Source organism: Venturia canescens, chromosome 1 (genome assembly GCF_019457755.1).
Source record: "Venturia canescens isolate UGA chromosome 1, ASM1945775v1, whole genome shotgun sequence".
Classification (NCBI taxonomy): Eukaryota; Metazoa; Arthropoda; class Insecta; order Hymenoptera; family Ichneumonidae; genus Venturia; species Venturia canescens.
In genome coordinates, this window is record NC_057421.1 from 31463913 (window position 1) to 31608091 (window position 144179).

A 144179-nucleotide genomic window follows, 5' to 3' on the forward strand; every position below is an offset into this window, starting at 1 on the left:
CTCGCTGCTGAGGAATTCACGAATCCGTGGAATTTCGTATTCTCCAGGGATCGTAAGATCGTTCGATTGGACCGCGTATGAATATAGCATAGTCGAAATATAACTTGGTTAGAAAAATATTGATAAGAATAGATTTGCATGGTAATGAAATGGTTTTGAATTCTCGTAAATAGGAAAATATGAACAAAATAATTGATACGATCAAAAACGATTTTTCGCTTGATTTTCAGAGACAGGAAATCTGTCTCAGAATCAGTGAAATCTCTTCAGAAAAATGTTTTCGTACGAGGGTTTTTCAAAAGTGTTGTAAATTACGTAAAAAATCGTACGTGAACGGTTTTCCAATAAATTTTCTGTACTCATCGAGTAAGAAAGATTTCTATTAAAAACAAAATGGACACGAGTCTCCGAAAAAGTAAACGCGAATAATGTACCAGGAGCGTAAAGAGGGTAATCGACAAGCGTAACCTGATATTTAATGTTCTAGCCCATCTGGCGGTTGTGGCTTGTGGAATATGCAGCAATCGAGTATCGCTCATTTATACACTTTCGTAGATATACGACTCCCCGGGGTAAGGGAGGAAATAATTTACTTGTCAACAGCCCTAACTCATCGTCACCGCGCTGCTTCCCGACGTAAAAGCACTGCACACGCGTGCATATGTCAGCGCAATATCTTAGGACGTAATTGAGAGGTGACAGGGCTGCTGCTGCTGCCTGGGATCAAAACAGAACATGTGGTTTAATCGCACATGAGATATTTGGGTTTGGGAAATAAAATTTGATCTGGGACGCTTATTCGATAGTTATCAATCCATGAAAAAAGCTTGCGACCAAGATTTTTTGTTAATTGTCTCACGATATTGCTCATTTTTTATTTTCATTTGGCCGCAGACAATTGGATTAGAAAATAGTGAGAAAATCTGTTTTAGGACACGTCTTTTGAAAGTGCCGTGAAATATTTGAAAATTTTGGGGCTCGTTGACGAAACGAGCTGGAGCTTGGAAAAAAAACGCGCTTTCTGGCACCTGTTTGTTTGATTTTCCTATACGTGGCTTAATGCGAGACGAGATTTACTTGACTCTTATACTGTAATAGGTTAAGAAAGCCGTAATGTGCTTGTAAATGAGCATTGGCGGATCGGAAATCGAGTGTGATAGTTGTGTATAGAGGAACAAAGTCACAGATGTGCAATGCACATTTGACTCGGCCAATTGGTCGCGCCGGGTGGTCCCCCACCCTTATCCAGAGGTTAAATCCACCCTCGATCCTGCGGAGCTACGACAGATATACGTATACCGAGGTCAACCACACCGTGTCCTGTGATTGTGCCAGGCCAGAATTCATGGACCATCTTAATAACAGCTCGGTTCGTGACAACCCAGTGACAAGTGTATTAACGCCATTTATCATTATTTATCAATGAAATTTCGTAATGGCGTTCGAGAAAGTGGACCTTGAAGGCAAGGAAAGACGAAGAATAATCGATTTCCATGGTAGAATTACAACACTTGATTATTTATCTTTTCCAGTGGCTAATTGGAAGAACATTCTGATTTCTGGAAGAAAATTCTTCCTTTGGAAATCCTACGATTGTGCTCACGTGGAAAATTATCGCCCATTACATCCCGTTAATCGAAGTTCCATAGGGAATTAAATTTATCCGTATTCCCTCAAGTCTTCGAGGTGCGGCGGGTGTGGAGAAAATGTTCCAAGCCAACATTGTATCTATATACGTACATATACATGACTTGATATATATCTGATTGGAATTGGCACGAGAAAGCACCGCGAGAACATTAGTGGCTCGTAGAGTCAAAGCAGGGAGTGTCGGATATCGCGAATTATCGACGATTATGCGTTTCATTGAAGCTCAATGTTCTCCAGCTGCACCAGGTACATCTCCCCTTTTCTTCCTCTCTTTGTCTCATTTACAAAACACATATCTCTGTGTACACACTGAAGACATTCGTGCGATGTAATACTCATGGAACGTTCGTTTTGTCCGACTCTGCGAATTGGACAATTCACGCAAATTTCGAGAGCGAGAGAGAGAGAGAGAGAGATTGATTTACTGATTTATTAATTTCAGTTTATTATTCTGCGGAGAAAACTCCAAAGGACAAGTTTGGGGAGTGTACCAATAATATGGCGATGAAATTTGAATGAACGATTCGAAATTACAAGTAAAGATGAAATAAAAGTACAAACAAAAAGATAATGAAGCTATACAAAAAAAGTAAAATAAAATAAGATAAGATAATCCATGAATGTAGGGATAAGAATAGAGAACAAGTGAAAATATATGAGTAATATAAATATATATATACAAAAGTGTAAAAATAAAGGTGTGAATGAAGATTATAAGATAAAAATAAAATAAAGACGAATAAAGAAGAGAAAGAAAGATTTTGATTTTTTATTTCGTATTAGTTTATTGCCTCAGTTAGAAATTTTAGGCAAAGTTTGCCACAGTGGTGTACACAAATGATGACAATGATTGAACAAAATCGTTGGAAAAATAAAATGAGAGAAGAATATAATAAAAAGAGAAGATAAAACTAAAAATGAATTTGTGAGTTCAGCACAGCCAAATAATAAAATGAAGAAAAAAAATTACAAATAACAGATTTCTCCACCAAATAAAATTAAAAAATCCAGAAATAAACTTGTCATCAGCTAAGCAAAACTTTACTAAACTAGCGAACTTAAAACTAAAAAGAGAGAGTTTGACATGCTTTATTTAGCTTTTAGTTACTACTGCTTTGCAGCAGAATTAACATAAAATAGGAAATATAATCCTGCATTTACAATGTTCTTAAGCTACCTTAATGTTCTATTTTCTACAATAAATTCTTTCAATTTAAATTTCCACAGTTTCCATATCTCGAATACTTTTCGGCAATTAATTTAAAACTTTTGTGTATTAATGATTTTTTGACAAAGTTCAGCGAGCGAGAGTTACACGAAAAACAGCGTGAAAAATGTCAGAAGCAATCATCAAATTTCTCCCGCGATTTCTTCCAATAAAGTTATTCTGAATAAATTTCGTTGTCGAGCTACAAGAATCAGCGTTTCGTCAAAATCACATCGGACAAAGGAGCAGACGTTTCCTGCTCCCAGAACGTCACGATCTACCTAGCTCTCCTGGTCTCGAGCCTGAATTTAGCATGAGCCCGTGAACGCTGCGTTATTTATGGCTAATACGTCGAACGGCCACCGAGGGCGATAGCGAAGGAGTTCCGGGAATCTCCAGCAACTGCTGCGGCGAAGCAAGATCTAATAAAGCGACAAATCAGCTTAACTGCATCGTTCAATTCGAAAGCTCATAACACACACACGGTAACGAGGGAGTTCAACTCGCTTCGCACAATCGCAGTGTCCATACATGCCCACTTTGGCGAGCATAGTCCGTGTAATTTAACAGAATGGACAATGGACTTGCCTATAATGCGAGAGATCGACTGCTAAATACACAAACTCTGTCGCTACGATCGGGCGTAACTTTCATCATCAAATATGGCGAATCATGCGTGATCATGATCTTCCCTATACCGCAATGTTTGCCATCCAGGGCTACACATTTGTACACATTTGCATGTGTGTTACACTTCGGTAACACAGCAACTATGAAAGCACGAGTGTGTATATTATGATTTACAGGCATACAAATCGCACAAAATCACGCAATTATACATGCGTACATAGCGTTACCGGTATTTGTGATAATACCAAATCGAAATCGCACCCCCAGAAGTCCCTATCGCTTTATCAATTTCACTGCAATTGCGTATCAATATCGCTTACCCGTAGACTCTCTGTTATGACTACATAAAGCCGCAGGGGTTCAACGATTTTGCTTTTCGTACCAACTCGTAAGTCCGACCTCCAAGACGAGTTATTTACTTCCCTTTTGGCGCCAATTCAAAGTGAATTGTCAAATTGTTTGCTGCGTTTTGTGAGGGATTTATTTGAAAATCTGTCCCTTTAGATTGAAACGATGTGATGCTGCAGCAGAAAATGATGCTGAATTCTTTGAGTTCAGAGATTGTAATGTGCTTGATAGAAATTCAAAGTTCTGTGACGTAAGATTAAAAATTGGGAAATTTGAGCTCGAAGAAGAGGTTAAACGAAATCAACTTTTTGAGCAGCGTGATGATTTTAAAAATGGTGATTTTCACTGGAATGTGTAATTTCTTGGTGCATGAGAATTTCGAGATTTTTTTAAACTCTTTCGTTATAGTGACGTTCCGAACCCGAGAAAGTGGTTACAGAAAATTTGGAAAAATGCATTTCGAAGATGGAGCTGCTTGTTCCTGTTTTTGGCAAACAATCTTTCGTTCACACTTGGCTGAATGGCCTTCGAATGAACGCAGCAACTGATGAAAAAAAAAATCAAACGAACGTTCGACGAATGTTTTTTACCAAAAATTCCTGCAGTTTTTACCCCTAGAGCGGTATTTATTGGTTTTAAATTTTCCTCGAATCTCTGTACATCTAAAACGGAGCTGTTGAAAAATCTAAAAAAAAATGGACACGATCGATTGTTGATTCTCAAAATGCAAGTCTCGTAAAATTGGCTGAAACGGACTTAATTAATCACCGGACTAGGATTGAACTAAGCCGAATAAACTCGTCAGTGCGTTCGAAAAAGATGGAGGAATAACGAGTCTCGTAAATCGAATACGGAGCGAAGATTCATCGCTGGGTATTCCAGCTAATCATAACGCAACGTCCATTCCTCTTGCTCGTTCTCTGTCTCCGAGATAGGAAGAGGATCGAGTATACTACATTAGTGTCAAAGATATCTGGCGTAGTCGCGAATAACACATGCCTTCACGTCCGATCGTCGTCGGGGAATTAATTGAAGCGTATTTATGGGTTTGTGAGAGGGAGTGAGCAGGGGCTGACAATTCTACAGTGGCAAAGCCCTCGCGAGCGCCTCTCTTGTTACGGGATAAGACTTTTCCACGTACCGAGAGTTCCAAGGCTGCAAGATAGAGTGAGAGACAGAGAGAAGGAGAAAGAAAGAAAGATGAATAGGTATGAGTGAATGAGAGTGAGAGAGGGAGGGAGGAGCTAATTGAAACGCCACAACGTTTGCGCTCACCAACACCATGGCGTAGATAAGCCAGGCCGATTGCCGCTGAGAGTTATGAGACGATATTACGATGCCCTACCGTACGTCAACCGCAAATTAATTTGGTCGTCTTCTCTCTCAATTCCTCCTCCACCCCCGCTCCTCCCTCCCCCCCGCCCTTCCCGCTCTTTCTCTCCCTGTTTCTCGCAACGTTCTATACCTGTGTGAATATAAATTTATGATTTTCGAAGGGACGTAACTTCTGGTTTCCAAGCCCTTGAATCCGGCAGTTGTGCCCTTTAAATCGTACGCATTATTGATATTATAGAACAGTTGGTACATTGGCTTGAATGTCGCAGACTCTATCTCTGTCTGACGGGATCCTGTGGACTCGTGCGGTACTTACCGGGTCTATAGCGTGTCCGATGAGTGGGTGAGAATAGATTATTTCACAGCATGCAAGAAAAAATATAAAAATCCATGTTTGTGATAGATTTTGTAAAAAGTAAACGAGAAATGTCAATATTCGTTCATAAAAGTGCAATGTAAATTTGATGACTCAATTTTAAGGTAGGAGCCGCGCGACAATCGATATTAGACGAACTCGTGATTTTTAAATTATACCATTTTTACGTGATAAACTTTCATATGGCTAAAGGATTTAATAGATCACCGAAGTTTATATCAAGAAATTTACGATCAAAAATAGAAATATAAGACGGCATCTTATGAGAAACCCATCCCGCCAACACTATGATTGCAGAATTCATTTCCTTATCGATTAGATATAGTTTATGTTAAAATTGCTCCTCGTTATAAAGATTCCAATGTGACCATAAAAATATAGGGCCATCGACTCATTCAAAGAGCATTTTTAAGGAAGTTGAAGCGATATATATAAGACATATCATACGAATAATACATTAGATTTTATTATTCCAAATTAATGAATTGAAAATTTACGTGAATCTTCTTGAACAGCGCTTAATTATGTGTGAAAAATTTGGAGAGGTTTTACCGCCTGGTAATGGAGATTTTCATTGTTGAAAGTGACAAGGTTAAACATGGGCTCTTATGGAAGCTTTCAAAAAATTGCTAACCTCAACAATAAATATCTCAATTTCACGACGGTGAATCATCGGCATATCCCGCCAGAAATTTAATACTGTCTTAAGCTTTCTGTTTAACAAATTTTAATGTGCAAAGTTGGAAAATAGTTTTAACATAAGATACGCTTCAACCTCCTTAAAATAATCTTGATGAAAACCCAGAAAATGGCAGGAGATCGACTGCCATGAAGAGGCTCGATATACTTGGCAACGTTAAGAATGTTTACATATATGTATACTTTTCGTGATAGCCGGCGAGTTTGAAGGCTAGGATATCTGTCGACTGTCAAGTAAGAAGAGAACCGATATATATATGTATATATTGAAAAACCGAGTCAAATAAGCAATCATAAGATATTTCTAATCATAAATTATTAAATACGATCTTGTACAAATTTATACGAATACAGTTTAAATTGCCCTAAGATTTATTCAATAGAGAAAACCTTTCTTATAGCCTATTTTACTTCGACGATTAATAAATAGTCATTTAACCATAGAGTCGCGCGACCCTTACCTTAAAAATCGTCTTTTTTCATCTGTTTTTCAAATGTCTAAAACGCCATTGACCATATTGGAGTCCAACGTGACGTCACTCCGATAGTAAACAACCCAGACTTTTTCGTGCGCTCTGTGTTATTTTGAAATTTTACAAGTCATTATCACGCTTTTGGACTTTTATCATTTATTTTATTAAAATCGCATCATGGAAGAGGGCTTTGTGAAAGCAGAAAGTACAAATCTGCCGATGAATAATACGTTGATGGACGAGGCGATGCATCCACAATTTTTGTGGGGTTTTTACACTTGTATTATTGCATTTAGCAAGACACTAAAGATATACGTTATAACTAATTATTTTTGAAAATCTTATTACTCGGTCTTTCGCAGTCGTGTCTAACGGGGAGCGACGTCACAAACCGCCGAAACACCACGGTGACTAGCGTTTCCGCGGGAAAATTCAAAATCATAAAAAAAATAGTCTCCAAGACACTTTTCGGTCTTAATAAATAAAAATAAAAATTCTACTCGTTGATTACGATCTCAAGATAAATTTAAAACAGTTTGCAAAAAAACTCCTGCTGATCCCTGCTCATAGGAGTCGTAGCCCATCGTTCTCTGCTTCATTTACACTCTTCCTGGAGAGCATTTTTGCTAATTAGCGCCAGATAAAAAGCGACCCGGAAAAAGGCAGCGCAGAGTAGACGAAGCGCTCCCCACTGCTCCGATTCACCGCAGAGTTTGTCACGTGACACTTGCCACGCCTCTTTCTTCTTTCCGGCGCAACCGATTGGCTGTCAGTTTTCATTGGATATTTCCTCAAGGATACATCGTAAAAAAAAGGTTCCAAGGACTTTTTTCTTCGAACTCACTCACACGACTGTTCTTCATAGCAGGTTTGATGCAATTCTCAGGACATCGTATACACGTTTCTCGCGTCTACAACAACGTATAGAATCATATCTATATCGTGATTGTATGCGTGTACTCATTGCCGGATGCGAGAAGGCGAGATCCGACGAGAGAGATTGTCCAAGTTTCGATTATATCTGATCGATTACAATGCTGGTCAGGTGCAAATCCACGCACTCTGTTTAAATCCATCGCGTCTCTATTGGCCTCTCTCATTCTCATCCTATCTCTCTCGTATAAACGCACATTCGTTGACGTGTGTTTGCTTTGCGTGGGTACCTCTCCCGATACTTTCTGTTCGATCAATGCGCGCACCACCCTCTCTGCGCGATCGCAATCGATTCAGAGCCGTAAATTTCATTTGGAAATTCTTCGATGCTGCCGCCGGAACGTTGAAAGAATCTGTTCGACAATCGTAATTGTTGATTATTGTGTTCGGCGCTCGAGAAGCACGTCAATGCTCTTCATTGCCCCGGAGCACACGGAACTTTTTCATAATCAAGATTTTTCACTTGCACTCTATCGATTGAAAGATCTTCGTTTTTGAAAATGGGGAAGCCATTCCATGGAGAAAAAAAAGTAAACTACAAATTTTCGAAATCAATCGCATGCTCGGACAAGATGATGGACGTTCGATTTTAAATGACTTTAGTACAAATAAATTGCTTTATCGAGCCCAGCGAACACGGAGAAAACAGATTCGTTTTGTATACTGAGGAAATATTATTTTTGAAGAATTTTCAAAGTATTTAGCCATCGATTACAAACAGCATAGTATTTATTGAATTTTCCAATTTTTCATCCATTGAATTCTAAACAGCTTTATGTGCGGACAGCAAAATGTGATGCACGTGGGAACAGACTTCGTTTTGTTTTTGAGTGTATTCGTCATGTCCGACTAGCACTTACTCACTGTTAAAAATTACCATAGTAATTTTACAAAAAAGTTGTAGGAAGTTTTTACGCACCACGATTTAGTAGCAGTAATAAAACCCAGCATTGTAATTTCCCTACACAACATATCCCTACTCAGTTTCGGAAAATTACAAAATATTTGTTGTAATACGACTAAGCATTTATCGAAAATTTGTTCATTTACTTTACAATACCAATATTGTAAATTTGCTAAACAAATTGGGATAAGCTGAATAGTAAAATTACAAAACACTTCTGTTGAATTGCTAAATTTATTTTATGTAATTTGTACAGAAAAATTACAATATCGGTTTTGTAAAATTAATTAACTAATTTTCGATAAACACTTATTCATGATGCAACAAATATTTTGCAATTTGCCGAAACTGAGTTGGGATATGTTGTGTGGGAAAATTACAACGCTGGGTTTCAGTACTACTAAATCCTGGCGCGTAAAAATTTGCAACAATTGTTTGATAAAATTACCAAGAAAATTTACAATCATCGATTTTATTCAGAACCAAAATTAGTTTTAGTCAGATTGATCTTCGGTGTATGCTTCAAGTTCCTTGATCATGGTGGTGATTTTTGGGTGTATATTCGTCGCCTTCCTCTTTCCACTCCGTTTTGTTATTTTTGGAGGACAAATCTCTAGAAGCAGCCTGAAAAAAATAAAATTCAATCATAAATTAATTGACGAACACATTGACAGCTTTGTCGTCTGCGACCTTGAGACTCTTAGTCTATACTTGTTACTAACAAAGCGATTCGTAGTGTTGGGAATGATTATTTTAACTTTTGAGCCAATTATGATTAATTATCGGATCGAAGTGATATCATATGATAAGTGGAAACCACAAATTTCCACTGTCAGTATAGTAAATTCTATGATAAATGGAAGAATATACACCGAATACGTGTGACATTTTACCATACATATAGTTTTTTTTTCAGGGTTGTCCGAGCATAATTTACAATATAAACATTTGAAGTGACTGTAAGCATTTTTTACTACGCTTATAGAGAAAAAGACTCTTGAGTCTTTTGAATAAAAGGTATGGGTGTTCATCTTTTTACTATGGCGGATAGAACAATTCTTATAATTGCTCTTGGAATTAATGCTGCAATCCAGTTCGTGTATACTGTCCTCGAGATACTGCATTCCTAGTACTTTCCTCTAGAATTTTCGGCCTCGTTTTCTCCGTGAACGATAAATTTGCAAATAAAAACGAAATGATTCCCCATCGTTTTTTTCCGTCCTTTCTTTCTCGCGATTTTCGTGACGTGACAATGGAAAAACTTGAAGAAGTCGTTGATGAGGCAATGCGACATGAGACTTTACGAGAGACGTGTACTCCGCGCATGTATGCTAATCTCAACGAGTTTTGTTGTTCGGTTAGCTATTAGAAGGGAGAATTTAGCACTCGAGATTCTCACGTAACTCGTCATCGTCTCGACTCTCTTTCTCATTGGGCCACTTTCAACAACGAGGCAATAATAATCGCCTTGGAACAACGAAAGCAAGAGAGAAACTATACTTGCGCAGAAGGGATGCTGCGACACGGTGATCTGCCCTATCAACATCTCACTAAGTTCCTAGCCGTTTCTAGTGGATTTCCAAGTGGCATATTGGATATGAGACATAAAATCTAAGAGTCTCGTTTTTCCCTTACTCGCAAAACTCACGATATTCTTTCCCCCCCTCCCCCGTCTTGCTCATCCCCTACACTTTGCTAGCACTTTTTTTGCAACCGCATTTACGACGTACTTTTGTGTCCAGCACATAAGGGGATTGGAATTCTCGTAAAATTTTATCAAAATTTTTAAAATATGTGAAGGGAACGAAACCAACTGTTTCAGCGAATCAAGAGCGCATGCTCGAATGTGGTTTATGGGAATGTTCCTGGGTCAATCTGATATTTCATGGTGGACTTTATCAACTTTTAATAATGAGATTTCAAAGGGATTCAAAGGGAGTAATGCTCAAAGAATTCCTGAATCCTTTAGATGTTTCTTTAGAATTCGTTACTCCAATGAGCAGCTACGCTTTTGGTTCATGACGATTTTATTTTTCTTGTTGTTTCTCCAATATTTGATTTATTGGTTATGTCGAAAATTGAGAAAAGAGTGACTCCACTCGAGATGCCTTGCGACGAGCCCGTCAGTGAAATTCCTCCGTATCATTGGTCATAACAATATTATGATTCGTTATGTTTTCTCGTTCCGGTCGTCAAAAAAGCTTTCACCGTCACTCGAGAAATCTGCAAAATCACCTGCTGCCTCTTTACGAAGCCCGAGCTGGATCGTGGATCGCTGAAACCAAAGGAAGCGAGAAGGAGCGGAAGATTCGGATAAGTGGAGTGAAACTCCCTTAAAAACGGAGTCAACGGTTCGACGCTTGGTGTATAGCTGCTGCACACCACGTATATATATATATATATATAACTACTTAAATATGTTGTGTACACACGCGTATATAAGTGTGCAATGGTAAAACGACTGCAGACCTTTCCCACGGGATTCTTTCACGTTTCGCGGCGTTTCCTTCTTCGACCTCTCGCACGTGCTTGTTTCACGATGATTGCAGTCTTCCGGAATTTCAAAAACTTGCGTCGCACACACGCACACACACATAAAAACGTACGTAAATACAAGTGGTACGCGGGGTGAAAATCTCTCACAAGCCTCGTTAATTTTTTGGTTAAAAAAAAGAAAGGGACAAAATAATTACTCAACTTCTAAGTCTCAAGGTTTTATTATCTCCCGAAGAAATAACAGGGAACCCAACGTCATACAAATTTCGTTCTGCGCGCGTAGGAGGGACCGGGACTGGTTGGCCAACATTTCAAACTATTGCTTGTAAATAAGGAACTAAAAACGATTTCAAAAACCAAATGGTTATTTCGAATAGAAGCAACCGGAAGCGAGCTTCCTCTATCTTAGATGAAAATTTGAATATTTAAATTTAAAACGAAATTAGCTATTGAGTCGCTTTTTTGGCGAACCGCTTTTGTGTCAACCGACCCCGCAAGTCGACACAGGCGTCGGGACAGATCGACTATGGTACTATTTTTACCTGATAATCAACTACGTATTCGTGAAATTAATAAAAACGGATGGTTATCAATATTATTTATTTGATTATTCGAACAATTAATATAAAATGTTGACATAAAGGAATGTAAAGATCATTTTTGTCCTTAAGTGTGAGAAAAAGGAATATTTGATCCTCATCCTCGGCATATAAATCAGAATTGCAGTTTTTACATATGCACATAAAATATTACATTTTTACTGGCACACCTCGAGTGGGCCTATTTAGAGCACTCATGTACGTCGACACGTGTGTTATATATTAGCCAACCCAATACCACTGTTGGCCTACTTACTCCACACTGCTTTTTTTAGCAACAAAACGTTCTACTAGGAAATTATAAAGATAATTGAGAAAAATACAATGCACAATTATAGTTCAATATGTGAACATTCGAGTAGAGGATTACTCCAATAACTGGAAAAAAATTCGAGGCAGCAGGAGATAGATAAGATTGACGTAAAAATTCAGTTTTGTACCCGGATTTATGAAAATTGTAACTTCGAAATCACGGTTTAGTTTTCAGTTTCGTTATTTTGATGATCTTGCAATAATATGGATGAACAAGGGTATATTTTTTCGTAGTCAAAAAGATGCTTAGTACTACTGAAAATTTTATCCAAAAAACAAAAAGGATTTTCATGTCGATTTTATTACGATTTTCGGGATGAAAATGATCGTAAATTTACTATTAGGGGAAAATCATGGGAACGATATATAAGGATAAGAAATTCCACTCCGTTTTCTTGATACTTGGCCTCAAGACGCTGCTCCGTCTCTAGATTATTCTCGATGAAAATCAAAGTTATTACAATTTTGTGTTAGCGCCTCGTTATTACAATTTCCACGGTAATTTTTGACATAAAATTCTTTCTTCGCATCTCCCCTGTATACCTCCATATACGTTCGTAGTATGAAGAAACTCTCGCTCGTAAAATGTTGGCAAGGAGGGACTCGGCTCGCACGAATCCTGCCGGGACGGAATCATTATTTACGAGCTTTGAAATCGATAGCCTCAAAGAGAGAGAGGGAGAGGGAGAGAAAAAGGGAAAGAGTCGATCATGAAAATACGGCATACGAAAGAAACTCAGCGGTCAAAGGAAAAACGAGGATCGGATACGTCCGAGTCATGTATTCTGTGAAGAAAAACACTAAAACCCAAGAAAACCAACATCCCCGCAACTCTCCAAGTTCGTTCCTCGACCAGCGAACATTGATTTACAACCCCTTAACACGAACTAATTTATGGAGATGCTCGGAAATCGATACTCTCAACCTGTATCCGTGATTTTAAAATTACGAAAACTGGGCCAAGTTTGTTGAGGAACTCAATATCGCTCTTGATATTTCGTGCATCAGAGTTTCACCGAATTTTCATCTCGATTTCGTTGAAAATGTAAAATAGCCTATGAAACCATCATTTGCAAATTTAAGAGGAAAATCGAGTTTCGTCTTTTATCTTCGATATTTCGAAATTCAAATGCGAAATTCGAATTTTGAACGCACCTGTGTTTTTTCCAAGACGTTAATATACGAAAATATTTCGCAAAATTAGTTTCATGCAAGGAGAACGTTGGAAGATCGACTGAAAATTCAGCATTCGAGATCAAATTTCACCTCGTTCAAGTGGTCAAATTCTCTTTTTCCTATGACGAATGAACGACACGAAAAATGGGAATTTCCCACAATTATATCCGTCCTCGAGAAGGACTGAGATTAGGAAAACTAATTCGGAAGATGATCCGTGATAATTATTTGTAAGATCGTAGCTCATACGCACGCCGAAAATGGAGTTTTTCGTTTCGATTATGAGGTTTTTGCAGGGGCATTATCCTCGTTATTCGAACTCGGTAAGAATCCATGTATTCTGAACGTACATCAAGATGCAAACATTTTCGCTAAAGTTGATTGTCACGAGATGTATAACAAGTTGAAAACAACATTTTTTCGTAATTATTTCAAGAACAGACTCGAATCGAAGATTGAGAGAATTGAATAAAAAAATGAGAATTTTCACTGAAAGCTCTCGAAATAAGCAACAATGATGAAATGATCAATTCTGATTGCAATCGAAAGTATAAAACTTGAGTTTCAATCTTGATGTTTCCATCGTTTTCTCCATCACGCGACAAAACATTTATTGAACGACGAAAATAAAAATCTTCAATTATCAGCAAACACATGCGGACTTGTCGCAGCAATCGTTGACATTGATCCATTTTTTCTCGGTTTTTTCCGACATTTTTAAAAGTCAACTGCAGAATAACCAAGAGAGGAGTGTAAAAACTGTTTTCCACCTTTTTTGTGGCGTGTGCGTAACGTTGAGCGAGACGCACCTTTTTCATAGGCGATGAAGAGGGGAGCACGGGGTCGAACTTTTTACTAGATTTTACGGTGTTCCACCGTCCATAAATCAGAGCAAGAGACGGTGGAGCGCCATAAAACGTCTCCGTGTTCCGGCTCCGAGAAACGACAATTTCTAACGTTTGAACGGTACATCGATAGTTCAGTATTGAGAGGGCGGTTAATTTTCTTCTCTTGGAGTTTCCTCGGGCCCTTTTGTCTATGAGAAAGTTAGGAAAAAAGTGTATCCGCACGCAGAGGCAATGCGCGTCGGCAGAGTGCGAGATGATCGCGTCGACCTGCCGCAACATTCTAATAAATTTTTACCGATTCGAGTGCCGGTTGAAAGCGGCAGGGGGCGCGTGCAGCTTTCCCTTAGCGTCGATCCTCTCGGTCATGGCGCTCCTTTTTCCAGCTTTCGAGAACAATGCCGATCGGACACGTAAGACATTGCGACATTTTGGAGCATCGCGCGGTCAAAGTGAGAATTCTCTCTACCTTAAATCTTCCTCATTTCCGAAAAAGCCTTCGGGTAAGACAGAGAGAAGAAGGTAGGAAAAAAGCACCTTGCGCTGTGTGAAGTAATCCCGGCTAAGCCGCATCGTCTCGCAGACCAAGACGACCGAGTATTCCCAGATTTAACGTCCAGCGTTGTCCGAAATATCGGAAAAACGCTTAAGAAAATATATATAGAATAACATACACATTTTTGTATATTTATATATAGTCCGAGGTTTCATAATATGATGCGAAATCGGATCGCCTTTTTCTCGATACTTCTTGCTCCGGAGACAGGTGTTTTACGCTCCGATTCTCTCCGTGTGCCCTTCAAAATAATATCGAAAGAAGAAATTTTTTGTCAATCAAAAAACGTTGTTTTTCTTCCATTATTTATTTCGTGAATCCAACACTTGTGAAAAAAGTATTTTCCCCCAGGATTACTGTTTAACGTAATTTAAAGTGTTCATCCGATGAACGATGATAATTAAAAAAAAAGAGTAAACACAAATGAAAAGTACAAAAACGAGAAAGTAACGGTGGGAAATATTTTCTTGTAGACAGTGACTGGAGCTGGTGGAATATTTTTATAGTGAATTATCACTTCGTGGTTTGACGTCATAGCAGTTGGCTTGTTAATTGTTTGTGGAAAAACAATAATCGCCTCATTATTGATATCATCAAATGCGATAGACCCAAAAAACAGTATCGTAAATTAGAGTGGTGAAAGAAAATACTCGAATTTGGAGGCCAGTTGTTGGATAGTTTGCAGTGAATGTCGAATAATCAGGAACAAGGGCAAGGTGCCCGAGGCCTTAACCCCCCACGGAGAAGCTGTAAATATTACCAACTCCAGAATTGAGTCTTATCCAAAATTGGGTCATTTTTGAAATCCTAGGGCAAGTGAACAGAGACAGAAAACAGGGAAAAGGAGTGAGAAGGGACACGACGAGAGACAAAGCTATCCTTAAATGGCCTGCTGACGAAAAATCTCACTGGAAAGTGTATCACGCCCAAAAATAGTATCTTTCCTCCACTTTGGATCGACGCGTGAAATTTTCTTTCTAAATGCACCAAACAAAACTCCTACATCCAGTTTCTTCTATCACAACAGTATTGCTCACCAACAATTTTTGCTTCCTCATAGAGAAAGCTATGTGATGATGAAAATTTTTTTTTTCCAGTTTTCAATGTCAAAATCATATCTAGAAAAAATGTCCGGATGTGCGCGCGCGCGCGCGCGTGTGTGTGTGTTATGGCACTGCAAAATTCAAACGCTTATAAATCATCGGAAACGATTTGAGATACAGGGCTACTGTTTTGCACAGATGTTAATCTATACAAGTACTTCATTCTCTGATAATTTTGTCAGAATCTGTAAAAAAATACGAATCCTACGACGTTTTGAAATTTTCATAAAAAGGGTGTCGACGCTATAACTTTCGAATATTTTGAGATTTATTAATAATTTTTTTTTTTTTTTTTTTTTTTTTATAAATAGACTATCATAATAGGAAGGTTGGTATTAAATTTGGGGAATATCGGTTCAGCGGTTTAAATTTTATGATTTTTTAAATTTTACGAAAATGTGAATTTTTCAAAAAATTGTCTAACCGCTTCAATTTTTGGAAATTTTGTAAGATATTGTGTATAAGTCTGTACTTGCTCTATACTTTCCAGCAAAGTTGTCGGAATTATTTAATTTCAATGTAAATAGAAAAACGATGAAAATTGAAAGTTGCAAACTGTTTTTTCTGATGGCTCGTCATTTAGTTTTTTTTTATGAATTTAAACAAAGAGATAAATTAAAGTTCGTAAAAGAAGGTAGAGAAAATGCATTATTTCCTTGTATACAAAAAAAATGCTGCAAATAAAAATTTGCAAATTGCTTCCTCAAGATGGTCAAGATGCACGATATGCTCAAAGCTTCCTCTACGAGGAAGCCAAAATGAAAAATATATCACTTCATAGCTTTGAGCATCGTGCATCTTGAGCATCTTGAGGAAGCAATTTGCAAATTTTAATTTGCAGCATTTTTTATCTCGTATTTCAATCGTGTACAGACCTTAATTGAACTTTGCTCTAAGGTTGTTTTCCTTATAAGAATCCTATTTGAATTTCTAAACGTTTTGGCACTAAATTTTTCTGGAATTTGCACAAAAATGCGAGCTCAAAAATGATTTTCATGGTCAAGCGAAATTTCGTCCAGCAAAATTTCCTTGCTCTGTCTCGAGAAATCTAAGTGCACTGAATTTTTCAAAGTTTTCTTGTTCATTGTTGATCGATTGCAATGCAAATATTTTTTGTAGGTCCAATTGACGTAAAAATTCTGATGGCATCGAAATTCTTTGTATTCTCAGCAAAAAATGGATCCAGAATTTTTTTTTCTCTTCGTAACATCTTTTTTCTGCTTTCTTTTAAGAAAGTCACCAACTTTGGTCGAAATGTGTCGAATGGACAAGAAATTCGGCGTCTTGGGTTTCTTGGTGAAAATGAGGAAAGCCAGAGCCAAGGACGAGAGGAGTGCGAGCGTAGGATCAATCGCAATCCTTATATCTATATATAGATACACGTGAAAATATAAGTATAGGAATGTAGGAAATGGATTTTTCGCTGTAGTCTAGAAAAGTGTAGAGGAAAAAAGGTTAAGGGGGCTGGCGCCTGGCTGACAATAAGTCGGGACCGTCTAGTCGTCGTCGTCGTAATTTTCTTCGTTTTCTTTTTCTCGAATCCCCGTGAAAAAAGGGCACGCAGGTATAGACGATCGGGACGGAAACTTTGGAAGCTAACATACTTGCGCTCGTTCAACTTTGCCAACTTTTCTGGTTCGTTGGGCTCGCTGAGACTTGGACTCAAAAAAGTGCAGCTTTCGATTTTCCAGACGAATATTTCCAATTTTTCGAGAGCTGCAGATGTTTATTTAAAACTGAATTTTTATAGTCGGCCAGCGGAGTATTTTTCTGCTGCAGCACTTGAGAGGATAAAACACTAATTTTATTCTACAATTCGAGTACGATGATGAGTATTTTTTGACGAATTCTTTCGACAACAGGTTCATCGATAATTGACATGTTCCAAGTGTTAAAACGAGACGATAACGAAACGAATATGGCTGAAAGAGATTCCCATTTCCTTGTCATTTACATCCAACGAAGATAAGAAAACACGAGATAAGCAAAAATAAAAAAAGTCCAAACAAACTGAGATATTTTTTCTTCTTATTATCTGGTCCAGAAGGAGATTGGTATTTAAAATGACGCACAGAACGTGCAGGTTGTTTCGAGTGAGGAAAAACACTAAGTTTTTTGATAAGGTTCGATTTTGTAGGAAAGAGAAAACTGCGAGAATTTTACGAAGAAGAAAGAAGGAAGAGGAAAAAGAGAGGGAGAGAGAGAAAAAAGGCCTTTATCTTTTCGACACGCCCACGACATCGTGTAGAGCATCAAACAGCAGCGATAGCTACGTGTATAATGCGAACACGAAGTTCGTAAAGAAACAAAAAGAAAGGAAAAAACGTGAAGTAGCTTCGACTTTTAGTGTGGTCTTTGCTGGTGCCTGCGTTCGCTATCTCTCTCAGCCCTGGCTTGTTTCATAGCCTTTTTCTCATGTCGGCACCGGTAAATACGAGATAAGCACCAGTTTAGATGATCTTCGACTGATAAACACTTCTTCCCTTCGCCATATCCTTCTATACCTCAGTTTTACAACGTTCTTTTGCACAACCCAACTCCAACATAGATTATCTCTTCACCTCTGCACTAAAAACAGAAAATTATTCGTCGGGCCTCCATCGAATTTCCCAGAGCTGTCACTTCAACATTATGTAATTGTTAGTTCAATTTTTTCAGTCAATAAGTCGAAAGGAGTTGAAGTACTTTCAACAAATTTAACAAACTTCATTCCCTCGCGATGGTCTTTTATACTAATTCTTCGAAGAAATTCATTTGTCTTGCACACATTGGCTGAAATAAACTGCAAACAACTTTTAATACTTTCGGGAACCCGAAATAAAAGGAGGTTGAAATTCGTCCACGTAATGTCAAACAAATGATTTTTCCTATTTTGTTTCACTGAAACTTCGAGGATTCATTGAACAACCGAACCGATTTTCGTTCGTCTGATTTTTTGTTCTTTTGATGATCGGAGGAACGATTAAAATTTATTCTGAAAATTATTCAAATTATTTGTAACTTATTTGTTCAGATTGATAAATTTTTAATGTAATGGTATTGTCAAATCTTCCACTGTTTATGTCGTTATTACTCGTTAACCTCAAATAAGTGTTTTTCTTTTTCCATTCCCAAGTCATTTTCACCGGTAACAAGGTTTTCTCAAGACATCATTGATATCTAAAAACATTCTATTTTCTTATTCTCGTTTTCGGCTCTCTAAAGTTGGGAGCGCAGGATCCTTTTTTATCAAGAAAGTTGAGGCATTAGAATGAAAATGATGTCATCGCTTCTAAACCGATTCCATTCTTACAAAGTGAAGTGTAAAAAAAAATCAGTTAAATTTTCAGACAGTTTAGGAGCGTCGTTGCTGAAAAAAATCAATAACAATTTGGGCCAAATAACATGTAACCTTATGAAAGTCAAGACACATTCAGTGATCTCTCCGTTAAAAATGATGCTAAAAATATGAAATTTTTTGGGCAACATGAGCAAAGCTTGCTGAACAATGTTAATTTTTTTTAGATTTATTAAGAGATTTGCTGAGATTATATTAATAATTATCTGTTTCCCGTGCAGTTTTTTGAGGCTAGGATCGTCACCGTCCGTGTTTTCGACCGAGCTTTCACCAGTTTTTCGTTTTTTTTTCCCCAACTCTTCTTTAAAGTGTCTGCAACATTGCCAAACTGTAAACTGGCCTAACTTTTGAAAGGTACAGGTCATAACTTTTGGGTACAAAAAATGACTGTACGGCCTCAACTTCCTTGAATCCAAATCGTCGCACAGGAAGTATGTCTGCCATAAGAGCCTGTATAAGGCTTCAAAAATGTGATTTTCGTTAATTGTTTTCTCGACAACTGGACGGTAGATCCTATAATAATTCTGGGAATAGATGCACGGTGTATATTTCTAGGATATTTCCAAATTTCAACTCTTAAAGATGAAATTTTCCATAACGAGTGTTCGAATTTTTCTTGTCGAATGATTTATTATTATTGGCGAAGTTTATGTGCGAAGAAAATTGAACGGTTTTTGAGAAAACAGAAAAGTTTGATAGGCGATTCAATCTTGTATTACAATTTCAGGGCTGCAGGATACATTAGAATGAGTGCAAGGCAAACGGAAGTTTTTATTGCAGATTTTGTCGGAGCCAGGTTCGAGCACTTTTCAAAACATCAGAATTATGTCGCAATTTTCGTTTGTCGCCTCTGCAAGTTACAAGACTTGGAAATTATTCACAAGACTAAACATTTCTCCAGTGTCGAGTATGTAGTCTCACGACGACATCCGTTTGAAAAGGATTTCTGCCAACTTCCTCCAACTAGTTAGTCTTTCCGGTGTGTGTTTATTTTTTTATTTTTATTTTTTTTTTTTTTCGTCCTCTCAGCCAGTTTTTCTTGCAAATGGCGAGTGTCAAAGAACTCCTGTGAGAAATCTCGTGTCCCTGGGGTCCGATATCTTAGGAGAGGAAAAGTTGTTTAGCATCGGAATTAGTTGGAATAATTTGCATTAAAATGGCTGCTGTCCAGCAAATGAAAAAAATAAAAAAATAATTTTTTTTTGAGATTTACTTTGTTACGTTTAGTCGTTTGACTTAGTTTAGAACCTTCGACTGCGTTGTATTAAAAATGGACGAACGTTCAAATGTTACAGAATTATTAAGCAGTATAGCTGCTGATTATTTTTTCGTGTCTTCTCACGTAAACGTACGATTTTCAAGCCGTGCGATCATCATTTTTTATTGGGAGAAAAAACTCTAGAAGCGGCGTTAAATTGAAGGCTTTTCATTCCCGTTTGACCTTTCAACCTGCCCAAGAAATATTTTGATCCTCGTCAAACTTGGCGTTTTAATAATGATTTTTGTCTTCTTTCTCATCCGATTTTTTACAATCGATCTCGAACGTACGTGAAATAGGCGCGTGTACGCTCGTCCAACTCCGCGTCTTTAATTAGTCGGTGCTATTAACTAGCGCGCCACATTCGGTAGCCAATAGAATTATCAAGACTCATTATCAACGCGGCTCCATCCTGAATCATTTTTCTTATGGATGCTGCGAGATGGGCGAGAGGAATCTTCAGCTTTCACCATCGGTCTGCCGTGATCACTGGCACTCGGATCAACACAGCTGTCAAATGAAAAACTATAAGTTGTTAACTTTTTCATCACGAGCAATTCGTGCTTCGTTACTTCGAAACACAACCGGCATGTAGAAATTTTTCGAATGGAATTTTACTCATCGCACGAGAGCAACGAGAAACGCGGGTGCAGGAGTTTTGTTTCCTGGCTCGAAGCTCGCTCACAATGACTTTGTTTTTATCACATTAAGGGCATGAGTCAGAAAAGATCTTGCAACTTTTTTTCTCTACTTTAAGCCCATTTTCCTACTTTTACTTGCAAAACTTTCCTCGATGTCCCGCAACCCACTCGAAAGCAGTGCAGGTATGAGGGAGCCGCGAAAATTTTTCACTTTTTTCCCGCGCCCCCTTTCAGGACGAAGGATCTTCAGTTGTATCTGACGGTTAAATCGCTTGCACCGACAAATGTGCAGCTTTGTTCGACCTTCCGTTGTCCACTGCCAAAGGAACAATGATCACTTTTCCCGAGCTAAAAACCTCGAGCGCGTGACACTATAGAGAGTTCTGGCCCCCGATTCGTTCTCTCTCTCTACTTTCCTTTCAATCGTTCCAAACTCAAATTATTTTGTCTCCTTTTCCGATTGCTTTTTAAAGCCACAAAACGAAAAATGACCCATTCAGACACTTCATGAAACTGGTATTGCTACAAATTCAGAGAATTATAGAGCTGATATGCGCACACGAAATAAAAACTTTATTTTCCCTTCAATAATCGATAACCATTTGTCAACATCGTTCGTTACTTCGTAAGAAAAAATAAAAGATTTGCAAATCTGTGAATCGATATCTCAACTCACGAAATGGTTTGAATTATTGTAAAAATCAATTTTTCCTCTCCCTCTAAACAGCACGGTAAAAAAAATTTGGATTTATATTCGTCGATTGGTTTTAGAGAAGAAGAGTAGCGAACATACGAAGAAATTTTCGAATTTAACGTTATTTGGGATCTAACTAGTCGAATTCGAGTAAATTGAAAGCTGAAGCCGATCATTTTTTCCATAATCTTCGAAAACCTTTTCGATCGTTACTCCCCCTGCGTTTATTCGCTGCAAAATTGTTTTTGTAAAGAGACCCATTTTTAACACAGTTACGAAAATCGATTTATGAATAAAATCGAAATTCATGGTCGATCGCGATGCAGCATTTTATTGGGAATTCGACACAGTGAGCTAAACGAGTAAAATCCTATTTCAATATTGATTTGTCTGATCGATCGAAATAAGTTAAGGTAGGAGTCGCGCTACAATCGATATTAGACGAACTCGTGATTTTTAAATTATACCATTTTTACGTGATAAACTTTCATATGGCTAAAGGATTTAATAGATCACCGAAGTTTATATCAAGAAATTTACGATCAAAAATAGAAGTATAACACGGCATCTTATGAGAAACCCATCCCGCCAACACTATGATTGCAGAATTCATTTCCTAATCGATTAGATATAGTTTATGTTAAAATTGCTCCTCATTGTAAAGATTCCAATGTGACCATAAAAATATAGGGCCATCGACTCATTCAAAGAGAATTTTTAAGGAAGTTGAAGCGACATAAATAAGACATATCATACGAAAAATACATTAGATTTTATTATTCCAAATTAATGAATTGAAAATTTACGTGAATCTTCTTGAACAGCGCTTAATTATGTGTGAAAAATTTGGAGAGGTTTTACCGCCTGGTAATGGAGATTTTCATTGTTGAAAGTGACAAGGTTAAACATGGGCTCTTATGGAAGCTTTCAAAAAATTGCTAACCTCAACAATAAATATCTCAATTTCACGACGGTGAATCATCGGCATATCCCGCCAGAAATTTAATACTGTCTTAAGCTTTCTGTTTAAAAAATTTTAATGTGCAAAGTTGGAAAATAGTTTTAACATAAGATACGCTTCAACCTCCTTAAAATAATCTCGATGAAAACTCAGAAAATGGCAGGAGATCGACTGCCATGAAGAGGCTCGATATACTTGGCAACGTTAAGAATGTTTACATATATGTATACTTTTCGTGATAGCCGGTGAGTTTGGAGGCTAGGATATCTGTCGACTGTCAGGTGAGAAGATAACCGATATATATATGTATATATTGAAAAACCGAGTCAAATAAGCAATCATAAGATATTTCTAATCATAAATTATTAAATATGATCTTGTATAAATTTATACGAATGCAGTTTAAATTGCCCTAAGATTTATTCAATACAGAAAACCTTTCTTATAACCTATTTTACTTCGACGATTAATAAATAGTCATTTGACCATAGAGTCGCGCGACTCTTACCTTAATTCATCAAGAATCATCGTATATTCTGCTGAAATATTTTCAGTAGTTTGAGCTTGCAATATTAATACAGGTGTGCACACGACCACCATCGAAACGAAGGTAAAAGCACACACAACACAAGAATTTTTCCTACAGCGTACTCGAGGGTCCATCAAGATAGTGCGGTCGAATATACCGTGGCTATTGAATGCATGCCCTTTTAGTAATGCGTACACGCATGCATTCGGCTTGCAAAAGACGCGTACTCTGCAAGCCATTCGAGCGAGAACGAGTGAGAAGGTTTCTCGGAGGTTTCTTTAAAATCGAACATCCCATGCGTGCACGAACGATTATTTTCACGAATGTTTGACGGGTATAAGAAACTCGAGTGTCTTGACACGAGGGAGCCTCGGAGCTCACAAGTGTCTTTATGGACTGTCAATACGAAGCAGAGCCACCACTTTCAGTTTGTGTGTTAAAACTCTGTTGACAATCGTAAAACAGCGTTAAATCGGGCGCGGTGCATTGTTCGAAATGTCGAATAAAAAAATGTGTTCGTGTCACGAGATAAAATGAAAGAACTGTGAAGAGTTGGATTCGGAAAGCAAACGCCCTGGGTGAATGGAACCGCGTCGAAAACACGCGAATGAGGGCGAGCGGGAGGTGAGAGGATTTGGGGAAGAACCCCGCTCGGAACAACACTCGAAAAAAAAACGCTTACGAAATCTGCGATCTCGAACATTCGCTCTAATAATTGTATCGAACATTTTCTCGGACCGCGAACTCGAGCGTCGTCAAATTTCCCGTCTCATTTCCTGCGCCGAAGACCAATCGTTTTTCGCGGTGACCTCACCTCGAAACAGTGATTTATGGGGGGAATACGATTTTGGAAATCGCTCCAAAATGATTGCAGCTTTTTCGATTGTCATCGCAAAAGAAAAATGCCGATTCCGGCGGATTCATAAATCATGACAATCTGATTGAGCGAATCCCTCACATTCAACGATAACGGTTTATCAAATTAATTGCATTATTGCAACTCGAGATTACTCGCGAACTTAAGGTTCGCAAACGAAGCTCAAACTTCGGAATTGCATCCGAATCCGAGGTTTTGCTTGCTTCGTGAAGTTAGTTCTTTACGAGGGTGGATCACGAAATCAAAATAATCGGAATTTGATCAAATTTGGTGATAACATTTTTTGGCATCAAGTATACAAATACAATTTTTTTCAAATTTTTTTACCACGTGGCTATCGAATAATTGAGCGTTAAATCGAAATTCTCATGCAAGAAATGTATAACCGTATATTTAGTGTTCAATTACTCGAGAGCTATGTGGTGAAAAAATCTAAAAATATTTGTATTGTCTTATATATTTTGAAAGAATACATTTACCAAATTTTATTAAATTCTTATCATTTTGAAGTGCTTCATATTTTTAGCATGGTTTAGCATGGCAATATTGTGTCGCGTCGCGATCCACCCTCCTTAAGGCTTCAAGTTTAAACTATAGGCTCGCTAAAAAAAAAAAAACATGCAATGATTTGAAACCATGAAAAAAGTAAGAAATCCCAAAAGCGCTTTTGAAAGATTCATCGACGTGTGAAAAGACGAAAAGCAGAAAAATATGCTTAATTGGGAGGCGATTCGTGTGATACAAAGGTATATCGAAAATCATTGATGAAGATCGGGTCACCGGGACCAGGCTGCTTTATCTTTAGGAAGGGAGCAGTTTCGGGACGGAAAATGAAGTGTTGGGGAACAGGGACCTCGCGGTCGGTACATTAACGTTAATCACAGGGAGGTGATACGAAGGGCGTACGCAGGCGATGGCTCGACCCGCCAAGCCTCGAACCTGTGTTCGGCGCCGAGAAACGTGTGCGTTTCTGCGGGTTCCCTCGAATCTATACGCACGAAAATTTTTTTCTTCTAATTCCACACGTAAATGGATCAGCAGGTGTCCAAAGATTCGACGCTGCGAGTGAAATTTTGCTCGACCTTTTCGTCGATATTTTTTCGACTCTGGTCAGTCGACAAAGCGTTGGACACTCGAGCAAACTCGGCGATATTGAATCGAGAATCCTGCCGAATTGACGAAGCGTTTTTTGCGCGGAGGAAATAGTTTCAAGATCAACGCCGCGACCGAGCAAACGACCAATTTTAATTTCGCCAATCGAGCGAGCTGCACGCGTCCCCTCAATCGTGATCGCACTTTTGAGACACCCTGTCCACGAGAATCGCTTCGCTACGACGATTATCTTCGGTCTTGAAATCGACGGTAGCGACACGGCTCACCGATAAAGAGTAACGAGGCTCGTGACACCGATCCCTGGCCGTACAAGCTTCCTGGCTGCACGCTCCTCGACACAGACGTGCAAGAAATAGCCGAAAGCACAGTCGAGCGCGAGGATTCGAGGCTGAGTGGAGTCCTGACTCTGCAACATTTTTTCCTTCCATTCATTTCAGGCCCGAAACATTAGCCGCTGCTCGAAATTCTCCTCTCATTTTTCTCACACTTTTAACGCTTCTTTGTTTTTCTCTGCAGTTGTAACTCAGATCTCCGATTTCAGGGAAACACTCGCACTTTTTTCACGGAGATTCTTCTGATCGATGCGCTCGCGGTCGCCGAGCTCGAGCAAAAGGATCCGAAGTCGATCGACTCGGAGCCTTTTTCGACGGGATTTTTTCTAGTAATCCCTCGTGAATATTCGATTTGAAAAAGTGGAAATTCTTGAGTGTTTTACCAACCGAAGGAATGGTGAGAACTGAAATGACGTTGAAAAAATTAGTACGAAAATAGAGATGAAAAGTTGTGACGACAGACGGGACAGTTTTTGCAGCAGTTTTCGGAAATTGTTAGCAATTTCCGAATGGAGACATTCGTATAGTGCAGTCACAATTGACTGCTAATTTTTTTAGTGCTGCTTAATAAAAAAAAAGCGATGGAACCTCGAGAACGTCATTTGTCAATTATGCATTGAAATTAAGGACGACGGAGAGTCTGTGGGAGCGATTTCCCGATAAAGTCGTTAAACGCTTAGCTCTCGATGTGTCTGGGCTTGAGGAAAAGAGCAAGAGTTATTAGAGAACGTCAATGGGCTTTATACAAAGGGAGAAACTCATTAGTCTCCGTTTAGTCATTCGGTTTAGCAGTTTACGAAAAGACCATTTCCATCGATCATAAAATCCACAGCCGAGACATTTGTCTTAGTCACGCGCCAATATTTTGCCTCTCTGCGGTAGAATGTTACATTTTTATTTTCAAACCGAATATAACGAGACGCTGCTTAAGGTATTCCTTTCACGAACCCGAATATTCTACAAATAAGTGATTTTAAATTACAGTTAAGTGAAAGTGCATGCGAATGGATTGGCAAAATTTCAGGCCAGGTTATCGAACATTTAATAAAGAATTGAAACTTCAAAAATCGTAAAATTTATACGAGAGCTTATGAAGATTCCATCATCGCCACATTTCTATTCGATAATTCGTATACTCAATAATTCTAAATTCCTGGTGCAAACTGCCTCACAGCTAGAAAAAAATTTAAGGAATCCACAACGACGATAAAAAAAAGGATTACCGAATGCTTAAAAGAGAGTTGGAAAAATGGCAGAAGCAGAAGCTTTTCCCATGTAACCAGCACGACTTCTGGGAGGTTGGGAATCGGTCCAAATTCCGAGTGCCTCAAATTGCGCCACCAAAAAATACGCTCGTACGAAAGGAGTACCTTAAAATTGCCTCGACCTCGCCGTCGCTGCCTTACGCTTGGCCCCGAGTCATTTCTTTCCCGCGAATAAAATATACAAGAAAATATAACTTTTTGGGTTTGCAATTTCTTCAAAATTTGCTAATCGAACAAATAAAATATCGTCGAGTGCAGAACAAAATGCTCAAACTCCCGATAAAAATACCTCCTATTTCCTAAAATATTTCAACTATATAGTATGTTTTCCTGTCGGTGCAAGAGAGACAGCTGAAAATTTCGAAATCGAAATTCTGTGACACAGTTTGACCGATTAAAATAAGCTCCGTCAGTCGATTTTTGTCATCGTCCTGCGTGGGCTGACAGAGCTTTTTTTAATCAGACAAACTGCGTGTCGAAGAATTTCGATTTCGAAAATTCCAAGTGAGGTTAGTCGATCTTCATCAGAAACAAACTTTGGTCTACCTTTTCCGCGTACATATTTATACCGAAAAGTTGTTAGTTTTAAAAAAATGTGTTCAATCGAATTACATCTCGGTGATCGTACGCCATGAATTTATGCGAATTACTACTTGTTTATAATTCTCCACACACAGTATTTGTCATATATTCAACTTTTCACAATATTTAATAGTAGCTTTTCAAATAGTTCATTATTGCATGCACAATTGAAATGCTTGTTCAAGTGGACGTTGAAATTATAGTTTGCTCAACAGTAATATGCCCATATCATCAATAAATTTTAACAAATTTATCGCGATAACACACTTTACTACGATAGTTAAGGATGTAAAAGCGGTTCGTACTAGTCAATGGACAGTCTGTGACAATATTTTTTTCAAATAAATTACCACGGGCAATCATACATAGCACAATATTATTAAGAAATCTTGTAATGATTTTTTAACGGTAAATAATATTTAAGATCATTTCATTACGAAAAGGATTTTATTTATGCAGAGTTATGAAACACGACTCGGCAGTGCAGTGTGAAAAGTTTACGTCTAACGACATCGGACGTAGTCAGTTGACAGCTGAGGCTAGAGCTTAGCGACAAAAAAGTTTTTCATAGAGCATCGTACAAATGTTTACATTTATAGGTTGTGCGACGTTGCCACAACTTCCTGAGGTTCCGTGAGCATTTGTCGCCTTTAACTTTATATTTCTAATTCAGATGTCCGCTGCTCCTCTTGTTTAAACGAACCGTTAAAATCTTCAGGGTTCAATGCATATAACAGGCGTTTTTTATGATTAAGGTCGTTCCTCCACGAGACAGTTAAATTAGGAAATTATTTAAATTTGGCATACGTATTGTTTAACATACGAACAACACCTCTATAAAATTTTAACAAGTTTCACCATCCCGAACCCGAGATATATGTAATTGAAGTTGACTTAACACGTAACATATAGCAAGCGAACAAGCGAATGTCGTCTGTATAGGCAACCTTTTCTGTGTGTTGAAGCGCAGCCCGTCAAAAAAGTTGCGTGAAAAAATTTACTCGCGATGTCAGATCAAAAATACTTTTGGAATAAATTTTACGAAAGCAAATGATATTTGTACTGTATCTGCTGGCACCGAGTACGTATGTAGGCTCTTTACAAAGTTATTGATTACGATCCGAACGAATAATCAACCCTTTTAATATGCAGACGGTACATAACTTTTGGTTGGGGCTGTCGTAGGGGATCGACCTTAACATCTGATATTAAAATACATGAAATTTTGAGTTATACAGGCTTCGAAGTAACCGTGGCTACATGACACGTAAAATTGTGTTCTTTTGACTAAAAATATTTCGATTAAGCAGTTGTTAAGAGACCTTAAAACTTCACAGAGATTAAGTTTTAAGCTTGGTCTATTAGATACAAAAAAATTAGAGTGCCATCTGAAATGGGGGCTAGTGCTTATACACCCTTAAGTATAACCTACCATGGATTTTTTTTCTCACCATACTGAAAGCGAGTTTGTCACGTCGAAAGTTCCGATTTTGACGTAAATTCGTAGTGTATCTCGTTTTTATGCAAAACATCGAAGCCCCCCCCACGCGAGTGTGGTTTCGTTGTCGCTGTGTTTTTTGTCATCGTGCGTCCTCGCGTATTTGTCCCGCGAGTAGGGAAGAAACGAGGGGTTGGTGGAGAGAAGGTGAAGGAACAAAAGCGCGTTGGTTTCGCAGCAGCAGCAGCAGCAGCAGCAGCAGCAGTAGCAGGAGGAGGAGGAAACGAGAGAGAGCGAGGGCGAGAGCGAGAGTTCTGGAGAGGAAAAGAGAGTAAAACGGGAGCGAGTTGTAGCAAACAATCGGCGCTCATGTAAACGTATACGTCGAGAAATACAAAAGTAGGGGAAACAAGAGCGGTAAAAATGAATCGATAGGCGGAGTTTTTCGTGATGCGCTTCGAGCTCGCAGTCTCCTTTGTTGAGTTAGCGAGAAAGAAGGAGAAAAAGAGGGGGCGGCGGAGGAGGAGGAGGAGGGGCGGGGGGTCGGGGAGCGAGAGAGAAGCAATAGGCGGAGTCTGGCTGATTTAGAGCCGCCATTTTGTGACAATGGAGGTGAAGGAAGGGGTATGACTATCTGATTGGCTGATCTAAGGACTTCTCTCGTCCAGGAACAAGCTTCTACAGATTGTTCGGTTGTCTCCTCCGCCGTTGAAGCGTACAGCGATCGTCCTTCTCACTCGCGTTGAGCCGCTCGGCAACGATATTCCCTCCCTGGCGAGCGCCTCTTCGCCGCACGTTCTCGTTCCGCGAGGAAGCCTGCCAACTGAGGAGAATCGGAGAGACTCTCCCGAGAGCCCCCCGCCGAGAGTCGCCTCAACTTCTCGCGTGTTTCTGCCCCCCGCGCGCGCCTCGCCCCCTTCCCCCTCGACTCTCGGTATTCCTCCCACTCCCGAGACGCCTTCTCGTCGTCGTACAGCTAAATCACGGCAGAGCACGCTCCTCTTCCGTATGTCCATGGGGACTCGCTCTTTCACGATTTCCCTCACGATCCCGCGCTCGCGGATTATGCAGCTCGGAATTTACGACTCGCTCCCGTCCTCTTGCCAACCATCATTTTCACGAGGGAGACCGTTTTTCTTATTAGTTACTCAAATTTTCAAGTGCTCGGCGCGAGCACTCAACTCCCCTTCCAAAATTCAACGTTGCTTTATCGCTCAACAGCCAACGCGCTCGGGAAACACCTCTCGAACGGCTCCGACGAGCTGCATCATTCCGAGCTCTCAATTGACTCTCCCAATGCTCCAGGAAATCGGGGAAAGAACGGACGACTAATGCGGGGACTTCGAAACTCGTATCCACTCGTTAAAACAACATAAATGACACTCGGACCTACGAATCAGCCATCTGAAGATATTCGCACCGTCGCGAAGCGCTTAAGATCGTTAGAATCGAGTTTGGCGTTGAGGTCCTTTGGCCACGACACGACCTGGGCCAACACGCGTGTCTGATGACATTTTTTGACATTCTCTCTGGCTCTTTCTCAGTTTTTCTCTCTCGCACGTGTGCCATGTCCCTTATTGCTTTGGAGATTTCGCGGTCTCCTATCTCGGTCAGATTTGAGACTTCAGATTTCGTGGGTTCTCTCTGTGCTGGGCGTATCTCGAGCGTCGTATCTCATCTAGATAAGTGTCAGCAACGGTATCAAGATTAACTCGACGCTCCTGCGCGTATATCTGTGTACATATCTCTGTGGTAATCTCGCGAGAGGCACGTGGCCATTATATGGATGTGTATGCACTCATACCTTCGCGTGTAAACGTATTTGAACGTATATACACAGTTTCGTGAGTGCGTCGCTATCCCCCCGCTCACGTGTGTATAAGTTTCACTCGTTTTACCTGATTCGATCTAAATTCGGGTATCGTCGATCCTCGAATGGAATCCTTCCTTAATGCCTCGCTTAGCACACGCACACACACATGCTCGATTATTATGGTAACGTGAGAAGAGAGAGATGTACGATTATTAGGAGAAAAGGACGAGAGCGAGAGTTGCTCATTGACGATTTCAAGGCCATTGGATCTCCCGCTTGCGCCTCTTGTTGCAGCGACGCGTGGTTCATTTCGATGGGAGTGACGAGCTTTTTTTTTAGGAATTATGAAAATAGGGACGAGGAGACCGCTTTGGAGGAGATTGGATCGAATTTTTTCTCATTGAAGATATATTCGAATTGGGCTTATCAATTTTGGTGAGGAAGAAAAGACGAAAGGTTGGAGAAGACGGAGGAAAAAGCGAGCCCATAAATTCCCATTTGGAAGATTGAATTTTTTCGATCCAACCGTCGAGGCACTCGATACAATTTTTCCACTTTCCTCGTGTTTACACACCTCGTAAATATCACGAAATAAAGCCTCGCAAGAATATTTATTATTCGTATAGGTATACGCGTCGATAACAAACGACTGCGCTTCGTGCCAAATTCGCTCAACGCGAAGTCGTTACGAGGAAAAAAATGCATCATCGTAACTGCGCGGCGCAAACGCGGCCGAACATAACCCTAAATGTTCCGAATTCCCGAGTCATCTTTCATCAAACAAAAGCGCTCTTACGGACATATAAAGCGATAAAAGGGACATGGAAGCACGGAGATTATCGATCTTCTATCGAGAGCCAAGAAAAACAGACGATTCCGCGTATGAGGCTAGTTTTTATGTAGCTTTTGAGAATATTCGTGGAAACTGCACGTCGCGGCTGTTCAACGTCGAAGCGAGAAAACAAAAGTGTGAGAGAGAGACGGATAAAAAAGGAGAAAAAGAACGTTGTAAAAAGTGGGAGGGCTTTGTTCTCCTTTTCGGATAACTTCACGTTTCTTTTCTCTCTGGATAACTACTTTGATTTTCGTTTTTTTTTTCCGTCCTCGAGCGTTGACAACAGTGAACTAGAAGTACGCGTTACAGCCCCCTCTTTCCCCCCTCAATACGTTCTGTCTTTGTTTTTCTCGGTCAGGGCGCTCGGCGTGCGCACGCGGAGGTAGCCGAAGACTGGCGAGCGCGCGAATAAGCACGAGGAGTGGGGGTACGAGGCGCGGCAGTCGTGCCGTGGTGGTGGTAAAGAACAGAGCTATCCCGGCGCTCGGGTGTGCAGCGAGAGAGCGAATGGTGGGGTAAGTTTCGTGGTTAACGCCCGCGCGGAGGTTGGCTAGAGTTTGGTCCCTGTAAATTTTCCCCTCTCGATCGTTCCGAGCTTCCTCTACCGCGGGAGGTGAAACGAGAGAGCAAGGAAGAAGGCTCGAGCGCTGGAGCGAAAGTACGAGTGCGAGAGAAGGTGGTACTCGGCACGAGGCAATAGTGGGTTCGTAGGCGTTACCGGAGCGACTGGAGCGCCTCTCGATTCCCGAATACCGACGGAAACGACCGAGCGCGAGAGCGTTCGCGGACGGAAAGCCGTGCGCGCTGCATCGAGGCGCTTAGTGCGAGAGAGAAAAAATATTGTGAGAGAGAGCAGCAGCCCCACACGTAACGTGGATATATCGTGTGCCGCCGGGGCCCTCGCCTCGATCTCGTGTTTTCGTGCGCTTTAGTTCCGCGCCGGGTGCCACGATAGTTGGATCGAACGAGAGAGTCGTCGTTGCGCGCGTGTGTGTGTGTGCGTGTGTGTGTTGCGCGCGCGCGCCTCCCGGTTTCTCTGTGTTTTTCTCAAAACGACCATTAAATACAAACCCATTTTCAATCGCATCAATTGACCCTGTCGACTTACCGCCCTCTTCGAAAAGCAAATCCTCTTCCCCACCTCCCTCACGATCGTACTGACGTTTAACCGAATTTTCAAATCGGCGCACACATAAACGATCAAAACATCGCCTCCGCGAATGGAATTGTTAATCCGCCCCGATACGTCATCCCGTCTCTCGGTTTTCAATAAACTTCGATTCATCTGTGCTCCAGGATTTAATATCAAACTCTTTGGTGCCCCGCTTCAACGCTCCCCTCTCCCTCAACGATCAAACGTGCGTGATTTTTTGGTTAAACGTTAACTCGACGCAGGGGCATTTGTTTTGAGGGGGCGCCTCTTGTTTATCGCCTCAAAGATCGATGGATTGAGTGACAGCTTCAACAAAAATCGGAGCTTACGTCGATATATATTTCTTGCAAATATATATATACTGTTTGTGTGACAAAATACATAGATATGTATGTACGCACTCGTGTGGATTCATGAAATTGTGCATCGATAATCGACGGACCGTTTCGTTATACTGTACTCCACGTCGTACCAAACAGACGGAAGTTTCAAGTTTATATTCTATTCGCGATCCACTGTGATCGTACAGAATTCCAACATGTGTCGTGAGTGTTTAAAGTGCAGTGTTTTGGTGATTACTTAGTGTTTTTTGACGCAAATAATATAATAATCGTATTAAGAAAGATTAACAACAAGAAACGTTGAAAATTATATAGATTCATGCGTTATTTAGATACACATATTTACGGTTGTTGTGTGTTTCGTAATATTGGAAGACACGAGTTTTCGGGCCCCTTATCGCGGATTGTCCACTCGAGATAAGGTAAGAGGACCTCCATCTTACTAAATCCTCGTCATTGTCCCTATCGCTTCTTTTTTTCCAAGTATTCGTGCTTTCCTTCGTACATCCGTGTGTCCTTTTTCTTTTTTGCGTCTCAAACGATCGATAACGAGGTTTTTATCGACGCTCCCATTCCAAATCGCGGCTTATCAGCATTTATTTATTTTAATCATTCACATCGCTACCATCTTCGTTAATCTTGTTTCGAACGCGACGCGTCACAGTCTCGTATCGTCCAGACCTTTTGCCATCTTTAACCCGAAAAACGAATATTTTTCAAATCCGTTATTTACAACAATCCACTTGAAACTCTTCGGTTCGTTGGGGCCGAAGGAATCCCGGTGGAAACGATTTCGGATCGCGGAAATTAAGCTCACGCTCTTGGACTCGTCGATTCCTTAAACTTTGACTGCTAAACTTCGACGTAAGTGTGAAAATCAAACTAAAATTAAAATATCGACAATTTGCTTTCTCAGCCGAATCCGTGTCGGGATCGCTGTCTGAGAGGATAGAAAATACTCGACTTAAGGTCGTATGCGACTCGTTAAAAGTACGGAAATTTTTATTCGTCGTGAACGGAATATTGAGAAAAAGAAATTTTAATGGATTGCCATTATTTTTTTGAAAAATAGCGAAACAGGCTTCTAGGTGAATTTTGAAAGATTTAAGTGACCATCGAATGCTGTTCAGGAAAACGTGAAACTTTCTCCAATTTTTAAGAAAATCTCAATCCTCTGTCAAACTTCTTACCGCGTAGAATCGTCTCGTTGCGCTCGCGATCATCAAAATTCTCGAGTCGTAAAAATTTCTCTCAAACGCCCGGTACAACGAAATTCGTGTTAGCACAGCGAAAAAAACCGAAATTTTTGTGTGCCCTTCAAAGTTCGAGTCAAAGTTAAAACGTATCAATTTTGAGAAGTTTTCAAAAACTTTTTTGCCATTTCAAGAATCAAATAATATCGATTAAGTCGTCGTCGTTCGAGACGCGAACCAGAGTGCCAAGATCGAAAGATTTCTCGGCGTGTTTTCCGGCGTCTTAAACGACAGGTACGAAGCATTTTTACAATCCGAAATAGTCCACCAATTCCGCAACGAAAATCATGCGCGCTTGGAAAAAAAAATCGATAAAAAATTTCAAAAACGATATAAAGTTTGAATTTCCGTCGGCGTTGAAGATTCCCTTGATAATTTCGCGACGAACAATTTCCTAAAATATTCCTCCGACTTTCCGTCATTTCAAAAATCATTAACCGACAATTGCTTCATCGATCGATTCGAGATTTTTCCCCGTCCGCGATGATCTCACTGCATTTATCGAATCTTCCAAATTTCAACTCCACAATCTCTCTCCGTTTATCTTTCCAAGTGGCAAACGATATCAAATTTTCGGTTCGATTGTTCCTTCGTCGTCTCAAACACTCTTGCCGAATCATTCTCTCATGACTCACCGCTTTCGAATCTGACTTTTCACTTCAAATTTTGCGGAAGGCTCCAACTTCACAATCTGAAGAATTATTCTCGAAAAATCAGTTGCAAAGAGTTGCAATGATTTTCCACTAGAATTTCTGATCGAAGATATCGAAATGAGTCTTCGATTCATCCTTTATTTTCATCCTGACAAAATGACAGCTCGTATTTCCATCTGGCTGCATGAAATATTGAAAAATTCATGGAAACGTAATGAATTAATGGATCTGTTCCTACAAGACCGTGATCTCAGTAGAAACAAAAGTGCAAGAAGAAATTTACCAAGTCTCGGGGATCGTAGATTCTCCTGAATATTAATGAATTCCTATAAATATATAAACTGATAAAAACGAAACAAAACAAAAATGCATTATATATTATAATTGGTTCATTTTTGTATGGAGGAATATATTTATAGACGAAGCATCAAAGTTTAATAAACAAGTGGAGTCAACTTACGAAGCTTCGGGATAATTGGTAATTTGCAATTATAATACGTGTACGGAACAACGAGTGTACCGAGTCTCCCAAGGACGAGGTGGTTCAGGGGAGAAAAGGCTTTTGTCCCAGCCACAAGAAAGAAAAATTTACTTGGCTTAACTCTTCTTTTGATAATATGTATATACAAATACACGTGTACGTGTTATAGTGCGCGTTACACTTCTTCGTTCTTCGTTCTCTTCGACTTCCAGGCGTCGCAGTAGAGTTTGAATAAAAATCCAGACGTATTCTTCCCTCCGCGAGCTTTTCCAAGCTATCCTCGATCTTGAGGCTTTTTGCACAGACGCGGCTAACAAAGAGGCTCGGGGACAATCGAGTGAGAAATGGAAAGAACGTTGCGACTGAGGGGCACAGAAAATTATATTGTAGTTAATCGTTCGGGCTCTCGACTCTTTAATAAAAAAAATATCACACTCTTTTTTCCTCCTTTTTCTTATCCACAGACTGGGAAGAATTTGTTGAATTATTTATTTACAACTGTAATTAATGTCTTGAGTAATTACAATAATTATTCTTTTGCATTGAAACAAGCTGAGAAAAACTGGCCATTTTTCTTGTCGACGTCGAGCAGGGTTTTTTCGAGCTTTTTATAAGTTTAATCGAATTACCTGTCATTTTACAATTTCACCAAAAATTCTGGCATTCGACGGTTTTTCCCTCTCCAGAGTTACAAAAACTTTGGTTTCTCGTGCAAATCTCAAGTTCTGCTCAAGTTTCATTGAACAGAATAAAAAACGTTTTCGCCAACGGGTTCGCTGTTTTCTCTCATTGTTTTCAGAATATTTTCTTTCTCTTTTCTGAAAATAACGAAACAAAATGAACCACCCTCAGTCAATAGCTTCTGTGAACCCCTCGGAAATTATCGCGGCACTCGCCACGAATTCAATTATCGTACGAGAAGGAAAAGTGGCGAACCTGAGCTTTGGTACGGATTTACCGACGCACCCTCCAAGTTCCGTTTGACAGGTCAATCGATTTTTTGTATTTTGTAACTGCCACATGACACGAGCATAGTTTTCATCAATCGATACAGTAAATGTCAAACGGGATGAAAAAAAAAAGCAGCTATCATTGGAACTTTCGATAAACGTCACAAGTCCTCCAGTAAAATAGCACCTGGAGTAATGCCCCATTTCAAAAGTCACTCCCACTCGACGGATCGTTCACTTATTCGTATTATGGATACTTAAAACTAACGCTTCTATTTATACGAGTTCGTGTATATAGATCGATATCGTATGTGTATGCATATAAATGGATTGTTCAGGGTTAACATTTACCTATGCAAACTGGAATGGTCTTACGTCTGGTTATTCACTCCTCGTCGTTGTCAAGCTAATGAGACTAATCTCGTTGACACAGCACCGATTAGATACGCATATTGATAGGGGTATTGACGTTTAGTCTCAAAATCCACTTTTTTATTACGTGGTTAAACATTCTGTAGAAAAATAAACAAATGAAAGAGTCAATGAGTGTTTTGTGGCGATAAATTTTGATGGATACGTGTCATTAATTATTTCGTACTTTAGTCATTTTTAATTAATTATGAAAGTGAATTTTTATTTATTATTTTCAATGCAATTTGGACTTGAACTTAAAGTCTGTTTCTCCTTCGCATTCGAGTCAATTGTTTGGCTGTATGGGAGTTGGTTGTTTCGTATGATTTTTCGTAATTGTTTTTATTATTCGCTCGTTTAGCTCTGTTTTGTGATGAGTCGTGTTACGAGAAGCGAGTGTGCAGTTGGACGAAACGTCAAAGTGACAGTTGAGGAATTAAACGATTATTTTTCTCGGGCTCTGATGAATTTGACGAAATTTTAACTCGCGTCGGTACTTTCGAGCTTCTTGCCTTCAGAAAATTGATAATCCCCGCGTACGTTTACGTGCATCGTGTATTACTAAACACTTTAGTACGACAATGTAGCGTGTGTACGAGGAAATACATGAGAAAAGATAAAGGAAAGGTCGAGTCTCTCAGCAACCGCTCCCTTCGTCCTCGTATTACAAGGAATTTTTTTCGTTTTCTTTCTCTCTTACTCTCGACGAGGATTTTTGCCTTTTTTGAGTCTTCCCGGCCCGCTCGTCGCGCTTACTCGCGTCCCCGAAAGCCCGGGCAACGTCCTACGTCGACCTCGAGAGCGAGTGAGAAAGAGTCCAGATTTTTTTTTTAATTTTGCTTTTTTTCGACATATTCTGTTACCGAACGACGATACACGCATTGAGGACTCGTCGAGACCTTTACCAGCTCGTTCTATCCCTCGTTTCTCCGCTTCTTTTACTCTTCGCTGCGCTAATTTCCATTGGCCACGACCTTTCGTCCCTCTTTACATCCATATTTTCAGTTTTTCTCTCTCCCCTGCTCTCCCGTGCCAATTCATCAGTCGCCTTGTGATAAGTATTGCGCAAACTTCGCTTCTGTCATTCCATCGCTGTCAAAGCATCGTCTAGTGTTATAATTGACGAGGTTTTTTTTACTGACAGATTTTTATTGCCATTTTCATTCGAAGTTGGTTCGAACTTCGAAATAAACTCCGTCGTTGCCAGGTTAACAAACGCAGGAGTCGTGAGACGAGGTTAGAGATGTCAAATGTTGTCTCGTAATCGTGAAAAAAATTGGAGACAAGTACATTTATGTTTTATGGCACCTCGACAGTAGTCTCAGTGAAACCTTGTGTATTACTCGTGTAGTTCAAAAAATAAATGCACGATGATTTATAAAAAATTGTTCGATCTATTCTCTCGAGACTTGCCTTAAATGAGCATTCATTACTAAAGGTTATAAAAAAACCATTTCAAACGCAATGGATTAAAAAAATGAATCTGCTAAATCGTGGTAATGCATGGAAAACGTTTGATTCAAAGGAACAAAACGTTGTCAAATAAATGCAAAAGTGACGAGTTACATCGGATGACGAATGAAAAAAATTCAAAACTTAATGGTATGTCAAAAAAATTACGAAACCAACTGTAAATAATTTCAACAAAACAATTGAGAAAATATTTGAGAAATCACGAAAAAAGATTATATTTCAAAAAAAATAGAAATCTGCAAATATTTTGTAAAGTAAAAAAAATCAAATAGAACGTCAGAAATTCATTCCTGCGGGAAGCATCAGGAACTTGAGAAAGTTGTAATGAATCAAGAGAGTTACGTCCAGCACTAAAATGTATTATATCAACCGGAGGATAAGTATTTTATTAGTAATTCGCAATTTTGAGCGATATGAAATTGTGTTGATCTCGTAATCGTGATAATCAATCGTACGGGGATGAAGAATTACGCTGAAAGATGATCAATGTCTAAAATAATGATGAACGTTCGTCTGAATTGTTTCTCGAAATCTCAAAGTTTAGAAGCGGTCTGTCCGATCGGGGAAGAAGTGTCACGTGCTTTAGTTTATCGAATCGTCCGTTGTTGAAATTTCACGAAATTCTTTCATCGAGTTTCGAATCATTAAAAAATATTAATCCAGTGACTGCGTTGCTTCTTTTTTATTTTACGCGAGTGAGAGAAATTTGCAAACGGCCGATTGTTACCTCCTCCGTTCGGAATTCGCCGCGAGCTCGACCGTCGGACGCCGCTTGTTGGAAAGTGACCCCGCCGTCGCCACGACTTCCATCGCTTTTCACGCGTCTCTGTCTTTTCTCTCTCGCTCTCTTTCCTTTCTCTTGCCTCGCCTCCCTTCATGTCGCATTCCTCTCGATTTAATTTTTCCAAAAAATTCAATATTTTTCTTCTTTCCATTCTCCGAGTTTGACAATTGAAACGAACATTCAGTGCTCGCTCCTTGTCGCAGTCTTTTTACTATTCCATCCACGCGCAACGAATCTCCACCTAAAAATTCACTCGGAAAAAACAAGCGCCTCGGTAATTTTCAAGTGCGCAACATTCGTCTGCATTGACGTGTCGTAGAAACTCTGTGACTTAATTGGCTTTTAATGCGATTTTATTACGAGGAAAATATTGCATTGTTATTGTGCTACATTCCATGATTGATGTTTCATTAATAACTCGGCTATTCACTCTTCACTTATTATGTCGATGCCGTACGTCACATAAGTGGGAATGTGCGATTTGTCACAACGAAACTTGCTCCGGGAACAAGAATAGTGCCCCTACATTCGAAGAAAACTAATAAACCGAGGTGAATTCTATTTTTATTCCTGATTCGTAAAAATTTCGATATTTTTGAAACTCTTGAATTTTTAGTCAACATCTACGGTTGGAGTTTTTGGAACTTGAAAAACGCTCGTTCCCGCGGATTCCATATCTCGCTCTTGTGCCATTTTTTCTGCTCTCTCTTTCCCTCCCCTCGGCGCTGCTCATCGGCAAGGTTCTATGCTCTTTTTAACGTAAACCATTTTTTAAAATTCTTCTTCCTCTTTCTCTTTCTTTGCTGGAGAATGTCACGGGCCAACGGGTCCATTGTTCCTCGCGCCAAGTATCGAGAGAGAGGGAGAGATCACGCTACACTGTTGTATCCTTCCACTCTGCTTTATTTACATTTTTCCCTTTTTCTCTCTCCACGCTCGCTTCGCGTTATGGGCGTCTCGGCAGGATTCACGCGTGTGTTACGAACCGAATGACGGAATGAGCGCTGCGGACAGAGAAAGAGGAACAAACAGATCCGAAGAGACAGAATCCTTCCAGTTTATTCGCATTTTACTCTACTCGGTAAAGTACCGAAAAAAAAAACAAACGAAAGAACAGAAGCGAGAATTGAACTGCAGAGACCAAAATAATACGTATTTATATGTACACAAATGTAAATCTTTCGTTTGCAGCGGTCGTGAACGATTATGGATGAATCGAATATCGATTAGGTTCTCGTATTGCATGTGAAACACGATCGAAGGATAAGGAGAAGGAGAGAAAGAGAGGGAAAGAGATATGCCTTTGAGAGACTTTTCCCGTCGTCGGCATATTTTTTATCTACCATTTTTATGCCGATTTTATGCTAGTCTCGTAAGAGCGCGTGCTGCTACTATTCTTCTCTCTCTCTCTTTCTCCCTCTCTTCGTCGCTCTTCTTCGGCGACTTCCTCGATCCTTTTCGCAGTTTCTCTCTACTTTTCCAATACATCTTTATCCGTGTATACATACAGATTTTTCATAACTACAGGTCCGCTCTTTCGTATACATAGGCAAATGTTTATTGTGAAGAAAAGCCTCGATATAAAAGTGCTTGGCATTCGTAGGAGCGAATGGCTCGATCGCCCGTTGCGTCTGTCGGTCAAGCGCTTTTGCGTTGAAATCACGCGCACAAGCGATGTATTATAATGCGCGAGGCTCTCCCGCCGCGCGGCCGAGCACGAGAGCCGCACGCTGCTGCTTTCTTCCTCGCCTTTTTCACTCGCCAGCTTTCAGAGGACGGCACACATTTTTACGTTTCGCCTTTCCGATGCTGGGAAATTGAAACTCTTTTTTGACGATTGAAAATTCGTGTTTCGCCGATCTTTTTCTTCGTGGTTTATTGCTGCTCGTTTTCTCAGGGTAAATTCTCCCGAAATTTCTCGATTCTCAATTCTACTGTAGTTTTTGACGACACTTCGATATTTTTTTTTTTTTTTTAGAACGAATCACAAAATCCACTATTCCATCTTTTTTCTTCTTCCCCACCATCGCGTCTCTGGGACGGTGTGGAGGAAGGAAGCGGAAGAGAGAGACGGAGGAGTGTCAACATTGCACGAAAAGTGAACGCTGCGTTATCGATAAAAATATATTTTAAAGGGAAAAACTGTCCAGTCTCACACGGACCGAATTTCTTACGAGAACTTCGATTTCAACCAGTCTTCCTGTGTCACAAAGACGTTGAACGTGCACAATCGACTCTTGTCGGAAAAAAACGATGATAAAAAAACGGCGATATTGCGTCGGCAATGATGCCTGTAATTTTGGGAATCCACCGAACGTTTTTATTCCACGAGGGAGATAAACCGAGTGACAATCGAAATTGAGATCGATAAGCAGCGATATTGAACAGGCGGATGAACAGGCAGAAAAAATTCCCGGTTTTAATCGTACGACGATTACGCAATGGGACGAAATATTTTGATTTATTCTGGCTGCTTGCTCGCATCGATAAGATCGAGTTTCAATCTTGAGGAAATGGCGACACGTGGAATTTTTTTTGGTTTTTTGCTCCACAATGGCCTTATTTATGATGCTGAAGTTTCCAACGTTGGAGTCCAACGAAATGATCGAAAAAAAATCTCCAATAATTCCAGTAATTCTCCTATTTTGTTCCCTGCCAAATTTGCATTTCATAGTTTTTCAAGCTGCACCAACGATTCGTGAAATAAAAAATTGGTGAATAACAAACGTTTTTTTCGTTCCTTTCGTTGGACTCCAACGTTGGAAACTTCAGCGTCGTCCTTATTTCAGGTTCATTCTTACACGACAATTTCGATTTGACTATGATTCAAATTCGTTTGTCGGAAATATCGTTTTTGTTTATATCTGAGGATTTTCTCTCATCATTTTTAATTGAACCTTGATCGAATTTCGTTCTGTCGAAAGTGCAACTCGTACGATTTTGTTGAAACAACTTTTTAATCTCGGTTCTTTCTGGTGAAGAGACGATCGAAGGTCACTGAAAATTATTCCATCTAATCTCCCACGACTCGCGCAACCACGAGCTCACAATTTTTCGTTTTTCTCAATCTTCCCCTCCCCTGACGATGGCACCGTTCGACCACAGCTTTTCGTTCCGCCCGAGTCTCGTTTTTCGTATTGTACGAGTCTTTATCTTTTCCGCAGATAACTCGGGGGGGCCCAAATAGAAATGTTAGTATCGGACTTGGCGCCTCCGAGTAAATATCGTTTATTGAAGAAAAAAAGGTTGATCGACGGCCCGCATCCGGAAGGAGGATTTCCTTCGTATTTTTCAGCGCCCTTAACTCACTCTGACTACTGGTCAATGTCGTACGCTCGTCCCGCGCGCCCTTTGGAGTCGAGGCTCTCGGTCCTATTATTTCAATAGAGAAACAAAATTCATTTTATCTCGAAATTTATTTAACACGATTCAAAAATTGTAGTCGAAAAATGATCCGATAAAAAATGTTCTAATCGAATTAAAAATTGATTAGTTTCCAGCAATTTTATCGAATCAACGAAACCCATTGGTTTCGGTACTGAGTAAAATTGTCCGCTCGACGATTATGAAATACACAATTTTCACCGAAATGCATCAATTCCACTCGACTTGATCGATTAATCGATTTTTTTCCCGATTAATTACTGCAGAGTTTAAAAATAATCGAATAAAAACGTCTAATTTTGCTTTTTTCAGTACAATACGAACGATGCATTCGCGATATCTCGTGACAACGACCATGATCGAACGGCTCGAAAGGAGATACGCGAAAATTGATCGATCCGTTAATTATCGCCGATCGCAATTCCCCTCCGCGAGGGACGAATATGTGTATACGTAACGTCGCTTTTTCGTGGCTTCGCGGTCGGGATTGATACGTGCTCGTGCGTCCATCACGCTCGACGTGTTACATCGATATCTTGGAAGCGATTAAAAAAAATAATAAATAACGTCTCGTTGCTCTTATCTTTATGTATATAATATACGAAAAATCGTCTTGGACATTCATTACACGTTTTTTTTTCAAATCCTTGATTAATTTATCGATTTTTATTTCCCCACTGCTCTGCAACACGTTTTCTTGATTTTTGTTACTATTATCATTTGGGCTAGACACAATATTGAGAATTTCCATTTTCATCGAAGCTCGAAGATCGTTCGACGTTCAACTGCCAAAAATGGAAGTTCGTGTTTTCTATTTTATCGCTAAAATTCGAAATTCCAAATTTTCTTTCATCATTTTACAATATTCGTATCGTTACAAATTTCTTGTGAAACTCAACAAGTTTGATTCTGTCAAAAATAAAAATCGCATTTAAAAAAGAAAATTTCATTTTTATTCAAGTGGCAAATGGTTTCGTAGAATTTGATTCGATTTCAGTGTACTTTTTCCACTCGTAACAACGCAGATCGAACACAAACCCATTTAATCGATCTCAGTTCCTCGCTTTCCGGATTGCTCCACGCGTTTCTTTTTTTTTCGTCTCAACACTTCGCTTCCCTCTTCACCGAGTGTATTCTCGACTCTGCTGGTTAATCTTATCGGTCCTGTGTGTTTTTCGGATACACGATAAGATACAAAAATCATCGATAAATGATTTTGTTTTTTTTTTTTTTTTTTTTTTTCGTCGAGTATTTTATTAGTCGCCGGACCGTGCAAGAGCTCCGAAGAATTCGATGAACGCTTCCTTTGAGACTCGGATTCACGAAATTTCATAAATCTTCGAGAAGTCGAGCGTCTTTCTGCGCACGAATGAAAAAAAAAATTGTCGAGTGTTGAATAAAATTGAACGAATTTGCCCAAATTGTCGGTGCCTTCCAATCACTCCTGTGCAAATTCCCGTGAACTTTCGGGACGCCTCGACGTCCTCACAGTTCGCGTGACACTCGTGACCTTGGATTTTTTCAAGTTCCCCCCGTCGATCGGTAAATATGAATTTTTTCGTTCACTCGTTTCCGCTATTATGATGGTTTTTTTTCGCTCCTCGTGACATACGAAGCTCGAATCGACACGGCAAATAATCCGGTAAGATGGTGAAGAAGATTGAGAGCGGGGCACGCGCGTTATCGCGAAAACGAGCGATCGGATCATATTTCACGGGCGTTGCTCTAGCAGAATTGTTTTTTACTCGCTTCTCCTTTATTTATTCTTTTTCTTTCAACTGTTTTCATTTTTTTGTTCGCTCAATCCTTTCACTCAAGAGTGCAGGCTGGTACATCTCGTGTCTTGTGTTATCGGTTCGGAGGATACGTTAATTCTTACGATACACGAAGTGTTGCGTGGTCGCTGTGAAAACGATCTCTCGTTATATACGAACTATTACAATAATGACGATTTTTAATGAATGCTCATGTACTGTAATGCAAGATGCGATAAAAACTGAAATTGGAGAAAAAATGACTTGGAGAAGAGGTGAAATAAGAACAGAATGAAAAGAGCCGAGACGCGGTGGAAATTGTAATGAAAATTGGACTCGAAGTAATGAGAATAAAAATATGAAAAATATAATGAGACGACAGGAAATTAATGCTCTTCGTAATCGTTGTGATTTCAGGAAAATCGTCAAATGGTCTGCGAACTCGTATGAAACCGAGCACTTCTTCAAGAGGGCGCGAGTGTCCTCGGGAATCCCCTTTATTTCGGTATTGAAATAAATCGTCACTTCAGTGGAAGAGGAAAAGTGAAAAAAGGGCTTGAACTCAGTTCGGACTGCCGGAGCGCGTCCTCGATCTCCGAGGATAAAGTCGCGTTAACCGTCCTATCGTTTGACACTTTTTCTTCCCTTTCCAACTCTCTCGACGAACCTCTCAAAAGTCGAATTTTCTTTCGACTTACTTTCCATCTCGGTTTTCACTTCGGGCTTTTTCGCTTACTTTTTTTTGTTACTTCCCCCCGTCCGAGAGCGTGAGGCGCTTAGCCCTAACGCACGTAAAAAATCAACGAAAATTCTCGACATAATGGACATGAGCAGCGAATCGAGCGCGGCGAGATGGTACGAGCCGCCGAGGACCGGTCTCGAGCCACCGTCGGGCGCCGGTGGCGCGGGTGTCAACCCCGATTACAGGGGTTACTATCCCCATGCTGGACCAAACCCCCATCATCCTGCCGCTGCCGCACATTACGCACACAGTGAGTTATTCTTTCATTTGTTTGTAATTATTCTCTTTTCTAATTTTTTTCTTTGTTTTTTTTTTTTTTTCGTTAATAATTTGTTTCTTTTCTATATTTTCTTTGTATATTTTTGGGATTCTTATTTTAGCAGATATTCTGACAACTTTGCATGGTCATTAAGGAGTTTCGGTACAAAAGTCTAAATATTAAGAAATTTGTGAAATTTGGTGATAATGTTCTTCAACATCAAGTGCGAAAACACAAATTTTTTCAAAATTTTCTTATACCTAGTTATCGAGTAATTACGCATTAAAGTAGATTTCTTATGCCCGGAATGTATACCTATGCTTATACACGTCAACTTTAGTGATCAATTACTCGATAACTGTACAGAAGAAAAATTAAAAAAAAAATTGTATTGTCAAATTTGGCACTAAAAAATATGTTCACCAAATTTTATAAAATTTTGAAGTTTTTGAAATTTTTTATGTTTTTGCATGGTTTAGCTTGGCAACATAGTATCACCTGTACCGAATATCCTTAAGAGGATGATGGATCAGTCGGTATATCGCAACCGTGAGTGCGAGAGAGATAGCTGCAAATTTCGAAATCGAAATTCTTTGACACCAGTTGGACCGATTAAAAAAAGGCTCTGTTAGTCGATTTTTGCCATCTTCCTGCGAAGGCTGACAGAGCTTTTTTTTAATCGGTCAAACTGTGTCAAAGAATTTCGATTTCGAAAATTCCAAGTGAGGTTACCGACTGCTCCATCCTCTTAAGAAAGAGGAGAACGATTTGTGCAATAATTGTTTCTCTTGTAATTTTTGTTTCGATCGATCATTTGTTTATGCTCGTAATTTTTTGAATGCTTCTGTATTATTTTTTCGTTCATAATTTATTGCTATTTTTATTTTTCCATTGGTAATATCTTTGTTCTTCATTTTTTTAATGATACCATTACGTTTGTAATTTTTTTCATTCGTCATCCGATGTACTCGTCACTTTTGCATTTATTTGTCAACGTTTTGTTCCTTTGAACCAAACGTTTTTCATGCATTTGATTTAGCTGGTTCATTTCGTTTTATCATTACGTTTGAAATGGTTTTTTTTTTGCAACCTTTAGCAATGAGTTGCTCATTTGAGGCAAGTTTTGAGAGTTCAATGTACTCTCATGAGTTACAAAGCTTTCGTGGTCAAGTATTTTCAAGTCAATCGTTCAATTTTTTAAATTTCTGCTCATTTCTGTATACGAATCCATTGGAATTATTGACTCGTGAATGTTTTTTCAAACAAATGAATGCAAGCCGAAGATTTCAGTAATTTTCGAAACTTTCAATCCTTTCCACGATTTAGCACAAAAATTCGCTCTCATTGCACTGACATCAGGTCGCGGAGAAATATTTACGATGAGGGCAAGTTTTCAATAAAGTATGAAGAAAAAATGATTTTCTCATACAGTTTTTCGAGTCCGCGAGAATTCCAGTTTACTTTTAATCACTGCGCTTTTTACCATTTAATCTCGCTCGCCTCCAACGGTCATTCGGAGTTCCTGCAATTTATTTAGCCTCCTCTATTGGAGGCTAAATGCACGAGTTTTTACCACGAGAGATGCAAAAAAATGAAAATCAGCGATACAGATATGGAGCACGGAAAAGGAGGGAAAAAGCTTTCGCAGTCGGCCGGTATTCGTCAATGTGCAGCTATAGCGAGGTCGATCACCCGATTTCTGTATGGAGTCATTTGTCGGCATGGATATTTTACTGCATGCAAGAGCAAGAGGGAAAGAGAGGGAGAAAGCAACCGAACAGCATGTGCCAACTATTTAACACGCTTGGTCGTAACGAGAACAGCGTGAATGTTATCGCTGTTTAACATCCGCGGCTTTCTGGACTGCACATATTGAACGCTTTCAACCCCCCAGCCCTCGCATCTCTCTCCCTCTGCCTCTGGCTGTGTCTTTTCAACTCTTCTTCTCTGTCTTTCTACATCCCGATCGATCCGCTTTCTCTTTCCTTCTCTTTGGGATATTTATTTTTTTATTTATCCGTTCAGTTGTGTCACGACGTTTATCATGACGCTGAAGTTTCCAACGTTGGAGTCCAACGAAATGATCGAAAAAAAATCTCCAATAATTCCAGTAATTCTCCTATTTTGTTCCCTGCCAAATTTGCGATTCATAGTTTTTCAAGCTGCACCAACGATTCGTCAAATAAACAATTGGTGAATTAAAAACGTTTTTTTCGTTCATTTCGTTGAACTCCAACGTTGGAAACTTCAGCGTCGTCAAATTGAATAATTTCGCTTTCGTTAATTAGGCCAGACCACGAGATCGATTTCAAGTCCTTCTAAAAATCCATTGCTCCATATCGTCAATATTTAAAAAAAAAAAATAAAATAAAATAAAGTCAAAAGAAAGAGTTTCCACGAACAGGTAAATCCTTTTTCGAGATAAATTCTAAGCATTTTTCCGAGACACGGACTCGGACTCTTTGCACGAATATCGCGGACAACGAGCCCCAAAAAACACACCCGCCGTACAAAGGGTACATCGATTTTTGCTTGTTATTCGGTGACCACAAATTTTTACACGTCAAATGACATTCGCGACGAGGACACGCGCGCGCTACTAGTGTGCTTTAGGCCGAGCGTGACGAGGTAAAAAGAGACGAGCAAAAATAGTTTCTCCAAGAGTTTTGATCTCGCCACTTTTTCCAACAGTTTTTTTTCGCCCTCGCGATCTTTCGGAGAGAGAGCGAGCGAGAGGGCGACTCACGAGCAAGCGGACTATTCATGTGTATGTTTAATGTATGATCCACGATTTTATTTACCTTCGTGCTATGTATGTATGGATGGAGGATTGTGAGAAATGTGGGGAAGCTTAAAGTTGCCGAAAAACGATTCTCTCCGTCGTGGAGAAACGGCATAAACGGGCGAGGGGGACGTATACGCGAAACTCGATCTAGAGAACCTCCATCCACGTGTGTGTGCGCGTGTATAGATATATTACATATTTATTCGAAGCCGCGTGCGATCAACGCAAAACGCGGCTTGGAACGCGATATCCCTGAAATTCGCCGACGTGCGTGGATCATATCCGAGAAAAGAAGACCCTCTTTTAATCCCTTTCGGGCTCCTTACCAAAATAATCATAATGATTAATGAGAGCAACGTAAACAAGGCGATGCGAAAGGAAACGAGGTTTCGGGCTGGGCCCGAAGAACAAAAGTGGCATCTCGCTACTTGCTAATCGAAAATGAATTTTGCTTCATTCTCGTTCTCTTCGAATCTCAATGGAAAAACCTTTCGACTTTATTCGCTTTGTCGGATAATTGGGTGCGAGTTTTTGTCACGCGTCATAACGGTTGCGATATAAAAGCCATTTTCGTTCCTCGGCATAATTTTTGTTCATTTTTTCACATATGTGTTTCGCGTTCTTTCAATTATCAATGCAGTTTGAACGACGCTGAAGTTTCCAACGTTGGAGTCCAACGAAATGAACGAAAAAAACGTTTGTAATTCACCAATTTTTTATTTCACGAATCGTTGGTGCAGCTTGAAAAACTGCGAATCGCAAATTTGGCAGGGAACAAAATAGGAGAATTACTGGAATTATTGGAGAGTTTTTTTCTATCATTTCGTTGGACTCCAACGTTGGAAACTTCAGCGTCATGCAGTTTGAAAAGTTTCGATTATTTGGGGAAGAAACTTTTTAGCGAAATTTATCAGCGAGCTTGAGGGGAAAGTCATTAGAGGAATCGGCGAGACAGTGGCGCGATCTTTTGTGACTTCCGATGGGCGGAGGAACGAAAAGTTGGAAGCAGGGAAGGAAGGGGAAGAGAATAGAAGTTGCTCGCTACGAAGACGGCGCAGGAGCGAGACTGTCAGTCCAGGAGACCTCGTGCATCTCCCTCCCGCTCGTTCTCTCTTCTTGCCTTCTTGACAGTGCTGTTGCAGCACAGACAGGAAGGAAGCGTAGCGAACCGTGAAGCCACGGGGTCTGCAGGAGAGGTGCATACGTAATTGCAGTCTCCACTCGACGGAGGGAAGGGGGGAGACTGTTTCTCTGGCTCTCTCTTTTTTGCCACTGCGTCTCAAGCTTCCCATTCCGTGTCCTCCATCTTCTTATTCCCTCCCCCGTTTCGTTCAATTTTTCTTCTCTCTCTCTCTCTTCGTGTAATCAACTCGTAACAAATGCGCTTTTGAATTAACTACAATTTGGCAAAGTCCATTCTCGCGAGTCGTTCCTCTTTTTTTAACCAACTCAAGCTTCGAGTAATTAGCATTCGTGGAGTTACGTAAATGTGGCTTTGCAATAATCCTTTGCAATTTCTTCCATTAGCAAACCGACCGAAAACCTCTTTTTCTCGTTTAAATTTCTTCCTCCCAATCTCTGTCTTTATTTTCTACGTTTTCTAGCAAGAAAAATCCGTTTCACGCTCCCCTTATTATCAGTATTTATCACAAATTCTCAATCTGGTTACCTCGCCGTCAATTTTGCCCTCGCAAAATTATGGTTTCTCATCTCCACGTTTCATTGGGATTCGAGCTTGTGGAACCACGAGGCAGCTCCCCCGGCCTTCCGATTCGCGCTCGGAGAATCTTCCTCGATTCCACGACAGACCACATAAACATCTCCGCACCGTTCCAAACCGCCACCGTACAAGCCCATTTGTTCCCCGGAGATTGAGCCGGCTCTGTCGCACAGGCACGCACATTAATAAACATAAATACCAACATATATGCACCGCTGTATGGGTACATCACTGGAAATAGTTCATAAAGCATGAATTATTGAAACACGCGTATATCTTTGGATGTACAGACGAGCTCGTATGTCACATCGATGCGTCGTACATACCCGGAGGTTCGCGATGTCAAAGACGCCATCTTGCGCAAATGCACATCGCCGAGCGAAGGCGGAGCCAGGGAAGCTCCTGAAGTGTTGTATATACAAATACAGAGAGACACTTATGCTCGCGAGCGTACATTTGTGTGTACGTTTGGATACGCAAATATACAAGTCTCGTCGTCTCACTGGAGGCTTTGCCCCTCCAACTGCTCGCGCGTGCTCGAATTATGTTTACTTTTCTCGCTCGGCTCACCATACGCGTTCTCGTCAATAATCGTTTATTTTGTGTTTTCTTTGTTTACGAAATCGGTTGTTTCTTCGTGAGGAAGCGACTGGCGATATCTTTTGGCTGAAGATATTTTTGTATGACGCTGAAGTTTGCAACGTTGGAGTCCCAACGAAACGATGTAAAAAAGTCTCCAATAATTTCAGCAATTCTTCAGATCTGTTACCTGCCTAATCTTGCAATTCGTGGTTTTTCGATCTACACTAATAATTCGTGAAATAAATAAAAATTGGTGAATTAGAAATGTTATTTTCGTTAACTTCGTTGGACTCCAACGTTGCGAACTTCGGCGTCGTTTTTTTGTTTATCCGTTTATTCGTTCGCTTCCTTTCCTCGAAAGTCCGAGGAAATGTCAACTCCCAGGGTTTCGGTTGTCGAGAATTTTTGCAGACCTTTTCGCAGTCCCTAGAAATATTCCGGGCCGAGATGAGTTTTCTTCGGTTTTTACTTCGATACGGAATTCGAAAGAGGGACGCTGCATTTGATATTTTTCGTAGTACAAACTCGCTGAACGCCGCGACGACCGGCCGCTCTTCCGAGAATCTTGATTGTATGTTATTACGCGAATTGAAGAGGAAAACGATCCTGAAAAAAGGTGGAGGGAAGGCTCATGTGTACGGATGAAAGAAAAAGAGAAAAATCGCCGCTGGGGGGCGCTCCGCGTACACTGCGCGGAGGGCATGGGCGCGAACCTCCGACGAAATGAGACGTTATTTTCGTAATTTGTTGTGTGGCCTCTTTTTCTCCTCTCTTCTATATACACCTTTATTATGTTTTTATTTCGTAACGAAATTCTCGATCGACCTCAACATTTTTCTCCCCTCATGCGCGTCCATGTTTCATCTCGTCATTTTCGTTTCATCGTGTTTTTTGGCACGATTTTTCGAAATTTTCAATCGTTTTCCAACTGACAGAATTCGGTCGTCCGAGTTTCGAATAAATCACACCCAGCCAGAACTTCGTAGAGTTCATTCCCCGATCTGGAGGGAAAAATATTGCGTTATCAAAAGGCGTTTGCAGGCGGCGAGGCGCGCCAAGTCTCGTTGAACTGTACGACAATTTAGTGGCAATAATAATGAAATTATATTTATAGAATGAATTTATTTAGCGTGGATCGAGAGTAAGAAGCGCGCGCGTAACGTAGCGAATCTCGCGTGCAATTCATTATTCGTCTTCGCATTTCAGTACGTATTCACGCGCGCGCGCGCGCTTCGGAAATTATTCGAGCGTTCGTTCGCCGAGCGGAAAATCGCGAGGGAGAGAGTTTTTAAATCGTGCTATGGGTATATAAATGTATACAGAAATTAAACTCTCCCGCGAACGCGAGCACCAGATTCGTTTTCAGTTCGAGCTTCAGTCGTTGTTCGTGTTGTTACAACGATTATTATTATTTTCGATATTCCAGCGACGTTAAACAACGAGAGTTTCACAGCGCGAAAGATATTCTCACTAAACACACACACACGAGCGTAAAACCGCTTGCTGAGTCGAGAGAATTCATGAATCGTGAAATCGAGGTTAATTTCGATGAAATTATAGAGTTTCGCTCTCAACGAAAGAAAAATTCAATGAGTTTTCTATTGTTTCGATATAAAGAATTTTTAGACATTTGGGAAAACGCGATCGATCCTGTCAAATTCAACTAATTCGATCGTGTTAGATGTAAACAGAAACAAATCGAGGTTCGTTATTTCCTCGTTCGTGAATCTTGCTCAATAACCATTTGCAGACTTTCGTTAATTCATCGTACGACGTCTCTGTACACGGAGAGAAAAAAATAGTAAGAATTACTATGCTGCCATGGTTCTATATCGTCCATTTTGAAGGTTTTTACTAAAAATATTTTCATTTCCAAGTTAATTCTGAATGAAAATTTTTAAATTGCGTATTTTGCTGTGACAAAGGTGCTTAAACTGTGCCATTTTTTCCTAACATAGTTCACCAACGAAACACGTTGTAAAATTTATGTTGACTCGATGATGAGCTGTCAAGTAGAATTATTATGCCGTTTTGCTATACTCAGTACTGTTTTCACAATTGAAATTTACAGTTGAACGTAGTAAAATTTGAGGAGTTTGAACACAAGCATCGATCATGCGTCAAAGTGTTTAGAAATTTAATATGGTAAATAACAGAATTTCATTCGCAATTGTACGATAATATACCGGTGTATTTATTTTGACATCACTCATCAATTTTCATCGAGTCGCTTCAAAAAAAATGACTATGTATGTTCGTAAGAATTAACAACGTTAAAGTTTGCAACGTTGGAATCCAACGAAACGAAGGAAAAAAATATTTGTAATTCGCCAATTATTTATTTTACGAATAATCGGTGTAGGTCGAAAAACTACGAATTGCAAATTCGGCAGGAAAGAAAATTGGAGATCAACTGGAATTATTTAAGCGTTTTTTTAGATCATTTCGTTGGACTCGAACGTTGCAAACTTGAGCGTCGTAAGAATGAATAAATATTACCGATACAGAACCCTACTTCTATGCCACCATAGTAGTTTTTAGTGAAATTTTCTCTCCGTGTACGAGAATTTTTTCCAAAAAGATCAATCAATCCCGATGATTAGGTGTTTCGATAAAACGTTGGTTTTTTTTATCGTCCAGCCCGAGTGCAAACGTGGGGAACGGCAACCCTGACCCTCGAACGATAACGAACTTTTCTTTCTCCATTTTTCTTTCCTTTATTGCTGATTAATCGCTCGTATTAGGAGTGGAACTCGTTTAACTGGACCAAGGATACCGTGGGGACACTCTCTTCTGTTCCTTTTTGCCTCTCCCTCCCCTCTCCCTCCGTCGTTTTCTCACTCGGTCTACATTTACATACAGAATTGTCTCGTGAAACCCACGTGGAAAGACCCTCATGGAATTCGCAACGACAGAGCGCGAGGGAGAGCGAGCGAGTCGGTTATTGTCGTATCCCCTTAATACCGGCCTGCCTCCGTCTCACTTCGTCCTCCTCTGTTCCACGGTATCTGATAAAACAGCACTTGTTAAATGACAACTCTATCAATTCTGCGTTCAGTTGTGAATTATCGAAGTTTAAGAAAATAGAGAAAGAGAGAAAAATCGAAGAGAAAGTTAAGATCGAGGCCGTCGGAGTTTCCACAACTGCACTTCCCTTTAAATATACGGTGAAGCAGCTTTATTTCAATTCACGCTTCAAATATTTTCGAACACCGCGCGACCTCCTTTCCTTGAATTCTTTCGAACAAATGTCCAAAGATGTTCTCGCAGTCGACATTCGCGACTCCCATTATTCCCACGGGAACTCAGCAGTTCACTAATTCGTACCTTCGTATCACATTTTTCAAAAATTAACCTCTAGAAGAAAGAAAAAATAAGGGTGGTTGAGACACGAGAGTGGTTAGGCCGCGAGGATTGAAACGGATGCGTTATCCAGCGCCATCTCGATCGCTACCACGCGATATCTACGCGACTCTATCCATACGCACCGCTCGAGGGGATTTTTTTCATTTCTTTCCTTTTTTTTTCTTTTTTTTTTTCTTTTTCAACATGAATATTCATCGAGACAGACCTCACGGCCCACTCTCGTTTCCCTCTCTCGCTGCTCAACTCCCCCGTATTCCCCCTCACGTGCTCTCTCGTGCGCGAAGATATTATTTGGCTTAGCTTCGTAGCTGTATGTGCGCAGAGCTAATTATGTGTGAGTCGACACACAAACTTTTATTTCAGTATACGCGTGCCTCTGTGTGCGCGCGCGTGTGTGCGAGCGTTCAGCTTCGTATTACGGCACGAGAAATTGTCTAAAAATTTGCCAACTCCCAGGGAATAATTATAAATTCTTCGTTTCGTATATAGGAAACAATGTCTTACTAATTAGCGTCGGTAAGTTGTTTCCTAATGTGTAATCTGATGCCAGTCGAGGCCGTGAATTATTGCGTCTTGATGCACATATCGTACGTTTCATTTTATCTGTCCGGGGCTCCAATAAAATCGAAAGAAATTTCATTATCTGCTTGTGTCTTGAGCGATGAAATTCGTCGAAGTAAGATTTGCTCGAGGAATCGCTTGCGAGAGTCTCCTTATTTTATATAGTAACGGACGCGATTGTTCTCCTGGCGAAATTCTATGCTGCGGAGTTTCGAAGGAATCTTATTTTAGAAGATTCAAAAGTTAGGATAAATTGAACGCGATCGCTTTCGAAATGACGATTCCTCGTTATTTCTCGAAATTTTGATGGCACGCGGCCTAAAGGCTCGGTAACTTTAAACATCGTATTCGTAACCATTGGATCGAGGTGGAGATTCCGTCGCTGCGCGGCAGAAGTCTCTAGAGTTTCCTGTTATTTTACTTTCGTTACGGTATATTCATGAGAGTGGAATGATCAGCGGTATTTTAATTGTTTCCAACAACGACACGTTACTTCTGAACTATAATTCTCCCCAAAGTTCGAGATCTTTGAAAGATTTAGTGCCTTTGTACACCAGGACCGAAGACAAAAATGAAGAGAACCGAGCGATTTAATCTTGCCGCGGATCACAAGCGTCGCCCCGCTCACCTGAGAAACGAATCGTCTTTTTTACGGGATAACAGGTCGTGGCACACGGAGCCAGAGACACGCGAGCAAAAGCCCACGACACAGCGATTCAGTTTTAAATTCATCCGCGACGAAGTGTTTTTCGAGCTCGCTTTTCCTCGCAGCTTTCATCCGGAATCCTTCCGATTGTACACGGAGAAGATTGTACCAATATTTCGGACGAATACATAGAAAAATTTGCCATTTCACCAAAGTGCACAGTAATTTTGACGCCGAAAGCAGTTCTCTCAACGATGTACGACAGGCAAAATTCAGATCTGTGACATTCTTACGTCGAATGATCTATCGATATCCGAATGCCACTCGTGTCTTTGGTGAAATGTCGAAAACGTTTGCATATCGTTGAGTCGCACACCGTCCGAAAAGAAGTAAATTTTCTTTTCGACAAAGATTTACTTGACAAAGTCCGCTCACGAACGAAGCGATTCCTTGAAATTTTAATGACGCTGAAGTTTCCAACGTTGGAGTCCAACGAAATGATCGAAAAAAACTCTCCAATAATTCCAGTAATTCTCCTATTTTGTTCCCTGCCAAATTTGCGATTCGTAGTTTTTCAAGCTGCACCAACGATTCGTGAAGTAAACAATTGGTGAATTAAAAACGTTTTTTTCGTTCATTTCGTTGGACTCCAACGTTGGAAACTTCAGCGTCGTAAATTTTACTACGCGCCACTGCTTAATTTTCATGTTTATACTCGCGACGCTTCTATAATTGGTAAAAAGTAAAATACGAAACTATGCAATTTTTTCGTATAGCACAGAGAAACGATTGCCACGTTGTCTCCTAAATTTTCATCAAATCATTTCATTATTTACTATGTTTTAATTAAAATTCGCTCGGTCTTCATTTTTGATATAGTACACAGCGCGTTATTTACTATAACTGTGCTAATGGTTCCCCAAACTTTAGCATTATTTGTCACACTCTGTAGCGATTATTATTACAATATCGATATGGTCAGACGTAACTATAAAAACATAGTAATTTTTGCTATAAAAGTATCTCCGTGTACGTCCGATTGTTGCAGCAGTAGCTTCGCGCGAGTCTGTCTTTGGGATCGACGAAAATAAGAGAAAACAGTGATTCTGGAGGCGGAGGAAAAAACGCTGAAGATGCGTGTCCGGTTAAGCGCGCAGCGGAAAAGCCGCGCGGCGTCGCTTACGGCGCCGCTCGCTTCGAGAAACGTACGCACCAGTTTTCTAATATGGGGAGCACGCGCGTGCGTGTCCGCCTCTGTGCGTGTGGGTGAGCGCGCGCGCGCGCGCGAGAAACGCGCCGCGCTCTCCCATCTTCTCTCTCGCTAGAGCTCCGGACTCGACCAGTCCGTTTTACTTTTTTACACGCCACGGCGGTTCTGTAAACGAGATCGCCTCTTTCCCGTGCTCCTCTCGTTCCTGTAAACTCCTTACGTACGTATGCGGGATAAACTGTCGGGCTGTGCGATGCTCGTGCATCCCCCCGCGCTCTTTATATACGTCGTCGATAGTCGAGAACGATTCCCGCGGAATCCGGCAACATTTGTCACCCGTTGAGACGCGACAATTCGCTCGTGTGCTCAGCGCGTGTCGCTCGAGCCGACCGCAAACCAATCCCGTTTCATTCATTATCCACGAACAGTCCGCGAGGAGAATACGTGAGTTATATTCCCGTGCATCTCGAGCGGGTGAAGGAGAAAGCTACGAAGGCGTTCTCGCGAATCGTATCGCTTGAATTTTCCGTCTCTTCTCACTGCGTGTTTTTAAAAGTCCTCTTTCCGATTGCAAACGTTTTTCTTCGAGGACTCTTTCTTCTCGAATCGTTACTAAATTTCTGTTAATTATTTCCCTTTATTTTGAATCTTTCCTTGGTGCGCTGGAGTTGACGATTGTCGGCGACGACATGCACTCTCGCGTTCGCTTCCGACGCTTTCGAACGAACGAGTTCCGCCATTTCAGTGAGCAGCACACGTAATGGCGGCCGCCACCGCGAACCGCCATCCTTTCCGACCGGTTTCTCCGCGCTGCACTCGAAAAATGAGATGCTCGCTCGGCCAGTGGATCGGGCGATGACTCCCTCGAGACAGGCAAACTCCAAAAATTCCAACCGAAAATTCCAGCCTCCATGGGACGCTCGCGAAGGGTCGAGGCGAGAGCCGCCGCTGCGGCGTTCGTCATTTCCTCGTCGCGCGATGCGCGAATTTTCTCCTCCTTCTCCCCGCGTATTCTTTATTTTTTATTCTCAACGCTCTCTTTCCTCGTTTCTTTAACGCTCTCGTTATTCTTGTCCTCGTGCAATGTCCACTACGCGGACTTCGGACGTACGATACACTGAAACGGAGCGGGAGAGAGAGAACGGAGATCGCGACGCTGAGATAAAACAGCAAAGCTGACAGAAATATCACTGAGATAAAAAGCCGAGACTTGTATCAGCTCGGGGGCGAGTGAGGTCGTGCGCGCACGGGCAGCTCATACCCCGCGAGATGGCGGGAGCGCACGAGGGATGAACAAGAGTCAACGCGTGTGCCGGGCGAAGAGAGGAAAAAACGGGGGAAACAAAGGAAAAGACAGTTTCGTGAAATTGCATAAAAACGTGAACTCGCCCTTAAAGCGGACACAGCCTCGTGGCGAAGAGAGCGCGCGGCAGGAGGAGGAGAATGTTGAAAAGGGAGCGAAGCGTCGGCGCGATAAACAGCGCCGGCCATGCAAGTTTTTTGCTGCCCCCGTGCGCGAGCTGCGCGTGCGTACGTTTACCGAGTCTTCGCAGCGGCCGGATCTGTCTTTCTCACTTCTCGCTTATTTTCCCGTGTCTCTCCGTTTTTTTATTTCGCCGCATCTTTCTCTCCATTTCTCACGAAGCTATTTCGCTTCTTTCGCTCATTTATCTCCTCGGAGGTTCGTTCTCCGCGGCCTTTTCGAGGCGAGATGAAGTGGGCGCGTTTGCGCGCTCACCCACCCTCGTACATCCTCGGCTCAATCATCCGCGTTCGCTCGCTGCTCCCGCTCCTTCGCGCAAAATGCACGGGGAAAAAACAGTAAACGATGCGCGCCCAGCTGCAGCTTCGGGCTCGCCCGATTTCCATGACGAGAGTTGGCCTGCGCCATTTCCGAAGTCGCCAACTTTCTGCTTTTCGCAAACTTCTTTTGCCTTCTTTTTTTTTATTACTCCGAGAGTTTAACGAGCCGTTCACTCGCCACGGAACGTTCGTTTGCTTCATGACTAATGTATGTGTGTGTGGGTGTGCGAATACGCGAGGGATCGAGTCTAACAAACTTATTCGACGTATGCGCGCCGCGGGAACCCCGCGCGATAAATTTTCTTACCTTTTTTCTTCCCCGCGTACTCGAGAGCGTTGCACCCGAAGACACTCGTATGCAAACTTCATCGCACGTACTGCGAGATCGCACAAAAGGGTGTGATGGACTTCCACGAGCCTCGGGCCGAAGGGAACCAGCTCAGCAGCTCCTCCGCGTCTAGTTAATGTGAAAAGAGGGAGAGGAAAGCGGAGAGGGCGAAAGGGCAAGAAAGCCTCGAAAATTAATGCTCGTAACTCGGGCGCGCCTCGCTCCCGACGGAGGCAGTCTCTACTTACCGCGCGCGCGTGTGCGTGCGCGCGCGCGCGCCCAGTAGTTACAGTACGCGGAGGGCAGACTCGCAAAACAGGGGTGGAACAGCAGCTTATCAGCGTATGCGGTCGCGCGTCTGCCGAACGAGAACTCTCTCGAAGGTGGTAAAGCCCGAGCACGAGTTTCTCATTCCTCTCGCGGTTCCTCTCGCAACGCTCGTGCCTCCCTTCGTCGCGGTGGCTCGGCTGTGAGAAGAAAGCGCGCTCGATATATCGACCCCTTGGAGCCCCGGCGTCCTCTTAGCCCCGTCGAGAATCCTCCGCGTGTCACGCTTTACTTTGCCAAATGGTCCGAGGAGCGTGTAACCTTCTCGATTAATCGAATGGAACCTCGACGTCGAAACGAGAATTGCTAAACGTGAGGTCTCGTCGATGAAATAACTGAGGAATTAAAATTTAATAAATACCCGGGGCACAGGACGTGCTCTGTTCACCGGATAAACGGATTCATTCGAATGCAAATCTCGTCAGTTTGCGCGCTCGCTAACTTCTGCATAACTTCACGACTCATACACTCGGGGAATTTGCTACTCACCTGCTGCTGCTGCTGCTGCTCAGTCATTAATTGATTGTCTCTCCCCTCCCTCCAATCGCTTTTCCCGCATTTTTACGCACCCGTCTCACCCGGGGAGTATGAGCAATGGGCAATTCCTTATGCTCTCGCTTGTGGGCCACTTAATTAAGACGTCTCGGGCAATTAGGCTCTCCTTGTTCGGCCTACGCGTCACTCGCTAAAAAAGTCTATTATTCCAAGCACGCTTCAACATCCGTCTCGCTACGATCTCTGATCGTACGTGTACCGCGCTATTCAATCACCGATTTATCTGCAGATCTTAACTCGACGATAGCGCGATTCATCTTCGCGAAGCTTTCTCACGGATCGTAGATTCGTTTTCGAATTACACTTTGTCGGGACGGGATCACTCGATGGGGGAGGGGGACGAGGGATTTAATTGTCGATTGGGTCGTCAACGTTGTGGGGTGCCTCCGCATTCGCGAGAGTGGGCACGTCCATGGAATCAGGCTGCATGCGGTTTCGAATTCGCCGAAATCTGACTCGTTACAAATGCCGTTTTTGTCACAAACTTTGACGACGCTGAAACGAATCGTCTTTCACTTTTTGCTCATTCATTCTCATTCCATCAAATTGTTACGAGTTCGCGATCGACCAGGAAAAATTTATCGCGGCTTGTGACGCTGAAGCTTTCAGCGTTGGAGTCCAACGAAATTATGCAAAAAAGCTCTCCAATGATTCCAGTGCGATTCTACAATTATGTTACCTGCCTAATTCGCAATTCGTTGTTTTCCAGTCTACTCCAATGATACGTGGCATAAAAATTGGTCAATTCCAAACATCATTTTCGGCAATTTCGTTGGACTCCAAACTTCAGTGTCTTTATTTTTATCTTTTTCTATTGCATTTAAATGCAATAGAAATTTTTCAATTGAAATTCTCGTTTTCTGAAAAATTAAGGAGGGTGGATCGCGAGGATGCAATGTTGCCTTGCTAAACCATGTTAAAAATATTAAGAATTTCAAAATTATAAGAATTTAATAAAATTTGGTAAATGTATTCTTTAAAAATATATGAGACAATATACATTTTTTTAGATTTTTTTAGCACATAGCTCTCGAGTAATTGAACACTAAAGTTCACGTCTATAAGCATAGAGTTAACATTAATACTAGGGTGTGTCGAAAAAATCAATATTTTTTTTTTCAGGCTCCACAAGCATTTTTCTTCTTATTATGCCAAACGAGTAAGGACAGCCCAAAATAAAACTATTTCGGCCGGCCCACCGCATGCTTCAATTGTCCGTGAGTATAACACGTGAAAAAAAAACTTCGGTGAACATTGTTCCATATCATCTGTAAAAAAATTGCACAAATATTTTACTGACGTATTTTTGTAGAGAATTGAATTCCCTACAAAAAAAGTCCTCAGAGTCATTGGCCTAGAACCAACTGTTCAACGGCTACAGCAGTTTGAAGTTTCTAACGTCACCTGGCCAGATTTCGCATGTATCATTTTCTATTTTCGAGGTCGCTCCTTTTAAGGAGTTTCGGTACAAGCGATACAATGTTGCCATGCTAAACCATGCTAAAAACAAAAAATTTCAGAATTTTATAAAATTTGGTCAACATGTTTTTTAGTGCTAAATTTGAAAACACAAATGCGTAATTACTCGATAACTAAGTAGAAGAAAATTTTGAAAAAATTTGTGTTTTCGCACTTGATGTTGAAGAACATTATCACCAAATTTCATAAATTTCTTAATATTTAGACTTCTGTACCGAAACTCCTCGATGGTGCTGTTTAAATTGGGCTGAAGCCTATGTTTTTTATATTTTTTAAAAACTAAGCAACAAAGTAGCAATTTTAGACTGAAACGGTTCGGCATTGCGCCAACGTGTGCGCTTACAGCGCTCAAACCGTTCGGTATTACGCCATCATGTAATTATAATAAGTTAATCAATTCAATTGTAAGCACGGGAAATAAATTGAACTGTTTTCTCTCTCTCTCTCTCTTTTCCTATGTATATTTGTATCTGTGCATTCGCTTTGGTTAATTGAATTTCATAATTTATTCAAAAAAATAGTGGAAAGACAAACAATTTATGTCGTTCGTTCAAACAAATGAGAACAGTATGTACCCGGTATTTTTGCCTAGATAACGATCCTAGAAGCTATTTGAGAAAAACTATACTTAAAAATAGTTTTCAGTCCAATTTAAACAGCACCATTAAAAGGAGCGACTTCGAAAATACGGTTGGTTCTAGGCCAATGACTCTGAGGACTTTTTTTGTAGGAAATTCAATTCTTTACAAAAATACATCAGTAGAATATCTGTGCAATTTTTTTTACAGATGATATGGAACAATGTTCACCGAAGTTTCTTTATCACGTGTTATTCTTATGGAAAATTGAAGCGCATGCGGTGGGCCGGCCGAAATAATTTTATTTTGAGCTGTTCTTTCGGCTAGCTTCATCGTTTGGCATAATAAGAAGAAAAATGCTTGTGGAGCCCGAAAAAAAAAATATCGCTTTTTTCGACACGCCCTAATATCTCGTGCATAAGAACTTCGATTTAACGCTCAATTGTTCGATAACCATGTGGTAAAAAAATTTGAAAAAAATTGTATTTGTATACTTTATGCCAAAGAATTATCTGATTATTTTGATTTCGTGATCGGGCCTCTTTAAGCGAACTTTTTAGCCACGTTTTCTGTAATTCGACCATAAAAAATGGTTTGAAAATGACAAGCGACTAACGAAATGCGTCTTTAAATGGTTGTGCCAACAGGTAGGATGTCGAGTGGCGGTGTAACGAGTGCCCCCGTGAGCCAGGTATGTCGTCCACACTTTCACGGCTCGATGCTGCATCCGTGGTTATCGGGTACGAGCGGGGACGCATCGAAGCCATGGGGTTTCCCAGCGACAGCGGCGTCGACGGGGGGCGGTGCAGGGGGCGAGGACAAGCCTCAGAGTCCGCTGGGTTCTTCGTTGCCGCCGTCATCGGGTAGCCTCTCGAGTCACGGGGGTGGCGGTGCCGGTCATCATTTGTTTTCGTTTCCACCGACTCCACCGAAAGACGCGACACCGGACAGCATAACGACGAGCACTTCCTCAACGACCAACAACAACAATAACAACAACACCAACAACAACAACAACAGCAATAACAACAACAACAACAACAGCTCGAGCAGTAACAACAACAACAGCAGCGCAAACGGACTGAGCCTCGGTGGCGGTAGCAGCGAGTACCAAGCCGCCGTCGCTCACGCGGCTGTCATGGGAGCTTTCATGCATCATCAAGACGCGCTCGGAGCCACATCCGGTGGCTCCTGCGACGTCAAGCCTTCGGTGATGCTCGGGCATCACCACGGCGCGCCCTCCCCACCTCACCAGCACAACAATGGAAACGGTAGCAACGGCGGACAGGTGAAACAACGCGAAGGTAATAATCAAAGCGCCAACTCGACTACCAACGGTCCCAACAACTCGGTCAACGTTGGCACTGCCTCCGCTGGTGGTGGCGCTGGCCAACAAAATGCCGGCCCCGGGCAAACGAGCAGCCAGCAAGCGACAACCAATCAGCAACAGCAGCAGGATTACCAAAATCCCGGTGGCGCTGCTTCACCCTCCTGTCGGGATTCCTATCACACCTCGACCTCCTCATCCGCCGCTAACAATCCCTCCCATCATCATCACCCCGCTCATCCAACCTCTCACCATCCCAATCATCATCACCACCATCACTCCGCCAGTTCCGCTTCCCAATACGATCCAACTGCCACCGCTTACAACATGTATCAACACCTACAATATCCCACTCATCACAGCCACAATCCCCACAACGGTTCTTCCCTATTTACCAATTCGCATCACAATACTACCGGCGTTACCGGCCTAAGTCCCGATTCTAAACTACTCGGCTCCACGCACGGCAACACACCCCAATCCCCCGCATCCCAACAACAGCAGCAGCAAAAGCCGAGGAACAAGTCCAGAACGTCCGCCGGTAAGCGGAATTTATTGTTTTCTTTCGTTGTTTTTTTTTTAATTTTTAATTTTTTTAAATTATTATTATTATTATTATTATTTTTTATCTTTATTCGTTTTCTTTTCTTCTTCTTCCTCGAGTCTCCTTTTTTCGGATCTTTCATTTTGGCTCAGTACCGCGGGTTTTTCGTTTTTGGCATCAGGGCTTTTTATTACTCTTGTGTTCTCCGTTCCTTGTGCCTCTCCAGTTTTTCTCTTTACCTTCCTCGTTATTCCAGATTTTTCATTTCAAACCTGTCTTTGCGTTTTTTCTTCTTCCTTTATCTTTTCGTTTCTTTTGTTTTTCGTTATGTTTTTCCATTTTGTTTTCAGTTAATGTCACTCGCAGCATCTTTACTTTATCAACATCACTTTTTTAAAATTTTTTTTTATTATTATTCTTCGAATTTTTGTCTAAACTTTTTGTTCAAACTCGCCCTGATTCCTCAGAGTTTATGGTTTGGGCTTTTGGTGGTGGTTTGACGCTTCTCGTCGATTTATTTCGTTTATTTTCTCAGCATTTTGCGCAGGCTCAACAACGAATTGACTCGTTCGAGGCCTGCAACATTCTTTTTTTTTTTATTTTTCTCAACGATGATAATTATTTCGGATAATTGGAACGATTCATCAAAATCCGTATCAAAGTTGATTCAGAGCCGATACATCGAACTCCAGAAAAAAAAAAAAAATTTAAGCTTTGAAAACAATTTATTTTCTGCCCACTTTGAGTTGTAAATGATTTTTTCATTTCTATTTCCTTCCATCATTTTCTCCCCGAATTTCCATTTTATTATTATTTGTTTATTTCGATGGTTCTCACGTTCGGTTTCGTGAGCGTTGGGATGGGGGAGGAAAGGTTTGAATAAACCAAAGAAAAAACTGGGCACACCGATTTTTTCGTATTTTTGCCTCACTGACGTTTTTTGCGTGGCACCAAACATTATCGCGCGACAGCACCTCCATGATCAACATGAAAATTAAAACAGCAAACAAAAATCAAACGATCACACACCTCATGAGAAAGATTATAACAAAACTACACGAGAGCACGTTTTTTTCTAAGTTTTCATTTATTTTTTCATTTTATTTTTTTCGATGTGGTGTGGCTAAAAGTTTTTCACAAGCAACACACGTGCAGTAAAATCATCCACGTTGTTCGATCTGTGTGGTCTCTGTTTAACCATTCGTTTTTCCATCACTTTTGATCCGGCGATGAAAAATTTTGCCGAAAATCAATTTTTTTCCCCGTTACGTTTTCACGGCCAATTAAAATAAGACAATTGGAGACGAAATGAAAAAGAAAAAGGAAGCCAAAGTTTATTGGGAAAAGGAGAAAAACTGATTAATTTTCGGGAACAATGTGACGATTTTGTTTTTTTATCTCCTTGCTACCGAGGAAAAAATAACAACGCGCACATGAACCGTGTGTATTCATCAGTACGCTAATTAAACTCGCTAATTAAATTGTCTTGCGACACGTGAAAAATAAAATGAGTGAAAAAAGAAATAAGCCAGCGCGCGTGTTCCCTTTTCTTCTAATTTTCGTGCCGAAGCGAGGGAGAAAAAGGGGCAGAGAGAAAGAGAGAGAGAGAGAAATCCACTTTTGTGGTCGGAGAAAAGGGCCGTTCGTTTTTTATTCTTCGTATTCCAATATTCGTAGAGAATTGAAAGAATCGTTGGAGCCTCGTGTCTACGAGACTCTCGCGAAAAGATCGACCGTCCTCTCTTCATAAATTTGTTTTTTTTTTTTCTTTTTTCATGCCTGTGTGTGTACACACGAATACGAATTGAACACACTCTCGTAAATCTACGAGCACCCGCTCGATTGCGAAATAATATAATTGCCTCGCGCGCGCTTCCCACGATGCGTGACTCCTAATTTATCGCTTCTCTCGCATGAAAATAATGATTAAAAAACCGCCGAGTATGAAAAGAAAAAAAGTATCATTAAAAAATCAAATGGAAAAAGCGTCGTGCGGCGTGGAAGAAAAAATAGGCGATGAGAGAAACTAATTAATTTATGAATTTCCCAACAAGTTCGTTGTTCAGAAATTTCTCAACTTTTTTTCTTCCACCATTCGTTCTTCTTATCGCGAAATTCTATCCGTTAATTGTCAGTTTATTTTTCTCTTCGCGCACTCGTTCAATTTTGTTTCATTTCTATTTTCATGAATTTTCATCTCTCACTTCGGTACGAATTTTTCATTTAATCGTTAAGCAATATTAACAGGAAAAACGATTGAAAATAGTCGTTTCGTTCACCTCCGCCGACACGGGTTTTCATCTCATCAACTTTTTGTCCAATATTTTCAATTATTCTTTGATTTCTCGGACCCTTCATCGGGCTCGTTTCTCATCGGCCGGTGGGAACCCCAAATCGAATTAAATCTTTCCCCCTCTCGCTCTCTTTCTCTCTCCCCGCTCTCTCACTCCCGATCGCTCGTGATTGGGGTAACTCTCAGTGCTCTCGATCAGACTCGTCTAGTTTACGAACGACCGCAATGTCAATTAGGAAGCTTATACATACACGCGCGTATACGAGACACAATATTGTGGCGCGGAAGAAGCTTTACGAGAAACGCGCGAGCCACTAGATCGCAGATAAATGAGATCAAATGATTAATCAACACGAAGCTGAACGAGAAACAATCTCGGGATTCGGGACGCTGCGCTTAATACCAACGTGGAAATGGATCACGAGAGAAGTCCAACGAGGACGTACGCAGCTTCGCACGGTTTGACGATACAGAAATCTCAAAAATCAATACGAAATGTTGGCGCATTCTTTCGCACATGAATTTTCCCATTTTCAACTACTTTTCAAACGAATATTCAACATTTTTTACTCTCCCGCAGATACGAATTTTGACTAATGGAAAAACATTTTTTTAAATCGTTCAAATACTGTAAGTCAGAAAAAAATGTACATTTTGCAAACTCTTGGAGTATATAAATGATCACATTGACGTTAGTGACTACTTCCGGTCAACCCTCCACCAAAATATCCGGACCCAAATCCACTGTAGCGAAGCTTTCAGTCTTTTGCCAACCCTTGTCTCTCAATCTTTCTCTCTCTCTCTCTCTCTCTTTCTTACTTTCCTTCAACCCGTCCAAACAGATAAAAAGAAAAATTAAAAAGCTGAGGAAATAGATCGATCCAACGAAAATAACTGGTCTTGAAAATATCCTGAGACTAACGAAATTCTGCTTTTGCTCTGGTAATCGCTTCTTGGTATGTCGGCAATGCATGCGTTTTACGTGAGTCATATAAATATGTATAAATTCATCGAAACGTTTACATATTCATATGAAAATGCGTATATTTGTTATTAACGATAAAAAAAACGACGATAAAATTCTTCAGTCACTGGATGTCGTTAAAAGTGTTTCGAATTTCTACAAAAACAAATTTCTTTATAATTATCTCTGCTGATTTCGGCGATGATGAAGAATTTTCTCGCCAGTTTCTCTCTTTTCGTTTCGTTGGCTCTGACAAAAATCCAAATATTACGAAATTAAATAGCCAACCGAAAGGCCAATCGAAGGTATAAAACTCGACTTGAAAGCTGCAACTATTTTGTCCCAACGAACGAATCGAATGGCAACCGTCCTTCAAACCTGCGAATCAATATTAACATACTTTACCGCCTGTTTTGGGTGGAAATCGACATTCTCAGAGGGTCGCGAGTGCGTGAATTGCGGTGCAACCTCGACACCCCTCTGGCGACGAGACGGTACCGGACATTATCTTTGCAACGCCTGCGGACTTTATTACAAAATGAATGGCCAAAACAGGCCTCTCATCAAGCCCAAAAGACGCCTGGTGAGTAAAATTTTTCTTTTTCATTTTCATTGCTTTGCCCAATCCCACACTCATATTTTCATTCGTTCCTTATTTGGTTAGTTTCGGAAAAACAATTTTCAGTGACATTTTCGTATCCGTCATTCCCTTTCCGAGGCAACAATGCCTCGGATAAAGATCAAGGACACTGAATAAAGCCGAACGATATTTCGCAGCGTTCACCTGCCCTGGCTACAAAGTTTTCAGACGCGATAGTAATGTTTCGCGAGAAACGATCGCTCGATATTTCACCTCGCGATGGCAATATGCACACAAAACGACAAGTGTGGAAGCGAAAAGTGTACGAGAGAGAGATAGAGAGTGAGACGGAGCAGGCCTCATTCTTGAAGCAACATGCACAAATTCTTCGAGCAGGCACGTGGTTTCTATAACGAACGAGACCTTTCGTGCAGAACGCTCGTATAACAGCGCCAATTCGATTTATACTTCCTTCATTATTGTATCTATAGATATATGAGCGATCGAGCGATGATACGTTTTTCGTGGCCTTGCAGGAAATGCTGTCTTGAAATTTGAAACCAATTCCATTTTTCTCCTCTTTAACTCATTTCTCTTTCACTTATTCGCGCGCTGCACTATTTTATAAAGCTTCTTTTTAGTTTTTTTTCTTCCTTTTTTATACGATGAAAAATCGATATTTTTCAATCCATTGAATATATAATATGCTTCGATTGAAGGGGAAAGAAAAAAGTAGAAAATCACGATTTCATTCCGTGCGCCTCTCTTTTGTATTCGATCCCTTTCTCATTTTCTAACATTTTTTTATTCCCATTTGTTCCCTCTTGTTCGATATATCAAACCTTTCAAATCTTATCATTTTCATCTCTTTTAATATTTTCAAAAGTCTTTGTTTTTTCAATTCTTCAATGGTCGAATTACTTGTCCAGTTCGAGTTTCTCCCTTTCGATAAACTTTCGGATAAACCTAGACAATTACTGGATGGAAGAATCACAGAAATGGCACTACTCATGCGAACGGATCGAAAACGAAAAATGGTCAGAAGTTTTTGACTCGTAAAGGATTTCAAATGCACAACGAACTGCGCCCAAAAATATAAAAACCCTAAAAAATTTAGAAACTTTTAAACGACTGATAAATAGAATATGTGAGAATAGAGAAAACACGATAAAATAACTCATATTGAAGTTCAATAGAATTAGTTATTAAATCTCGCTGGCAGAATAACAACCATCCTCTTTACGCCTCTACTCGAAGACAACTCTGCTTCTAAAATCTTTATTACGAAATTCGCAACATCTCTACGTCTACTCGTGTATAATCCACGATCTTCAATATCTCTACTCAAGATGAGATATTTTCTGAAATCATCACGAGTAGAGATATTGGGGATTAAATATCTCACTGGAGTAGATATTTTAAGGAGGGTGGACGTCCTACGACGCTGAAGTTTCCAACGTTGGAGTCCAACGAAATGAACGAAAAAAACGTTTGTAATTCACCAATTTTTTATTTCACGAATCGTTGGTGCAGCTTGAAAAACTACGAATCGCAAATTTGGCAGGGAACAAAATAGGAGAATTACTGGAATTATTGGAGAGTTTTTTTCGATCATTTTGTTGGACTCCAACGTTGGAAACTTCAGCGTCATGGACGTCCTCTACGCAGATCCGCAGTTATTAAGGAGTTGTTATCTAGAGTGGCTACCGAGAGGTTTGTCAACTCGCATGCAGCTATTTATCAAACTCATCACAGCTCTGCTCGATAACAACTCCCCTCTTTAAACATGTATTTAGAGGAGAACTGTTAGTTGTTGATAAAGATTTACTGAGAGTAGAATTTTGGACTTGCTGCAACATAACTCGACTCTTATAAATCTGATCGACAACGTTTCCATTCTGAAGATTTTTATTTCATGTACGAATGACGTCTCTATTCTTCAACATGTCTAGGCGGATAAGACAGATTATTAAGGATATTTGGTACAAGCGATACAATGTTGCCATGCTAAACTATGCTACAAACATAAAAAATTTCAAAATCATCAGAATTTTATAAAATTTGGTCAACATATTCTTTAGTGCCAAATTTGACAATACAATTTTTTTAAGATTTTTATCGAGTAATTGATCACTAAAGTTGACGCGTATAAGCATAGCGTTTCCATATATATAGGTATACATTCCGGGCATAAGAAATCTGCTTTAATGCGTAATTACTCGATAACTAGGTGGACTGAAAATTTTGAAAAAAATTGTGTTTTCGCACTTGATGTTGAAGAACATTATCACCAAATTTGATAAATCTCTAATTATTTAGACTTTTGTAGCATAAATCCTTAAGGAGGGTGGATCGCGACGATACAATGTTAAAAATGTAAAACCATGTTAAAAATCTCAAGAATTTCAAAATGATAAGAATTTAATAAAATTTGGTAAATGTATTCTTTAAAAATATATGAGACAATATAAATTTTTTATGACGCTGAAGTTTGCAACGTTGGACGACGCTGAAGTTTCCAACGTTGGAGTCCAACGAAATGAATGAAAATAAAATAACTTATCCATCAGTTTTTTTTATTATTTCACGAATCATAATTGTGTAGATTGAAAAAATACAAAGTACAAATTCGACAGGAAATAAATTGGAGAATTACTGGAATTATTGGACAGTTTTTTAGATCATTTCGTTGGACTCCAACGTTGGAAACTTCAGCATCGTAACGTTGGAGTCCAACGAAATGATCTAAAAACCCCTCCAATAATTTCAGTAATTCTCTAATTTCGTTTTCTGCCGAATTAGCAATTCGTAGTTTTTCAACCTGTATCAATACTTGGTAAGATAAAAAATTGGCGAATTACAAACATTTTTTTCGTTCATTCCGTTGTACTCCAACGTTGCAAACTTCAGCGTCGTAATTTTTTTTAGATTTTTTTACCCCATAGCTCTCGAGTAATTGAACACTAAAGTTCTCGTGCATAAGAATTTCGATTTAAAGCTCAATTATTCGATAGCCACGTGGTAAAAAAATTTGAAAAAAATTGTATTTGTATACTTGATGCCAAAGAATGTTATCACGAAATTTGATAAAATTCTGATTATTTTTATTTCGTGATCCACCTCCTTAATAACAAAAGAGGAGTAATTGTATTGATTTTGCAAATTTGAGGGTAGGGCTGTTTGGAGCAGCGTTGTTTTTGAGTAGAGTCGTAAAGAGGACGGTTGTTATGCTGCCCCACTCGCTCATTACTTCGTATCCGAATTCGAGTCGAATAAAATGCATCGTAATCTTTTCTCTCTGTCTTTTTGACACTTCTGCGGGCGTCCTTCCCCTCTTTTAGCGGGAGAACACACGCCCGAGAATAAGGCCAGTACAAGTAGTTGGTCGGTTTTCGTTCAGGTGAGACTCGAACGTGTCTCGGCGGCGTATACACACAGGACAAATATTGTGACGCAGTGTGGCGTGCAGGTGAACCGCCCACCCATCACTCAATCCCTCACTTCGAGGCCCCGTTCCTACGTGTATATTTAAACAAGTTTGCGTTCGATTTCGCCCTTTTCGAACTTCCGATCGTACGATTAACATACTTGCGACGAGATTGGCTCAAATTAAGGGACTTTGACTTAGGGAATAAACTTTTCAAGCTTAATGGCGAAATACTATTTTTCCGAGGCACAAATGCCTTCGGAAATTTAATGCGTCAATTCCCATCACATTTCAGAGTCCGCGTAGAAAAATGTAGCCCCCGATTTCTCGCTCTTACAACACGATCACGAAGAGAAAAAGATTCAATTAATCTCCAGACAAACCTCCGGGACGCGCGGCTCGACTCGGAAAAAATGTTGCCGAAGATCGAATCGTGAACGCTCCTCCGCATGTACGCGCTTCCCAGCGCGCGTGCTTGTGCTCTCTTTACGATGTGTTTGCAAGCATACTTCGTACGGCTAATAAAATATGGATCGGTTTAAAGTGGCGGTTGTCGCACGCAGCTACCACTCAATACATATATAAGTATATAAATACATAAACACACGCGTGTGTGAAGAACTACACGATGACTGTACAGGAACGAGGTCTATAATTTTCGTCACCACCGCGCCTTTCCTTTTTTTCTTTCTCTTTTTCTCGCACTCGGCATCGCTCTCCAATGTAGGGGGCGAAAGAGAGTCATCGCGTTTTCTATTCTCGAACAGAGACTCGGAACGATTTGATTGTTCAACCCACCCCCGCAGTTGTCCCTGCCCCCCTCTCGTTACCGACGTCGAGTTCTCTCGCTTTCGTTTTTCCTCCGTTTTTGTTAATTTCGTTCGCTTCGTCGAAGTACATTTTCGACCATGAATTTTCTCGCTCTCTTCGCATTCGTGTTTATTCTCGTATTTCGTTCGGTCGATCCCACCGCCAACACTATGATTTAATAATGCGGCTCTTTCGCTCGTAATCTTGTCTCGCGCATTGACGCTGTTTTGCTGCTAGACAAGATTATTGCAGCCTGTCAATGCTCAGGAGTACACAAAGTCTCTGGGCTTCCAGGATCGATCGATACACTTTACCACTTTTCATTATTTTTATTCTCACCTTTCTTCCGAAAGTTTGGGGGATTTAACGCTCACGTTTATTCGGACGGTGTCAATCGATCGTTGATTCGTTCGCTCTCCGTTTAATGCTTTGGCCGTCGCTGCATTGATCGCTTCCTCATTGTTTTTTATTCCTTCGATGAAAAGCGCTCGTCTCGTCAATAATTTAAAACGGAAAAGATTTATGCGGAAGCGATCGATCGATCTTGTATTTCTCTTTTGTGCCCTGCCACCCGGGATTCACCACTCTCGTGCAAGAAAATGGAACATATGCTTTTGACAATATGTTGCATTTCTGCGTCGTCGCACGCTGCCTGTATAACCTCTCCAGTCTTATGGATATGGTGTCTGTGGGCATGAGAGCTGAACGAGCCGCTCGCAGATGGGTCGCTCACAAAAAAATATATATAAAGAATAAAAAGTGGAGGCGATTACGATCTTGGAAACAAAGCTCATGCATGTTGCATACCGCCGTCTGAACACCGCGGCCATAAGCTCACTAAATTTGAGCTAAAAACACCCCGGACCCTCGCTACAGAAGCTTGTCACTTTTATTAAGTGCTCCCTTCGTGTCTTCTCTCTCTCTCTCTCTTTCTCTCTTTGTATTATTTTTGGTACCTTCAATTGTTTAAACTTTTGTATCATTTGCGGTTCTGGGAGCGTCATTGCGCGATATTAAGTGTATGAGATTTTAGTCACTCGATTATTATTTTATGATTTTTGTATAATTTTACTACTTTTTGCATTTCGATAGTTAGCCAAGAATTTTTATGATTTTTTATGGATTGTATGATTTTATGATTTTTGAGATTTTGTATGATTTTGTACGATGCCTCGCCTGCTTTTGTTTCTCATATTGTATTTTTACTTATGCTTGGCTCATTTTTTATTTTGCTTTGTTAAATTGTCATTGTCAATGGCTCAGTTGGCTAAAAGTTGATACTGAGGCAAATAGACCTTGTCGAATCGAAATCTCTCTCTAAACGAAAAAATAGCTGTTCACCGACAACTTGAATAAAAAAACACGTAAATTTCGAATGGAACCGGAACTATTGTTTCTCGACAACATCAAAAAGTTTGTCCCGTCGATTTTTCGGTCTTCCCTTCTTTTTCGTGATGGCCAAATAACAGAAAAAATTCTTTCCCTTTCAATGAAAATGAAATACTTAAAGATTGCGATTTCGACGTTTTTCTCATCTTCCTCGCTGTACATTTTTCCTCGTTTATAATCGCCTGACAGCGACGTACAGAGCAGCAAAGAGGAGAGGAAAAAGGGAATTCTCGTGGGAGTTTAGTGCCTCGTTCACTCGACGAGACTCGCGTTTGGTGAACTCGTCATTTTTTTTTATTCTTGTTACCTGCTGCGCTGTACGCTCATATATACGTGCTTAGTGAAAATACGTATATATAAACGGGCGGATGCGCGTGTGCGCGCGCGAACACGGTGAACGAACCGGTGGCCGCGTCCAAGAGCCACCCCTTGATGGTTGAGATAGCAAGGGTTGAAAAGCGAACCAGCTCCCTCCCTCTCTCTATGCCCGGTCTATTTTTATATGTGTATAAAGACACGGATAAACCCATCGAGCGAACACACTCGGTCGCCATTTTTGATTCGCCGCCCAGATAGCGAACAACAGCTGGGAAATTTTCGATCATTCGCCTGCTCCTTCTCTTTCCTCGCTTCTCTCTTCCATCCGTGTCTCTATATTGTACACATATTTACTTTACATACATATTGTATTACATGCATGACCGGAATACGACGGCGGAGACGACTTTGTTGGCGTACGACAAAAATAAATTCACTCCAACGTTTCTCGGGATCGTTTTTTCTCAATGAATCATTTTCTTCGATCGTCCAATGCGCGAATTTCCCGTGCAGTTTTCATTTGTCCCATCGTTCAGCGATCGATTATCGGAAAAAAACGATTTTTCGAGAATTTAGAAAAAAAACAGCCTTCGCTGCTTGCAAGAATTGTTGCAGGAACGAGGAAAAACTTGAAACAGACTCGATACGAATAACGAAGTTCGATGTAAAAAAACCCTCCAATTATTCTCTAATTTCATATGACGCTGAAGTTTCCAACGTTGGAGTCCAACGAAATGATAGAAAAAAACTCTCCAATAATTCCAGTAATTCTCCTATTTTGTTCCCTGCCAAATTTGCGATTCGTAGTTTTTCAAGCTGCACCAACGATCCGTTAAATAAAAAATTGGTGAATTACAAACGTTTTTTTCGTTCATTTCGTTGGACTCCGAAGTTGGAAACTTCAGCGTCGTTAATTTCATTTCCTGCCGAATTCGCGATTCGTAGTTTTTCAGTCTGCACCAAAGATTCGTGAAATAAAAAACTGGCGAATTAAAAATGCTTATTTTCGTTAATTTCGTCGGACTCCAACGACGTTGCAAACTTCAGCCTCGTTCGATACCAAACGATCATGCAATTTCAAATATGAGAATTCTAGCATTCGATACCGAAATTCATTGATCAACGAAAGTACCAACACGATTCAATATTGCAAGCTCATTCGAGCCCTTTTTTTCATAGTCTTCGCACACGCAAGCAACAATATTCTCTTACGTGCAGGGAGGGATCTCGGTCGTTTGGTCCCTTCGAAAGATCGCGGACACACATATGCACAGAGCTTCTTACCCTTTCTCTCGACTCTCTGTACGTGTATCCTCCGTCTTTCGATCCTTATCGATACTCGCGCGAGTTACGATCCTCGTGGAGCGCACACCGGGCATTCCGTTCCCTCTTTCTCTCTCTCTCTCTCTCTCTCTCTCACGCTCCTCTTCTTGCTCCCTCTCGCAAGCCTAAGGGCACCGTTACAGCTTGCTCGATTTCTTCCCGTGCGCGCGCTTCGTCGTTGGCATCGGTCGCACCGTACGTCGTTCACCGACGAAATCAGCGTCGTTCGCATCGTTAGCAGCCCACCTTGTTCCTAGTATCATATAAAATGTTCATACATACGAATACACAGAAGCATTGAATAAATCCTGACCTTGAAGCCGAACGACTTTACGAGCCTCGGAGGGATTTATTTTCGTGGCTTCTCGAAGCAAGTTAACGAAAACTTTCCCGCTCAAACGCAATCGGAGAGTGTCGCGCGCGCTTTTTATTATTATTTCGAGTTTTCCGATCGCGCAGCGACTTTGAGCGAAGCGTTGCCAGCGCGAGAAGAAAAAGGTCTTGGCCGTGACATATCCCTCTCGTACAGCCTGCCATTTCTACTCCGTTTGACCCTGGCTCCTTCCTCCTTTCGTACGAGTAGAAGGGAGACACGAAGAAACGATAAAAACGCGATGGATAAACACGGAGAAAGAGAGAAACATCGATTTGTGAAGAAAACTAACGTGTACAAGTTTCTAGCAACGCATTTACACAACAAACACTCGATACACGCTATATTTATATACTTTTAAGGCTCGGAACGAAAAGTCATTCGACTCTCCGCGATGTACATATTATTCGAGTAATGCCTCTCCCGACTCTCCGAACTACCAGTTGCGTCCGAGCGTTTTATAACGCATAAGTACAGCCTACAAATTTGAGATGAATTGAAAGCCACGAATTTATCCTCGTATTTCATTCCCCGTGTCATTTTACACAACACTTCAAATATTATTTATTCATGCGATTTTTTTCCATTGCCTCAAAGAACCATATTTCAAAAGCGTTTTTTTTTTTTTTTTATTTATTACGGCGAACGAATTGTGCGGATCAGTGCAAACAGTGCGTTCACTTTTTTCGATCGAGTTTACCACGTTAAGGAAGCTGCTCATCTGTCAACGTCGCTTTTCCTTTTCATGCGTGGGCGCGTTTATGTGTGTTCAAAAACAGATCATGTGTCGCATCGACAGTTCATCAGCTGCGCGAAATACATTGATTCTCGGGATAAAGACTTTGCGTTTATACGAAAATAAGAGAATTACTGGAATTATTGGAGAGTTTTTTTCGATCATTTCGTTGGACTCCGCAACGTTGGAAACTTCAGCATCATCGAAAATATGTATGGAAATAAAGTAGCACTTCTCAATTTGTTTGTAAATTTATCATATTGATAGTCATTCTGACGTATCTTTTTAGTAAAAAAAGTTTTCTCACGTCTTTGCCAGTCCGCACATACATTGCTGATTCATACACTCAAATTTCCAATTACGCGCGCACATAACCTCGAATATGAGACGTTGCAACACCTCTAGTGACGGTCTGGAAAGTAGCGAGCCTCATTTTAGTAATCACTTCAGTCATGAGTCACCTTCGATTAATTTTAAGCCGGATAAATGATTGAAAATATTTCATCTCTGTACTGTTTAAATTTTATATGGAAAAGCATGTACAACTATGCTCCGTGATTTCTCATAAGAGGTCATGTCAACGTGGCTTGTCGAGGCAGAAAATAAATTACAGACATTTATTACAGTACGAATGACTTTGACATAATAATTTAGCATTCTCCAAAGTTTCATATTTTTCTGTCCATTAATACTATTTCCCGCTCAACTCCCTTAATATTTGCTCCCATTATCCGCGACGGAACGAGTCACGATGGGTGTTTTGGACAGTTTCCAAAATACGATTGATTCCACGCTCGGATAATATTGATCGAGATTGAGGATTTCTGGCGGCACTTCAAATACGAACCTTCCCTTTTTCCTCACTCCGCGGGGCGTGTCGAATTCTTGATCGAAATCAAACTCGATACCGCATATCGAGGCTTATCATTTCCGTTCTCAAAATTTTCCGTCCTTCCTCGTCTTTACACTGTGCTCGCCAGCTCTGAAGAATGGGAGACAGATAAATGGAGCAAAAGGCGCGAGAAAATAGATATTATCGTGCGGTAACGCCGCTGCTGAGGCTCAGGTAGCGCCGTTGCTCTGCTCCGGCGTCGAGAGGTTCGCCGGGTTATCTTCGACATCGGATGGCGGCACCGGAAAATGAATAGTTGCCATGTACGTACAAACTTCCCCCTCTCCCCAACTTCCGCGTCCCCCTCCGCCGAGCCCCTCGGCGAAGCTCGCGAAAAGCATTGTCCACACTGCTGTGAAATATGTACACCCAAATGAGCGTATACGTACTTGTATGCGCGAAGATATACATTCACAAAGATGCATGTGCACGTGCTCGCATTGTCCGAGGCGCTAAAGGCTTCATATACATGCCAAGGAGCTGGGTCGAACCGGCTCGTATGCACGGAATATGCGTTCTGTATCGTGTGCCCTCTGCCTCTTTCACGGGGTACTTTTTATCCGATTTTTTTCATCACATATTTTCTTATTTTCTTTCTCCATTATTATTATTTTTTTCGTCTGAATATTTTTTCCCTCCCGAGTCGACTGGCTCTCGCGCGCGCTTTTCTCTCTCTCTCTCTCTCTCTCTCTCTCTCTCTCTCTCCCTTGCCTCGGTCTCGCCGTGCCTTTCGATAATCGATTCATCGCGAGGAAGAGCCGAGGAAAAAAAGCAGGGAGCAGACGAAAAATTTCGTTAACGCCCACCTATGCATGCGCGCCCGCAGCGCGCGCTTCTTTTCTTCGTTTTTTATGAGGAAATAAGCTGAATAAAAATGTGAGAAGGGGGAAGCAACGGGGACGGAAAACCCTCGCGAAAATGAACGAGATCGAATTCCTGGCGGACTCTTTTACCCTTTGGATTAAAATATAATTTGATCCGAAATTGAAAAAGAACTCCCAAATTTGGTCAATGATTTTCTCCTAGTTTTCCGAGCTTTTTCGAATTCAAGTGTACTCCGAAAACATTTCGCGGGGGTGCGAGAGTGGCTCGCGCGCCATAACCAATTATACGGGCGGATACGCACCCAACGCCGATGTTTTCCATGGGACAGATACGGAGAGAGAAAGAAAAGGGTGTTTGCCCTGTCGAAATAAATCCAGCTGGTCCTAAGGCTCGGAGAAGAAGGAAGAACGCGAGAGAAAGAGAGAGGGGACGAAATTGAAAGAGAGACGACGTGAGAAGGCACGGAACGAATCGTGGTAAACCTATTAACTTGTAAATTGCTTCCGACTGTGGCCCATGCTCTCGAGCACCAAAAAGCAACGAATAAATTTACTCAATATCTTTACACACCAACATACACACGTGTTTGTACACATATCCTCGAAGAACGAGACACAAAGTCGAGGCCAATCGAACGAATCTCAGTCCGGTAGCATAAACGACGATCGCTCACAGCTCCGAATTCACGATGGATAAATCTGACGTAATGAAAAAAACATTGAGATCTACATAGAATTTTTCACGACGCTGAAGTTTCCAACGTTGGAGTCCAACGAAATGAACGAAAAAAACGTTTGTAATTCACCAATTTTTTATTTCACGGATCGTTGGTGCAGCTTGAAAAACTACGAATCGCAAATTTGGCAGGGAACAAAATAGGAGAATTACTGGAATTATTGGAGAGTTTTTTTCTATCATTTCGTTGGACTCCAACGTTGGAAACTTCAGCGTCATAATTTTTCCTGAACTAACAGAAGTTGTGAAAAAGCGAATTTCGTTACGACGCTCAACTTTACACTTTACAATTTAAGGAAAATAACATTTCTAATTAACCAATTTTTCATTTCACGGGTCATTGGTGCAGACTAAAAAACTACGAATTGCAAATTAGGCAGGTAACAGAATTGGAGAATGACTGAAACAATTGTAGAGTTTTTTGTATCTCGTTGGACTCCGACGTTGCAAACATCAGCCTCACATTTTGCTTTTTCTTTACAAAGCGGCATTTTCTCAGTTATCCTCTTCGTGGGCAATGATTATCCGCGGAGGCCGTCCTAGAGCATCCTTCACCTCAGACAGAGCGATCGTATTGGCTCAGAATCTCCACGGAATCCGTGAGAGTACGTCAAGAGAGTGGAAGAACGAGGGGGAGCTTCGGATCGAGAGAGAAAGCTTTTGGGGAGGGTTTGCCAAGTGAATGCTTCGCGTCAGCTCCCTCATTCATAGATGTATATACGAAATTCGAGGATAGGCTCATCCCGCAGGTTTTCCCTTTCCGAAATCTCGAGCTTCCACGTCCCTCGTTCTCATGCCCTCGAAAGCTTCGCCGTGCGCGCGCCGGAGCAGCCACTGAAAAAGGACAGACGTAGAAACGGGCAGGACTTTGGGAAATGCGAATGCCGGGACGTACGTCACCTTCGTGTGTGTATATAGAGGGGTTTACATATGAGAACCCCAGTGGATCTTCGTGCTTACATAGGGGTTGATACACTTATACATATGAAGGGGCTTCTGCTTCTGCTCGAGGGCAGCTGCGTCGCTCTCTATCATTGGCTACGATCTTTCGACGTCCCTGCAAACCCAACTCCGGGGAAGCGACGCACACACGCACACTCGCGCGTACAAACTGTGCACGCGTCTATGCGTGCTTCCCCTCACTCGAGCGGGAGCAATCAAGGACCAATCCTATCCGTTTGTATCAACCCATCTGAAGAGAAAAAGAGAAAAGGGTGCTTCGAACCACGCTGTTCGCGTTCTCTGCACACTCTCGCGGCTTTTTCCTCCCTCTGCTGCGTCCATGGGACAACCCTGACGCAGCATTCTTCCCTTTCCTCCGATTTCATTCTCTCTCTCTCTCTCGCCTTTTTTTTAAATGGCTATTTAGCTTAATGAGGATTTTGAGTTATTTATTGTCTAAATTTGCGTTTTTGGTGTTTTTCTGATTTTGCGATCTTTTGCATTCTATTCTTGCGTTATTTCTTTTTGTATTTTGCCTTTGTGTTTCATTTTTATTGTGTGTACATTTTGCGTTTGTTTACTTTGCCTTTAGTTTGTCCTAAACTATACGTGCTATTCTGACTTTTATTGGGCGCCATTGTTCTTGCGTTATTTTACATTATATTCGTTTCACTATTATTTTATTTGTTTGTTTTTGCCAGTTTTTTTGTTAAAACTTACTTATGTTGTTATGGCTTCACTGTTTTGTTACGATACTTTGATTTTTTTCTTTATTCCTTGTTCACTTGGTTGTTATGATTATTTTTCTCCTCATCACACATTGTTTTATATTTTTATTCTTAAATTTCGTTTGCCCTCATTTTCTTACTCAATTCCTTCTCCGTAACGAAATTTTTAGAATGTATTTTCCATTTTACAAATATTTACTCATCCAGTTCACAAAAGTGTGGGAGTACAATTTCAAATACCTTTTGTTTTCACTATTTTAGTTTTTAATCTTTTTGGTAAATATTTCGTTCACTCTAATCGGACTCGAATTTGTCCTGGCGTCGATAAAGAAAGGTTTATGAGATCTGTAGCAGAAAATTCTTTTTTTCCTCTCTATTTTGTTGGGTTTAATCGGCAAAATTGAAAAATTTCATAAATGCTTGAAGACTTGTACTCGATGGAGCATTCCCGACATTTTCTACATTCGCTGGAGAAAAATACTCCAAAAGATCCTGTTTCTGATTGTCCTGATGGGTGCGGTAGCGAAAAATGTATGTGTGTGCGCGCTTGAGAGAGCCAGAGAGAGAAAGAGAGAGAAAGAGAGAGCAAAAGGGATGAGTAAAGTCAATACCTCGACGATTCTGCGCAAACTCGAAACTCTGCCAATGTAACTGAGTACTTTCGCGCATGACACGAGGCCAACTTCCCTCATAATCTATAGATATAGCCCCATTGTTTCATCCCCTTTTGACGATGGGTTGTGGGGGTTTGATTCGTGCGCGCGCTCCAACGGCGACGCCCGACGTCGCCTCTTCACGCCGTGATGGATGAGTACATTCCTGTGTGTGTGTTCTATACTCCATTCTTTGAAACAGCGCATTACGTATTAGATCGTGATATGAAAATGGATGAGGTTTTTCAAATATCTAAACTCATTTTCGTCTTTTTAACACTTGCTGCTTCCCACGGATGATAAGCTCCCGAATGCGAAGTTCGTTAATTAAAATGAGACAAAATGACTGGATCGAAGGCAAAAAAACTTGATCACATTTGAAATTGATCGTCGATAAATGAAGTTGAATTCGGGATTAAAATAGACACTGTCAATAGTCTCGATTTTCCCTTTCCAGATCTTCGGTCAACAACGACCGTTCGAAAGTCCATTATTAATCTGCCATATATCTAGCTGGTTAAATATTTTATTTAATCGATAATCGGAAAGCATCAATCATTCTATCTGAAGGATTTTAATCAAGTTCGTATCAGGCTGATTTGCAATTCAATTTATCCGGTAACACAATGACTAATAGATTAGTGCTAATGGTATAATTGATATTCGGTGGAAAGTACGCGGCGATGACTAATGAGTGAATGGCCAGCATCGGTGATTATTGGTTTTCTATTTTTTTTCTCGACAATGCCAAACGCCGCGGAGCGCGAACTATAAACAAAAACGCTCGGATCTGCTTTCTGTTGTTTTTACCAGAAATAGTGAAATTCGGTTCTCGCTTCTTCACAAAAAACATGCCGATAATCTTCGGGAAAATTTGTTTGGTTATCGCGAGCCTCGAGCGTTGGAAATTCCTGAGAAATATCAATTTTCCTGGCTGCGTTTGTCTCGGATGAATTTAATCCACATTCCTCGTGCACACGAAACGATAAACGAAGCACAACGTTGATTTGGAATTTAAGTTATTTCGGTAAGGATTTTGACTAATGGGCCAAAGATTTGTGTGCCGGATTGAAATCCGTGGTAAAGCTCGCATTGAATCGCGATTTGGTACACAGTTGGAAAGGGTTGCGACGACGAAACCAAGTTCCCGGCACACAGAATAGGGTGAGTGACAAGTAATGGCCGTCGTAAGGTTATTTATCGTTCTCCAAGTTCTGTATCGCGAGCCCAGCAAAGAGAGAGAGAGAGAGAGAGGGAGAGAGGAGTGAGAAAGAGCGTGAAGCAAACTTGTTTCGTACACCTCGCGTGAACGTGCAATTTCGCGTGTCACTTAAACGCCCACGCGAGATTCGTCGCGTACGCGAATCATCCGCACACATTTATACCTATACATGCGTGTGCAGTTGGACGATTAGTCGCGCCCGACTAAACGCTGTCTCGGCGTACTCGAGGACTCCTAAATCTCGGCCTAATTCATTCGCACTTGCGCCACATTTCTGAGAGGAGGAAAACCAGTCGGAGCACGTATCTGACGACGAGTTGGACGACTCTTCATTCCCTTTAGTTACAATTAATCGAGAAGAACGTTGAGGGGAAAAAAATGGGCGAATTGCAGTGCTGGCTCGCTTTTCCTTTCCTTCGCTTCCCGGATCTCTGCGACAAAACACAAATGTCCCTGCAAGCACGCGACAATAATGCTTGGGCGTATGTTTGAAACTCCGTTGAAATCCGGGCAACGCAAACGCGGCAATGATCCGCTCGGGCGTGTTTCAGGAACGATCAAACAACTGTGAGACCCGCCAACTCCCGCATTGTTTTTTAATAACGTAGATTCGCGTGAACTCGAAAAGAACTCAAGCGCTACGCTCAAACGCCCTCGGTTACGTCTTTGTGACTGTGAACTCGTCGTCTGCGGAATCCTTTTTTATCTCCACACACGCGGATCCATACGTGTATTCGTCAAGGTGCAAATATTGCACGAACGATCGGACACTCGTAAATCTTCGAGGCTACGTAACGTTTTATTCGATATTTTTATTTATTCATTTAACAATAAACTTACCGAGAATTCGTCCGCTGTTAACGACTCTTATACGATTCACAAGGACTCGCACGGTATTTATTTCATGTATTTGTCTCTGTATATACTTAGATATGAACACGTGAGGGAGGCTTGCTCTTGAGAGAGAGAGAGAGAGAGAGAGAGAGAGAGAGAGAGAGAGAGAGAGAGAGAGACTGCAAATACACGACGTCGAATTGACTCTGATAATTTACAAGCCTGCCAGCGATCTTACTTTATAATGTAAACAAGCAGTTGTTACACACAACGAAACTCCTCACTCTTTTGAATGATTTGCATCCGGTAAGGACGGTGATAAAGTTGAAGAAAAATCCTCAATGTTATTGAGCCTATTTGAAAATGTTGAAAAAAATAACTCGTCAGAGCCTCGATCGTCGTACTAAATTTTGACTCTTTCGCACCTGACTTTTATTCCACGATGGCATTATTTTCTTTGAACATTCACACGATCATTTTACCTTTTACATAATTTGCCCATCGACTCGATCATCACGTTCTCTTCAAGAGCTATGAATTCTGCTCAAATGCCTGTAACATGCTCGTTTGTATTTCTTTTATTACAATTTCAATGAATCAAACGCCTTTTCCTTTTTCCTTTTTCACGTGCCGAGTCACACAATATGTCTGTATTGTTGAGGTATCCAAACATCGTATAGATATAGGTCCGGCGTGCGATCCAGGCGGTCGAACAATAATTTATACGAGCCGAGTTATAGCTGGTATTAACATGAATTACGCTATCGCCGTTTGAGCTATTGCCACTATGTACGAAGCTAGTGCTTCTGGCTCTCTATAAACTGCAAATATAACAGAAGTAACACGTGTGTTTTACGTACACCCGGATGAGTCCTCGCACGCTTTAACTTATATGCAGATATTTATATATTCTCTTAATATATGTACTGATGATATCCCATACGTCGAATAGTGGCTTCAATAGTACCGGATCCGATTTTATTGGCTGTATTTTCATTGAATATGAAATTATTAATTTCGTCCCCTATTTTACAAAATTTTGAATGATCCTCGATGCAGTTTTATCGACGCTGAACTTCGCAACGTTGGAGTCGAACGAAATGGTGTAAAAAAAACTCTCCAGTAATTCCACTTGCACTAATTTTAATTAATTTGCAATTCGTAGTTTTTCCGTTCACACCAATGCTTCACGAATATAAAAAAATTGCTTCATCATAAAGGTTTTTTTCGTTGGGCTACAACGTTGCATGCTTCAGAGTCGTTTTATCAGTGCAACTACCCAAGTTCTGCTTCTTTTCGCTTGAGAATCGTTGGAGAAAAAGTTGGAGACGTCATTTTTGGAAAGACCTTTTTCAAACACTTGATTTCTCTTGGTGAATTAGGCTTGAAAGGAGATGAAAAACAAATTCGCCATTGGGCAGGTATCGAATGATTAAGTTTGCTTCAAGCATTAAATAAATGCATGCATTTGTATACTATTTTGTAATGAGTTTCTCTCTCTCTCTCTCTCTCTCTCTCTCTCTCTCTCTCTCTCTCTCTCGTATATTATGGCTGCATGTGTAGGCTTTATGATTCATGCACTTCATAATGCATCAAGAATCACATTTATGTTATATGCACGGATTGATACAGCGAGAAAACGTTTGAATTGATCGTTCACCTTTACTTTTTTTCTTTTCCTCGCAATGTTGTTTTTTTTTCTTCATCTTAGGTTTAATCACGGAACAACTTAAATATGTTTAGTGTACGTAGACTAGTTCGAGCTCCTAGACGGTTTCTAGGCTCTTGGGATGTGGGAGTGCGTAAGAGGTCCGCGGCGCAGCCTTGCAATATATGTATACAGATATATAGTAACACACTCGTGTCCTGCAACAAGAACAACATATCGAGGCTGTTCTTCCACTCGCTGGGTGTGGCCGTGACTAAAAGTTCACTGGAGCACACGTCTCTCTCTCTTTCTCTCTTTCTGCTTTTCTCTCTCCCTGTGCTCGACTCGCCGGACAAGTACCCTCGATTATTATTGCTTCAGAAATCAATATTTATTACATTCCAAAAAATTATGTTTCCGGAGGCCCATTTTCTTTGAAATTATTTCATGGATGGTTGCAGAGAAGTCCGCAATGCTGCTCGCAATAATTCTCATTTTTATTGAAATGAGGAATGAATAATGATTGGATAATAGAGAGTAAGCGCGCATATTTAGCCATGATTTTAATCAATATTTAACGACGCTCAAGTTTACAACGTTGGAGTCCAACGAAAATAACATTTGTGGCACCAATTTTTATTTCACGGGTCATTGGTGTAGACTGGAAAACTATACGAATTGCAAATTAGGCAGGTAACGGAATTGGAGAATTACTGGAATTATTGGAGAGTTTTTTCATTTCGTTGGACTCCAACGTTCCAAACTTCAGCGTCATATTTATATTCACTTACTTTTCTACTTCTTCATTATCCACCCAACTTCAATCATTTTCGTTTTGATGAGCATTCACGTTTTATTTATTATTATTTTTTTTTAAATATCGAATATAATGATTTTTCTCACTCGATTTATCCGTAGCTTGTATTTAAATGACACAAAAGTGAGAGGCAATTATTGTACGATGCTCGAGCTCGAAGTTATAATGGAAAATGCAATTATCCGTCTGAACGCATCGCTTAGCTGGCGAACGCGACGTAATTCAACGCTTTTCAATGAAGCAAACCCCGCGTAAGATAAAAAGAGAGGGAGCAGGAGAGAAAGAGAGAGAACTCGATGCCGCCACACGATTTTCCGATAATTAGCATTAGCTCGAAGACGATGTTTCTTCTCGCGCATATTGTTGTCTCTTCGGAGTTAGTCATGCGTGTTGTCGAACTATCCGATCGTTTTATAAACGCCTCTATTCATATACTATAATCGAACATTTTTTTCTTATCGAATTTCATGATTATATATCTTCACTGTATTACTATACTTGGGTTAATAATAGACTCGAGATAGACAGGATCCACGTGAGTGTATCGCGTGTTAATGGGGACATTAGCACTGTTTTATAAGTGCCAAGATTATTGAAACAACGATTATATTTGACCAATCGAATCGACATTTTCATTCGAATCAATGAATTTTAGGTGCATTTTTCTTCCACCTGAAAATTTGAGTGATTACAGGACACTTTTTCAATCTTTTGTTTTTCATCACGACGATACAAATTTTATTCAATAAATAATTGTTATATTTATGAGTCAAAATATATCGAATCAACTTCACTGATTCAGTGTCTTCCAACTTTGAAAATTAGTCGACATTCATACTTAATTAACGAATAAAGAATATTCGAATGAAAATATGATTTGATTCGAAACGAGTATTTCTAACGCTTCCCATTCTTTCGTTATTCATTGATGGAAATAAGAGTAAAAAATTGGGGAAAGTACTATTGAGGTTTCTCATTAGTAAAAAGTTGAAAAGTCATGCATCGAAGAGATCGAAGTGAACATTTTTGTATCCCAGCTCAGCAGTGCTCGAAATGGAGGAATGAATCTCGCTTTTGTAGAGTAACAAAAAATACATTCAAGAGAGTGAGAGAGAGAGAAAGCGCGACAGGGGACAAGATTTCTTGACTCGCAAAGAAGCTGAATGAAGAATGAACGAAAACGTCAGGGGCGTTTTACTCTTTGCTTCTCTCGCCTCGGTTTCTTCTGCTTTTCTCAATTCTCTCGATTTATTTGCTTTTTTCCAACGTTTTTTCAACTCCTATTTTACCACGCTCACTGCCCGAATTGAGGACGGTGATCCGCGGTCATTTCACTTTATAATCCTTTCGTTGTATACACTTAACGCCATATATATATAATGTAACATGGACAAGAAAAAGTAACTCAGAAGAGTTCTCGCACTCCACGTGGCCCTCCACCACAGATCGAGGAACAATCTGAATATTGTAATTTTCATTCTGAATCAGTTTCTATTCAAATTTCTCTTCATTCCTCTCTCGGGCCACAAAAGTAAATTCGTTCCATCTTGATTCCATCACGCGATTTTGTCGTTTCACTACCTCAGCCGAAAATCAGATTTCGGTATTGAAGTATTGAAACCATTCCGTTTAACTTATTCGACGAAATGGTTTTTTCAAGGCAACGAAATTACGAATGTTACAACAAAGTGTTCTTTATGCCGAAAAATTTGTTCGCGACCGATCGAAATTTTTGAATGTTCCAACAAAATACGATTTTCAACGTTTACAAGGCTCTCGCACTTCTTTAAATGTCAAAATTCCGACGTATTCTTTCCTAATGAAAGGATATGCAATGAGAACGAAAAATTTCTCATTCGCTTCTATCGTGACGTGAGTCGAGTCGTCCCGTAACAAAAAAAGGCTTTACAACATTGATTTTCCTCGAAGAACCAACGGTGCGAGTTAACGAAGAGAAATAAATAAAAATGCAACAAAAAACCCAATAAATCAGTTCGATGGGAGGTAAAATAACGTGTTGGCATGACGGAAAAGCAATGAATAAACGCGACGTACGCAACGTCGAGTATCGAGGGATCTGAGGATTTATACCTTTTTGAGTATCGCAAACGCCTTGAATCATAGATCGCTATCCACTCGACGGAGTTCTGTCGTCGAGAAAATAAACGAGAAAAAAAGAAGGGATAAATAGCCGGTATAGAGAAAATGTTAGAACCGTAGAATAGAATTGATACGAAAGAAATTCAAGCGAATAACGGGAAATGTAGAGAACGAAAAACGGTAATAGAAGACGAAAGAGAAGCGTTGAAAGTGAATTTCAGAACCGACGAAATACACGCGAAAGAAAGCCGAGAAGAATTGCAAAAAGAGAATAAGCAAAGAGATTCGTGTTTTACCAGACATTCGTTTAACAAACGCGCTTCATTCGCTCCGACATTGGAGCTCAAGTGCGGGTGTGCAATATCCTTAATTCAACCGAACACACGTCGATCTTTTTTGCTTGAATGACTTGACGATTGCAAAGGCGTAAAATTCCTTCTTATTCATACGCTTCGTACGATCTTTCCATTCTGATTCATCGCGGTCCTCGCCGCGTGTATTTATCCTTCGCTGAAAAACAAAAGAGCTAAAGTTGCATTCGATTCGCGTGTTAAATTGTTCGATTTATGCCTTTTTGTTTGCACAATCTTCACAATACACGTGTCTCTTGCATCAACAACAATGCAGCGTGGAAAATGAAGTTGCCTCGCTAAATTCGATTTTATCGTCGTCGCCGTTCGTGCCTATACACACATTTCGTTACGTGTGTATGATCAGTGTACGAGTATTGGTGAAATACAAGTGGGTGCGTCTGACTAAGTATTCACCGCAGTGGATTTACCATATTCGCTTCGATCCTCTAAACTATTGTTATTCTTATCGTTATATTATCGATTTTTCTCATATTATTATCTCAAACATACACAAAAGTTATGCCAGAACACGATGAACGATCGTAAACGGCATAATCGCGAACGATTGTATCGTACGATCGTAATAATCCGATAGAAAATCTATAATCGTACGAATATTGCAGCGCAATTGATTTTCACGATTACTTTTCATTATCCGTGATTATAATACCGACGAATGTTTGCATATATTTGTTGGGGTTACCAAAGTTTTTGACTTTTTTTTAAATTATTTTCTAACTTGGCCAGCATTCAAAAATGGCGGATTTAGACACAGTTTTTATAGTTTCTAAAAGTTCAAATTTTCTCGGCCCAAATACCTTAAAGCAGTTCGACCGTTCGATAAAGTACGGTCAAGGTCCACTTTCTTTGCGGTATTTTGGTTTTCCGAAATTTTGAACACCCCACCCAAATGATACTTTAAGGTCCTTTGATAACGATAAGCACAGTTCCGAGGCCTCGTAGGGGGCAAAATTTTGAATTATTTCATTTACAATTTTGAGTTTTTGACACGATATCCTGTGGCAGAACTCACAATAATATTAATTGTGAAAAAATTGTACGGTGTTCGAGCTTCGGAAAATTTTATATCGTGAAGAAAATTTACCACAGCAGATTCCGTTTCTTTAAAAAAAAAAAAAAACATTAGCTTGCGGGGCTTTTAAGAAAGAAAACATGAAAAAACTTCAGTTTTTGACGTGTCGAAAGCGGATGTCAGTCGTTACGTTGGACTGCTGGTATCAGCTGATTGAACTTTGGGAAAATTCGGGAATCGTGGAAATTTCGTCAAATTTATTTTTGAGACTGATTCACGTTCTTTCATTCGTCTGGTAGCTTCGCTTTTTTTAAATGAATTGACCATTCCTTTTTCTCGGTGCCAATACACCGATGTATAAACTTTCTTTAGCACAATAAAAATGTTCCCTGTGTTATGTGTATTTCAAGTGTCACCGGTACCGACTCAATCATTAACGAGTCAAGTTGAAGTAGAAATTTTATCTTTTATGATTTTTTTAAAGCATTTTATTACATTCTTATGAGAAAAATATTCTCAATGTGAGTGTTTATTAATTTGATTAATAATTTAGACTTTAAACAAATCAACATGAAATAGTTACAAACTTGACTAGTTATAGAACGGCCGAACTACTTTAATGACACGAAATTCGTTGGTTGGATTTCTTTCAAGATTATTTTCGTCTCTCGAGTCTTTATCGTTACGCGTTTAACGTGTGAGAAGGTTCCCAACGAGCGAGTTTTCCACGTCGACATACGAGTTATTGACGTTATTATAGAACGGGACGTGCTGGAAAAGTGAATTTAAAAAACATCGTTAAAATAAAAAGATGGAAGTTATACGCTCGCGCGTGGGTGAAGGACACACGGCGAGATGGAAACGGAGCGCGGATCCTTGGAGGGCTCGGGAGAGCCGAGAGAGTAAACCAGAGCCACGTGTTCGCGTATGAGACTTTGATTGGAAACTCTTGCTCTCGGCGATCTCGAGAGCAGCGCGCGTGCCACCTTTTTAGACATCGAGATCGTGCGGCGAGCCTCGATCGAATCGGAGGCATTTATTGGCCTTTTAATTGCTTCGTTGATGCGCACTCGTTCGTCGTAGTTATTGGACGTTGTGAGAGAGTTAAAATAGTATGAAATTTATGAGTTTAGCGACCCGAGGGGGAAGAAAATAGTATAAAGTGTTGCTTCGAAAATCATGAAACGAATATTCAAAAATTCATATTAAAATTTCGTCACAAGTTCCATCAAAAATGAGTTTTCAATACGGAAAAGATAAAACAAGATGAATATTTTTATGAAAAGAAGAGGAGCATGGAAACGGGGATGGCATTTAAAAAAATGCTCGCTCAGAATCGTATACAATGGATGCTGATGGCGTTTGGAACGATGCGCGAATTCGTAAGCGATAAGGAAGCTCCGATCTCACGAGAGAGTGAAAAGAACGAGGGAGAAAAGAGGAGAGTGGGAGAGTAAACTGAAAGTATAAGAGAGAAAAAGTGTGGGGATGGTGTGGCATAGCGGGGAACCCCCGTTTTCGGTAGCCCGACGGAATAAATTTTATTTATATTCCATTGAAACGAGGAGCGAAGGAGATTCTACCTTCGTTCTATCGCCCTTTTTTTTTCTCTTTCTTCATTTTTTCTTTCTTTCTTCTCGTCTCTCGTACCTCATCTCTCGCTTATTCGTTCTCTCTGTTGGTCTCGCGTCCGCGAAAGCGCCCGGGGTGCACAACTCGTAATTCACTGCCCACGCGCGTTTCACCCGAGGCGTGGGAGAAGGGACCTGATACCTCCGTTGGCAAACGGTAGGCAAAACGAGAGAAAATTAAATTATTACTTTTATTTCCGTCTCTTTTTTTCATCGTTTTTCATCTCCTTTTTTCATTTTCATTTTCGTTTTTTCCTCCTTTTTCTTTTACCAATTTTGTTTTTTTCCTTCCTTCACTCGTTCCTTGTTCAGGCTTCATTGTGAAGGAACGTAGAGCAAAGAATCCAACAAGAATACCCTGAACGCGAGCGCGCGACACAGATAATTTACACCACTATACCCCAAATGATTGATCGACCGGTTAATCGATCTCGGCCATTACGCGGTAGCTGACACTCTAAATGCTCCCCTGAAATATGTATGAGACAGGGAAATTAAAGAAGCACGCGATATTGCCTTACCGTTCTTCGTCTTAAATTTTTTACTTCGTCTACCAGCACATGACAGCGACAACAAATGTTACAAACTCTTCAGCAATTGTAATCGACGATAAAGTCATTATTTCATTTCTCTCTTATTTGAAAATTGTCAAACGAAATGTATAAATTCAAAGATTTTACAATTCGATTCAATTAATAAAAATTCGATCATATCCCTACGAACAAAATATAGCGAAACAGTTGTAAAAACGTTACGTTGCACTTTTTCGACATGGCAGAGCCAGAGAGCAAAGTGCAGCATTGTAACACATGTGCAGTTAACTAATGAAATGTTGCTATATAGATTGCTCGATTGGCCTGCATTTAGCGCTCGAACTGTATAGCTGAGCGCACGAGCAAACAACTTCCTGCACTGGAAATATAATTGCGAGAGCCCGCTCTTACACACACTCGTATGTACATGTAACGCAGCATTGATGGAGTTTGCGAGTGAGAGCTGCGAACAACGACACCTTTGTATTTGCTTAGTAAGCCGAACGAGAGCTTGGCAGGTTCATACAGTTTTTTCTTTTTCGACTCAATTCACTCTCGTTGCACTAAGCTACATAATTTCGCATCATTATTTGTTATTAATCTTTCATTTTTCCCTGTTCAACGTCATTATATCGTCATTATTATTATTATTATTATTATTATTATTATTATTATTATTATTATTATTATTATTATTATTATTATTATTATTATTATTATTATTATTATTATTATTATTATTCTATTGTTCATTAACATGATCGAAATTGATGAGTTTTATCGAATTACTTTTCGAATCAAAATTATCGTAATAGTTTCGAAAATTCTTAAGTAAGTTTATCTGATATCGAGTAAGTCAAAAGAAAAATTATTGCGACTGGCGTACTCTCAACACGGCTGTCATTGACAGAATTTTTCATGAATTGAACCATGCCAGAAACATCTTAAAAAAAAACAAGTTTTTATTAATTACATCAATATTTTCTCGCCCATCCTTTATATTTTTTTGCAAGTCCCCAGTGTGAGTTGCGTCGATCGGAAAACGTAGTTTCTGGTTTGAAAAAGCGCGCAGCTGCAACGTTGCCATCACGAAAGTAGGTAACATATGGATTAACCTCCCAAAAATCACCATTTTTTGAGAAAAAAAATCATCAATTGCGAACTTTATAAGTATTGGATGGATTTTACGAAGCTGTATACATATTCTCCACATATTTTTCTATCACTTATGAAAGTTTCTGCAACAACTGTTTCGCAATGCCTGCAAATTTCATATACAAAGACGGGAAAACCACTGAAACCCGTGAGAGACCGTGTTAATTTGGAGACTCCATTTTTATTTTTTTTTTTTTTTCGAGTCGAGGCCGAGTTTTGCAACAGTTTTATAATTATCATTAATCAATTCCACCGCCATTATTATCAGCGTTGTAGTGTCATCTTATATTTGACTTTACGACAAATAATTCACGTCTATATTGAATAACGATAATGAAGTACTCATACACGACGTATCAGGAGTAATAGCGTCTATACGTAGGCATATTAATATGAGAAACATAATGAATATCGATCGCGTGCACGAGAGGTTGGACTCTTAATGAAACCGGACGTACAAGCCCGAGAGTATCGCGTCGTAAATGCTACTTTTTCATTTTCTTTTTAATCTAAAATTTTTTATTAGTCAGCTTAACGGTTGTGTCTTCCTACGTCTTGTATTTATTTGTACGAGTAAGTTTTTTCGATGTTGTGTGAGAACTGGAGTTCACTTGTTACATTAAATTTGTCAGCGTGAAGGGCCGGAGGCAGAGAACGACGGGGCAGTGTAAATATTGCTGGAGAAACGGCGTATTGTGCGACGAGAATGCGCTGCAATGTTTCTGCGCGGTGGATTCTCACGTTAAGGAGTACGAAGGAAAAAAATGGAAGAGTCGATCGTTTAAACGAAATGGGCTTACGAACAGTTTTATTCTTAGCTTGTTTCGAGTGTACATGAAAAGAATTGATCCTGGACGGTGGAAAGGAGAAAGGCAGGATCTGAAAGTTTGTGCATCATAGATATATACGCGCGTATATATATTGGAGAGGATTGTACGTACAACATGTCATCTCTCGCAAAAGATCGAGAAGAGAGAGTCCCATACGAAGTTGCTGGGCTTGTTGTATTTTTGCTCGTTGGATCCAGCACACTCCGCTTTTTCTTATTCTCTTTTGCTCCTTCTTCGGGTGAAGCCTGCTTCTTCAGCAACCGGGCGAGTCCTCGCGTTGCTCGATTTTGCGGAGCAAACGCGAAGCCTAAGTGAAGAAGAAAGCTGAGAGAGAGAGAGAGAGAGAGAGAGAGAGAGAGAGGTGGGAGATGAGGAGGAACGAAAGGACGAGAAATAAAATAAAATGAGGGGGAAAGAAAAGGGGCTTGAAAAAAAAGGAAAAGTGGCTCAGGGGGAAGAAGAGAGGAGGAGGAGGAAGAAGAAGCTGCCGAACACGAGCAGAACATTGCTTGCAATTTAAATAAATTCAGGTACACCCAACAGCAGCAAGGGCAATGGCAAAAGTCGTGCCAGTGAAAAGTCACAGTCCCGCAGAAAGTCCCCTGGCCGCCATTTTTCTCAGGGCTTTGTACACGCGTTACACACACACACACACGCACGCACGCGCACACGGGCACACGCAGACAAAATAACAACTCGTGTCTTCTCGTACCAAACAAGCGGTACGTTTTTTCCTCTTTTGCTTTTCTTCTCTGCGGTAAGGTTCGACACCGAGGTGGAGGAAGAAAAAAAATTGGGGCCTTCGCGAATTGATATTCATTCGACGAAGCTCGATTGGCTGTATAATCGTTCCAACATGTGGTGCTACGAAAAGAGGGATTCCGCTGGTCTGCTGCACCGAACATGCGCTCTGCCGAGCCTCCATCCGAGATCTAGTGTTAGGAATGTGGTACTGCTGCTTGTCACAGTCGCACATTCACACCTATACTCTCAACAATAACCTCCCAAGGGGCCCTACACTTCGAACTTTATTCATGGGCTAGCGGTGATTTTCGGCCCTTGCAGACACTGCTCCGTCACTATTTCAGTCTCGTTTCACCTTTTTTTTAGTACTGCTGCGTTCAATTAGTCTCGCTAAAACATGAGGGAGAGGAAGATTGAAAAATAATCAAAACATTTTTTGTTGTTTCGACTCCGAAATCATTTCGCTCCCGTTTTTTCTCCCTCGGAATCGTCGTCACCATTGCACAGTCACTCCTCTCGAGAGATCCCGAGCAATTTGTATTCCCGATTGGAAACAATGTTGCTCACTGTATATTCGCGATAATGCACTCGACTGGCTACTCCGCGATGTTATATAGCGTTGGTTAACTCCCCGGTGTGTACACACCCTCCGCTCCCCCGCGTCGCCTCTCTCCTTCTTTCTCTCGCTCGCCCTTTTCTCTTTGCTGTAAAATCGACGAAGCGAGCGATCGCGGGGGCAGCAGAACAGCAGCAGGAGCAACAGAGTGCGGGCTTCTAGTCACGATTTAGCCAAGGATAGAGGAGAGAGATACTTATCTCTCTTATGGCCTCGGATCTCTCGTAAGCGAGGCTCGTTTAACTCTCGGCTCGCGCGTCCATTACACACCAACCTCGCTCTCTGAGCGTTTTCCTCCTCTCGCGACCCACTGGACCACGCTTTTCGGTTCTCAAAACGAATTTTTCGAACACCTTCAAAGAGAAACGATAGTTCGTTGCTTCTAAAAGGGCCATTGGATTCATGCAATTTTGCAAACGAGTGTATTAATCGAAATTTATTGAGGACGAAATCATTCGATGATAATTGCGTGCGCGCATTCGTGATCGATCCCAGTTCCCGATTCTTCTGTTTCTAGGACCGGGCGCCACACGTTTTTGCCTTGTTTCATGCGCGCGATCGGGGAGCTTGGAACGTCTTACGTTGAAGCGGCAGAGGGACGAGGGAAAGAAAGATGTAAAAGGGACACACAATTACCCATAACGATCAATTATTGCCTTTCCCTGGTGCTTTTTAATTGCCTATCTCGATCTCTGTCTCCCGAACGACTCCTCATTCCTGCTTTCATATCCCCCACTCCTCTGGCTCCTTCTCTTTTGCTATCTTCCACGCCATTCATACACAATAATAATTGCTTCTTACGACCCAAATGATTCGATCGTACAAATCGATTCATTTCCCCGGCTCGCGAGAGAAACTGTCGAAGTAATGAAAAAAGGGATGAGAGAGAGGCCGGGGGGGGGGGGGGGGAATCAAGGGGTGGGGAAACACAGAGATCGACTTAATTCGATGTTATAGTTCGTTAGCGCGGACCGTTAGATTATCGCCGATAATCGAGAGTCATTGCGAGTAATTATGCTGAACGATGCGCTCGCTTCGGTCAGTTCTCGTTGATAGGGATTGGCAGGCTCGTATACACAGATATCCGACACATACGTGTACACGTTTTCGTATATTTTTTAAGTAACTCGATGCCCTAGGAATATACGATCGATCGAGAAAGCGCGATCCTACTAGAACCGGTACGATAGGTGAACAGTAATGTCCCTAATCCTCGATCGAAAATATCAACATTTCCATTTATCGATTCCATAATATTTTGTTCTTGTCGGCATCGTGATATCAGGGTAACTAGTAGTTATCACCGGGAAAAGAGAATGACTTTTCACCCGTGGTCGAAGCTCTAATGGCAAAATTCGAAGGGAACGGAAACAGATTTCTCTCCCGACTGCCCTTTGGCATTATTTCGATTCGAAATATTTTCCATTCGTTTTTTTTCACCGCGTGTGTCTCGTACCGTACAAGTGGAGATTCCGGAGAATCGATCCGTTATATTCATTCTTCAATATCGCTTTGAGAAGAGATGACGTCTGGTGAACATTCTTTTACGTACGATCAAGTATGTGCCCACGTATGTATTGATAAGTGCTGTGTAATCCAGTTCTCCAATTCGAAAGTGACACGTGGACATTGTGAAAGACAGACGGACAGGCAGACGTTGGTTTGCTACACATTAAAGTCCCTCTACCGCGAGGGATCGGTAATAAATTTATACAAAATAAGAATCGTTCATATGCGCGCTCCCATCTGCTACAAGTGAAGGCTCGCACTGTCTGTTAAAGAAAAAAAATATTCATTTAGATACGGAGCTACGCGCGGGTCCGCAGGAAGGCCTCTTTCAATGTGTCCGGCCGTTGAAGGTGTGCTAAACAAAAAAACATCATGTAAAAAGATCATGATGCTTTACGAGCATGGGTATAGAGAGGAAAAGATGGACCTCGATGACTCCAACAGGTTAATAGACAAGAAGAGAAAGAGAGAGAGAGAGAGAAAGAGAAAAAGTGCAGGAGAGCGACAGGAGTGCGTAAAAAGAAACGAGAAGAAATTAAACGAGTGCCAATAGATGGTGATAAAGGAGGAAAAAAAAATAACGGAGAGGCGCGACACGATCAACTTCACAAATGTCATATACGTCAGTGTCGCGAGTACAGAAAGCAAAGAAGACGGAGTACAGCAACATATGTATCTATATACATATATACATTAATAGGAAAAGTGTGTACACGTTTCGAAAAGAGATTCAGAGATTTCGCAACCGGTTTCAGGGCATTTAACCAAGCGGCATATTCGCTCTTACGTACACGCGTGCATGTATCGGTGCGTCTGTATAAAATACGCGAGGAGTATTGGACCCTTGATTTCTTCGTTGTAGTATAGGTTCCTTCTTTTTCCATCCTTCTCTCTCGGGCTTCATTCTGCTACGGTTATATCCAGGAGCAATTATGGACCTCGTGATTGCACCCGATCTCAGAGCCCTGTAAATAGCCCGGACGATCTGCATAATAAATCGTTGAGAGAGAACCAAGGAGAAAGAGAGAGAGAGAGAGAGAAAGCGATGGCAAGGGGGAGGGGGAGTGTTTTCTTCAGCCACCGCGTATACACAGTGGGTCGATACATGTATTTAATAGTTCGTATTTATTCCCGACCTTTATTTATAAACACATATGTCTATTCAGTTCATTATTTAGCAGGATATTCGTTACAATAATTGACTAAACGCAGATATTTATCGTCGGGAGTCATAAGTGAGATGTGGCGATGTAAAGTGACATTGGAAAAGCAGATAAAACATCAAAGTCGATGATTTTTTAAGGCACGACTGTTCATACTGGAAGTATGAATAGAGGAAGAGAGAGAGAGACTTGTCATGCTGTCAAAAAAATGTCGCGGTCAGCATGCATGGCGAATTGAAGCAAGCCGCGCCGGCTCGACGTATGCAACCGCCTTGCAAACAGCCGAGAAAGGATCATTGCGGAGAGTAATTTTATTAAAACTCAAGGATATCAATCGCTTAGCAATGCGTGCACACAGTAACCCGGTTGATCGGTTTGCTTGACCGAGCTCCAGAGTGCTCTCTACAACCTATTTCTACATGCGGCTTTATACCGAGTGTAGATACGCGTAGAAAATCCTCGACCTCGTTCATCTGCCCGTTCACCTTAATGCGATATCCCGGTAGATATATGCGAGCTAAGCACGCGAGTTGGTCTATAGATCAACGGCATTTTCCTCCCTCGCGCGTATCTTCCATCTCATTCGTTACTATCTCTACTCTCGGTCAATAAAACTTAACGCCGATGTAGCGTATGAAAGAGAGAAATAGGAGAAGAATAAAAAAGCAAATCCATATGATCGGTTCGATCGAACCCTGACATTTATCGGGAACGTATGCGCGGCGGCGCACTAATGCCACAAACTCTGCGTTGTGACGTAAATTACTTGGCGCTACGAGAGAGGAGTGCGCGTTACATCTAATGAATTCGTAGATTATTCATATATTGCGGGGAGACTCGATACGTACGCACCGGCAACAGAGCGGTGACTCTCGTTGCCCGCCGCGCAGTGCGGCGGCGACCTCGGATTTAATAACCATTAGGCCACCGGCCCCGCAAGCAGGCGGACTTCTGCCGCGCCACAAAACACTTCGTGAATATCACCGTGGGGAAAAATAAGGTTGCCCCGCCGGCGCGTTCGAGTTCAACAGACGAGCGACGGCGAGGGGAGGATTGGCGCTTCGATGATTTTCAGGGTGTCAAAGATGTAGAGCAAGATAACAAGCCGACCGATGCTGCTGTATATGCGGAAGCCAGGAAAAGCAGTGCTATTACGCGGGGCGCTGTATTGATGAGGCAGCTTCGAACCTATCGATTCGACCAACTCGCTTTTTCTTTCTTCCCTTTTAACTCGCCCCATTTATACTCACTCGCTCGCGCTCCTTTCACAGAAACAGAGGGGCGATGGTGCTAGTTGCTGGTCGCGCTGGTTCGGTCGGTTCCTGCCTCCCTCCTTTCGCCACATTCCTCCCTCCCAACTAGCTGCTGTCCTTCAGACCCCTTTGCTACGCGTCCATCGACGCTGCCGATAAGATCCCACCGATAAGGCATGATTACACACCCGCGCAACACCCTCTCAACAAACCTTACCGCTCCCTCCGAAGCGTGCCTGGGTAACACCACCCCCGCAAAATACTCACCCTCGGGAGCCCCCCTCTGGCAAAAGCATTGCCCATTCAAGCAATCCTCTTAGGATTATGTCTCCCTGCTTTCCCTACGTATTTAGCTTACATTCTTCGATTGTAGGACCTGCAGAACCGCAAGATTTCTCGTACACACACAGACATATGCCCTCGAGTCTTTCTCCTTTTCGCACGCTCTTCCATTCCTCTTGAACAAATCCCGGGAGTGAGGGCTCTTACGTAAACGGTAAACTCCTCATATGTATCGCTAGGGTGCGCTCGTCCCCCGTCAAAGTTCATCAGGAGTAAATCCTCTAACAATCGAGCAAGGTTCATCTATCATTCGTTGACCTGTGCCAACGTCGAATCTAAGCTTATTGTAGTGTCTATTCGTGCATATACGCTTTCGTATGCCACGACGGCTCATCGACTGTAACGGAGAGAGCGCGACACTCTATAAAATTCCAATAACTCATCCCACTTTACCGAAGCATCCGGACTGTTGTATTTGGAAGTCTTTTCTTTCCCCCTCACTCTCTTTCTCCTGCTTATCGTTACATGGGAAGACGGAAGAGCGAGACGTGGGATTAGACAAAGAGCGTTTTCACGCTACGCCCTGTAGCGCAGGTTGCTTACAATAGGCAGGTAGATACGCATAGTTACCCAGTGATGGTCACCCAGTGAGTCGGAGGACTTCGTGTGGAGAATGGACCGAGATTAATTCATCCCTAGCATCTTCCAAGCGTCCATTCCATGTGCTCCGTCCATCTTCGTTCGAAAATTTCCATCTTCCTCTCGGAGCATTCCCGTTCACACAGTCTCGGGGAATGTTTCGGCTCATCCCGAAACACCCGTGTCATCTTGGGGGCTAAGTGGTCCAGGCCGGACTGGAATGAATGTTCATGGAAGCTGCGATGCGTTCCCGTGGATCATCGAAACTCCGCTGTGCCTTGATCCTTGCTCGGGCTGTTGGCTCCCCGGAACATCGGTCAGGTATATAACTGCATGAGGCATCATCCACACCCATAAAGCAGGCACGCGGTTCGCAAGGGGAAACCGGCGTGCGCCTGCCACTTGGAAACGCAGCGAGTCGCCCTTTTCCCTCGTAAAAACTCTTCTCTCGTTGATCCACTTGAAGCGTTCACGTGTGAGCTGGGAAAAAGCTTTTTAGTCGATAGATACGCGTTCGGAATGCAAGGGCGAGAGTGGTAGCCGGAGCAAAGGTGTGTGCCACGGGGCGGAATACAATCGTGTAAGAGGTAAGCTAAATAAGCTATAGTTGGCCATCGAGGGATAATAGGCCTTTTTACTTAAGTGTTTGCCACTCGCTTTGGGATCGAAAGGCGCGCGCTCGCTCGCGCACAGGTGTCGGGATCGTTTCTGGTCCTCCAAGCCACTCTCGGGCATCAACGAAGCGCGGCAAATGTCTGCCTAGACATTTAAGGTCTACCGTCTACCATATAAGCGCCGAAGTCTCCACGCTCTTCGATCTTTTGATTCTTTCATCTGCCTTCACTAAATTTCTTTTATTTTTCATTCTTTCTCCTCTTCACGACCCGCTTCACAGTTTCTTGTTCTTTCGTCTCTACCTTTTCTCTGTCTCGTCTCACTGGCTCGTTGTTTCTTTCTTTTCTTTTTCTTATCCCACACGGGTGCGAGGGGATTAAGCAGAAGACACACTCCGAGGCAACGTGTGTCAGTGATACGTCAGGTTGATTTCTCTACCTTCGGTCACGAGAGTCACGATCCGCTTGACCGATTGCCTTCTTCTCTTCACTCTTTCTCGCATCCACCTACGAAATCTCATTCCGTCCTCCTCTCGCTCTTTCAGTTTGTTTTCCGGCCGAATGATTGACTCACTTTCTTTTTTTTCGCTCCACAAGACCCCAACGAACTCGAAGAGCGATGGAAAAAGAAATCGGAAAATAGTACTGTCCTGCAGCCGATCGCGTGATTGGCTTTCTACATAAATATCTTTCTCTTTTGTTGATTTTCACGCCCCAAGATCTACCTCGGTCAATGTCTATAATATCGATTTTTTCTTTAATCATGTTTTGCAGTCTCTTCAGAGCGCAGCAAGGAGGGCAGGCACGAGCTGTGCCAATTGCAAAACAGCGACGACGACCCTGTGGCGGAGGAATCAAGCTGGCGAGCCAGTTTGCAACGCGTGCGGATTGTACTACAAACTACACAACGTGAGTAATCAGTTTGTTATTTAAATAAGATGGCTTCCCTCGCGTGCTGACCTTTAGAATACCCGGCGCTGAGCATCTCCAAGGTTGAGATGTGCCACTTGAGCTTATTGATTGGAACACTTGCTGGGTTCAGGCGGGTCTGCATACCACTAATGATCACTGCTTTCCTGTACCACTTTTTTCCAATTGCCATGCCCTTCTTCTATCTCTGGTCTGTCGAGGTTTCAAACTGCCACCCATCTCGCTGGAAAATTTTGCACATCTAGATACCGCTGACTGTCTGCGATGCGAGCAAGTTCAACGAGCCATCGATACAAAGGCCTGACAGTGTTTCTGCGACAGCAGAGGGGTCGCGTTTTTGTCCGGGCTCTCAACCATAACCAAGATCAAGGGTGTTGATGCTGGCACGGGCATGGAGGGTTGTTGTCTCATTCAGTTCGCTCCTCCACGTAGTATACACTCGCTGTATGTGTCGAATAAACAATTAAGAGTCGTGTCCTTCCAGAGCGGAAGTTCGCATGCGGAGCAATCTACTTCCATCTCGCTCTCTTCCTCACTCTCCCTCTCCGGCTCCTTTTTCCTTCCACTTTCCTGTCGGAGAGTTCCCGGGGTGAATCGTGCTTAACGGCGTGTGACACAGGAAATGCCGGAAGTGAGCTCGGCAATCTTGTAGCCCTCTGAGAAGAGGACCATTGCAGTTTTTTCTCTCGCTCTCTTCCCACTCTTTTTTCCTCTCGCACTTTATTATCGTAACTTGTTTTCCGGCAATGCCCACTTACTGCTTAAATCTTTGGCGCGCTTCCTCGCGAGCCAATCCCCCGGACTTGGGGTTCGGACCTTTTTTCCAGGTCAAAGGACGATCCGCGATGTGCTTCGCGTTTAATCTCGTGCAGAAACTGCGGCGCGAACGAGCATCCTCGGTTCTCCATCGACATTTATTTTTTCTGCTGCTTCCCAAGAAGTAGCAAAAAATAGGGACTGAGCAGTGTAACGAATTGATGGAAGCAAATCTATGTGTATACACACGTGTAGGCAGCGGGAATTGGGTTCCCATCGGAGAATCGACAATGGGAAGTGCAGGGACCTCGAGAGTTTCAAACGACAATGGCAACCCGATATTTCGGTGCACGCGAGAGCACGAAGAAGAGGGAAAGAGAGCCCGAAGGATCTCGATCTCTCTTCATCTTGTGAGAGGGGCTCTATGCAGGCGCGTTCATAAGCCTGGATCCGAGCAAGACGACGTTCAGCCTCCACAATAATATAAGAACGTATACACAGCCAATACAGTCTGTGGACGTTTAAACCAAGTTCAAATTGTATAGTCGTAGGGTGGGCTTTTATACAGAGTATATTACACTCGTATACGTGTCTAGTTGGCTTCCTTCGTTTCTTCTCGGCATCGTTTCGTAATGACAGGCCTTTTTGTCAACCACCGAGCGCTTTTCAACTTTGTATCGATGAAAAGATCCGCCGCTACCTTATGGGCGTAACTGTATCCATTACCGTGTTGTCGCAACGATTATACTCCGGTGTATAGTTGCACGTTACTGCACTTTCTTTCGCTCGTTCCGAACAGCAGCCCCGTGAACGTTTCTTCATCTTTTCCTATTCGAATCGTTCTGGAGTCCGAGCAATCGTTTCTGGAACAAACAGAAATTGTTCTGTGATGGAAAAAAACGAACGAGTCACATTGAAAATAAACTTTTTGCTCGTGATAACGAACTTTGGGGAAATGTTGGGTGCACCAGGAAATCCAATGATCGCTTGATCGCTCGTTTAGATCCGTAGTCATATTGTCTCCGACGCAACAGGACAGACTTAAAGATCTCCGTGTATTTTGGGGACTCGTAAATCTTTTGAGAACTCATAATGCAGGCGGCTGCTGAATTCATGGACTCGTGCGTCTCCGGACAAGATAACATTGCGACTATCCTTTCTTCTCGTACTTTTCTCTCCCTCTTTCGTCTTGTCCGCTCGCGGCCAAGCATCACGGGGGTATTCATTATCGGGGAGCGCTAATTGGCTCGGTGGCCTCTCAACACTGCACGCCGGGGATCGACTCAAGACATTCGTCAAGAGTTGCTTGGCTCCCGGCTGCCGGACCACTAACGGTAGCAGAAAGACTTTCTGTCTTCTCGCGTTCTCTTCCTCCCTCTTTCTCTTCCCCTTGCATTTTGCTACCGCCGGGAGAACAGTGACGGTCTCTGTATTTAAGTTCGAAGATGTCCGATCTTTTCACTCTTTTCTTCCTCATCGCAGAAACCAGAGACAGAGAGAGAGAGAGAGAGAGAGAGAGAGAGAGAAGGGAAATCACGGAGTGCTGTTTCTCTAATCGCTGCACAAATCGCCCGTCCAAATTTGCCCTCCCTCATCATTTTCCGTCTACCCTCTTTATCGCTTCGCCGTAAATTCTTATCGACCGTACGATCTTTCACTCACTCGAAGCGAAAACCACCGACGAGACATAAGAAAAGAGTGTAAGTAGGAGCGAATGCGAATACACAGATTTTTCAGACTCTCTCGTTCATTTCTACGAGCTTGCATGTTCGGACGTCGACCCAGACTCATCTTTTTTCTCCTTTTCTCTCCTATTCATCATTTCGTACATGCCCCTTTTCTCCTTTTATCCACTTCTCCGTTATCCTCGTTTCCATGCCTCAAGGAACATACATTTCTGTCATTCGCCAACGACAAATGTCTCGTTTGCAGATACCCCTTGAATTGTGAAAATCAAGACGGATCATTCTGGATTCTTCTTACTGAATTTTTTCCCTCAAAACGCTCGTTCTCCAGCTCGTACTTTCTCTCGAGTCCTGAGCCCTCAACTTCCCCTCAATTCATGACTTCCCCTAAATGTAAATAAAATGCAAGTTTTGTCGGTCTCCCAATTCCCTAGGACTCCCCTTTTCTCCCATTGCCCCTCTCGAATTTTCTCGTTCCCACAAAACTTTCCGCCAATACTCGTCGGACATTAGATGCGATAATTGGTTCGTCAATCATGAGAAATCCGATGAACGAAAATCTTATTGAATAACCGGTATGACTCGCTATAAATGAGCGCGTAACGAAGGAGCAAACGAGAGTACGAGAGTAAAAAAATGAGATGTTTGGAAAGAAACAACGAAGGGCATCGCGCTGTAGTTACTAAAAGTATATGTAATGGTACGTGTACACATGTATACATGGCGAAGGATACGTATGTGTATAGCGAGGAGGACGAAAGAGAGGTTGGGATCGCGCACAAAAGTCCCAGACACGTTTCCCGGTAATCATTAATTAAGCGAGAGGGTCTTTTCTCTCTTGCTTTCTTTCTCTCGCAGTTCTCTCCCGGATCGCGCGCGCGCGTCTCTCGCTAAATACCCGCGACACGGAGACGCTACGCGACGAGGAATAAATTGTAGCTCATGCGGAATACGGAGGAGGGAGGTTTCACAGAGTGTGTACAAACGCGAATGCGGAGAGTGCCACTCCCGTGCATGCGCTCTTATAATACCGATAAAAATGTACAGAGCCTCTGAAAAGTTGCAACGAACCGATCCCTCGATCGGTTAGTCCCTTAAATTCTAAAGAGAAAAGTCTTCGGCTGCTTTTTTCTCCGTTGTACCGTTGATGAGATATCGAATCATAAGTCATGGCCAATCCGGTCGATGTGGAGCAGAGAACCGCGGAGTGGGAGAAGCGCCCCCTCTCGCATTCTGGCCGGGCACAAAGGCCCGTGCGACGATCGCGTCCCTTGCTTCTTATGGCCGCGTCCGATTGGCCGTTGTTCGTCGACGAATATCCCGCGAACGGTGCATCACAGATCAAAACTTGTACAAACTTTTCTCTTCGGAATTTTTGCATCTACGCGATCGCCACATTTCCGGGCGTATTTTGGCACAGCCTGTAATAAGCCGACATTTATACATACGTGCATTCCGTATATCACACCGCATGGAAATGTCCACGCTCGTACTTTATCGAACACGCCCTTACGCCGGCTTGGCTGACGTTGCTCCCGCGATATCGAGTCTCTCGCGTACTTTGCAACTTTATATCGTGACGATAGTTCGTTCAACCCCCTCCTCCCGAGCTTCGTTTCTCCGTTTTATTTCGCGATCGAGGCGTTTGATTCATATTAAAAAAGTGAAAAGGAAAACGAGGGAATAAAATTTGCGAGACAGCAGAAACAGAAAAATACGCTCTTGTCGGAGTGCCAACGAACTCCCTCGGACCTCTTCTTTTTTTTCCAACCCCTGTGTCCAGCCACGTTGCCTCTCTTTCATTTATATTTCCTCCTTTTTTGCTCTCGTTACATGTATAAATATGTGCTCTTGTTCTCTTTCACGATATTTCTTTTCCTACCCTTAATGTGCTTCCGCCACCGATAAATTCCCGACGACGCGACACTTCCTACGTCCGAAGCGTATTCGTATACTTGCATGTGTACGTACGTCGTTAGGCAGGAAGCTGACCGAGCGTGTTTTCGTTAATGAAATGACTAAAAAAATGTTCAACGTTTCTGAAAATCTCTCCCGACCGTTTCACGACGGCGATATCGCGCGGGCCTCTCATACATTCGTCAGCTTTTCGTATTTCTTTTGGCGTAAAACATTCGAGATTAAGACACTCCAGTCTTAATTGGACACGTTGAAGTTGATATTCTTTTTCTTTAGAAACGTTTTTTTTTTCAAACTCACTAAAAATATAGAATTTCGCAATATTTTCGGGTATTCATGGGTTCATATGGAAGAAAAATATATATGAAAGTGGACAGAAAATGTGGAATTTTTGTTGCAGACAATAATTACGATCTCCACATTGTACGGAGCTGAGAAATTTCGACAATCTGACTTTGCGCATAAACCGTCTACAAATTAGTATTTCTCACATTAAAAAAGTGTTTCCGTCTATCGAAAAACATGCCCGAAAGCAATAGATTCTTTTGACTTTTAAAGCAGGACCCCCTTAAATGGCCAGTCTGAGAATTATCGAATCGAAATCGAGGACACGAATCTATTTTAGTGTCTAAATTAGAATGATTTTGGAGTCACAAATATTTTGATATTCTTGTTTATTCTTCGGCATATTCGGTGTACAATATCCAACGATTTCTTCGGTCGGTTCTCCGGGTTGTCGAGTCCTCTCACCCGACGGCTTTGCGCGGTTACGCGTCTCTGAAGATCTCAGATAGACGTTCGCCGCCGCTTCTTCTCTTTCTTCCGTCGTTCCTCGGGGTCCTCTGCGTGCCTCTTGTGTGCTTTGGGATAAAGAGAAACATCGTACAAAAGGCTTGGCAAAGTAAAGCGCGCGAGGTGACTCCGTGAAAGCGACGGGTTCCTGGGCTCGTTAAGAGATTAGAGTAACGCGATAAGAAATGAAACGAAAATGCGGCAACGCACGTGCCGAAGTTCAAGAGACCCGTTTCTCTCGCATTCTCGAATATATTCTCGTCTCGAAACTCGCCTTCGATAACTTCCGTCAAATTTGAAGCGAGATAAAGGCTTTTCCGATTATTCCTCTAAAATGTTCCTTCGTTGAAATTCTTATCAAACCAACAAAATACTCGAATGAACTAAATTCGCTAAATTTCCAGCTGAAATCTTCCTCGAGCCGGTCTGTCGAAAGTTGTCGCACCACCAAGCCACTTTTCGTTCCCCCAGTTCCCGGATAAACTCGCGCGAATAATTTTAATGCCGCTTAATAAAAATCATTTATTAAGTGTACACGTACCAATTAAATAATGATTAGCGTCTCGGGATGCCGAATAAAAATAATGATTAACGAACTCTCGAGAAGAGAGAAGATGAGATTGAGAAAAAGGAAAGATGCCACAGAGAGAGAGAGAGAGAGAGAGAGAGAGAGAGAAAGAGAAACGAAGAGGAAAGAGTATCTCGTAACGTGGCAGGGAGAGTAGCTTTAAAAGATAAGATGATAATATACTTTGCTCAGGTGGGACATCTCGTTGGATCAGAGGGAGCGGTGCTGTCCGCGCGTGTACCTTCCGATATGATCTCAATCGCGAAACCTTCTCTCACATCTTCTCTTCTTATTCTCTGCATAATCCTATATACATATTTGTATACATATACATGTATACACATTATAAGACTTTAGATTTACGTTTATACTACTACTACGCTATAATATGCTCATTCGCGAGTAGTCTTCTTCCTGTCCTTCTCCCTCTCTCTCTTCCCATCCTCTTCTTTGGCCGTCTCCCTGTATCTTCCTCTCTATCATCTCGCGCGCGCAGACATCGTGGTAAATATAACGCTACCGGGAATCGTATACACTACCGATTGCACCGATAAGCTGCATAATTTTAGGACTTTCTGCACTTCGAAGATCTTCACGAGTAGATTCAGCCGATGGAGGCAGCGAGTGCACGCAGCTTCTTCCTTCTTCTTTCTTCTTCTCGTATGTCTTCCGCACTGGGGACTTTGTGCACGCGACCCTTAATTCAAACTCACTTTTGCTATTTTCTTATTTTCTCGTATTCTCTCATTTCCCCCTCTTCTCTCTCTCTCTCTCTCTTCCATCTCATTCTCTTTCTACTCTGCGTATTTGGTCGATGAACACGTACAGAAATTTCGCATTACAGTCTCTTGTATATTATAATTAATCGAAGTTAACCGATGAAACTACCAATTGCTCTCGTCCGGCTTTGTACGTCGAGAATAAAAGGCGATATTCGCTTTCGAGAGGAATTTAGTTGGAACCGGAGAGCGAATCAATCCACTTTTGTTTCGACCAAACTCGATCCACGTCTCGTATAAATACGAAGTTTATATATACGTGCTGGTGTGCATATATGGCAAAAAACATACATACACGCTGGTATACAGTGATGTATTTTTACGTGTACACTCTGTATTTTGAAACAAAAGAATCTCGTTAGGAAACGATCGGACGCAAGTATATACGATGAATTTGTATGAGTCGAGGAGGGCAGAGGCATCGCGACGGCGGCTTTTCCCTTACTTCCGGTCCTTTGAAATTCAACCCGCGTTTATCATCCTGTTTAAATGAGACAAATTTCTCGCTTTCGAACGGACTTTATCTCCGTTATAGAAATACACTCGTTCGTATATGTAACTCCACGGATTTATTTTGTATTATCGAAAAAATTAAATCTCTCCTGCGTCCCGATACTTTTCACCTATGAAAATTCATTTCTTTCGTACGAAAAGTGACAGTTTTGCTCCTCGATTGCGTGGAAACGAACCAATTAGGAATCTCAATGGATTCCTAAGCAGTAGTAACGTAGGGCAAATGTTTTTCGCAAGATCAGGTTTGCATAGTTTTCATTAAACTTGTTTTTTTTTTTTTTTTTTTTTTTCATTCCCATGTTTAGCTCGTTACGCTCTCGCCTGTACCTGATAAAAGTGCGCAATTGTTTCTCCTCCACCTCCTCGTCCCTTTTTCCTCTTTCACCATTTCTCGTTTTCATGACACACGCAACGGCACACCGAATCGGAATCCGAAGCGAGGAAGTTGTAAAATCGCGTTACCCGGAATAAACGTTAAAGTTCCCCACTCTCCGCGGTGTACGCGAAAACTAAGAACGCCGACAATCACCATGAGCAGAGCAACCACTACACATGCCTTTTTCCAGTGTCTGCACAGCGAATTTTATTGCTCCTCACCGATGCACCGTTCGAATTGGTATTCCCGACGACGAGAGACAAACTCACGAGCCACCCTGAGATTCCCTCCACTAAATTCACGTCGCTCGCGCCGTCGGCCAGAGTCTCACGACTCCCATAAACATATACATACTTTTAAATGTGTATATTCTCCATCTATATCGATGCTCAAATATACGCCGTGAATCGAGAATCCCTTATTTGTCATTTTTCTCCTTTCTCTATATGGCTGAATTCGATACAAAAACAATTGGACAATTATACACGAATTGAAATCGTGATGTTGGCTCATCCATTCGATTCGTCGATCTTACATCAGATCATCATTTTTCGCTCGATACGATCAGGGAATAACGACATTTTCGTTGGAATATTTATCGTTTTTTGTTTTGGGCAGGGTTAAAATTCCGAATTTGGAATAACCAGAAAGTCCAAAATACCGAAAAATTGTATGGCTAGAAAGTTGGATTCCTGAGGACTGAACTTCGTACAGTGAAAAGTTTCGAAAATAAGGATATCGAGTAATCGTTTAATAGATAAATATTCATGCATTTTATAGCCACAAATAAAAGGTTAAGATGATCAGAACTCGGATAATACGAAACCTCGATAGATCGGAACTCCGAACCGTGAATTTTCGGAATTTTGAACGTTCCGAAAGTTCTTTTTCGAAATCTCGAGCGGCCTGAATTACAGCTTTCAGAAAATAAGACAATCAAAAATCTGAATTCTGGAGTTCAAAGCTTTCGGGAACCTGACGAATCTTTCATTGGCCTCTTTTATATTTAAACTTTCTGATATATATGATTTTCTATTATCAAAATTTCGAGCTTTCATGGTATGCTAAATACTGCATATTCGGAGTTTTGTATTATCGTATTACTGGTCGTTCGAATAGAGCTTTTGTCTTTTTTATACTTTTTCCAAAGATCACCTTGTGTGTGAAATCGTATTCGTAACTTCTTTTTATCGCTTCTCGTTGTACCCTTCTGCATAATTTACAATCGACGAGGTTTGTTGGCATAATCTTTACGAAATTAATGATTTTCGATTATGAAAATTTGGAGATTTGAGTTTGGAGTATGAACCCTGCTTTTTTTGTAACCAGATGAGTTTCATTGCAATTTTATGCCACAAACAGTTACTTTTGGCTATGGAAATTGTACATTTGCAAGTCGTATGATTTCCAGTTATGTCAAAGAATGTCACACACAAAAGAAATCATGTGTCAATGCGCGTTTGTTCATTATTAATAATTTTAATCGATTTTTCTTACAAAGCTCCTTTTACCCAGAAGCTTGTGTAATCTAGATTGATAGAAAAATGGAACATAAATTGTAATGAGTTGTCAGTTCCCATAAACGATTAGACACGCGTATCACAAGCCCCTATTTACGTTCCTCAAAGTAAAAGACGCGTCAAATGAAATGAAAGTTTGTTTTATCGGAACACTATAATTTCGAGTTTACTATCGATTTGAGTGCTTGTTTACGATGCGCTATCTGAAGGGTCGAGCGCTTTGTGGAACCGTCAATAACCGCGAGAGTACGCAGCGCCAAGAAAAAGTTCCTCGACAGATAATTGTGTATTTCGGTAAATTTATTATCGATTCACTCACAATTCATTAGTCGGAGATAAATAAATTGTTTGTTTCGAAATAACAGACAACTTTTGAAATCTGTCTCGAAGGTTGAAGAAAATGATAAATTTCCTTTTCGTCTCAGCTCGAAATTGAAAACGCGACTTTGCTGTTTCTCAAATTGTGGAAAAAAAATCGCAACGGAATAGTCGATGGCGTTTAGATTTTCTCGGGTCTTTCGTAAATTTCGTTGACCTCTCCCGAATCTTCGGACTCTATTGTGCTCGCCCAAAGCGTAAGTGGGGACCTGGTCCCGTAGGTATATACGTATGAAAAATCGCGTATGCGGACCGCGTGCAGCTGCATCGTGTGCGACCACATCAATCGCTCTCTCGAATCACTCCGCTCTTTTCCTCTCTCTCACTCTCTCTCTCTCTCTCTCTCTCTTGCTACTTTCTTTTTGCTATTTTTCCTTTTACCTTCCCTTTTGTCTCACTAGCTGTCAACTAAGCTCGCTCTCTCTCTTCTCTTTTTTTCGTTTGTCCCTTTTGCATGTACGTTTCGCACTTTCGGACACGAGCGACGAGGAGAGTCTTGAGAGTTGTCCCCGATCAGTGTAAGAGACAGAAAAAAAGAAAGGCTTCGAGCCGAGCAAACTCGGGGATTCAGAATTTGTGCATTCGGCCCTATATCGCGAGTTTCGCGGGTTTCGTTCCCTCCTTCCCCCCATTAAAAGTGGCTCTTCTTTCTCATTGTATTTAAATCGATGTTTCGGTGGGCTCCACGAGGATGCGCATCGGCAACGATTTTCGAGAGAAAATCTCCCGCGATTGAGAGTTTTGAAACAATTCTCGAATGGGGATTTTCTCAAAATTTCATTTTTTTCACTAAAATCGATCGAGAGCTTTTATTATGTAAGAAGCATTGGGAATGAGTGAAGAAAGAAGGGAGGATGCAAGACGTTTTTTCTCCGAATGCAAGAATTTTGTTCTCCCTTATACAAACGAGGGAAGAGGAGGAGAGAAGGCCTTTTTCGTGGTGGCCCTTATCGCTCGACCAACGCAACGGTGGTCCCTTTTCGCGGCACTCGAGATCTACGAGAAAGAGGAGCCGGGTGTTTGCGAGCTTGCACGCTGCATGCCGGCGCGACAAGAATAAAGAGAGAGAGAGAAGAAGAAAGTTTCTTGCAACGTGCCGCTAATTCGACAAATTCGGCCAATTGCATAATTCCAAAAAAGTCGTTGACCGTCTGGACTTTTCTTTCTCTTTCTATCTTCTTCCGTCTCTTCGCATTACTCAGTAGATTCGGAAATCGGGGGAGGGAGAATTTCGTCGTTGAATCTACGGGAGGACAAAAAGTGCAAAAAGAACGAGACAAAAGTGCATATGCGACGTTTTCCTTCGTCCCTTTCTTCTTCTATCCCTTATCCATGCTCCCTTCCTCTTTATATGTTTCTTCATAATACCAGGAACCTTCTCTTTGCCCCTCTGAAGTTTGCAGTTGCCTCACGTCGCGGCGAGTACAAAGCCTTTGTACACATCCTTGCTCATATACTTATATCTATTGAAATTCGTATATTTCCAGGACATTTTTCTCCTCCGACTTTTTACTCTTTTCAATTAGACCAGCAAACCCTGCTGACTTTGTTCGTTGTCATGAAATTGCACATGATTCTCCTTTTATGGCCATCTCCACGAGGGAATTCGATCAATCGCGTTAGGTCGAATTGACTCTGATGAAATATGCAAAAGAACGAACCACCAGCGAAATTTTGCAGAGCGTAAAGGTAGTTTGAATATTTTAAAAAAATGGTTTAAATAAAAAAATAATAAGGAAAATAGAAAAATTTGTGTAACTAAACGTGCGTAACGTGAATAACAATAATTAAAGTCTCGTTTGGTAAGAAGGAGCGACGATCCGCACTGATTGCAAAGAATCCCGGGTATTCAACGAACAATTCTATTACACCGAGATGATGCCCGCCGGGCGGGCTGCGATGGCGCGATGTTTGAGAGCGAAGAAAACTCACGACATATGTGACGACTTGTTAGCGATCTTGCGATGACGTAGCCTCCTCTCGTATGACAGGGGAATTGCGCGAGGGCTGTCGATTCACTAATTGCGCACACTCTTCTCTCGTTTTGTCTTACTATTATTTCTCTTTCTCTCATCACATATATTGTGCACTGACTACCAAGAATCTGAGGGATTTCTTAATTGCCTCACGTCTCTCGTGTGTCCGTTGTATTTCAGTGCAGAAAATTTGCTCTGTAAATTTCTGCACTGTGCGTTCCCGCCGACGACGTCTCTTCTCGCCTCTCTTTCTCCTCGCTTTTGTCAATGTATGTATCACAATATGTATAAGAGACAATTTCTTGATTCTTCTTCCGTCGAATTTTCTCCTTTTTTGCTCGCTACGATCTACATTGAGACATACTGCACCGTTCAAACAACCATTTCCATTTATATACTGCCCCTATGGGATGTTGAATAAATTGAAAACTTACTTTTTCTCAAATTCCCTCAAGTTCAAGATATATTTTAGGGTAGATGATGCATTTTTTCACGAACCATTTTGTGCTTTTCCAACCCTAAATTCAAAAAAACTACTTCATGTTGATTAATTCGATTAATTTCAAGTCTAAGTTATTCATAAAATTAATAAACATGTACATTCAGAATATTTTTATCACAAAAATGTAATAACATGCTTTAAGAATACCATAAAAGATGAAATTTATACTTCAACTTGACTAGTTAATGATTGAGTCGGTACCGGTGACACTTGAAATACATATAGCCTAGTTTATTGTGCGAAAGAAAGTTAATATCGGTGTAATGGTACCGAGGAAAAGGAATAAGAAATTTAAAAAAAAAAAAAAACGAAGCTACTAGACGAATAAAATTACGCGAGTCCGTCTCAAAAATAAATTTAATGAGATTCCCGAATTTGCCCGAAGTTTAATCAGCTGTTACCGGCAGTTAAACGTAATGACCGACATCCGTTTTCGACACGTCAAAAACTAAAGTTTTTTCATGTTTTCTTTCTTAAAAACCCGCAAGGTAATGTCTTTTAAATTAAGAAACAGAATCTGTGATAAATTTTTTTCACGATATAAACTTTCACAAACACCGTACAAATTTTTTACAATTAATATTATTCGAAGTTCCCCCCCATAAGGTACCGTGTTGAAAACTCAAAATTGTAAATGAAATAATTCAAAATTTTGCCCCGTAAGAGGCTACGGAACTGTGCTTATCGTTATCAAGGGACCTTAAACTATCACTTACTGCCAAAACAGTGTACCTTCACCGTACTTTATCGAACGGCCGAATTACTTTAATGACGTTGAATTTTGCAACGTTGGAGTTCAACGAAATGATTTTAAAAAAACCCTCCAATAATTCCAGTAGGTCTCCAATTCTGTTGCCTGCCCAATTTGCAACGCGTAGATTTTCAGTTAACACCAATGATTCGTGAAACAAGAAATGTTATTTTCGTTAATTTCGTTGGACTCCAACGTTGCAAACTTTAACGTCGTTTAAATTACATTATTTTTCGAACAGTTCAACCTGTCAATATTAAATAATCTCTCGAGACGAAAAAACCGACAGAAAAAAAATTACATACACGGTCCATAAAGTAGAAATAAAACTGAATAAATTATGAAAATTGTGCAAAGTTCTTTTCTTTTCTGCTATGGAAATGCGTTTATATTTAATTGTACGAATAAGAACGAAAGAGCTGAACAATGGAAATTATTTTACATCGTTCATTTATCATTCTCTTCGGTGTATGTGTTGAATCAGGTATTTAAAAATAGGCAAATCGTAATGTCCTGCGGAGTGATTAGTATGTCGTCGAACAAGTACAATACGGTATATATTGCTCGTGTATGAGTAAATATTACATATGGAGAAAACCGGAGTTTCATCGATCTTAGGATCGATTTATTCACGATAGCAAGTTTTATTTGCACATAAACCAAGTTGGCTCGTTTGTATTGGGTTTATATATAGATATAGGGATGGATGCTCGTCGTGGCCAGGAGTAAATAACGTTCTCAGCGATCGTTCTCTCATATGGTGGTGAATAACTCGGCTTTTGCCGGCATAAAACGCTTCGATGCCCGTCGCACGTCCGCTTTGCAAAATTCTCCTTGCCTCTCGTCAGTTACATCAGTCCGCCTATCTTTTTCTCTTTTCCTCTCGCTCTCTCTCTCGTCTCATTGTTCTACCGATAATTCCGCGGTATCCTTGGCGATGACTTTTTACATTTTTTCCTCTCGCATTTTCGCGCATTCACTATCCTGCGCCGCACGACTCTTTATATCGGTATAATTATATTTTTTATGTGCAGACACTTTTCGTAATACATCAAGTGTGCGTTGAGTCGTGAGGAAATTGTTTTCCTTCACAATTATTCGCTTCTGTATTGTCTCTTGGAATATCGAAGAGTTTTTCTTCTCGTTCCTCTTATATTTTCTCGCTTACTCTCTTTCTTTGGGCACTCAATCTTTCGTAGTTTTTAATTCTGGGTAAACTTAACGAATTGTTGCCTCTCATTGTTGCAGGTTAACCGACCTTTGACCATGAAGAAGGAAGGCATACAAACGAGGAATCGCAAACTCTCGTCGAAAAGCAAAAAGAAAAAGGCTGGAGGCTGTTTGGGACTCGGTGGGGTCATGGGCGACATGATTAAAGCCAGCGGACATCTCGATCTCGATAACAAGCCTTTCCACTCCGGTTTTGGATCACCCATGGGTAAGTTTTTTCCTCGGCTGAACACTTTTTACAACTTGGTTTTCGTACATTTATTTTTTAATTCATTTCGCGATACAATTTTCCTTATAAACTTTTTAAATTGCTTGAGAAATCATTGTTTCGTTTAAATGTTGTGCCATCGGCATCTTCGGCGTCACGAATCTGTACAATTCACGAGACCGTATCATAAAAGATTGTCCCTTTTCTACCACTTCGTTAACCTTTTTCTTCTTTTTATTCTGCCAACAGGCACGTCTCAGCATCATCACACGATGCATCCGGCGATGCAACATTACATGTATCACACGGGTGTCGGCGTAGCCGGTGGTCTCCATCAAGGATTCGCGCCTCCTGCTCCACCACCGATTCACCCTCACTCGCATCCCCATTCGCACTCCCATCACATGACGAGTCTCCAGGGTCTCCAACTTGCAGCCACGACGAACGCCATGGTGAGCTGCTCACGCTGTTCATCATTTGTAAAATAATAACAATTAGAAGAAAGGAAAGACATTGGAAATCGTATAATCTTCGACGTAGAGTGGTGACTAGGAAACTGACGACGCTGAAGTTTACAGCGTTGGAGTACAACGAAAATAGCACTTGTAATTCACCGATTTTTTATTTCACGAATAATTGGTGAAGACTGAAAAACTAGGAATTGCAAATTAGGCAAGTTACGAATTGGACAGTTATTGGAATTATTAGAGAATTTTTTTGGATCATTTCGTTGGACTCTAACGCTGCAAACTTCAGCATCATGGAAACTGCAATCTCACCATTGAATTTGCTAGTAAATGAAGATCGAGTTTTTTGAACGCAGATTGAAAATTTACGAAAACTCGGGTGCTTGACAATTTATCAGTGCAATTGGTGAGAAAAAAATTGTAACCGATCGACGTTATCTATTGAAAAAAGTCAACGCGAGCTCTGCCGCATTGAAAATTAAAAATCAATTACCCAGTGGTCTGTTGAAGTTCCAGAAGTTCGACATGGCCGACAAAATTAGCAAAATTTTCACAAACTTTTTCGCCTTAACCAACGGGTAGAAAATTCCCATTTTTTTCTATTCCCGGAGCCACGAATAACGCGAGGGATTTAATTTGTCGTTACAGGGTGGTTGGCGATCGGAGTACACATGAATGGATATGTATGATGACGAGTTCAGGACGCAGCCCACCAACAGCATAACCAACACTGCTCCAATGTAAGCTTCTCTTCTGAAAAAAATAAAAATTTTAAAAGTCAAAAGTAAAGAAGATATAACGAAGAATCAACAATGAACGGAAGCGTCGACGAAGAGGAGCGTGCGTGTGTATGTGTATATCGACACGGTACTCGTATGCATATATCATATATTTATATAATAATCGTTGCGTACATATGTGTCCAAAATTTTGTGAGCACGTTTTTCAGACGTCTAAAAATGATATATATAAATATATATATTACATAAGAAATAGGAGTTTGGCGAACGAGAAAAAGAAGATAGTTTGAACTAAGAGAGTTATACTGGGTCATTTGGGGCGCGATTTTTCTCGCTTGTTATACAGGATTACATTATTAATAAGCCAGAGAAGAAATGACTATTGATAGTACACCCATCCAAACACAAAAAACATACAAACACACATGCAACATATATATATTTATATTTGTATTAATAAATATAAATATATATATATAAATATAAATATATTAAATATCGTGCGATAATCGGGCTCGTGAGATAATACTGTAAATATGTAAAATAATAATATATGTATACCATAGGGTGGAGAAGAAAAACACGCCCCCGGCCCCAAGTACAAAAGAAGTCATCTACTTTATCGAGTTTTACGTTTTTTTATTGTAAATAGACACCGGTCTCTCCGCCGATTTCTTCGGCCCTGACACTGTCATGATCAATTCATTGGGAAAAAGGAATTGGCCATTCTTAAGAAATTATTTGTTTTTTTTTGTTTTCCTTTGTTTTCGTTTTTATTATTATTATTATTTTTCATATAAATAATCACATTAAAGTGCTTTCTTGCCATTATTTGAAAACTTTCGTAGAATTATGACTGAGACTCCTGAGAGGATGGAATCCTTGCAGAAAATCCGAGGGTATGAAACCCCCGGGTGATCTTTTTTTTGTTTTAAAGAAGAAGTAGAAATGATTTTTAAAACGCACTTCATTCCTCAACCACGCTTAGAATGATCTGAGTAAAAAATTGTAAATTCAATTATAATCCCCGGCCCCCCTTGCCCTTTCCCTTTATCGAAGTTATCGTGCAATTTAAAGTAACGAGCCAAGATTCTTATCGCGGATTCGATCCGATTGAGAATCGCGAGCGAATTTTGTTTTTGTTTAAACGAAAAGTCGAAAACAAAAACAAGAACGAAACTGATCGAAACTATAATAAAACAATCGTTAGAAGACACGAAAATGAAAAGTTTCCTGTCAAATTCTCTCGCGGATTCTCTCGATCGAGCCTCCTCTGACCTCTTCGCGTGTTTTACCGGTTAGCGATACGTAGAGACTAAAATAAAAACGTAAACAAATTGTATCATTATATCTAGCGATCGTGAGTCGACGGGGTGCCGGAAAATCTACGAATGTCTCGGACCCGTCATCTTCCTCGCTCGTTCTTTCGAATACAATTGTTTCTTTTCATTTTTTTTTTTTTCATATTTCCGTTTTTTTCCCCTCTAGCTCGTAACAGATAAATTTAGTCGGGACACGAAATGAAAAACAACTTTGCGAAATATGAACAAAATTCTAACACGGACACATATTCACACAGACACGAGATACTCGCAATCCATAGCGAATACTTTGATTTATAGCCACACAATAAAATCATTATTATAAAAATAATATTAATATTAATAATAATAACAATAATAATTTAAGAATTAAACACGTGTAAATTTTGTATCTTCGAGATTGTGTATCGTAAATTGATATGAAAAACAAAAATCTAGGTAAACGAACGAGAAATCTATATATATATATATAAATATATAATACAAATAAATCTATACATATATATGCATACATATGTGTGTGTGTGTGCGCGCGCGTGTGTGTGTGTGTGTGTACTGTAACGATGGATTAACTATCGTATCAAATGGTAAATAACCCGTTGGCTATAAGAAAAAAATAAAAATAAAATCGAGGGAAATGAGGATGATGAAACAAACGATGCAATTGTGCATAATTTTTAGCGTTCTAATCAAGATGATTAAACTCGCCCCCCCCCCCCCCCCCATGCTCCCTCCCTTTAGATAGTCAAAGTCTTGGGTATAAAAGCATCGAGTGGAAATGAAAATGGATGTACGTGAGAGCGGTTTTCAAAGTTCGAACGTCCCAATTTAGTTGTTTTGAAAAATTGGCATGAGAGAGAGAGAAAGATTGCGAGAGAGAGACCACATTGTGATTTTTGATTATAGACGTTACTCGTTCTAGCGTAATTATGAATTACCGTGGCGATCCGTGAGCGGCTCGAAATGAATTTCGAGTAATCCACTCTCGGGAATAAAGAGGTGAGAAAAGAAAGGTAAATTAAAGAAAAAATTGAAAAAAAAATATTCGAGAGGTGTTGTACGTAGTTGAAATGGAGAATGACGCTCGTTTCGTGCTCGCACGATCGTGTAACGATTCCCGACGGAACGATGGATCGTGCGCGAGCGTCGATCCTCCACGAATCGAGGCGTTGCGATATTTCGAAAACAAAGTTGAAAGAAGGAAAACTATTGTTCAATTGAAAGACACTAATCAAGTCCAGAACGAGAAAAGGATAAAGAATTTCGAAAAATCGCAGTTCATTCGAATTCGCACGAGTCTTTATACATAGGAAACTGGGAGAAAGAAAGAGAGAGAGAGAGAATGGTATCTATATAGTATTACTAGGAAAGTAGATCGTAGACTGTAAAATATGATTTTTAAACAGGAACCGATGTGTGCGAATGATTTCATAACTTGTCGACGGAGTGATACCGAAAAATAAATAAAATACAGATAAACAAAATTGTAGCGGACGGCGATCGATTGTATTGTGAGAAATGAAAATTTAAAGAAAAAGAGAACAACAGTTCAATAGTAATTGATGAACCATGTCGAGAAACGAAGCAACAGCCCCTCGTTTCCGAGCCAACGTGGTCAGTGTCACGATGTAAAAAAAAAAAAGAAAAAACAAAACGAAACAACATGAATGTAAGATATTATTGTAAAAAGAGTTTTAACTTAAAATAAATTAAATGATAAATACATGTAGAATGGAGCTTTCTTCGTTTCTTTTTTTCGAAATTTTCACGAATATTATTGTCTCTTTCAACTCCCATCGATATCGTCTCATAATCATCATCATAATAACTGACTCGTGGTCTCTCAATTCCACGGTGCAGAACCGAATGAAAGTGCAAACACACCGCGTTCTTTGCCACGGGACCAATGACCCTGGCCCTCAATTTTTCACACACTCGATATAATTTAACATCTGCTATGCAACATTTGCATATCCATAAAAAAATCCGATTTTAATCTCTTACTTCCGCATCTCGAGGCCCGGTTGTTCACTCGATAAATCAATGCGAAATTTAGCAAATTTAATTTGTTTAATTTTATTTTTACGAACGTGGATTAAATTGAATTTTCAATTCTGTCTTCCAAGGGTCCTATCGTCAGACAGAAAAATCCTCGCTTTATGGCCACGAATTTCTTCGTTCTCAGCGATCGGTCCCCAGAGATTATGCATCCTCCGGATCAACATCGTCGACGTATTTTCATCGCTGACTTTTGATTTCGAACTGTCAATAATGCCCTATCGAGATTGCGATTTCCGAAGCCACCGGGTTCGGAGAATCATAAAAAAACGGGAAAAAGACGAGTATCAATGCCAGTGAATTAGTTGAACTTTTCACACGTTTTCTGAATACATTCTCCTCCATCAATTTAGAAAAAAATTAACATAGGAATCCACTCCCACCGAAAAGTGTGTCGAGAATACTTTTTTTTTCTTACGCCGATTAAAAAAAAGTTGCTTTTAAACACACAAATCTAAACAAACAAAAATACACACACGAACCTACCAATACGAAGGAGAAAAAATAGCAGGTTCTCGAGGCATCTCGAGATGTTAAACATGATAAAAACCATAAACAATAAATTTATAATCAAGCCTTTTTAAGCTAGTAATGAAAATCCTGCACAGAGTTTCATGTTTATCCGCAATCAATGCTTCAAATGAATATTTCAATTGCTTTCCATATTCCAGTAATTACAAACTTAAAGTTCATTTCAAATGACGATTATTATTCCCATGGTTATTTTGTTCATCGGTTTTTGTTCGTTGGTTATTTTACCAGGTTATTTTGAGCGGAGTTATTAAGGCCTTCACAATTCATACTTCGGATTCTTCCCAACCAACAAATTAATCTATGAATTTCACTTTGATAAATGTGATATTCCGTAATACTATCAATTTTAATCAACTCGATGTTTCAATGAGTTTAGAATGATCGTTAAAAATGTTTTATCCACTCGATTTTTATGCAATTTTTGCGGATGATTTTCATGGCGATAGGTGCATACGAAATTTAATAATGGAGGCATGAAATTAGTGTTTGTATCATAACTGAAAGAATAAAACGAATCGATTCGAACATCCACCGGACGTGGATACTTCTGAACCGAATAGTATGAAGCCGAAATGACTTAACGAGTGGACTATGTTTTGTACGATGGCGCGAGCGTATTCAACTCGATTCTCGTTGATGGACGACGTGCGAAAACAAAGTGGTCGTTTGGTGGGCAACATCGAATCAACGAGGAATCAAGCAGCATCGGGGAGCAACGAGGAGCAGCGATCGTATCGATTCTCGCGGCAGGCGGCTCAGTATATTAATTAGCCCGGTGTGTAACTTAATTAAAGCTTATCGGCTGATACGAGATGTGTTTACATGCAAATCAAAAGCGAGCCCTGTACGAGATAACATTTGCTTCTTCTTCTTTCTCATCTACATTTTGTTCTCAACCGTGCTTCGAACATCTTCGCACCCGCGCTTTCAAAACCGAGCGATTATCGAGAGAGGGAGAGGGAGTAATTATGACACGTGGATACTAATAAAGCTGTTTCTGATACGATAATAATCGAGACAGGGACAGAGAAAATGTTACAGTTGAATGGCACTTGGCGAGCCTCCACTCTTCATGATTTCATTTAACGATCCTGCCGTCATCAAGTTTTGTGTGCTTTAAACGCTACATCCTATCCTACGTTTTATATCTCATATCTTCCGTATATCTCTCACGTAATAAAACGGAATATTCATGATTTCTGCAACTCAATGTGACGTTATTGAGTTTTCCATCGTGCACGTTCTTCGTAACGCGTGAAGAGGTTTTTAATTAAATGATCTTTCGAGCATGTCAGCAGAGAGTCTAGAGAATAAAACTCGATGCGTCGTGCTCGCTCGTCGATGTTTTCTCACTCAATCTAACGATGAATTTCCATTGATTCCTCTTCAAAGTGCTTTTAATTAAAATTTTTTTAAAATTCTTTCACACGTTGCTGAAGTGAAAAATCTTCAGCAAAAAGTGTCTGGCTTGAAAGCATCGCAAAGTTCGATCATAGGTTTCAACTCGATTCATTCTCACATCGAATTTATCAATTGTATTTCATATTTGTCACGATTCATTTTTGAACGAGTTGCTCATTTCAGGACATCAATTATTCGATTAGATTATGAAAAATGTAATTTTTCAGTTTGACTGAAAAAAAATTCGTCAGTCGCGCAAAAGTTTCCTTGATTTCTTGTTACAGGAAGGAGCAACCCTGTAAATTCGTAATGAATAAATAATGAACAATTTTGTAAGTTTCGAATGAAATTTTTTCCATTTAAATTAGTGTTTCAGGAGAGCCTTTCAGCAACTTCGATTCGACTTCGCGTTGATTGAAGAACTTGAACGGAGAATAACGAGACCAGGTGCATTTCAATCCAAAATCGATCAAACGATTGCACACGAGCCGAACATTCGAATAAGGAACTCTCGAGTTCCGTTGCCACGTTGTGAATCCTCGTGGTAGAGCGTTCACATAAAAAAAGTAAAGAGAAATACCCGCTGTTGATCCCCGCAAATCCGTCCACGTAAGTCCCCGCGAGTCCATTGTCGTTTGTAGCACAAGTCGGTTTCATTTCACGGTGAATTTAATTTCGATGCGAAGTTAAGTCCGATGGACCAGCTGTCGTAAGTCGGGGGTGACCCTTACTTTGCCCTTTGAGTTGAAGATACGACCGCGCCTAGACCATCTAAATCCCGGATCAAAAACGCGCAAGTGCGAGTGTAAGAGGGGAGAAAAAAGAATCAACTGCGGCCCAGAAAAGATCTTGTGCGGAGAAGAGCAAGAAGGCCTAGACCCGTGAAAAAGAAGAAATTTCTACGCAGTCCATTGAAGACGATATGGGAAATGGATGTGCTCCATAAAAGTTACCCGGATTTGCGTAATCGCGTTTAAGGATCACGAACTATCGATGAAAAGTTGTTGTTTTCTTTCGAAAGAAAAATCAAACTCTCGACGTCTTGACCAATTTTGCTCTATCAAAGTACTTTTGGCTATTCCTTGACATAAATTTATAATGTTTTTCTGTCAATTTCAGATTATTATGCCAGAAGCTCGATGAGAGTAACAACCTTCTCAGACCGGGGCTTGTTTCACGTTGAAGGAAAATTACTCACTCCACATAATTTTATCTCAAAATACTTTTTAGTTTACGAATCCATTGTGACATTTGAGTTTTTTTGTTGGGAAATACGAATTTTTTAATGTTCCACGTTTTCGCACAGCGCCAACTCGACACGAAACGCCGGTTTCATATTGATATTTCGATGGGTTAAGGCAGTTTATCTCTTGGTTTAGGAGTATCTATGGAGTAATGCGGTTTTATGGGGCTTGGAAGCGCATGTTGCGTAGAAGCAACGCACGGTCCGAGAGGGATAAGAATTGATCGTAGAAACGATCGTTAAAAAAAGTAAAAATCACAGCGTCTAGTGTATCGTGAAGAAACTTAAATAACACCAAATCAAGAAGAAATCTTTTGCGTCATCGATTCATGATTTTTTGTCATTAATTCGTGAGCAATGGGGGAAGGAGAAATATCTGAAATCGTCGAAACGGAAGTGATTTTTCGAAAGCAATGAGATCGAAGAAAAAGTGAGGGTGGAAGAAAGTAAGTGATACGAACGAGGGCAATGAGGATAGGGCACTAAATCACGTGATCGAGTCGATGTATATGGACGTGGATACACGTGCGCGAGGCGTGTGTGCGGAGGGTTTAAATGCCAAAATTCTGGAAACTCTAGGATCCTCTCGGTCCACGAGGCCTGGCAAAGTCCTGTAGTTTAAGGGTCAAGCGCCTCGAGCTAGGGTCAGGGTGTCACGTCGAGTGTGAAAATGGGGATTTGGAACAAGGCATGGCTTATATAATTCTCCTCAGAACCAGGCTATCCGAACCTGCCTATTTCCACGCGAAATCATCCTTGAGAATAAATCACGAATCGATAGAAGGATTTTGAATGTCCGAAAGTTAAAGGCTGCGATAAATGAATAGCCGCAGCGATGCGCGTTGACTCGAAAAATTGTCGAATCAATCTTTTTCAGAAGCGTGTAAGAAAATCACCCGCTCAATGATATATATATTCACTACGATTCTGAAAAAACATCGCGGTAAACAATGAATACGGTTGGAAAATTTTGACGAGAAGAATCGTTTCATCGAAATAGTATTTAAAAAATCAGCTTTCAGAATGTTCTTATATAAATGTTTAGTGGAATGAAAATTTATTTGAAAAGTGCACATTTCGAGCAAATGAAAATTGTGAAAATTTACATTTGTTACGACCCAAATTTCCAAGTTTTTCGATGTTTTGCCAAAAATAACGACTCGCAGCACAGTTCCAGAGAGGCCTTGTACATGAATTTCTTTTCTTTTTAATGGGAACAAGAGCTTCCGTCGATGAAGCGCTGAATAATTGTATTTTCCTAATAATCACACTGATAGGGAACTCAATCGCTGCAGACAATCACCACGACAAAATTAACCTCGGTAAACCTGTCACTGGAGTAAAAACAGCCTAGATTTTTCTGCATTCTTGAACGAGTCGATCTTCAGCTATCTGCTCGAACGTGAGTGTCAGTCTCGTTGATTCCTATTCGCAGGAGTTTGGATTGATACGAGCACGCACGTTAATAGTGAGTGACACGCACGCTAAATCCTACAAATTTACACACATATTTATATTAATATAGACGAATATGTGGGTAAAATTTCTCGTTTGTTTGATCTCTTCGTTTCGAGCTCGCGCGAGATTGACAAAGCGCGGCGGCTTTCCTTCCCCGCGACCGATTAACGCACAATTAGACGCTATCCAACGACGTCGCGGAATTACGAAGCAATTAAACAGCGTTTTCATGCGTGTACAATAGCTGGCGCATTTCAATTTACGAATGAAATGTTGAATAAACGAACGTGAACTTTCTCCTGTTGGCCGACGTCCACTCATGTTGCCGAGACACTTTTCTCTCTCATTCTCTTCTTATTCCATCGAGTATTTCTCCTATTATTTATTTTCTCAGCAACGCACAAAGATCGGTATCGCTCGAAGTTGAAGCGAGGAAATGCGTCGTGTGTGCCAAATGTTTGCGTTCGAGAGATATTTCCTGTACGTAAAACACTTTCAGCGGTAGCAGTTAATCTCGCGTTTATTCCGCGAGCATATCGTGGGATAGCTATCAGATTGATCGTCAGTTTCGAACGACTGCGCCCGAGTGTATATACGAGGGTGGAGAACGCGTTGATTTGTGCGACGCAGTTAAAAACTTTCGATCGTTGAAAGTTTCGGGCTCGATCGAATAATCGATCGGTGTTCCATCGTGCCGTAGCTGAGAGAGTTTCCTGCTCGGAGGAATCCCAAAAATAGTCGAATAACTTTCTTCCCTTCTCAATGCCGAGTGATTGTCGACGAAGCACATTTGTACGAGAGACTAGTACACGCGCGGGACGTTCGAGATGGAGGGGAAAAAGCTAACGAGCTTTCGAGTGGGGCCTGCTGCCAGAGAGGTCAACCTCTCCGCGGAAGATCCTCGTTCCCGCTGAGGTGGAGTAGGTGGATCAAACACAGTGTTATTAATGGGCACGATTACGTAGCGAAACTTTGAGAGCCTTTGTGTCAGTGTTGTGCTGACCGTAGACTCTTTATTGCGAGCTTCGCGAGTCCACGCTGAAGTAGCTTATCCTCAAAGTTCTTCGTCCTCCAGGCCTGCAATTCGTGGACCTGTCTCTGCTCCCCTGCGCCGCTCACTCTCGTTTTTATCCTCTTTTTTTTCCTCGCGATCTTCTTCCCTCCCGTTCCGAAACTCCGCTCTTCAAGCCCCGAGGATTCACATCGACAGCACATTATCTGTATGCATGCATTCTTATATATGTTTTCTTTAACACCTGCAACGGACGCCCCGACAGCGGCGGCTTCTTCGAGTTATGCATGGGATCCTCCCACAGAAACAATAAGTCTTGTTTCTTTTCGCTTCACTCCACGCTCTGGCGCAGCTTCCTTTTTTCTTTTTCTTCGACTCCGGTGTACTCTGCTCTCGCGCTAGGCGTCGCTCGAATTGGAAACCCTTCACTTTCAAAACGAACTTTTGCCATTGATTCTGCTCCGGGTCGAAAAAAATCAATGGCCAATTGCATTCAGCATAAAAGAACACAGTTGTCATTTTTTGGTCTACTTTGCCGCAGCAGGAAATGAAAAAATGGAAACTTTTGTCGTCGGAAATGAAGTTGGAGGGCCTTCTCGAAGCGCATGCTTGCCTGTGCTGCTTGAAATCAGTAAAATGATTGGAATTCCGTGTCGTCTACGAGCAGCGAGATATGCGACAGGCGTCAATCGCTTCTGATTTTTTATTCAGGAGTATAGGAAAGAACAATAATGGAGAATCCACGAAGAACCACGAAGAAGGTGTACAGAGGTTTTATAAGTTAATTGTAAAACGAGCCCCTCTCGAAGCCGTTCCTCAGATGAGTCAAGAACCGATTTATCGAATGAGCTGCAAAAGGTTTTGCCGCTAGTTTCGAGAGTGAGGATTCTCGCGCTAGGATCACGCGGCAGGCTTGTCCAGTCTTGGGCGTGTTCGCGATGCTTTTCTGGGTCGAGATCAGGCGAGGGCAGAATTCAGTGTTGGACGGTCAGCAAGTGCAAAAGAGAGGAGGATACATTGAGACAGAAAGAAAGGAAGCATCGACGGTTCCATACACGTAAAGACTGCGGTGTACGTACACTTCTATACACCGCGCAGGTAGACTATATATGAAAGCCTCGATGGGCTGCCGATACGAAGCGAGAGATGGGATTAATCACATCACCGCTGCTGATCGGATCGTGCGCCGAGCTAATCTAATTCCACCTCCGCTATCCCATATACAATATTTAAAAAAAACACCCGAGCGAGAATTTGCTCGCGCGAACAATCGATGGACCGATGAGACGGGGAAGGTGAAGAACGTGAGGATCCGAGGCAAAGGAAATAGTGAGAATGCAGCTGAGTTGGAAAAAAAACATCGGTTGCGAGGCGCTAACCTCGCGGGAAGAACGCCGTCAAGATTATACACGAAATAGTTTAGACAATCAAGGTGGAATGATAGTCGGTGTGCCCACTGTGTAAATAGTTCACTGAGGTATAATGAGAAAATGAGGAGTGAAAGAGAGTCAGGACGAAATATGTACGCGTTCATATACTTATATATAAGCTTTGTACCGGGGTATAAATTGGCTGAAAGCCTCGATAAGAAACGCCAAGTCATCGCTATATAGCACGCCTGTAAAATATAACCCCCGTCGAGAGACGTTTTTCTCCTCGTATCAAAACGATCCAACTAATCGTTCCTCTCGTAATTTGTTTTCGACACGGGCCATTGTCCATTTGCGTGAGTGCGACTCTCAGTGTAACGAAGGTCGATGTTTCGGGAGCACGTGGGAGATGCTGGCTTCGAATAAGGTGTTTTCGTGCTTTGAAAGTAATCGAATGGAGGATATTTTATGACGAGGAAAATATGGACCACGAGGACGAGAGTCCCTTAGGAAGAAATATATGTGACAATATTTTTCGATGAGATGTCGAAACACGGTGACCCGAGGTACTCGAAGTTCGATCGAATGTTCATCGGGTCTTCGAAGCACGATCAAGAGAGGGAAAGAGAAACTGAGAAATACCATTCGGTTAAAGAAAAACTGTCCCAAAAACCCCGTCGACAATGAAGGTAAAGATTCCCTTGACGAGCTGCAAACCCCTCGATTATTCCTGTTGCATTCACGTAACACTGCATCATCCGAGCCAAAGGTGAAGGAGACGAAGAAAAGAGAGGGGAAAAAAACTGAGAAAAGCAATACCGAGGAAAATTATAGGTGCTGGAAATCTCAAGAGCGCAAACAGGAAGACGAGGATTCCCCTTGAGTATTTGATCGAGTCAAACCATGCAGGAAATCGCATTTGGCCGATTCAACTTAAAAAGGGGAGGCTCTCGAAGGCTCGCCTCTCTCTTCCTATCCCCCTGTTGTGTACAAATACTTTCCACTGTCATTCCATTTTCAAGTGGTTTGACCTATTCAGAAGCTACCGGCCGCGATTTTTCTTTCTCAGTTTCGTACCGAATTTCTTCTCCATTTTCAGGTATGGTATCCTTGATCGCGTAACAGTTTTTTTTGTGATCTTGCCTACGGAATCTTCTGAATAGACAGGCACGAAATTCATGTGCCTGTAAACCCCTCCGCCTGAGCACGAGTTTAATTTAACCGTAGGAAAAACAAAAGTATTATCGATTTCCATTCGTAAACATTTTCACAGACGCGATCGAATGTGGAAGGAATATTTTTCATGCGTTTCACGAAGTCATAAAAATATCAAAAAGTGTGATTTAATTAGTCGATTCCGACTGTGGTACGTTTTCGGACGGCAGATTTTTCTCACCCACGCAATGAACGAATAAAAATACGGAGCAGTTTGCGTACGCCATGACACCTTTTACGCCGGTCACAAAGATTATTTTATCACAAATTGCACACGCACTTGTCACAACCGAAATTGAGTTGGTCACGCGAGCCCGTTGACTCTTAATGATAAAAATTTTGAAATTTTAAGCGGATGAGACAAATTGGAAAATTGTTTCTCCAATGATAATCGTTCTCATAACTTCCTTAAGCTTTAGCTTTCAATTTTTTTGATGATTTTCTATTCTAAAAATTCCAATCCAATTTATCAAATCCACAATTCAACCGTGAATTGGTTAATACTGTTGTTTGTATTTATCATCGCGCAATTGTGACGAAAATACTCCCAATAAAATTGAGTTTTGAGCAGACTCGAGATTCGTTTGTTCGAATAGTTTCTCCTCGTCGTAACCGGAAGATGTCAACGCGATACTGGAATAAAAAGAGAGAACGGACGAGTTTGAAATTCCTGAGTGCGCGAGTCCGTTTAAAGACAAGAGCATTTGATTTGCAGTGGAGTTAGCAAGGGAAAATAGCAGACGAGAATCTCGTGTCCATGAAGACATCGCGTTCTCGAGAAGAGAAAACGAGATCTGCGTAGGCGTTATCGTATGTGTGGAGAGAGTGAGAGAGAAAAGAGGGTAGAAAACGGAAAGGCGGACGTGTGTTGTACGTTGGTCCGTCGTTGCGCGAGGAGCAGAGCAACGAGCTGCTTGAGTTCTCTATGCTGTGTGTGATGCTGCTGCTGGCCGCAACCCGCTAGTTAGACTCTCATAAAGCCGTGACATAAATTATCCTTGTGAGGAGTAAGAAGAAGGAAAAAAGAAAGAAGAAATGCGAGGGAAAGAGAGCGAGAGAGAGGAAAGCGAGTACCGGCTTTGCTTCAGATCTCAGGTGCGCGGGAGAGAGGTTCTTCTAGGGTGCTGCGAAACACATGCATTGGGGAGTGTTTGCGATGGTCCACCTCCCGTCAACGCCCTCGTGAGCCTTTTTCGACTCTCATATTCGTATCTCTCTCCGTCTCCTTGCACGTTTCCTTCTCCTTATTCTTTATCTTTATTCCTTTATATCTTCTTCACCATCATTGTCTTTTCATTGTTCTTTATCCTCCTCTTTTTCTCCACACAACACTTCCTCGTCTCGGTATCCCGGACAACTTCACTCATCTCCATCCATCTCTTGTCCTTCGCACTTGCAGTGCCGCGCGAACAGTAAGAACTTGCTTTTAAGCATCTCTCGAGAAACAAGGAAGAGAGAAGTGGAGAGAAAAAAAACGGCGGAAAGATGGGCGTGATTCTTCTCGTGATCGCAGAAAGGGCACCTGCACTCGGTAAATATTGTTTATTGAGACGCCAAACGAAAAACGTATTAACGTCGTCCTCAGCCATGACGTGAAACGCCCACGAGCTAACGACGCTTCGCTCCCTAACCCCTTTCCTCTTTCCTTTTCGCAGCATGCGCGAATATCTGGTGAACCACACAAAATGGATATTACGTGTCCGTACTCGTTGGCTCGCCTTCACCGAGCTCGTTATTGCCATCTTCGTTTATCAGATTTAAATCGATCGAATATGAGATACAAGCCGATTAGTAATTAAATTTGGCGGTCTTCTGACAATACCCACCGTTTTACGGCACCGTTGTGCGCTTGTGTGCTCTTTGTGAAAAATCACGGCATAACTTTGCTCTGTAGCTGGAGAGCGTCATCGATGAAGTGCCGTCTCTTGACGCCAGAAGCTCTAAATAATTAGTACTTTGGCTCCTAATTCGTTCCGTAAATTCGTTTAAAATGTTAGTGAACGTCATTGGTGTGAAGAACTAAAAACATGGTGAAGAATGTGCACAGGGACTGAAGGACATCCGGCGAAGAGTCGATAATAGGACTTCCAATAGAAATCTAATCGTTGGACCATTCGTTAAGGATGGGTGTGAACGCATTTGCCTTCTTTCTTTTTTCCCCTCTTCGCATCTCTGAGCCAACTTTTCTTGTTTCTCTTGTACATTATTTTACTTTCATATTGTTATAATATTGACCTGAAACGTATATTCGTAGCGTTGAAGCTTTTTCACTCGTCTTTTTCCTTGTGTTACAGCCTCTCGCTCGCTCCTTCGTTCAATCTTTATATTCCTGTCCGCTGTTACTCTCGCTTGCCTTTTGTTTCGCTTCGCTAGGCCTTTTTTTCGCCCATCACGGAATAATCGAACAAGATTGATGAGGACGGAATGACTGGCGTGTGTGCTGCTCTTCTTCGATACTGCGGCTGAACCCGGCCAGCGGAAGAATCTCTTCGGGCACGACTTATCTCTCCCCTCTCGGCCATTATTTTTCTTAAATTGGACTGCATTGAAATCACTGAGAATTTTTACTTCACCGTTGCACTTTTGCTTTTGCGAAGACGGAAAAATATTTATTTGTTTGACCAGTAATTACAGCACTTTACGTTGACGCGAATGATGACAAACAAAATGAACGAGCGAATGAAAAATGAACTGCAAGCAGTGAAGGAAAAATATCGACTTGAGCTGTATTTTCTTAAATTAGTCATTTTTTCATTTACCACACATATAGAATGGACGAAAATAAAGCAAAAATAACAGCCGTTCGAAAGGTTCATATACTCTGAAAGACTGCGTTGCAATAAATTGCTAACTTTTCTGTAGAATTTTTTTATTTATTATTTATTATTATTATTATATTGTGTTTAATATAAAATAATGGTATTATTTATTATAAGAAAACATTCATTAAGCTTTGCAAAGCTTAATAAATGTTTTTATTCGTCATTGACCAACGACTTTTAATTCCCTATCGAACTCATGAAATGTCGGTTCTGCCATGTAACGAATGAAGATGAATATTGAAATACAATTAATCTAGGTCAGGCGAATTTTTATTTTGAATAGGAAACTCCATAGGCATTAATGTGGAGGTACGAATGGAGCGCTTCGACTGACAAGCGGAACATTCTTATTTTATGGACAATTAAATATCCAGCTGAATAAAAGGCAGCAAGAGATCTGAGCCGAATTCGATGAGATCTCGTCCCCATTCAATCTGACATTTTTTTATATTCATTATGTTTGTCGATGAGCGTTGAAGCATGACGGACGAGTATTGAGAGTTATGCTCATAAAAGTTTACTCGATGCCTCATGGACAGATTTCAGCCTGAGGTTGAATTGTGCCTCGTGGATTTTGGAATATGAAAAATTTCAATTGCAGTTCATTTCAAGCAGTATTTAACCACAAACTTTTGGACATTAAGAATAAAACTTCAGCTCTGTGAATGGAATAACTATTAATATTGAATGTAGCATTCGTTGATAAATAATCAGAACGATGTGATTTATCAATGTTGATGCAAATGACAATTGATCACAAAATTTCAAATAAAAAAATGACCATACCTCTTACGTATCCATTTTTTATTCCCCATTATTTTTCATTTGAATTATTATTTTTGGAGTCAAAGCAGACCTCGAGCAATGGTTCAAAGAGTTGCACTGAAACCACTCAGTCAGTATTATTAATCATTCGGTCAATTTGTATGCACCCAGGATAATAATTTTAAAGTATGTAAACAATTGTTCACTCGAATTTTTTCGACTGGAATGTTAGTTTGCTGTCCTTTAGTTGGTTGAATGACTAAGGATTTTATTTCACTAAATATTCCCATAGAAAAAAACACAATTAAAAATCGAAGCATATGCAAGAACCTTGGATGTTGTTTACATTTATTAGAGATTATTAACAAATTTATGTTAGGCGTTTTCGCTCCAATATTTCACTCTACCTTTCTTTAGAGCATTTCACTTTCCACTTCGGTTTCAAAGCCAGTGAGTTTGTTCTTACTCTACCGAGACGTGAGGCGTTCAGCTCGACAAGATTATGCGAACCGAAAGAATTTCGAATTTATCTGACAATGAGTGGCAGGGCAAAACAGAAAATCACGCAGCAAATGGAATCAAGTTTCAAATATTAAATACAAAAATTCATATTGATTGTTAATGAAAAGGGCACTAAAAATGCGACTCAATGAGTCAAGTGAGCCAAGTTATGCCCTTTTGTTCAGTGGCAGCTGTTCTATTTAACATTCAAACGTATACCCTACTTTAATATACACGCACCCGGGCGAGAAAGAAGCCAAGAACTCTCTCCATTGCGTTAGCTTTTGCTGCCATGGATTGAGGGAGCTCTTTTTGGACCCCTGGTGCGAAACAACGAGCAGTCAGAAAAATGGATGGGCTGCTAACCGTGCCACCCATGGAGCTCAGCATCGCTTATTTTATACCGAGATTTTTTTTCTCTTCTTCGTCTTCTTCTTCATCTTCTTGCCATGTCTTTTCTCCTCTTCTCTCGCTTAGACAAGACTCATTACAATGAGGTACACACTTCCTCAGCTCGAAGGTGGGCAATTAATTCGGCTACTTTTTCATCGTCTCAATGCTCATTAAGTCTTTCCGGTTTAACTTTCATCTTATGTTATCATCGTCGTGTCAATTTTATCCTCTTCAAGGATGGTCCATCTTCGCATCGATTCGATTGTCTTTGCAAGTTTTACTGCAGCGCGATACGTTGTTTTTCTGCTTCAAGCTCGCTCATGTGATCAGCTCAAAATAGATGGTGGCGCCTTTAGTACATGTCAGACGCCTCGTGTGTATTCTGCCGGATTTCTCCATGATTTTTTATTGAAATCGCGACAAGTAAATTTCGTAATGAGCAGTGAAGTGGTGTGGATCCGGGCTCTGGTATCTTCGGTTGTGACAAATGCGTGTGCAATTTGTGACCGACGTAAAAGGCGTAATGGCGTACGCAAATTGCTCCGTATTTTTATTTATTCATTGCGTTGGTGAGAAAAATCTGCTGTCTGAAAACGGTAATATTCGCGACAAAATCCGACTGGGATTTTAGTTTGATTTTTGGACACTTATGGCGCTGCGTATACCATCGCTCGATGACTCTTATAAGAATTGATTCGTAGCTAAAAAAATTATTCTCGAAGTACCATTTTCTTCAAGAGTTATAATCGTGCTGGATGCGTTGAAATTCGTAATTAGTGAAGCTTGGAAATTGCAGTAATCTAGAGAATTAATATCGGCAGTCGTGATGCTACAAACTCAATTCAGAAAACCCGTTCCAAACTTTGTCACTTCATCCCGAATTGCAATGATTCGAAGAACACATTTCATGCATCGCAGACTAAGCTTTTACAATACACCAAAAACATTTGACGTTTCAATCACGATTATTTTGACTCAACGAGTATTCGACATCATATTTTACTATTATTGAGTTCTGTAACTCGTTATCACGAAACTGGAGATGAGTTTGTTGAAAGAGGAAACATCAAGGGAGATCCCGGGAGCTGGAACTTGCAACGATCTCTCGTAAATCCGTTGCTGTAGAGCGATTAGCTCGTAACATGTCCTGGCCATTAAGCATCCTGTAGGCAAGTTGTACCGTCGCTATTGCGTCCTCTCGAAGTGTTGCCAGTCGGTACAGATCAGCACAGAGGCTCTGCAATCACGAGCATCTTTATTTCAGGATTGTTTTACATTGTCACACAATAATCAAATTTTTATTATTTTCCTTGATTATTTTCCTCCAGAAATTCTCAAATGATCCAACCATTCGTAATTTACTATCTCAATCTCAATGCTCGCTCTTTTTCCAATGAAAGTAACCGATCGTTAAATTTCCCAGGATCTCAAGTTCACAATATAGAAGAGAGTAAAGGGCTCGGCTCTCAGGAGAAGGGGCGAGAGGATGAGGGGCGGGGGGGGGGGGGGGGGGGAGGGGGCGAGAACACTAAGACGCATTACTTCCAGTGCTAGTATCCGGACATTTGTCCAGCACGACACATCCAGGAACTGCCTCTGGAGAAATGCTCGCGAAGAGCGGGGGTGGTGGCGCACACGCTCGCCGCTTCGAGGATTTAGTGCCCGTCGTAGAAATGGGATAGCGCACGACTATAACCTCCTCTATGTCTCTCCCACACTCTCTTTATTTGTCTCTCTCCTTCTTGCACTCTTCGAAGCAAGCTTCCACGAGGGATTTCCTGATAGCGCAGGGAAACCACTCCTTTCGCCGATTACGATACGCCGCTGCTGCTCTTCCTCGCTCGCTCTCTCTATCTCTCTCTCTCTCTCTCTCTCTTTGACTCTTCCATATATCTACTCGTCCATTCTAGGAATCGTGATAACAAATTGTAAAATAACACAATATAGCAAAGATCTGCATGGATGCCAACTATTTCTTCAGACTCCAAAACTTTTTTTTGAATAGAAAAAATTTTTTTTTAATAGGAGATTTGTTTGTTTTTTTTTTTTTTTATTACTTTAAGTACTGCAATATTTTCGCAGCTACGATCTTTCCAAAATTGAATTATCATTCGTGATTACTCACCAGGCGGCGTATTATGGATAGGGGAGACCGAGGCAAAACGGGGACCTAAGGAAATATTGAACTTTTCAAAAGTTGGAGAAACTTCGTCTATTGCTGACCTTCAAAAACCAAGAAAGGTACTGTAATTTTTTGCAATTTTTGAAAAAAAATGTTGCGTCCTTCAAAAATTGGTGAAATTTTGTTTTTTCATTACAATTTCAATTCAATGCAAAAAAAAAAAATATAATTCGCACAGAATGTCTCCCTTTTTCCAACGTTCATTTTTTTCAAAATTCCATCACTTTCTCTCTTTTTAATTTTTCTTTTTGAAAACTTTAAGAGCATTCCTTTTTTCTTTTTGTTGAAAATATATAAAATTACAAGAATGAAAAAAAAAATCATTTTCACAATTTTCAAAGTACCCCGTTTTGCTCCGGGCTCCCCTATACGCACACGCGTATGAAGACACGAAAATACAATTTCTCGGTTACGAGTCGACGAATGAGCAGTTGGATTGAAATATTGTATTGCAACGTTGCTAGGCCTGTTTTTGAAATTGGACAAGCGTCACGACGCAGAAATTGAACCGAAAGAGTCCGAGCGGATCATCGTCACATATCGTCATCGGTGATCCATTGATCCTCGAAAGCTGCGAGCAACGGGTGGAAAATTGTACGGAAAGCTCGATCTGGTATTTTCGTATCTATATATATTGGGAATAGAGAGGAGAAGTCAGGATCAGCCAGGACCAATCTCTCCATACTATATATTTCATCACGGTCCAGTCCCGCGCGTTGATCCGAAGGGGACAACGCGAAAACGCAGTCGCCCGCGTCACACGATCATACTATCTCTACTACATTGATTTTCAATCTATAATGTATTTAATAATAGTATCAAGAGCGAGGGGAGATGCGATGAATTTGATACGGCGTGGTCACAGTATTATTCCAAAATAATAAATTTCGTTGTTTTTTTTCTTCATTGAACTTATTTCGTTTTGTATATTTTTCATTACGTCAATAGCTCGGTAGGAAAAAATGTTCATCCGATTTCGACGTACGACTGATACCATGACTCGTAGATCTCGATGTGAATGACGTTTTCAACCAGCAATTTAATGAAGTCCAATAAAATTGGACACAGAGTTAGCGCATGAGTAGAATAGAAATGAAATTTTCATAATTTGTGGTCAAAAATCCTAGCGCAGCTGAAATAGTTGCTTAGTTTTTCTCGTGACTGAGTGAACAAGACGTGGAACATTAGGACGTCGCGACAGGAGTCGGGGCATACACAACTCGAAAAGGTGATTTCAGGATGAAACGAAAAGTATGAGCACGTGAGAGGGAATAGGCTTAAAAATTCGTCGGGCAAAAGAGCACGAGCCCTTGAGTGCACTAAATTTTATTCGGCAGCCTTTACGGCCGCTGTAAGACAATAGGGCGTTCTGTAAGTTTAACCGAAACAGTTACGGTCCTTTTCGTTCGTTCTTTTGCTCCGTGCACGTTCAAATGCTTCATGGATATGGCTCTATGGATATATGGTCGAACAAAATGCTCTTTGAAGAGCTCGTGGACTCGGCGGAGCCCGTGCGAACGAGACAACGAATAATCTTTCCTGCTTGGAGCGTGTGTGTGTGTATGTGCTAGTATAGAAAGGAGAAAAGAGAACTTTTGCCTTTTCCTTCTCACTTAAGAGCGAGGAAGAAGAGCACAGGTGGACTGTGGATATTTATTGCGCAATAATCGTTAAACTCGAGACACGAGTCTGCAGAAATGCATGCAAGTATACCGGATGTCCGAAATACCATCTTCTACTCGTCGGAAATCGCTAGATTGGACGATTCTGAAGAGAAACGCCTTCACTCGTTTTTCTCTTAGACGCAGCCTTCGGAAGATCTTGTAGGATTAGCTTCAGCCGTTAACGAAAAGAAGTAAGGCCGAGGAACGTCACACGATTGCACTGGAGCTTAGCCACGAGCGAGAGGTGTCGCTTCTCCTCAGGTTCACTCACTTCGTGTTGCTTCCTTACGTCCGACAAGAATCGTCACGATTAGGACAGTTTTGAATCGACCGTTCGACGGACAGAATGGACTGCTTTCTTCAGGGTTTTTCGAGCTGGTTGGTCTCCAAATGTCAACGATTTTTGAGACACTGTATGTGCACACCGTGTGATGTTTCAACGAGAACTTGGTGGACAGTGGGATCGATCAACGAGTCCAGCCCACACACTCTTTTTTTTCGCTGTCGCACGAGCGGTTGCGAATATATACTGTACTTGAAGAAGAATTTCAGGAAAAAAGGCACACTTCGAGGTTGAGTAACGATACTGGACGGGTTATTTATTCGTTGGCAAGTTTCGAATCTCCGGGTTCTATTTCTGGGCAGAACAACATCAGATCTTAACTGCTCAATGGGAGTTGAAGCGAGTTACTAAACTGTTTTATTGCATATTTTTCATTGTGAGTTTCGACGAGGGTTGGTACCAGAAATCATTTTCACGTCGACGAGTCTTTCAAGGACCGAAGCTCAACTTTATTGTTGATGCATTGAGGGACTTTAGGGATATTTAAGAGCATGGATCAGTCGGTATATGGCAACTGTGAGTGGGAGAGAGATAGCTGCAAATTTTGAAATCAAAATTATTTGACACACTTTGACCGATTAAAAACAGGCTCTGTCAGCCCATTTTTGCCATCGTTCTGCGTAGACTGACAGCCTTTTTTAGTCGATCAAGCTTTGTCAAAGAATTTCGATTTCGAACATCTCAAGTGAGGTTAGTCGACTGATCCATGCTTTTAAGGAGTTTCGGTACAGAAGTCTAAATATTAAGAAATTGATCAAATTTGGTGATAATGTTCTTCAACATCAAGTGCGAAAACACAAATATTTTCAAAATTTTCTTCTACCTAGTTATCGAGTAATTACGCATTAAAGCAGATTTCTTATACCCGGAATGTATACTTATATATATGGAAACGCTATGCTGATACACGTGAACTTTAGTGATCAATTACTCGATAACTGTGTAGAAGAAAAATCTTAAAAAATTTGTATATTCAAATTTGGCACTAAAGAATATGTTCACCAAATTTTATAAAATTTTAAACTTTTTGAAATTTTTTATGTTTATAGCATGGTTTAGCATGGCAACATTGTATCGCCTGTACCGAAACTCCTTAAGATGATGGATCAGTCGGTAATCACACCTCGAATTTTTGAAATTGAAACTCTTTGACATCGTTCGTCCGATTAAAAAAATAAAAATGCCATCGTACGCAGCACGATCGCAAAAATCCGATGACATTTTTATTTTTTCAATTAGACGAACGATGTGGAAAAATTTCCTTTTCAAAATTTGCAGCTATCTCTCTCGCACTCACGGTTGTGATTACCGACTGATCCATCATCTTAAGGAGGAAAATCAGCTTCACGTAAAGTGAGGCTATGTAAATACGAATTTGATTGTTTTTATCTAAGTTATCTAGGTTATGTGAACCCAAAAATATGTCATTTTTGGGTGGAATTTATGTGAAATTTGAGTATGGAAAGATGGGACCTGTGGAGTTATTTCGTCTGCGTAGGTATTGAATATTCCAAGTTTCGAAATTATTAACTAAAAAATGGCTGAATGAAATGGATTAAGAACTGGAGAGGCTATAGAAAATATATCCAAAAATGTATTCTAAAATGTTCATTAAGCTATCAGCATTTATCTCAAGCTGATGTTTCCCCTTAAACAATCAATGATTATTCTCAAAGTAAATAAAACGAAATGAATAAATGTTTTGATATTGACAATAAAAAATTTGGGGCGATATAAAAGGCGTTTTCTTACTAATTGATTTCAACCTTTTTCGAGTAACCTCCGAATATGCAATGTGCATTTTTTATGTTGCCAAGTTGTCGCTGACTCGACGCACAACGTCGCAAGGTGCCAAAGTGTAAAACCGCGGTTAAGAGACAAGATTGAGGCTCTCGATGCGTTTCAACGGTGCGCGCAAGTACATGTGAGTGTGGCTCTCGGTATGTCTGTGAATGTATTTCACGTACCTTGAGAGTCGAACGTTGATGACGAAGACATGAGAAAAAGAGAGATGAGAGAAGAATATACACCTGCCAAGTGTAATATGCGCCCTGCGAGACCGGACGCGTGGCTCCGTTGCACACACGCGAGAACGCAGAGTCGAGAGTACACCGGGCCTCGGTCGAGACTCGCGTTTTAAATGGACGGGACGGGAAAAAAAATTGGGTGAACGGCATCGAAAATTACGACGGGCGAGGATATAATTTCGACGTTCAAGAGACTCCTATAAGAGGAAGAAATAAAGAGAGAGAAAAGAAGAAGCGGTAAAAAGGAAGAGAAAAAATGAGCGGATGAAAAGGAAAGAGCGAATTTGGTCTTCTCAGATTTTTTAAGGCAGATGCGCCCATCCGTCCATCTCGCTCTCTGAAAACTTTATCTTTCCTTTATTCCTAAAAACATTTCATCCTCTTACATTTTCCCTTCCGATAAATTTTCTTCGCAATAACCTTTTAATTTATTCGCCTTTGGAGCAATTCAATTTTTCATGCTCCTCGTCGTAATAATTGGGTCAGAACGTTCAGGTGCACGTCACTGCGGCTAAATTTATCGAAAACTGCGCGAAGGGAGCAGACAAGAAGGAACGAAAATGATACAGAAACGCGTGAGCGCGTGCCCCGGACATCTTGCACCTGCTCGTCTCCTCTCGCGATCCACTACTCTTTATATTTATTCTCGTCGCTCAACATTCAAATAAATATGAATTTGTCAAGCTCGAGAATCTTCCGTTTTTTTCGACAACCGCGACTTCGAGCGAAAATGACGAACAATTTATGGTTACACCATGCACTAACGGGAGCACTCCATAATTTCACCATCGAAAACGCTCAAGAACGTGGCAAAATGACATTTTTTCAAGTGCAGAAAAATAATTGAGTTTCCCTTTAGAGGTTTTGTTGATCGAACCGATGATTGCCGAATGTAGCAGATTCGTGCACCGATAATACTTCGGTACTTCCGGAGTTTAAAGTTTTTTGACCTCCTCGGCTATTCACGTATTTACACACGAATCGGCTAGTGTGTAGAAACGACCGAGGGACAGAAGAGAGCTGCGATAAAAAGCTGTTATTAGCAGGAACGGATGGTTGTGTTGGCTCGCGCGCGAGGTTGTGGCTACTAAGTATACGATGTTGGAGCGCTAAGTATGATTTAACTTTCGGTCCTCAGCCTCTTCTTCTGTTCTTGCCGTATTTTTTTCTCCGTATTCCATTGCGCGTGCGAGAGATGACGAAAGCATTAATCTTTCTTCAGTCTCTCTCACTCCCTTTCTCTCTTCCATCTCACACCCTTCGTTTTACCCTCATTTTTCACTCTCTTTCTCCCTCGTCATTTTTCGTCTTTACGAAACGAGCCACTCGGTGCTCAACTTTTTCCCCCAATTCTTCTTTTTCGCGCTATCAAAGATTCACAAAGTGCGCCGAAGTTTTGCACCAAGGCTCTCCACGGACAAAATTGCACGGGGCTCAGGAGAAAGCAGACACAAAAAGGCCCAAAAAGGAACGGGGATAATTGTATGGCGTGTCGCAGAAGGCTTAATTAAGATGCCGAGTTAATAGTACTATTCCGAAAATGATGACGGGCTCCCCGATGTGTGCAGAACGTATTTATGACTGCTGCCGATCGTAAGTTCGAGAACCCTGCGATTTAAATCAGTAAGTTCACTTACCGATACGGTAGCTCTGAAAAATTCACTTTCACACTTTCGAAATAATGAGCTTTTCTCGCTACCGATGTTTGCTGAAGTTGACCATTCTAATGAGTCCACAATTTGCAAATTTGTCAAAGTCCCTGATACAATAAGTTTTATTAGAAACTTCTCATCGATGAAAATAATATGTCGATCAATCCAATAACCATTGCAAGGAACTCCAGCCTTTTCTCCATGTTTTTCCCTCGAGTCATCTGCTACAAAGTGCCAGAGTCATCATTGCGAATATTATGATGAAGGAATGTTGCGAATAATGAAGAATGACGATGAAGCTGTCTCTCCCTTTCCATGTCAAGTTGCATCGCGATAAGCGATAAGATTGCACGCGAGACTTCCGTCTCGTTTGCAGCACCGGCAAAAAAAAATAATAGCTGTTCGTCATCATTGCTTGGAGAACGCATGTGAAATTGAACTTTAAGAATTTTAATTGAGTCCCGCACCGGACGTAGGTGAAATAATCAATGTAGTTGTAAGAGCATCAACTGCGCACTAGTAGCTGTACGTGCTTGTGCAGATAACGGCGAGCATCAAACCTTCCGGACTGCGACAATTAGGCTACGAAAGTGTGCACTGAAATAGGAAAAAACCTTGATTTTATTAACTGGTTACATAGTGAGCATTTGCTAGTGACAAAAAGTCCGGAGAATTCCGGCACGTGCCCGACTCGGCTAGACGTAGACTGGTATCGTCGAGGTTAACGTTAATCAATGACCATTAAGGGCTTCTCCTGGTTTTTTCGATGTGCTCGATGCATTATTCCCGGTTTTTTAAACCCAAGTATTCTTGTATCAAGGATTTTCACCTGCCATCAAACTATTCACCCTAGAATCCTCCGGTGCGTTCATGTGTGACTCGCAGACACACGTGTACCTGCCGAGCCGTATGCATTTATTGACTAATCAGTCCCGAAGAGACGTCCCGATGTTCGAGGTAAGCGAGCGAGGAGCAAAAATTCACCTGCGTCCCTCGACGTCCAGAGCCAGGTAAGGCCTGAGAATTCCACCGCTTTGCACTCTCCTCTTCTTCATCCTTGTATCGTCCCCACCTTTATCCTTGTGACTTTTTATGTCGCGAACCACGTTCCCGTTATGGACATTTAATTCGTTTCATTTATGCACGCAAAACACTCCTGAGCACGGAGCCGGAACCAGCGGCTGTAAACTGATGCGTACAAGCGGCGGTTACTTCGCAACCAGTGCCAGTGAAAGGTGTCCAGGACACTTGGCACTCTTCGTGCGTTCTTAAAATTCTCAGTTATCTGCTTCAACGTGTTTTGCTTCTTCAATATTTCATCATCCCACGTCTCGATGATCCAGATTGTATTACTCGATCGGGAAGTTCATCGTACCCGCAAATACCGGAATAGTTGGATTTCCGACTGGAGAGCAAGTTCGGGGCAAATCATTGCGCGGAAACAGCCTCAAGCGGCCTCTCAAGGCTCTCTTGCGAACAAAATCGACCTTAAAGAGATCTCCAGCATTCGTGGGCTCTTGATTGCCGATCCAAATGTATTTTTGATTTATTGAAAGGAAAAGGAATTTTGAGATTCAAGATGAAAAGTCTCGAAAAAAACGCAAAAGACTGCACGCGTAATCTTCGATCTCCGAGTGCAATGCGCAGAAATCTTTTCGATCGAAAGTTGTCACAAAATTCGAACAGAACCTACTCGTTGCCGAACTATCCACGAAACTGCGATTCAACGCTCAACACATCGCCGAAGAGCGCGAGCTTTTCGGCAAACACCTGCCTGCGATCACGTCGGATTATACATTACGAAACAAAGTAGAAGGGTTTGTCCTCAGGAGGCTCAATTTGTGTTCGGATGAGCCAGTGGAACCGCGGACACACGAAGACTAAGGATTAACGTGCCGAGTTTACAAGGCCGACAAAGTCATCCGCTATACCGAAAAAATAAGAGGTTTCCGTATCAATCAAAGAAAAAGAAAAAAAGCGCGGGAAACACATCCTGTGAATATCATTAGATAAAATTAATTCATGCATTCATAGCCGAGGCGTTCGGAGGCGTGTGTGGGCAAGTGCGAGAAGGCTGGTGCGTCTCGTTTCCGTTTTCGAGAAACCACACACGCGTCCCCGGGCTATAACTTGGTATCCAACAGGCTTTTCCCATAGGCTCGCATACGTATATAGACGAAACAATGCGCATCTGTATACACACAAATATATATACATATAAAGTGGGCAAAGCGTGGAGAAAAGCGTCGAATAGCTCTTGGCACAAGAACTCGTGTACCGGTCACGGTGAACGAGCCCTTTATCTGGCCCGAAGTAAATTAGATTAGCGCGAGACGTGCGTTGGGCGTATCCGCAACCCGGGGCATGCATATGAGACCAGGCTCAGTTATAAGGAGTTCAGAATTCAGGACTTCCAGTTTCATAGGCTTTCACGTACACATGCGCGTCTATATATGAGGTTAAAATTGTTGAGCGCCGTGACCAGCACCAACGCCGTATACCAGAAGCCAACACTAATGTAATCCGCAGCCTGCACACTGTTGCGCCGCAAGAGTTCAGCGAGCGTCTGCACGCACCGAGGCGTCGTGACAGCTTCCTGCGCCGCGGAAAAAGGATCGTCTCGTTCCATGCGATCTCTCGTCGTATCCGTAACGTTTTTACGTTCCTCACTTGTATACGAAGCTCGAACATACGTTCGCTGCTACATATTCAATCGTATGTGCTTTCTCTACTCATGTGAGCCTATGAACGCGCTAGTGAACGCTGTTCCATCTTTTGCTGGCAGCCAACTCTTCTCCTTCTTCTTCTTCTTCGTCGTCGTCGTCGTCGTCCTCGTCGTCGTTTCGACTCTCATCCTCACGGTAGTTCGCCCTGGTGGCTTTAACGTCGAGGAAACTTAAAGGCACGAACGATAAACTGGCCTAGAGCGCGGACTGGTTGGTTAACCCCGGCGGCGGTGTCGGCGCACCACTCCGAGTTAGAGGGAATTTACAAGCGACTTCCGCTCGCGGGACTCTCTCTTTCTTTCTCGAGGAAGAAACCGCGGGAGGAAGTCGCGAGCACCAGCAGTAGGCCTCAACTAAGCAGGTAGTAAAATTAAGAATTTACAGTAAAGTATGCGAGGGGAGAACGATTGGGGATAAAGAGCAAGCCTCGAACGATCTGTTGAGTCTACGATGATTATGTCATTAGACGTTTTGTGAATTACGCCAGTACACTCGATGTGAACACTCCGTAAAGCTGCAGGTGTAATATTAAACATTCTTCCCTTATTTTTCCACAATGTCTACCACCTGACTGTGCTTACAATGGAGAACACGGAATTAAGTGATTTATATGGTGATTTTTCATCATGGCCAAGGTCAGGCCGATACAGAATTTGATTTAGCTAATGACGTCGAACTATAGGGGAGACTGGGGACGGTTGTGCCACGTTATGGTTGTGACAGTTCTCATATAAGCGAAAGTACAGGGGACAAAGAAGCTGCTTGCACGTCCGAATTTATCTCAAAGTATAGTGTCAGCCGCTGCACGACGTACACTCCAGTAGAGGCTCCCATTGGTTTTCCATTGTGAAAAGTAAGTATTTTTGTTCGATTTCTTTTGATAATTACTGACACAGATACACCGATAGAGAAATGAGAGTTTTTTCCTTGAAATGAGTTAAACATTAGTAGTTGAAAAGCAGTGCTTACTTTGTTGATAGATTGTTTTTTTATGGACATGGCGTTTGTTCGTTTGCAATAAAGTGCATTGGGTACGGTTGTGATATTTTTCCTGGGTACGATTGTGACGTAAGTTATCAATGACCCAGATGACTTTGTAGCACATGTTTGAAGGCAAATGTTTGCATGTAACAAAGTTACAATAGGATGAAAAGCAGGATCCATCATATAAGCTTGCTGAAACAGAATTCAAGCCCCAAATTGAGAATTTCTGGTTGAAACGTTTCCAGATTTTATTTCTGTTGTTGCAAAGTTCTAATTGACCTCTAAAAAAGTTTTATTGCGTTATGTTGTATTACGTTACATATTGCTTGCAAATAAAGCGATTTCAAACCATATTCGAGTACTTTTCAACGTCTCACTACCGGCCCCAGGCACTGTAACAGCCGTCCTTGAGACGTGGTCGGTTTTGACAGTTCCCCTTTTTTCCAACTCGCTCATATGAGCTAACCATTCCATTTATTGACAGAGCTATCGGCGATTAAACGAAAATCGTCACAACCGTACCCAGTCTTCCCTAAATGTCAGCCTGGTCACCCAGCCTGAGGAATCTTAAAGTTGGTGTTGACGATCGTTATTTCCGAAATACCACATTCGTTCCAAAATGTAAAACCTCCATGTTCACGGAGAGCCAAAATTATTGCTGGATCGTGTCGGTCCTTTATACGACATTATCCAGTCCATTTGCGCTGGTCAGTTCACCATGCCCCCTCGGATTACTTTTAATCCTCTCAACTTTTTTCTTCCTTCACGTTCGATCCTCCGAATAACCATTCCGCTGTACACATACAGCAGAATATACTCGTATCCTTGCACATAGTTTGCAGTGGCTGTCTGGATAATCGTTGCATCGAGGTATACATAGCGTATAGTAACTCTAATGGGATATACCGCGGTCCTCGGTCTATAATTACAAAGATTGCCCCGAACCAAAAGATCGGAGGCCTCGCGCGCGCGGCAATATATGAACAGCCCACTCTCCTTTTCTTGAGAGACGGTTTCTTCGAGATGCGAAGCCCATACCTCTCTGTTACCCAGTTATACACACATTCAAGTCCAACATAGTTCGGAGGCTCAGCTAAGTCTGCGGATAACACGAGCTTGCGCGGCAATAACGCGACGATTAGATCGATCGCTAACTTTTTGTTTGGGAATCGAGGCTTACGGAGCTGTTAACGCGATAAGCTGTCCGTTGGCGATGATGGTTGTACGTGCATGATAGCTTTCCTATTCGATATTCCCCTTCACCTCTTCTCTTTCCGGATTCAACAATTATTTTCGATCCAATTACAACTTTCAATCTTACCGCAACGTAAACCGCTAGGAGGGGCGAGGTGAGCGATTTTATTTGAAAAATGCCTAACCGTTAATTGCGGGGAAGTCTGACGGAATTGACTAGATTCGTGTCCCGCCGTCCGCAAGATTTTTTCGATTAAGCTCTTTGCCACTCTACATTTGGTAACTCGGCGACGATCTCCTATGTCCCTGGACGGTTGCGGTCGATCGCGCGTGCCCATATAATTCATAGGATTGATATCACCTGCCTCCGGGGGGAAAAGAGAACTTGGCTTCTTGCACCCTCTCGCGGAAGACGCTTTTCCCTGGATGCGTTGTGTGTGCGGGCACCGTTCCCGACGCAGGACGACTCTCCTCGTTGCGGTTCGTTGCGCAGAT

General features: G+C 41.2%; 1 protein-coding gene across 1 annotated transcript; it reads left to right on the forward strand.

Annotated features, from left to right (window-relative positions):
* The first annotated feature begins 32205 nt into the window (after positions 1 to 32205).
* On the forward strand, positions 32206 to 117794 carry LOC122412687 (GATA-binding factor C-like). The gene is made up of 8 exons (XM_043422427.1): positions 32206 to 33233; positions 44372 to 44946; positions 61543 to 62763; positions 66461 to 66606; positions 99505 to 99639; positions 113422 to 113611; positions 113861 to 114063; positions 114727 to 117794. Exons 2-8 carry the CDS (start codon positions 44775 to 44777, stop codon positions 114751 to 114753), a joined length of 2094 nt encoding a protein of 697 aa, XP_043278362.1. The 5' UTR covers positions 32206 to 33233; positions 44372 to 44774; the 3' UTR covers positions 114754 to 117794.
* The last annotated feature ends 26385 nt before the right edge of the window (positions 117795 to 144179 follow it).

Bases quoted from the DNA above. Each gene is read 5' to 3' on its own strand.
- LOC122412687 (XM_043422427.1), top strand. From the start codon at position 44,775: ATGGACATGAGCAGCGAATCGAGCGCGGCGAGATGGTACGAGCCGCCG. The intron at 62,764-66,460 runs GTAAGCGGAATT...CGACATTCTCAG, and splicing joins CAAGTCCAGAACGTCCGCCG to AGGGTCGCGAGTGCGTGAAT. The intron at 113,612-113,860 runs GTAAGTTTTTTC...TTCTGCCAACAG, and splicing joins CGGTTTTGGATCACCCATGG to GCACGTCTCAGCATCATCAC.